This window comes from Homo sapiens, chromosome 5 (genome assembly GCF_000001405.40).
Source record: "Homo sapiens chromosome 5, GRCh38.p14 Primary Assembly".
NCBI lineage: Eukaryota > Metazoa > Chordata > Mammalia > Primates > Hominidae > Homo > Homo sapiens.
The window spans coordinates 97,836,653-97,980,831 of NC_000005.10; the positions used below are offsets into that span (position 1 = coordinate 97,836,653).

At 35.5% G+C, this 144,179-nt stretch overlaps 1 long non-coding RNA gene across 1 annotated transcript, besides 1 other annotated feature; it reads left to right on the forward strand.

Annotated features, from left to right (window-relative positions):
• Nucleotides 1-4,105: 4,105 nt before the first annotated feature.
• On the forward strand, nucleotides 4,106-86,823 carry LINC02234 (long intergenic non-protein coding RNA 2234). The gene is made up of 3 exons (NR_146299.1): nucleotides 4,106-4,348; nucleotides 44,778-44,915; nucleotides 85,479-86,823. It is a non-coding gene; the product is annotated as a long intergenic non-protein coding RNA 2234 (long non-coding RNA).
• Nucleotides 17,750-18,250: an enhancer, noted in NCBI's record as "H3K27ac hESC enhancer chr5:97190106-97190606 (GRCh37/hg19 assembly coordinates)". NCBI's record gives its function as "activates a minimal SCP1, AML or CMV promoter by ChIP-STARR-seq in naive H9 embryonic stem cells {active_cell/tissue: H9 hESC(naive)}" and the evidence as "EXISTENCE:reporter gene assay evidence [ECO:0000049][PMID:30033119]".
• Nucleotides 86,824-144,179: the final 57,356 nt, after the last annotated feature.

Here is a 144,179-nt window from a genome sequence, read left to right on the forward strand (position 1 = left end):
TAGGTTTGGGCAGGGATTCATGAAACTAACAAGGGATTAATTAGAAACTAACAAGTGCAGGTGGCCCTAAGGCCTAAAAATGGAGGGATAGAGTGATTGCAGATCCCAGAGAAGCTAGCTGCATGGAGAGGGCCACTTGACCAGAGCTGGCCTTCAGTAGAGGAACTCGTTCAGCTCATGGTTAATCTGCAGACAAGGGGCTGAGGGAAGGACTACCCTGTGTTTATGTATTAGTTTCCTGGTATTGCTGTAATAAATATTCACAAACTTAGTGGCTGACAGCAATATACGTTTATTACTTTACAGTTCTTGATGGTCAAAACTCCCCCATGGGTCTCGCTGGGCTAAAAGTCAAGGTGTCGCAGGGCTGTGCTCCTTCTGGAGACTACAGGAGCCAATCTGCTTCCTTGCCTTTTCCAGCTTCTAGAGGACACCTGCATTCTTTGGCTTGTGCTCCCTTCCTCTATCTCCAAAGCCAGAAGTGTAGCATCTTCATGTCTCTCCCTGACTGTGACTTCTGCTTCTGTCCTCACAACACCTTCTTTCTCACTCTTTCTCTGACTCTGACCCTCCTACCTCCCTCTTGTAAGGAAACTTATGACTAGATTGTGCTCACTAGATAATGCAGAATAATTTCTCCATATCAAAAACCCTTAACTTAATCATAGCTATGAAGTCCCCTTTGCCATGTAAGGTAACATTCATATATTCTGAGGATTTGAATATGGACATTTTTGAGGGAACGTCATTCAGATTACCATATTTTCCCTCCACTATTCTCCTGCCAGTGCCTACTACTGGGGAAGCCATGAGGTAAAGAAAACCATTTGTGTCATCTATATCAATCAGCCTCCCAGGATACATGCTTGACAGATTTGGATTTGGAAGGAGAAATGGACTATATGTAGAGAAGCCCATATGTAGGAATTAATATTATATACTAGGTTGTATATTGGTTCTATCCTACCCATTTTATAATCTGAACAGACTTTTTCATTTATAACTTTAATATTATGTATATATAAAACTATAAGTTTTTGAAATTAAAAATTTGATTTTAAAAATTAAAAATGTGATATTGTATGGAAAGCCCATATTTGATTTGATTTATTGCAATGTTATTTTTTCAAATAAAAACTTCTTATATCCAAAAAAATGGAAAAAAATGTTAATTCATTACAGATTTATTTGATTTTAAATGTTTTACAATACATAATAATTTAGATAGTTTGAAGAAAATATGGTGACTATAGATTTGATGTATTAGACAGAGGTCTTGATTCCTCCCATGTGACAATAATCCTCCATGTCATTGGATTCTAAAGAATTATTTTAAATTGAAATAAATATTTCCTTCTTAGGTGGAAAATTCTTAGACCAAGTGTAGAGTAATGTTTTCAAATATTTAAGACTGCAAACCCAAGAAATATATAAAATATCAGAATTTAAACCACTAGGAAAACCCTTTTAAAAGGATATTTCAGAAAAGAATAAAAGAGAATGAAAGGATTTCCTAATTTGAGATTGAAAAGTGAAAGACTCATCTTGAAACTAAAGCAATGATTAACTAAACAGCCAAAGTGATACTTGTAAACATTTATGTATTGACCAGTATAATGTTGTATAATTCAACTTCTTTTTACAATCTGGCTTCTCTGTTATAAGGGACTCTTGGTTTACATGTTAATAGCTGTTATCTTATGAATTGTGGCTCAAGCTCTTGAGAATGTTTGTGAAATGTGTTATTGTGGTTATGAGTCATTCTAGTCACTGCCAATATCTCTTCATTTTCGGGAGTTAGAGGAAGATGACTCAGTTAAGCCAAAATAATTGATGTAGCACATTGGTGAGGATTTATTATTATGTGCAGCTGTTCTTGAATATTGTCTTTCTCAGAGTACTGGCTCCCTTTTTTGGACATATTATCCTAGAATATAGAGGTCTTTCATACAAATACTTGCTAACTTGAAATTGTTTCTAGGAAGTTGACATATATCAGCCATAGATATTAAAACATTTAAAGGTATCTGATTCTGTAAGTAGGCTTGCTGGTGCAATCGGAAATCAGTTTATTCTATTAACATTTCTATAAGTCATGCATGACACTCATGATAAATTATGTCTGGGAATTGCTAGGATATATTTTGCTTCCAGAGATCCAGTTAGTCTTTTAATTCTTCTGCCATACACTAAACTTTCTTTTGATGTCTAGAGGCTTGATAAATATCAATTAATGCTTTCTTTCACACTTTGGATTTGTAGAGTTATTTGCCACTCACTCAAGAAAATGGAAATATTCCTTTTTCTATATTTTTTCTAAATATGTTCTAATTCATTAATTTTATACTATTATATCTCAGCATGGTAAGGAGGGGACAACATAATAAATACTGACCTATTAATTGAAAGTTGCTATATAGAAAGACAAATCCATCTGGTATTATTTCATATCGAACAATTATTCAATATTATTATAACCATTGCAAGATGAAGGCAGAAATAATTTATTATTCTCCAGTAGGGTATCATTTGTTCAAAGAACTGAAGAAATTTAGCATGGTGACAGGCAGGGTTTTAAGAGAAAGGAAGCCTGGCTCTTGAGGAGACCAGAGGCCACATATATATACCAGAAAAATTATATATGTACCAGAGACCACATCAGAATGGGCCTTGTGTGTTATGAAAGGTATTTCAGGCAAAGCCACTGGGAAGCCGTGTGACTAGTGACAAGTTGTTTACCTCTCCGTATCACAGTGTTTTTATATAAAAGATGGAGATAATAATGCTGGCTGCCTCATCAGATACTTGTGAGAATGGAATGATTTTGCACATACATAAAAAAAAAATCATAAGTATTGGACAGATGCCAAGTTTACTGTTGAAAAATTTAAAGCAGAAAAATGATATCACACATCAAATCTCATCCAGAGTCCATGTCTTCTTTTATGGTATGTTTGGTATTTCCTGTATCATTATGACATTTTCCTAGTTTTCTTACACTAATAGGGTAAACAAAGCAAAGAATTGCCTAATCACCAGGAAGTTCATTAAGAATGGTTTAATTGAAATTAAATTTTCAGGCCACTTAATATCACTCAGACTTACCACTTTAAGGTTAATTTATCATGTTTTTTTATAGTCTATATTTGGACAGTTACCATAAACATGGCTTGATCAGCTCAATATTCTGTATAAATCTAACAGAAACCAGAGGCTCTCTTGCTGTATCTGTTTCCTAAAGAAAACAGTCCATGCCAAGTTTCTGTGGCAAAGGTCAGTACTTAATAGATACTGTGGTACAACTTAATAACCTTATAAAATTCTGGTTGTTAAACCACAACTTGGAATCATAGCCTTATTTTTTACATGTGCTCTCATGCACATAGATTTTGGTGCATAAACAGATTTCTTAAGCATTTTCACTTCTTTGACTTCAAATGTATGTAATATATTAAAAATGTATATTTTTGTGTTATTTTCACCAATGCCACCCTTGTTTCTTTTAGTTACACACTCTTTCAAGATAAAATTAGAAGACAGGTAATTGTAAAGTAATTATGTTATTGAATAACAAAGCACAATTGTTAGTGCTTTTTAAAATTATGTGGGAATAAGAGTCATGACAGACTTGCTTCAGGCACTGCAGTTTTCCCTCCCATTTCCTTGCCTCCTCTCACATCCTTTCTCCTCCTCTCCCCTTCTCTTCCTTCCCCTTTCCTTCCTCTCTCTTTCTCTCTCAATATAAAATCATCCCTGTAGGCAAAACTCTGGTATTTATTTCCATTAAGATGCTGAATGTTTTCCAAATCATTTTCCAAATCACTTATACATGAATAATTAAAAAACAATAAAAGGTATCAATATGTAAAACATTTCACTTGAATACATATTTGGAATTTTCACATAGCATTTTTACTTATAAATTAGGTGTCATACATTGAGATGAATTCATGTTTATGTATATATGCTAATTAGAACAATAAGAGGATTTTTAGCATTATAAACATGTTCTTTTCCACTCTACCAGTTTGCTCTTATATTTAAGTGCAAAAAAGAAGAGCACTTTTTGTCTGAGTATAACATTGGAATTTGAATTGAGGTTGTGGACAGTATGGCTACTGCAGTGTGGTTGCTAGAGGCACTCTGCTGATTTCGTATGTGTGGGTTGAATAGACTGCACTTTCAAATGGCACCTACATGAATCTAACTATAGCTTTGAAATAAATGAAAGGAAATGATTCAGCCCAACTGGAGTTTTCATAATGTGCTTAAACTGTGGACTGCAAGGATCCTGGGCGATTTTCTAGTCCTGACTCCATATGACAGATGGACACAAAGAGCCAGAAAGGTAAGACTGACAGCTATCGTTCCTGGAGAATGGAACCTCACCTCAGATGGAAGGAAGGCACATCCCTAGGCTTCTGCCAAGTCCAGATGGTCTTTACTAATTTCTTTTTGATGTTCTTTACTTTCAGCTTTAAAAATAATATTCATAAAAGTAATATGTGCCTTTCTATAAAGACAATGGTTTATTTCTCTCACTCTGCCTGTTTTAATGGCCTGTCTTGGTACTTTTCCAGTTTTTAAGGGGAAAGTAATAAAACTCAAATACCTTCTAGCTGTCCAGCTTACCACTCTGTAACTTCCTCATGTTATGCCCATCATTTTATAATACATACCTAGAGAACATTTTCATTTGATAGGACTTAAAGCCATACTAATAATATTAGCCACTGTCCTATTTTTGACTTAGAATAATTTCTTCATTTCCATTTCTCTAGTTAACTTCCTTTTATAGTCAAAATAAAAAGCTTACATTGTTTCCCTTCCAACATTAGGAACATAAACCAACTAACCAACGTATTACTAAGAACCAGAAAAAAATATTAACTATTCTGGAAATGGTAGATGGAACTTGATTCAGGAGGGCAACTTTTATGCCATGGAGATAAGAAGTATAAGAAAATGTTAAAAACAAAAGATTATATAACCCAAATGCTGAATATCTGTGAAGTCACATTGATCTGCTTTTTTACACATAAAATAAAACTATTACTGATGAAGAGACTGAATCTTCACAGTTTCAGTTCATGAGAACACATCATGACGTTCAATTTTTAAAGTCTCAGACAAAATGTTATATAATATAAATGAATACTGTAGTCTCTTGAATTCTGGCTTGTATAGAAATTTCTACAATATCCAGAAGAGAGGAAAAGATGAAGAAGAAGAAACGGAGTTCAGTGAGTGTAGTGTTTATCTAATTCCAACTTCAAGACATACATATCTGAGCATGTGTGCAGTGAGAGAGGAGCTGGGACATTGAGACTCAGAACAGCCCTGATCTTGGAGAAAACTGTAAGCTCTTAATGAGGGTCATGCACCAGGATGTGTAGAGACCAGCCCTGAGGTTGAGGACTGGAAAATGAATCCAGGCCCTTCCTGCAGAACGCCTTCTAGGCCACTCTAAAGGATCTAGATATTTTTCCCCCATAATATTTATCCCTGCTTTTCTTAATTTATTTTTCAGTTTATAGAAGTATATCCTTAATTTTTTCAAAAACAGTACACAGGAAAGAAAAATTCTGATGAAAGTTCTCATCTCCACTTCCTCTGGAAAACAGTATTTTGTCTTGTTTAACATAGGCCTTGCCTTTCTGATGCTGCTCCACTTTAAGTGTCTGGTGGGTTTTGGCTGTTTATTCATGTTTACGAATGAAGAATTAGGTAGATTAATGGGTCTTTTCTGCTGTTACTGACTTCTTCTCTGATAGCTCTCTATATTGGCAGGGTATGTTGACTGTGAGGTTTCAGGTAAATCCTTCGGTTCTCTTAGTGTTCAAACCACAACAGGGTCTCATCCCACGTGCTCTGTTTGCCTTTTCAGGCTGGGTTAGTCTGGGTCCCCTGAGAAGGAGATACCAAGATTAGAGGTGCAAGACATTAATTGGGGAAAACACCCATTAGAGGAACAGGGGAGAAAGGAAGATAAGGTGCAGAGAGCTTTCTGACCATGAGGCAAGCCTTACCTCTGTGAAGACAGGGAAGGAAGGAAGGCAGAATAGGTTGTCTTAGATGGCAGCACAGTTCCTAGAAAGATTATGCCAGGCTCTTGGGAACCTCTCAGGACAAAGTAGCATGTTAAAGAATTTCTGCATCTTGTAAGATGAGCCTGCCTCTGTGTTCCTGCCACTCTCAGTCATTGGCTGAGAGAGCAGGAAGTGTGGTCTTTGAGTGTATTATGGTGGTACAGTCAGAGTGCAACAGCTGGAGATGTCAACCAGTCACTCTCCCTGTTGCTGAACAGCCGAGTAATTCACTTTCATGGTTGCCACACATGCCCCCATCAAATGTGGAGTTTATTTCTGCTCTGCAGAAATCTGTGCTGGGCATGTTACCTGCTTTGGTCAAAAGAACAACAGAAATGATTACATGTAACATATGAGACTGAGGTTTAGATCATGCAATTTCTTTCCATGTCATTTGCTCATAAGGCTTTTTTCATTTGCTCAGAAGGCTTTGTTTGTTTGTTTCTTTTTGTTGTTGTTGTTTTTGGAAATGAGATGCCATGAAAGAAGTCTAAATGCCCTGAGATGACCATGAAGAAAATCACTTCAGCCACATAAAGAAAGAAAATCCACATGAATAATCATGGTGATGACAAACATGCAGACAAAGCCTTTTTGGATCTTTTTGCCCAGCCCAGTTACCAGCCCAGTTACCAGCTGAGAGATTGATCCCAGACAAAAATACGTGGAGCAGAAGCACTGCTCTGCCCAAAATCACAATTCAAAGCATCATAAACAAAATACAACGGTTGTAGTTTCCAAACTCTTTTATTTTAAATGTACTTGTTACTGTATGGAGGCGCCTACCTTAGTATCCTACCACACTCAGATAGTGGCTGTGAGCAGCCCACAAGAAGCCTAGCCTTTGAGTGGATATGGCTAATGATGTTTCCAGGGAGAATATTGGAAATTTTAACTGACCTCTTTTAATTGTCTATTATAAAGTGAGAGAAATCAAGCAAAAAAGGAGCTGTTTCATATTCAAGCAGAATTTACAGGAACTATTTTTAACTTAGGACATGCCAGGTTAGAAAATAAAACTATGTCTCCTTCCCAGCTTCTCCAGCTGGCACAGTCTCCAAATTAGGAAATGGAAGCAGAGCCAAAATTAAATCCAAGGTGCTGCCTGTAAAATGTGGCTTTGGGGTCAATATTAAGTCAAAGATCTTCCTAGAAGACGCTTTGTGAAGAAATAAAAAAAAATTTAGTGGTATATTGCTTTGATCTCTGCTTGAATAAAGGGCACCTAAGGATGTCAAATGATTTCTCCCATGGAACCCTGATTCACAAACTAAAGCAGAGGGGCACATGTCTTTTTGTCTAAGGAGTGGGTTATAATTCAATGTATAGAAAAGACACATATCTTTTATAGAAACTGTACCAGTTTGGACTGAAATGGACAAGAGATTTCAAAATGAAGTGAGGCCTATGGGCCCCCAAACTTTCACACACAGGAAACAAGCTGAGAAAATCACTCAGCTGCAAACATGGGCAATGTCTTTTGCAACATGGTACAACAACATGGTATAGCTACACTGCCAGAAGACCCACTTCTGGAGAGCAGATCTGGACTTTAATCAGTGTACATTTATTTTCCCCACAGCACCAGGGGTTGACGACATATGCTAGGTGGATTTCAAAATTGCTGTGGATGACTGACTACTGTGTAGTTTCCTGTTTTTTCCTCCTTTTTTGAATGACAGGGGCTGTTGCAGTTATTCTGTTTCTATTTTCCCAATATATGTTGGGTATGGGTCAAGAAAAATATCTTTTAGTTTTTTATCCATTCATCTCTGAAGATAAGATGCCCAAAGAATAACACCTGAAGAAACTTATTCTCACCTGGGCCCAATTTAGATAAAGAAATTCTTGTCCTCAAGCCTAGGTCTGATGTAATAGAATGAAATTTTGGGGGAGAGTGACGAGTGTGTTTTTCATGAGAGAGGAAATTTTTGTGGACTGAGGGCAGAAGGTGTGTTTCCAAAATTGGTCCCCAAAATACTTGTTATCCCATATGCTATTTTGCAGTGTGACTTTACCTTGACCTCATTAATTATGAAGTCTATTTCCCCTCTGCTGGAATCTGGGCTTTCCTTGGTATCTGTGTTTCCAACAGAATATAGCAGAAGTGACTATATAAAACTTCCCAGTCTGGGAAGTCTATGGCCTCTGCCTTTACCACTTGGAAGCCAATGGCCTTGTGAGAAGAGCCACTGTTTCAAGGTCATCCTGCTACCGAGAAGCCCAAGCTAGCCATGTATAGAGAGGGCTGCCACGTGGAGGCGCACTGAGGAAGCAATGCGAGTGAAGCTTTCTCAGACCTTCTAGTCCAGCCTAGCTGCAAGCCAGCTGCAGCTGACTGAATAATCCCTGTGCAGTGGGAAACTCTCACTGCCCCCAATCCTGGTCCATATATTTATGAGCTAAACTGCTAACTTTTGGAACATTTTATCATGCAGTAATAGATAACTGAAATAGGGACAACTCTCCAGTCTTAGAACATTCTAGCTTCACCCGTATCAATTCCTCAATTTCCTTAGTTAGTAAGTTTCTGGTGTTAGCCCAGGGGGTACACATGGCTACTGCACTTGTTTGGGACATTGATTTGTGTAGCTTGTGCAATTGCAGTTTTTGATCAATCATCTCATTTTGTGCTCTGTCTCCTATTCTGACTTGTTATATTTATCAACACCACAGAATTTCTTCATGAGAAACAAACAAACAAAAACCAAATAAAATTAAAACACACACACACACACACAACTTCCTCTGCTGCATTTTTCTCCCATGGGAACCTTTCTTTTTTTCCTGAAGTGTGCCTTAATCTTAGTTCAATTTTCCACTACCTTCCATTCTCAGAGTTTTAATGAATTTATTCTTTATTTAATAACTTTACAATCATTCAGTGTTTAGTGGGATGTAGGAGGAGTAAACTTGAGTGTCTAATCTATATTTGGAACAAGAAGTCCATTCACCTACATTCTAATCATTATTCATTAATTCCTTTATTATTTCAACAAAAGAATCTTCATACATAAAGGATCATAGTAGTTCTTAAGCATATTCTGTTAAGAGCTTACAATACAATGAAGAAGACAAGCATTTGAACAGGTAACTAACACAAGTCAAGGTGAAATGAGAGCTGGAAGGGAGCAGAAAATGTCACTCTTTATTATATTATAGTTGAAGTTCTGGGATACACGTGCAGAATGTGCAGGTTTGTTACATAGGTCTACAAGTGCCATGGTGGTTTGCTGCACCCATCGACCTGTTATCTACATTATGTATTTCTCCTAGTGTTATCCCTCCCCTAGCCTCTCCACCCACCGACAGGCCCCAGTGTGTGATGTTCCCCTCCCTGTGTCCATGTGTTCTCATTGTTCAACTCCACTTACGAGCCGCTCTTATTTCTGATGTAGAAGTGTGGAGATGACTTGACAGAGGAGCACACATGTGAGCACCCAGCACTTGGCACGCAGCCTAATGTGCTCAAGTAGGTACATGAAAGAGATTTGTTCATTGAAATGTTTAATGAAGTCTTGAGTCTTGAAGCATGAGTATGACTTCAATAATCAGACAAGATGAGATGAATTTTCATGCCCAGGGAAAAGCAGGAATTAAGATTTGAAAGAACCAACAATGGTACCAGACAGTCTCCTAGCGTGTCTGGGGTGCTGGATATGTGGAGGGATGAAGTGACCTATCTGGCTCCAAAAGTAGTAGAAATGATAGTAACATATATATAATTTATAAGAATATATACATAAAAATATTTCTTTTTTTCGTTGATACTGGGAAGTTTCTTAAATGCAGTAGTGATCAAATATGAGAAGAAAGTAATGATGAAATTATATTGACTTGGCAATTGTTAGGAAGTGAAAGATGAGAAATAGAGGAAAATCAAAGAGAATTTTCAGATTTTTAGCTTGAGGACTCATATTTAGCTGCTTCCAATGAAAGCAGGTGAAAACAAACAAGTATTTCAAAAAAACCTGCATCAGAGCTTTTCAACTGAGACAGTTTATGTATAATGTAATTAGCAGGGAAATGGTGGCAAAGGACCTCTCTATGGGTCAGATGCCCACTTCTCTCTTCCACAGTTGTGATCACATGACCTAGATTGTGAAACTGAGCTGCCACTTAGTCTGATTCATTAAACAGTGTCCTAAACATAGACACTAAAGTAGTAACATGAAATCTTGGCAGATGGCTGTTAATGGAGATCTGAAAACCCATTATCTGGTAACTTACCCATATATTATTTTTTCTTATAAAAATCAATTATTCAGAACATAGGTAGCCCTTAATAGCATTTAAAAGAGCACACTGAAAGAGCTCATTTCTGGTGAAAATTCAATGAAACTCTTTCAGCCTCAATCCCAAGAAAGCAAGAAAAAATGGTTGTGATATTTCAAATCGAAACTAATTTGTTAACCTTTATGGACACTTTTGAAAACTTTATTCCAAACAGTACCCGAATTATCTGAGAAGGAATCCCATTGGATTCACAATCTTAATAAGAATTCTATCCTGTTTGTTGTTTCTGGATCTTTTTGCCATACACTATTTCATCGCTCAAAAACTTTCTGAATGGTTAACATATTCTCCCCGTTTTCTTACACCAGGCCTCTTACATGAGGACCTTCTTCCCTTTAGCCTGCAGGTTTTATCTGTTGTTTATGTATAAATGCTTTTCTCAGTAAAAAAAATATAAATCTTAAAGTTAAGAATGAGTGTGAGATAAACAGACCTCTGGTTAACCTGAGCCTTTATATCCTAGATGAAAATCAACCCTTTCTGAACTGCAAAATAATCTTCTATTTCTCTCCCCCTCATTCCACTCTACCTTCTAATGTAAAACTCATTCACATTAAGGCATCAGTGAATGATATTTCTCCTTAAAGTTATCTGATTTTAAAAGCTTTTTCAACAAATATCTGAAATGTTGAAGTTATAGTTTCTGGAAGATCTTAAAGCACAGATGTGCAGGAAAGTATTCAAGAGTTGAAAGATGATTAGCTTAAAGTTCCATGAAGTTAGATGACCAGTGAAAGAAATTTAATAAATAAGGAGCCAGTTTGGAAAAGAAGAGTCTTTCCAAGATTTGAAAATCACATGATATCAGAAACTATCTACTTTCCAGTTTACAAAGCCACCATTTAGCTGGGTAGGTTAGTAGCCACATTTCCTCTTATTTCTATTACCCTAGCCCAGACCATCTGAAATGCAATTGTGAAACACAGATGAGTGGAGTTACTAATTATGAAGAGAAACCAAACAGGGAAAATTCTTGATTGAGAGTCAGTGGGAGTGTTAGCAGTTCTCTCTTCTGATAGATGCCATGCTATTGGGAGATAAAGGCAGTTGACAGAAAACCTATAAATAAGGTTGCTATTAGATGTGGGCACAAGAGAAATAAAAGCACAGTATAGATTTAAAATATTGACTTACACAGAGGGAAAAGAGATGGCAAGCACCAAAACAAATCTACCGAAGTGTTCAACAGAAACAATTCTAATATTAAGAAATCTCATTAGCAATTTATCATAAGAGTATGTGGACACAAATGAGATTTAAACTAATATTTCCAGGTGGTACCTTAGCTCTGTATCTCCATGGACTTAGAAACATTGATCAAGTTAACATGACCTATTATAATTAAAACTCAGCCAAGAGAGTGTACTAAAGAAAATTTATGGGATTGGACTTCTGTAAGAGCTCCATAACCTGATGAATCATTACCCCCAATCTCGGCTGCTATAGCTCCACAGCTCTCATTATAATTCTAGTGAGAAAAGCACTTAATGAAACAGTTCTGAGGAGGAAGCATGTTTATCAAACTTTGCTAATTGTATTGTCCTTTGACCATCTAAGAGCTCTACTGATGAGACCTTAAGGGAAGGTCTACTGTCAAAGGCAGGATCCAGTTGATCTCTACTTAAAAAGAGTAATTTTTCTCCACTAAAAAAGTTGGCAATGATAAAAAGATTATTTTTTTCTTTCTATCCAGGAAAAACTTGAACCTCAAACTGTAAAATAGTAAAAAGGTATCCTTACCACTTTTTCCCTAATTTATGCTTTATTAGCCATACTCTACTGGTTGTGCCAACAGTCCTAATTTGAGATTAAAATAAAAGCTACATTAACTACTCAACTTGGTAAAGGTATACCATAGCACACATATAGTATGCTATTTCCATAAGCCTGCCCGAATTTGTGCCCACTTCTTTTCTATTTCTTCTCCCTTTTATTTGTAGAGTCTGAAAGAAGTGACTGGGACTGAAAATAGAACATTAAAAAATATGCTTTATTTTTAAAGTCAGGTATATTTAGGTATACTAAACATATCGTACAATTTACCTTTTAGATATATAGTTCTATGAGTTTTGACAGACGCACAGAGTTGTATAGCCACCACCATGATCAAGGTATGGAATATTAAAATGGGATAATTGTTTCTAAAAGTTTTTAGAAAAATGATGAGTTGGGAATGACTGAGATGGTTAAATAGAAGAAGTTGATTACAGTGAGAAAGACCATGAGAAAATAAGGCTGAAGTGTCAAATCAAGGAGGTGGGCTAAAAGAATGCAGTGTGAATGATAAAGGTTGGAAATTTGGACTCTGTGAAAAAGACCATATATACATACAGGAGACCTGAAGGCAGGTGGCAGAAGGGGAAGTACTTTGATCCTTCACATTATGTCCTTCTTCACACCCAGAGACTCCTTCCTGCCTTGTTTTTCCCAGTCACCTCTATCTTCCCCACTACATGAGTCCTTTATAGCCGGAACAACTGCATTATACCCCGTGAGCTTTACATTAATTGTTTAATCTCGTGAAGTTATGGGGCAATAATTTTTCAACTTTAGTGAGATTCATAATTGTCTGTGGAGCATTTAAAAATACTTGTGACTAGATAAACTCTCAAAGATCATGCTTCAGTTATTTTTTGGTGGAACTTCTTTTAAATGTAATTGGATGTTGGAAAACAGAGTAAAATATTTTAGTATCAGGAATACTTACAGACACAAAATATGCCATGAAGTGATTATACAGTGAGACCTCTTTCTGTTAGGATGCTAGGGTGCACCCTACACAAAAGCAAACCTCACTCTGGACCAGCTCTTACTCCTTGCCCCACACAGAGTTGAGGAAGGGTCAAATAACTGGCTGGAGAATTGTGAAAGCTACCAATTAGTTATTGTAGTCTTCAACATCTCTCTGTAACCATTTCTTCTATATAATATCCTTCTCTCCATTCCCTTCTCATTTTTTAAATATACGTCCTCAAGCAGGAAAGGATTGGTAGTCATTTATATTCAGACTGAAACGTATTCATTCTCCTCTACTAAATCTCTTAGCATTTTCTAGCTGCTTAATTCTGACTAAAATAATTTTTTAAAAACTTTTATTAAAGCACGGACCATAAAACAGCAACTTGCCATACGAATATGCATCATATTTGGTAAACAATATCTTTTTCACTGAACTTACTTGATCTTTTTCTATATTTATGTATTTTTATTGTTTAACATATTTTTTAACTGACAACACTGTATATATTTATTGTGTACAACATGATGTTTTGAAATATATATACATTGTGGAATGGCTAAATCAAGTAAATTAATGTATGCATTACCTTATGTAGTATTTTTGTAGTGAGAACACTTAAAATCTACTGTCATCATTTTTCAAAAATACAATACATTGTTATTAACTACAGTCACTATGTTGTACAATAGATCTCTTGAACTTACTCCTCTTTTCTAACTTAAGTTTTGTATCCTTTGATATTGGTACATAATAGTTTAAATGTAATTTGAATTAGGTGCCAATATTTAAAAATGAAGATATTTTATACAAACTATATAATTTTTTTTTTTCTGAGACAGAGTCTCACTCTGTTGCCCAGGCTAGAGTGCAGTGACGCGATCTCCGCTCACTGCAACCTCCACCTCCCGGGTTCAAGTGATTCTCCTGCCTCAGTCTCTGGAGTAGTTGGGATTATAGGAACATGCCACTGTGCCCAGCTAATTTTTGTATTTTTAGCAGATACAGGGTTTCACTATGTTGTCCAGGCTGGTCTCGAACTCCTGACCTCAAGTGATCTGCCTGCCTCGGCCTCCTAAAGTACTGGGATTACAGGCTTGAGCCACTGCGCCTGGCCAACAAACTATATAAATTTTTTCCTGGGTAAAATGTCTGTAATTTAAAATACTTTAATGTAATTAGTGTCATATTACATAGCTGTATGTTTTTTTTTTTCATTTTAATTCTAAAAGTGATCAGCCAAAGCTAGTAATTTGCAGGAAGGGCCATACACCTAAGACAGCTGTTTTAAGCCCTCTTTTTGCTTTCTTCTAATAATATATTTTTATTGGTGAAATGCTGGTCTTGCTCTTTCCTTTCTCCAACTCTGCTGCTCTTATTTGCATTTCCCATCTGGCCCTGTGGACATGGGCATCTATGAAAACTGCACTGAAGGAATTTCAGATCCTGTCAAGCAGGTATGGCAGCAGCTCTCAGATAAGGAGACTTCTTTCAGTGTTCAAAGTCATGTGAATGAAAAGCCCTGAAGATAAATTTGCATTATTCATTTTGGCTCTTAGAGGGAAAATATTAGACAGCCATTTAGAACCATTGAAATGTCCGAATTCTCTTCCTTTCTCTTTCCTATCTTTTAATCTTAATCTTTTCTGTCTTTCCTATCCTTCTGCCCTAATATCACACAGCTGGAGATCCAGAGGTCTTTTATGCCCTCTCCCCATAGTGCCAATGCCAGCTAATGAAAGCCAGCCATATGAGACAAAAAGCTGGTTCTTTGAAAAGATAAAAACAGAATTGACAGACCATTAGTGAGATTAACCAAGAAAAGAAGAGAGAAGATCTAAATAAGCTCAATTAGAAACTAAACTGGAGAAATTACAACCAATACCACAGAAACACAAAAGATCATTCAAGGCTACTATGAACACCTTTATGTGCACAAACTAGAAAATCTAGAGAAAATTGTTAAATTCCTGAAAATATACAAACGTCCCTAGATTAAATGAGGAAGAAATAGAAACCCAGAGCAGAGCAATAACAAGTAGTAATATTGAATCAGTAATTTAAAAAAATACCTAAAAAAGAAAAGCCTAGGACCAGAAGGATTCACAGCTGAATCATATCATCTGACATTCCAAGAATTGGTACCAATTCTGCTGAAACCATTTCAAAAGATAGAGAAAGAGAGAATCCTCCCTAAATCATTCTATGAAACCAGTATCAACCTAATACCAAAACCAGGAAAGGACATAACAAAAAAAGAAAACTACAGACCAATATTCCTGATGAAGATAGATGTGAAAATTCTCAAAACACCAGCTGGCTGAATCCAACAGTATACCAAAAAGAAAATACATCGTGATCAAGTGGGTTTCATACGAGGGATGCAGGAATGGTTTAACATAATGGTTTAACATCAATACCTGTGATACATCACAAAAATAGAATCAAAAACAAAAACCATATGATCATTTCAATTGACATAAAAAATATTATTTGATAAACCCCAGTGTCCCTTTATGATAAAACCCTAAACAAAATAGGCATAGAAGGGACTTACCTCAAAGTAGTAAAAGCCATGTATGACAAACCCACAGCCAACATCATACTGAATGGGGAAAAGTTGAAAGCCTTCTCCCTGAGAACTGGAACAAGACAGGGATGCCCACTTTCACCACGTCTATTTAACATAGTACTGAAAGTCCTAGATAGAGCAATCAGAAAAAAGAAAGAAAGAAAGGGCATCCAAACAGGAAAAGATATGTCAAACTGTCACTATTCACAGATGATATGGTTGTATAACCTGAAGACTCATCCGAAAAGATCCTAGATCTGATAAACAAGTTCAGTAAAATCTCAGCATACAGTCAATGTACACAAATCAGTAGCACTGCTATATGTGAACAACAAAACTGAAAATCAAATAAAGAACTCAATCCCTTTATGACAGCTGCAAAAATAAATCAATAAATAAAATACTGAAGAATATACTTAACCAAGGAGGTTAAAGATCTCTACAAGGAAAACTACAAAACACTGCTAAAAGAAATCATAGATGACACAAACAAATGGAAACATCGATGCTCATTGATAGAGAGAATCAATATTGTATAAAATGACCACACTGCCTAAAGCAACCTACAGATTCAATGCAATTCTCATCAAAATACCATCAGCATTCTTCATAGAACTAGAAAAAACATTCCTAAAATTCATATGGAACCAAAAAAGAGTCCGCATAGCAATACTAAGTAAAAAGAACAAATCTGGAGGCATCACATTACTCAACTTCAAACTGTACTACAAGGCTATAGTTACACAAACAGCATGTCACTAGTATAAAAATAGGCACATAGACCAATGGAACAGAATAGAAAGTCCAGAAATAAAGCCAAATGCTTACAGCCAACTGATCTTTGACAAAGCAAACAAAAATGTAAATTGGAGAAAGGACACCCTATTCAATAAATGGTGCCGGGAAAATTAGCAAGCCAGTAGAGGAAGGAAACTGTATTGTAATCTCTCACCCATACAAAAATCAAATAAAGATGGATCAAGGACTTAAATCTAAAGCCTGAAGCCATAAAAATTCCAGAAGATAACATTGGAAGAACTTTTCTAGACATTGGCTTGGCAAATAATTCATGACTAAGACCTCCAAAGCAAATGCAAAAACAACAAAAAAAGTGCATGGGACCTAATTAAACTAAAAAGCTTATTCATAGCAAAGGAAATAATCAGCATAGTAAACAGAAAACCCACAGAATGAGAGAAAATGTTTGCAAAGTATACATTTGACGAAGGACTAGTATCCAGAATCTACAAGGAACTTAAATCAGCAAGTAAAAAACAAATAATCTCATCAAAAAGCAGGCAAAGGACATGAATAGAAGAAATCTCAAAAGAAGATATACAAATGGCCAATAACCATATGAAAAAATTCTCAATATCACTAATCATCAGGGAAATACAAATTAAAACCATAATGATATAATGAGATAACACCTTACTCCTGGAAGAATTGCTATAATTTAAAAAGTCAAAAAACAATAGATGTTGGCATAGATTTAGTGAAAAGAGAACACTTTACAGTGCTGATGGGACTGTAAATTATTAGTACAACAACTATAGAAAACAGGATGGAGATTCCTTAAATAATTAAAAGAACTATCATTCGATCCAGCAATCCCACTATTAGGTATTTACCCAAAGGAAAAGAAGTCATATGAAAAAGACACATGAACACACATGTTTATAGCAGCACAATTTGCAATTGCAAAGATATGGAACCAACTTAAGTGCCCATCAACCAACAAATGGATAAAGAAAATGTGCTATATATTCACCATGGAATACTACTCAGCCATAAAAATGAATGCAATAATGTCTTTTGCAGCAACTTGGATGGAGCTGGAGGTCATTATTCTAAGTGAAGTAACTTAGAATTGAAAAACAAATATTGTATGTACTCACTTATAAGTAGGAACTAAGCTATGAGGAAATAAAGGCATAAGAATAATATACTGGACTTTGGGGACTTGAGGAGAAATGTTGGGGGGGTGGGGGATAAAAGACTACACATTGGGTACAGTGTACACTTCTTGGGTGACAGGTGGACTAAACCGTCAGAAATCACCATTCAAGTATTTATTGGGAGTGGCCAAGATGGCCAACTAGAAGCAGCTACGGTGCACGTCTCTCACAGAGAGGAATGAAAACGGTGAGTTAATACAGCTCCTTCAACTGAAACATCCATGTACTTGCATTGGGACTATTAAAGGAAACAACTCAACCCACAGAGAATGAAGAAAAGCAAGGCAAAAACGATAGCCCTCCTGGGAGGGACACAGAGCCAAGGGAACCTCCCCCACCCAGGGAAGTGGTGAGTGAATGTGCATCCCTGGGAAAGCAGGCTTCTTCCATGGATCTTTGCAACCCCTCAGGTCAGGAGATCCCCTCATGAACGCACTCCACCGAGGCATTCAGTCTAACATACAAAGCTCTGTGGAGTCTTGGCAGAGCAGCCACTCAGGCACGTACAGAGTTCCAGGAGCTTTACATACTCTGGCTCTGAGCTTCCCAGCAAAAGTAGCTGCAACTTTGGCAAGATGGGAGGTTGGACCTTTTTACATACCCCTAGGAAAGAGACTGACTCTTAGGGGCCAAGCAGCAATGGTCTGCGGGCCCCACTTCCATGGCATCTTACAAGATAAGACCCACTGGATTGGAATTCCAGCCAGCCACTGGCAACAGTATTGGGCCTCCTTTTGACAGAGTTCTCGGGGGAGGGATAAGCTGCCGTCTTTGCTATTTGGATGACTCAGCCATTCCAGTCTGTGAGCTTTGGAGAGTCCAGGCCAACTAGGGGCAGAAGGGACCCCCTAGCACAGCACAGCTGCTCTACCAAAATGTGGCCAGACTGCTTCTGTAAGCACGTTCCTGATTGGTTCCTCCTTACTAGGCAAAACCTCCCAACTGTGGCCTCCAGACACCCCCACTGGTGTTCTCTGGCTGATCAGAGATTTGAATTCTCTCCTGACAGAGTTCCCAGAGGGAGGAGTCTGCTTAGATGTTCCAGCTGTGGGCTTCAGAGACCCCAAGCCAACCAGGACAGAAGCGGTACTCCAACACAGCACAGCTGCTCTATGAAAGCATGAGTAGACTGTTTCTTTAAGTGGGTCCCCTATTTCATTCCTCCTTACGGAGTGGAAGTTTCCAACTGGGGCTTCCTGCCAATCCTGCCAGTTTTCTCTGGCCAACAGAGAATTGAAAACCTTTGGTGACAGAGCACGCAGAGGGATAGGTGGGCCACCATCCGTGCTGCTTGGGTGACTCAGCCATTCCAGCCTCCAGGCTTTGGGGAGCCCAAGCTGACTAGGAGCAGAAGCAGTACCCCAGCACAACACAGCTGCTGTATAAAAACATGGCCAGACTGATTCTTTAAGTGGGTCCCCCGGTCCTGTGCCTCCTGACTGAGTGAGACCTCCCAGCCAGGGTTTCCAGCCACCTTCTACAGGTGCATTCAGGCCAGTAACAGGTCTGTACCTCCCTGGGATGGAGCTCCCCGAGGAAAGGGCAGGCTGCCATTTTGGCTGTTTCATAGCCTTCACTGGCAATACCTTAATGTACTGGAATATCTGAGGTGACTAGGGACTGGAGCAGACCCACACAAAACACAGAAGCCCTATGGAAAAGTGGCCAGACTGTTAAAAGAAAAAAAAAAACCCACCCAAAGGCCAGCAACCTTAAAGTTTGAAGGTAGATAAGCCCACAAAGATGAGAAAGAATCAGCACAAGAATGCTGAAAACTCAAAGCCAGAGTGCCCTCTTTCCTTCAAATGACCACATCACCTCTCCTGCAAGGGTTCAGAACTGGGCTGAGATTGAGATGGTTGAAATGACAGAAGCAGAATTCATGTCACTGAGTCATTGAGCTAAAGGGGTACATTGAAACCCAATGCAAAGAAACTAAATATCACGATAAAACATTGAAGGAGCTGACAGACAAAATAGCCAGTACATAGAAGAATAAAGTCAAACTGATAGAGCTGAAAAACACACTATGAGAGTTTTATATTGCAATTACAAGTATTAATAGCAGAATAGATCAAGCAGAGTAAAGATTCTCAGAGCTTGAAGACTACCTTTCTGAAATAAGACAGGCATACAATAATAGAGAAAAAATATTGAAAATGAATGAACAAAACCTCTGAGAAATATGGGATTATGTAAAGAAACTGAATCTATGAATGATTGATGTACCTGAAAGAGATGGGAGAATGGAACAAATCTGGAAAACACATTTCAAGATATCATTTATGAGAACTTCCTCAGCCTAGCTAGAAAGGCCAACATTCAAATTCAGGAAATGCAGAGAATCCCAGTGGATATTTCACAAGAAGGTCATGCCCAAGACACATAATCATCAGATTCTCCAAGGTTGAAATGAAAGAAGAAATGTTAAAGGCAGCTAGAGAGAAAGGTCAGGTCACCCACAAAGAGAAACCCATCAGACTAACAGTGGACCTCTGAGCAGAAACCCTATAAGCCAGAAGAGATTGTGGACCAATATTCAACATTCTTAAAGAAAACAAATTCCAACCCCTAATTTCATATCTGACCAAGTTAAGCTTCATAAGCAAAGAAGAAGTAAGATCATTTGCAGAGAAGCAAATGCTGAGGGAATTTGTTACCACCAGACCTGCCTTACAAGAGCTCCAGAAGGAAGCACTAAATGTGAAAAGGAAGACCGTTACCAACCACTACAAAAACACACTGAAGCACACAGACCAGTGACACTATAAACCAATCACACAAACAAGTCTGCAAAATAACCAGCTCACATCATAATGATAGGATCATATCCACACATATCAATACTAGCCCTAAACGTAAATGGGCTAAATGTCCCAATTAAAAGACACAGAGTGACAAGCTGGATAAAGAACCAAGACACACTGGTATGTGTCTTCAAGAGACCCATCTCACATGCAGTGACACACATAGGCTCAAAATAAAGAAATGGAGGAAAATCTAATGAGCAGATGGAAAACAGAAAAAAACAAGGGTTGCATTCCTAGTTTCTGGAAATAAAACAAAACAGACTTTAAACCAACAAAGATAAAAAAAAAAAGACAAAGAAGGGAATTACATAATGGTAAAGTGTTCAACAAGAAGATCTCATTATCCTAAATATATATGTACCCAACACAGGAGCACTCATATTCATAAAGCAACTTCTTAGAGACTTGAAAGAGACTTAGACTCCCACACAATAATAGTGGGAGACTTTAATACCACACCGACAATATTAGACTGACCATTGAGATAGAAAATTAGCAAGGATATTTAGGACCTGAACTCAGCACTGGATCAAATGGACCTGATAGACATCTACAGAACTCTCCACCCCAAAACAACAGAATATACATTCTTCTTATAGCCACATGGAATTTACTCTAAAATCAACCATATAATCAGATGTAAAACACTTCTCAGCAAATGCGAAAGAATTGAAATAATAACAAACAGTCTCTCGGAACACAGAGCAATCAAATTAGAACTCAAGACTAAGAAATTCACTCAAAATGATACAATTACATGGAAATTGAAAAACCTGCTCCTGAATGCCTTTTGGGTATATAATGAAATTAAGGCAGAAATCAAGAAGTTCTTTGAAACTAATAAAAAGAAAGATATAATATACCAAAATTTCTGGGACACAGCTAAGGCAGTGATAAGAAGGAAATGTACAGCACTAAATGCCCAAATAAAAAATTAGAAAGATCTCAAGCTAACAACCTAACATCATAACTAAAAGAACTAGAGAACCAAAAGCAAACAAATTCAAAGCTAGCAGAAGACAAGAAATAACCAAAGTCAGAGCTGAACTGAAGGATATAGAGACACGAGAAACCATTCAAAAGATCAACGAATCCAGGAGCTGGTTTTTTGAAAAAAATTAATAAAATAGATGGAACAGAAGCTAGAGTAATAAAGAAGAAAAGAGAATATTCAAATATACACAATCAGAAATGATAAGGAGGATATTTCCTGTGACCCCACAGAAATACAAATAACCACCAGAGAATATTATGAGCAACTCTATGCCCATAAGCTAGAAAATCTAGAAGAAATAGATAAATTCCTAGACACATACACCCTCCCAAGACTAAACCAGGAAGAAACTGAATCCCTTAATAGACCAATACAAAGTTCTGAAATTGAGGCTATAATAAATAACCTACTGACCAAAAAAAAAAAAAAAAAAAAAAAAAGCCGAGGACCAGACAGATTCACAGCTGAATTCTACCAGATGTACAAAGAATAGCTGGTACTATTCCTACTGAAACTACTCTAAAAAAATTGAAAAGGAGGGACTCCTCTCTAACTCATTTTATGAGGCCAGCATCATCCTGATACCAAAACCCGGCAGAGATACAAACAAAAAAGAAAACTTTAGGCCAATGTCCTTGATGAACATCCATGCAAAAGTGCTTAACAAAATACTGACAAACCAAATTCATAAGCACATCAAAAAGCTAATGCACCATGATCAAGTAGGCTTCATCCCTGGGATGTAAGGTTGGTTCAACATACACAAATCAATAAATGTGATTCATATATAAAGAGACTAAAGACAAAAACCACATATTATGTCAATAGACACAGAGAAGGCTTTCAATAAAATTCAACATTACTTCATATTAAAAAAAAACTCTCAATAAACTAGGTATTGAAGGAACATACCTCAAAATAGTAAGAGCCACCTATGGCAAACCCACAGCCAACATCATACTGAATAGGCAAAAGCTGGAAGTATTTCCCCTGAAAACCAGTACAAGACAAGGATGCCCTCTCTCATCCCCTTTTTTCAACATAATACTGGAAGTCCTAGCCAGGGCAATCTGGCAAGATAAAGAAATAAAGGCCATTCACATAGAAAGAGAGAAAATCAAACTATACCTGTTTGCAGATGATATAATCCTATATCTAGAAAACCCCATCATCTCAGCCCAAAAGCTTCTTAAGTTGATAAACAACTTCGGCGAAGTCTCAGCATACAAAATCAATGTGCAAAAATCACTAACATTTCTATACACCAACAACAGTCTAGCCGAAAGCCAAGTCATGAACGAACTCCCATTTATAATTGCCACAGAAAGAATAAAATACCTAGGATTACAGCCAACTGGGGAGGTAAAAGATCTCTACAAAGAGAACTACAAACAACTACCTAAAAATTCAGAGATAACAGAAACTAACGGAAAGACATGTCATGCTGATGGATAGGAAGAATCAATATTGGTAAAATGACCGTACTGCCCAAAGCAATTTATAGCTTCAATGCTATTCCCATTACACTACCATTGACATTATTTACAGAACTGAAAAAAAATATTTTAAAATTCATGTGGAACCCAAATAAAGCCCAAATAACCAAGGTAATCCTAAGCAAAATGAATACAGCTGTAGGCATCACACTACCTGACTTCAAACTATACTACAGAGCTACAGTTACCAAAACAGCATGGTACTGGTACTAGAACAGACACACAGACCAGTGCAACAGAATAGAGAACCCAGAAACAAAACAACACACCTACAATTACCTGATCATTGACAAAGCTGACAAAAACAAGCAATGGGGAAAGGATTCCCTATTCAACAAATGTGGCTGTGAGAACTGGCTAATTATAGGCAGAAGATTGAAACTGGATCCCTTCCTACACCTTATAAAGAAATTAACTCAAGATGGATTAAAGACTTACATGTAAAACCAAAAACTATAAAAATCCTAGAAGACAACCTAGCCAATGCCATTCAAGACATAGGCAGGGGCCGAAGATTTCATGAAAAGACACCAAAAGCAATTGCAACAAAAACAAAAATTGACAAATAGAATCTAATTACACTAAAGAGCTTCTACAAAGCAAAAGAAACTGTCAATAAAGTAAACAGACAACCTACAGAATGGAAGAACATTTTTTGCAAACTATGCATCTGACAAACGTCTAATATCCAGCATGTATAAGGAACTTAAACAAATTTTCAAGAAAAAAAGCAAATACTCTAATTACAAAGTGAGCAAAGGACATAATAGACACTTTTCAAAAGAAGACATATATGCAGCCAACAATCATGAAAAAAAGCTCAACATCACTGATCATTAGAAAAACGCAAATCAAAACTACAATGAGATGCCATCTCACATCAGTCAGAATGGCTACTATTAAAAAGTCAAAAAACAACAGATGCTGGTGAGGTTGTGGAGAAAAAGGAATACTTACATACTGTTGGTGGGAGTGCAAATTAGTTGAACCATTGTGGAAGACAGTGTGGCGATTCCTCAAAGTCCTAAAGACAGAAATACCATTTGACCCAGCAATCCCATTGCTGCATATATACCCAAAGGAATATAATTTATTCTATTATAAAGAGACATGTAGGCTTATGTTCATTGCAGCACTATTCACAATAGCAAGGACATAGAATCAACTTAAATGTCCATCAACAGTAGACTGGATAAAGAAAATGTGGTACATATACACCATTGAATATTATTTAGCCATAAAAAAGAATGAGATCATGCCCTTTACAGGGCCATGGATGGAGCTGGAGGCCATTATCCTTAGCAAAGTAATGTGGAAACAGAAAACCAAATACTTCTTGCTGTCACTTATAAGTGGGAGCGAAATCATGAGAACACATGGACACATAGAAGAGAACAACACACACTGGGGCCTTTTGAAGGATAAAGAGTGGGAGGAGGGAGAGGATCAGGTATAACAATTAATGGGTACTAGGCTTTATATCTGGGTGATGAAGTAATCTGTACAACAAACTCCATGACACACGTTTACCTAAGTAACAAATTTGCACTTTTACCGCTGAACTTAAAATAAAAATTAACAAAAATGACACATCCATATAACCAAAAACCACGTGTACCCCAAAAAATATTGAAATAAAAATTAAAAAAGAGAAAACCAGTCATAGCTCAGTGATCTGTGATTTCATACATTTCAACAACCAGGGAAACAGAGCTCAGGATTAGTAGATGCTGCCAAAACTCTCTAATAAATTTATAAAGAGGTATATATTAAAGGAAATAATAGGAGCCTTCCTACACCCAAACTATACTGGTAAGAAATAAGATCAGGAAATCTGTGTGTATGTGTGTGTGTGTGTGTATTTGTGTGTGTGTGCACTCATTTGTGTGTGGTGTATAAATTGTAATGAAATTTAAAGAGTATGCCAATATATGGGGTCACAGAAAATTTGAAGTTTAAATAGTGAATGACACAAATGAGAACACTAGGTATTACTTTTACATACAAAGTAAATATTCATCTCAGCCTTTTGAGTAAGCTACCTCCTATATATGCTTAAATCCCATTAAGACCATGATTATGTATACCATTAAATATGAGCACAACTATAATTGTTATAGTATTGATATAAATATACCAATTTAAAAAAAATTTATATCAATACAGGAAACATCTCTCTTTATTGTCATTCTTGAAGTTTATTGTTTGTTTAATACAATAATGTACAAAGCTTCATGAGTATTTACTTAAAAATACATAAAATTTGTGTTAGCAGGAATTTTTTTGGGTTGTTCACAGTATTCCCAGTGCCTAGACTAGTTTAGGCATGTAGTATAATGGAATTTTAAAAAATTGAATAGATAACTATGTATGTATTGGTGTGAATATATTTGTATGTGATACAAAGAGAGAAGTGTCTGAGCATTCAGGTAGAGAAATATGCTAATCTCTGTGATTACATATTTGTTGTATTTCTTGAGTAAAAAAATTGAAATTATGGAATAAAAATATTCCAGTTCCTATATGCCTATTTCTTTATAAAGATTCAAATTGTTCAAGATTGGCAGAATAATAATATTAAATATAAAATGTTTATTGTTTTATTTGTCAATATAAATTTTAGATTATGAAATAAAAGTACCAAGTTCTTACAGAAGGCACTTTTTAACCAGTCTCTGCATGGTAGGAATTGGGTGTTCTGTGTTAGAGCTCAGAAAGTAACGCACTTTTTTATTTCCCCAGACAAAACAATCAGTTGCCCAATCTTGAAATCATTTTCATCTTCACACCAGTGGGGATTTGAATATGAGATAATAATTATCTTCTAGTGAGTACTTGAGCTCTTTCAGTGAGAGATGCTAATTGCTACAAAATGACATTTTTATCTAGCACTCTTGGAAATTTTTGTTGTACTGAATTCAAATCCCCACCACTTGATTGACATCTGTCAGAAATTTAGCCTTGAGGAATCTACAGTTAAAGTTTGCAGTATTTTTTATATCGATCACCTGTATAGAAACCTTGAAATATTTGGGGGAAAAAAACAGCATTGATTTTCATTACTCTGCCAATGTGCTTCTAGCTAAGGAGGAGGAGTGAAAAGAGAAAGACAAGAGAAAGGAAAAATCCAGAAGACTAGATTTAAGTCCCTCGAAGTAGAAATGAGAACCTGGTTTCTTGTTTCTGTCTTTTATGCCACTTACACGTCTATACTAACATGAGTGCCCCTCCTCCATCTTTGTCCTGGCTCTGGGGAAATTAAGTTTGCTCTGTCCTCTTAAGGCACAGGGAGGCTCCCCTTCCATAGTCTTGCTACCTTCCTCAGTGTCTAGGGCCCCACCCTCCATTTAAGAGGATTATGAGTATCCTGGGCCATTGAAAAGTAGTCCAGAATAATTTGGATGGGGCCGAGATAAGCTTTGGGCAGACACAGGAGACACTCCTGATGGAGAGGCGGCAAAGTGAGAAGTTCTCACCACAGGCCACCTGAAACAAGCCTGAAATGGCTCTTTGCCTCTATCAGTGCATAGTCAGTGGTAACTGATGCTGTGGATTCTATTTCAGATCCTGGGACTCTGGCAAAGGCACTGGATAGAGTAGACCAGATTGGAGGCGGCACCTTGTTTATTTATTTTTTTCTTACCAACCTCTGGCTTCCATCACCTGCACCTTTTTTCTCTTTCTTTTAAGCTGTGAAATGCTCATCTTTTTAGAGAATAGAAGACCTAGACCTCTTCTATGCTTCCCAAGTTATGTTTATAGCATTCACTTTGTGCTACTATTTTCTTTCTAATATTAAGTGTTGTTATATGTGGAAAAAAGAGGACGGGGATACCTCTGCGCTAAACAGGATAGGAAATAGGCTACTTTAAAGAAATTTTGCAATCTCAATTAGAAACATTGAAATGCCATTTGAATACAAAATAATATACACATATTTTGGTAAAGCCTATCTTTTAAAATATATTATTTAAACAAAAAATAAGATGGTATAATTATGTAGTCCAATATTGTACAGACTTTTAGTTTATAATAAAATTGACATTAAAGATTATCATTACTAATTAATTAAAAATTCCGTAATTTTTTACTTGTTATTAGGTATTATTTATCTTATATAAAAGAATAGTTATTTTAGATCGCTATTATATGATTAATTGCATTAAACAAATGTATATGTTCAATTTACCTTAAAAAATGAACTGTGTGAAATATTCCAACATCATTCTTGAAAATTAAGAATGGAAACTACAAAACTATTTAGTAAATACAAAGACCAAACACATCTTTGAATTAAGGAATGTCTAGATAAAAAAGAATGTCAGATGAATAAAAAGGGAGGAAGGAAAATAGGAAATGGGTGGATAAAAAAGCATGTAAAATGGATGGAAGATTCTGAGATCAGTTGGAAGCAGAGAAACAGAAACACACATACTTAACCATTATATAGAAGGAAGGATATGGAAGACAGTGAATGATCCACACATAGACAGTGGGTTTAGCTCAGTGCCTGATGTACATTAGAAACTCAGCACATGCTTATTGAATGAGAGAATGAAAGAAATACAGACAGAGAAAAATAACGTCATAAAATAAAAGGATCAATACTGTGACCTTTTATAATATTGTAACTGAAGACTTAAATCCTGATGTGATTTTGCAGATACTCTGTAGGCATAAATGCCTTTCAGTGTTTGAAATACAGTCTGGTTTATATAAAAGATTGGGCTTGTTTAATTCTAGTCGTGTTGACAATTTCTGCTGTTAGAACAATATGTGTGTAATTTAAGACAGAAGATAATTCAGAACTTTTTAAAGAGTATAGCACAAAACAGTGTCTATAGTTAGACACGCTCAGGAATCCCATTATGTCAATGCATTGTTCTCTACTAATCATGATTTTATTATTTTCACAGGAATACATTAAAATTACTATTATTTCTCCCTGGAATATAAAATTATTGGTAAGGCCAACCTTGTCCAAAAAGTTATCATAAGAGTAAATGCCCAAACAGTGAGATGTGGTAATATAAATAATGTTATGCCAACTTAGTTGAATTGTAAAGACTATGTAATCAATTACAAACACTCTTACAAAGAATGATGTTACAACTATGTATGAGAATGAATACAAATGCACAGGATTGGGAGAAAAATTAGAAAAATTAAGTATGTGGGGCCAGGCGCGGTGGCTCACGGCTGTAATCCCAGCACTTTGGGAGGCCGAGGCGGGCGGATCATGAGGTCAGAAGATCGAGACCATCCTGGCTAACACGGTGAAACCCCGTCTCTACTAAAAATACAAAAACAAAATTAGGCGGGCGTGGTGGCGGGCGCCTGTAGTCCCAGCTCCTCGCGAGGCTGAGGTAGGAGAATGGGGTGAACACGGGAGGCGGAGCTTGCAGCAGTGAGCCGAGATCGTGCCACTGCACTCCAGCCTGGGTGACAGAGCGAGACTCCGTCTCAAAAAAAAAAAAAAAAGAAAAGAAAAATTAAGTATGTAATTTATTTAAATGTAATATTTGAATTTTCATATTTTTATTTTGGACTGACATGTTTGTTATATAAAAAGTAAAAGATTTTCCAAGATCATTCACAAAATTTATTTTCCATGCATAAATTTCCCAGAGTTGACATTTGCTATATGGTGCATTCCTTTGAAAAACCCTGAAGTAAAATTATATATAAAATTAAATCTTTTTGGGCTGGCGCGGTGGCTCACGCCTGTAATCCCAGCACTTTGGGAGGCCGAGACAGGCAGATCATAAGGTCAGGAGATCGAGACCATCCTGGTTAACACGGTGAAACCCCGTCTCTACTGAAAATACAAAAAAAGTAGCCAGGCGTGGTGGTGGGCACCTGTAGTCCCAGCTACTAGAGAGGATGAGGCAGGAGAATGGCGTGAACCCGGGAGGCGGAGCTTGCAGTGAACCAAGATGGCGCCACAGCACTCCAGCCTGGGCGACAGAGCGAGACTCAGTCTCAAAAAAATAAAAATAAAATAAAATAAAATAAATAAAATAAAATAAAATATTTCAACCATGAAACACACTTTTTCATTAGATAAGTAAATATTTATTCTATTATTTAGTATTGATGACATCTAACATTTACCTGCAAGTGCATTTTCCAAGGTCTATTTTCTCTGCTGAATTTATGGAGAGCCAAGGTCAGGAGTTTTCACACCCTATTCTTCCTTGGGTCATATTTTTGTTGTTTAAGGTTGTTATGTGATGGAGGAGATGGATGATAGGTGCTTCAGAGGTGAAAAGGAAAATTAATTTAAAACATCTCATCAATATCTCTTACATAAATTGTAAAGCTGTGTATTTTGTACTTCAATTATTGGTAACTAGCTAATCTAACCTTTCTGATTAGTTAAGGGCAGTGAGCTGGAGGCATTTTTTTTTTTAAATCAATGTTTTTTTTTTTCTCCTGAAATACGATTGAATTAAATAGTGCTTACAATTATCCAGGTATGGAATTAACGTTACTTAAACATAAAACAGAATATCTTTATACAATCACCAAAAGGGTGATAGTGATGGTGTCAGTGATATTAACAGACAGAATAGACGCTAGGTCCAAATAGAGCCTTGGAAATATATTTTAAAATTATTAACTTCTCCAAAATGAAGTCCTTGACTTCAGTAAGTGTTAACAACTTCACCTTCGTTTATCAGTGCCATCACCTTTCGTCTCTAGTTTTCTGCCTTTTAGATACCTACTAGTGTCTAAATTTTTTTATTTTATGTAATTTATTATTTTTGTTTATCTTTTAGATATCTTTTAGATATCTTTTATCTATCTTTTAATAGTTCCAGAGATCACTGGATTCAACGAGAAATTGATTGCATCAGAGTCCCCTCACAAACATATCTTTAAGATGAAGGAGAGGTGGGGAAAGTGCATTTGATTTTGTCCTATTGTTTAATTTTATTTATCCCTCTGATGAATTTTCATTCAATTTGAAAAATATACTTAAAGAAAAATGTTATCTGATCTTAAATGTAAAACAAGTTAGGGTGAGCCTGGTAAAATGGAAAGCTGTAGAAGACACAGAAAACCAAAAGGAAAATAAAAGTTAACATAAATTGAACTAAGACAATTATTAACAAATAAAAATGTTTGATAATAGTTTTTCTGTTATTTTATACATAGTAGTCATGATGCAAAGATTATTTGGGTATAGTTAAGTAGTATCCAGCTCAGACCACTCAATTTAATCTTGCTGATTATCAATCTGTATACTTTATAGACTGAGAATCTAGGTTACCCTTCATTTTCATCCATATTGTCTTAGGTGTTACATGAACAAATATGGATATATTAGAGGAAAAAAATAAGTCGAGTCATATTAAATTCCTGAAGAATGTTAGTAATTCTACTCCAATGTCCACATATTTGAGTTGAAGTTTCACTTCCTTAATTAAAATATGAAAACATCATGAATTTTGGTAGAATTATCTTAGAATTCATATCCAAATCCTCCCTATCAAATATACAGTTATTTGGCTATGTGCTCCAGGTTAACAGACTTCAGTTGTCTGTCCACGATTATTCTTTGCCTTTTTCTGTTTTTTTTTTCTTTCTTTGTATTCTTATAATTAGTGGTCCTATTCAACAAAAATAAATGATTTTTCTTTTTTTTCTTTTTTTTTTTTGAGACAGAGTCTTGCATTTGTTGCCCAGGCTGGAGTGCAATGGTGCGATCTTGGCTCACTGCAAACTGCCTCTTTCTGGGCTCAAGCAATTCTCCTGTCTTTCAGGAGATTTTTAAAAATGATCTGGAAAAGTTACTTTTAACCATACAGCGTTTAGAATTTTACATATCTCTCTTCCGTCTTTAAAATTGAGGTGTTTTTTTTTCTTTTTACTTGTCTGCCTTCTACTTGGCTACAGATATTTGAAAAGATAAGAAACTTTACTTGGGGGATGACACTTCTAATTGGGCAGCAATAGAAGTAGGCACTCTGGATGATATTGAATCTAGCAAGTATTAAACAAAATATGACGTTTTTCTTTGGAGAGTACAGCCTGACCTGTAATTTGTAATTGCAAGTCAGTTATTTAACAAGTAATAGTTAGAAGTTTTTGTTAACCTTGCGTCAGAAACATACCAGTGAAAGCATTTTTTAAAAATATAAACCAAGTCTTTAAAAGAGTGCCCATTTCCTGAATGTTTTCTTTGAAAACTTAATGTTATGAGCTACTTCCATTAATCTTTTGTTTCTGGAAAATAATATGCATTTTATAAGGTATATATAAATGCTGCTCAGCATTTTTAGAACATTGTCATAGTAGGTTTGACATGGTTTTTTATTTCTTACTTGTGGAGATTTAAAATATCTATGCCTAAACTCAATCCTTAGAAAATCTTATTTAATAGCTCTGGGTTAGAGCCCAAAGAACTTGTATTGTTAAAAAGCTCCACAAGTAACTGTACCGTTGGGTTTGTGAAACACTGATATACATAATGCCAGTAGCCCAAACATTTGGGGATCAGTTATTACTTTTATTTATTAAATAGATCATCATGTATTGCATGTGCATAGCTTTATATAACTTTTACACATATACATGTATGTGTAATTAAAATTGTACATTATATAACTTTAGGTGTATTTATCTTGCTGATTATTTTCTGACCACAGTGGGGGATAATTCTAATGGCCACAGCAAATTATCACAAAATTGGTGACTTAACAAGAAATGTATTCTTTCACAGTTCTGTGAGAGAGGTGTCTTGGGTGTTATATGAGTAAATGTTTTGGAGGCCAGAAGTCCAAATTCAAGATGTCGTCAGGGCCACACTTTCTTCAAAGACTCTAAAAGGGAATCTTTCTTTGCGTCTGGTGGTGTTCCTTGGTTTGTGGCTGATAACTCCAATTTCTGCCTCAGTCTTTATATGGTATTTTCCATATAAAGTCACTGTGTGACTCAGTGTCTCAAACTTCCTATTCCTTTCTGTTATAAAGACACCAGTCATTGGAATCAGGGCCTATCCTCAATTCAAAATAATTTTATCTTGAGATACTTTATTTTTCACCAGTCATTTGAGCAATCCAAGGCTTTTTCAATGATTAAGCAAAATCAATGACCCATTTGCATAAAAATATCTGACTTATAGATCACTTATTTACATTTCATCCAGTTTCTACTGCACAACCTAGATAATTAGCAGTATTTTTAAAATCCCTGTTTCTGCATAGGACCATGCAGAATGTGACACATAAAATTTGCCAGTGTATAGTTGCAGGATTGATATCAATTCATCAGATAATCTTTTTTCAAATTGCAGATACTGGGGAAACCAGATATTTATGAAAGAAGTAAACAATGGTCCTGTAAAAATATAGGTAAAAAATAGACAAACCACCAAGTCAATTTCATTTGTGAAGCTGTTATCTTATACATCATTAGTAGAGATGCTTGTCATTTCCTCCCTGCTACACCATTTTAGAGATGATACCTCATTATTGATGTGGATAATTCACTACCAGAGAGAAGCTGAGCATTTCTGGCTCAATCAGATTATATATCTGCTTCAGTTTGAGCTGCTGTAATGGAATAGCATAGACTGAGTGGCTTAAACAACAAGCATTCATTTCTTATGGTTTTGGAGGCTAAAAGCCCAAGATAAGGTTGCCAGTATAGTTGGTTCCTTGGTGAAAGCCCTCCTTCTGGTTCTTGCTGTATCCTTACATGGAAAGAAATAGCTCTAGTCCCTTAATCTCCTTATAAGGGCACTAATCTCAGTATGGGGTGCCACCCTCATGATGTCATCTAAGTCTAATTAACTCCCAAAGTCCCCGCCTCCTAATACCATCACACTGGGCATTAGGGCTTCAGTATATGGATTTCTAGGGGGACACAAAAGTCCATGGCAGCCTCCAAGAAATTTGAAAGTAACCTCAAGGTACTGAATCAGTTCAGTGGGGTTACGTACTGAGACTGAGAGATCATAGTGAGGTCAGGCCAGATTAGATGACCTGGTAACACAGAGTCACTTGAAAAGTAATGGGGGAGCAAAAAATAAGTGCTTTATTCAATCCACTGTTGATGGGCACCTAGGTTGATTCTATATCTTTTCTATTGTGAATAAACATCATAGAATATTATGCAGCCATGAAAAAGAACAAAATCGTGTCCTTTGCAGCAACATGGATGCAGCTGGAGGCCATTATTCTAGTGAATTAACACAGGAACAGAAAACCAAATACCACTTGTTCTCACTTATAAGTGGGAGCTTAACACTGGATATTCATGGACATAAAGATGGTAAAAATAGAAACGGAGGACCACTGGAAGGGAAAGTAAGAGAGGGAAGCAAGAGTTGGTAAGCTAACTATTGGGTACTATGCTCAGTATCTGGGTTATGGGATCATTTGTACCCCAAACTTCAGCATTATGCAATATGCCCAGGTAACAAACATGCCCATGTACCCACTGAACCTAAAATAAAAGTTGAAAAAAAAATGAATCTTTTGCTGAGGAAGCTGGGTTCACAGAGGCAAATGGAATCTGCAAACGCAAACATATGCATAGTCATGAACACATGAGCAGACATGAGATTCCATGAGATGTGAGAGAGAGTAGCTGCCTAACAGTGCATCAGTTCCAGTGAGATCTCACATGGCCTACTGCAATTGAGACTTTTGAGATGTTCTTAGATCCTTACCCCAAATCTGCTTTAAGCTAGTTTCTGTTCAGCAACCAAACTATTCTCAAGACCAACTTTGATACCCAAAGTGCAAACTCTCAGGAGTTCCAAATAGATGAAAATAATCACTTAAAATTTTTTTAAAAATAATATCAATAAAAATGGGTTTCATACCTTGACATTACCATGGTTACTTGAAGTTAATGGTGAATATCGTTACCAGTGGTAAGTCCTGCTGGCTGCATTAAAAGATACAAGTCCTATACAAAGCGTACAAGTGGAAGCAAATAGATGCTTATTTATAAAGTGATTGAAAGAGGCTTGCTCACGAGGAAGGTGAACACTTCTGCACACAGTTTCCCAGTGTGGTTTCTTTTCAAAACATTATTCACAAATAGTAAAATGTTAATTTTTGTTCTGTTTATATGAAATAATCACAGCTCCTTTCTTCTAATAATAATATAAATATAATAGTAAGTGCCATTTATTATTGGAAGCTGACTGAGTGCCAGGTCCTGAAAGTGTACTATGTCATGAACACTCTAAAGTATTCTCTGATCAGTATTACTACTGTTCACTCTTAGCAGATGAAGAAACAGATTAAGAGATTTAAATACTAACCTAAGGGAGGGTATGACTAAATCTTATGTTTGATTGTTAAAAACAATTCATAGTGTGTTTTTGTAAATAAAATTGCTGCTATTAGTTTAAATGTTATGCCATCTCATAGACTAAAAGCTTCTCTAATAAACATGTGGAAATAGCTCTGTGAGTTCTTGGCCTAAACTTACCATATAACCCTGAGCACACCTAATAATTTTTGTGGGTCACCATTCTTTGGGTGTAAAATAAGAATAATTTTACTAACCTTGCTTAGGTTTTGTGAAGATTAATGAGTTAATCACATCTAGAACACAGTCTGTAATTCTTTGATGACAAGGACATGAAAAATGTTCAGTACAATATTAAGACCAAGAAAGAAGGCTGTGTTTATCATGCACAGAGTCCAGTGAATGGGCTGCCATAGGGGTTAGGATTAAGTTCTTTATTTTTTAATATTACAGATGGGAATAAACTGCACATAATGACCAGAGCCTGCAGAATGGTTAAGTGGCTGGAAGGGGATATATTTATCATTCTGAGTAACAAACCACACTGCAGAGTGCTCAGATCCTAACCTGGCCTGTGTCACTTACTAGCAAACTAACACTAGACAAGTTGCTTTACCTTTCTGAACCTTGGATTCTATAGCTGTAAAATAATAAGAAGAACATCTATTTCACATGACACTTACTTCATATCCATTCATTATATACCATATATCAGTTACTGTTGGGTGCTTGAGACACAGAGAGGGACAGAAAAAGTCATTTCCCTAATGAAACTTGCATTCTAAAGAAGAAAACAGACAATACATAATGCAAAAATAAGCAAACAATATATTTTCAGGAAATTTTAAAGACTACAAGAGAAATAAGGCAAGATAAGGGGATGGAAGAATGATGTGGGGTAGGACATAGAACTTACATATGATCATAGTGGCCTGAATGATACAAAGAGGAGCCATATGTGGACCTGGTGATGGACCATTTCGGACAGAGGAGACATGGGAAAGGCTCTGAGGCAGGCAGGAACTTGGCATGTTTGTGGAAAAGCAAAATGGCTAGTGTAGTCAGAGCAGCATGTGAGAGGGAAATTCTGGAAGCTGAACGTATAGCGGTGGCTAAGAGCCCTATTGCATAGGGCCTTCTGCTCCTCATAAAGTCTTACTGTTTTATTATAGGTGTTGTTAGAAGCCCTTCATAGGTTTTAACACAAGAATGAAGGTTTATCAAGATCTGTCTGGTTGCTGGGTTGAGAACAGACACAGGAGAACAAGAATGAAAACAGAGAAACCTGTACTGAATTGCTGTAGTGATTCAAATGAGGTATGATAGTGAATTGGACTGGGAAGCAGTTAGAGGAGGTAAAAGGTAACTTTAAGACATGGAGGGTACTTTGAAGGTTGAGTAGACAGTTTGTTCTGAGGGATTGTAAAGAGTGGAGTGAAAGAGAAAGAGAAATCCAGTACAGTGCTTAGGGTTTTTGTCTTGGGCCTACGAGGAAACTATAGCTTAAAATAAATACATGTAAAAGTTTACCAATGTCAAAACAAATAAGAAGCCATGCCAAATTCTCAATATAAGGCAAGCATGACAAAAGAAGACCCATGCTGGTAAAAATGCAAGTACTGGAGTGCTTGGGGGATCATACAAAGCAACTTGAATTCTTCCAAACACATAGGTACACCATAGCAATCATTTGTAAGAATCGATTAAAGGATGGAGATGCTAATTATGTAACATGAAAAACACTTCAGCCATATAAAACTTTCTTATAGTTTGTACCCTGAATTGTTAAATTGAAGTTGAGACTTCAAAACAAATAAAAGAACATATTTGTAAAGATTAGATAGGGAGAAAATTGAAAAACAAAGAAAGAAAGTTTGAACTCTCAACTAATAACCTGGTTTATAAAATATCATTTATTCTATAGCTGGTAGATGTCATATCGACATCTGCTAACTGGCAGAATGCATTCAGATGTCTGTAGTTTTTAACGTCTAGTGCAAAAGACCATACATGATTTTATATATGTACATATATGTACATCAATATATGTAGATTATATATGCATATATTTATATATGTATATTATATATGTATATATTTATATATTTATTCATATTATTTATTCATATTATATAATTATATATTTATTTATATTTATTTATTCATATTATATATTTATTTTATATATTTATTATATATTAATTCATATATATGCATATATTTATGCATATATAATATATGAATATGTATATATAATATATATGAATGAAAAGGACAGCATAAGTCATGGATATATAAAATATATATTATATATATACACGTATAATCTTATATCTGTAGTTTTTGATACCTAGTTCAAAGGACCATGCATGATTTTATATATATATATGAATGAATGAGTGTATGTATATATAACATATAACATATGTTATATGTTATATATAACATATACATATGTATATGTAATATATAACATATAACATATGTATATGTATATATAACATATAACATATGTATATGTATATATAACATATAAATATGTATATGTATATATAACATATAACATATGTATATGTATATATAACATATAAATATGTATATGTATATATAACATATAAATATGTATATGTATATATAACATATGACATATGTATATGTATATATAACATATGACATATGTATATGTATATATAACATATGACATATGTATATGTATATATAACATATGACATATGTATATGTATATATAACATATGACATATGTATATGTATATATAACATATGACATATGTATATGTATATATAACATATGACATATGTATATGTATATATAACATATGACATATGTATATGTATATATAACATATGACATATGTATATGTATATATAACATATGACATATGTATATGTATATATAACATATGACATATGTATATGTATATATAACATATGACATATGTATATGTGTATATATAACATATGACATATGTATATGTGTATATATAACATATGACATATGTATATGTGTATATATAACATAACATATGTATATGTATATATATAACATATTGAGTGTGTGTGTATGTGTATATATATGTATATATATACATATATACATGTATATACATATATACATGTATATACATATATGTGTATATATACATGTATATACGTATACATGTATATATATACATATATACGTATATACATATATATACATGTATACGTATGTATATGTATATGTATACATGTATACATATATATACGTATATATGTATATATATACATGTATATACATATATATGTATGAATGAGAAGGCCAGCAAATCGCAACTGAGCAGTAGAGTTGGATTTAATCACAGGCATACAAAAGAATTAATATAGTGAGCAAGTGCATATTTGCAATGCAATCAGAAAACAAATTCCCACACTGAAAATAAACAAACAGAGAGAGACAAGAAAGACAGATGCATACACACACACACACACACACACACAGAGAGAAGAAAAAAGAAGGGAAGAAGGGAGAGTGAGAAGGAGAAAGGAAGGAAGGAAGAAAGGGAGAGAGGGAGGAAAACACAACTTTGGTTTATAAACACAAAAATGATTTTTAATGGATAAGAATGCTAGTCTCTCTCTTTACATAAAAACATCTGAAACATACTCCTTTGCTTTTGAGATAGCATGATAATCAGGAAGATACAGTTCAGCAGGAAAAAGATTAAGAGAAACTAAGAGTAGTACATAAAGTGAAGAAGGAACATATCCACGGAGAATTGGCTTCTGTCTCAAAAATTTTCCCAAGTTGTACAGATGAGTCAGAACTATAAATTTAATAGTTCAGTAAATTCCAGAACAATGTGAAAATTATACACAGACATGAAAGTAGATGGTGAACAGCAATCCTGCAACACATGCAAGCAGATGAACAGATAGAAGATCTAGCTAGAGTGTGGGAATAAATTTGCATGAAGTATGAACGTTGAAGAGTTTTTCTTCAATATGATTATTGTGTGTGCCTCGACAAATGATTTACTAGTCTCTCATGATTTGATGTGCCATTATGGATAAAGATATTTACAGATAATTTACATCTCTTATGGAAATAATTTCCCTTCTAGTACTTGTGAGTGGGAGCAATATTTGTAAATAACAACAATTAAATATTGAAAGCTATCATTTCTTTTTCCTGAAAATTTAGGACTAAAATTCTATAAATGTCCTCTTATGATAGAAAAATTAGAGTTCTTCATATTATAAATTAAATATTGAGGTTACATGGTAGATAACAATCATAAATTCTGGCTCCCATCTTGGCTTTTTACTTCTGCTTTAAGAATACAGAATTAGTGAACATTCTCGAGTGAGTGACATGGAAGTGATACTTTATCATAAAAATGCTTTATTTATTGTATACACTATTAGAAACTTTGTTATTTATTTTTATTAAAATGTTCTTTCTTTGGTTATTTCCAAGAGCCAACATATCTATTACATTTTTACATTTGGGTTAAGGACCCCTATAGTCGGCTGAGGGTCCATTCTTCCAATGTAAGTGATTCTTATAAATGGAAATGGAAGTTTAGTGTGTGCAAAAGATGTGAAAAATAATATTGCTTCTATGTGCTATACCTACATTTTAACTTTTACTCAACTGAGTGTGTATTTCTGATTCTTCCATTGAGGACATTTTATAACAATCAAAGAATATGAGCAAGCTATAATTGTATATATTCTTTCTTAGAGATAGTCCTGGTTCAGTGTAAGCTGGAAGCTGGTGTTCATTTATATAGATAGTTTATATGGAGGGCATGGGATAGATATGTGAGAAGAATGTTTTCTGAAGATATTGTTTGAGGCAAAATAAAAGGTGGGAGTGGAAGACAGACAGAAATAGAAGGAACAGCATGTACTCCAAGCCTGGATTCTGGGACTTGTTTGACTGTACCAGGAAGAGAGGCATTTTCACCATTTCCATAAGAGCCAGTGTGACTCAGGTTCAGCAAAGAATTGAGGGAACGTAGCAAAGTTTTGTGACTCCTAACCTTCATGCTTTGCTTTGGGTAAAAATGGGCAAAGTATGCCCTGGGAAAGGTAGTGTTATTCTTGGGGAATCCATGGTAAGCAAGGAGACCATGACAAGGTACAAGGGAAGAAAGACCTTGGCAGGAAAGAAGGAGCAGCACTGGGAGGAAACAGAATCCAGGCATTATTGTCGCATAAACTAGTTATTCAGCACCTCCCATGTGCCCAGTGATAAACTAGGGACAAGAGATAAAGCAATGAATACAACATATTAAATGTATGCTCTGAAAGGGTTTATCTCTCCATAAAGGGAGAAGGAATACAGATAAATAAAATGTGTACATACAATATAACATAAAAGTATAAAGAGAGGACTGTGTATTCTTTGATAACATAGAAGGAGCAAGTAGTGTTGGCAAGGATGTGGAGAAAAGGGAACCCTTATACACTGTGAGACTATTAATTGGTACAGCCATTAGGGAAAGTAGTATTAAGGTTCTTCAAAAAATTAAAAAAAGAGCCACTACATGATCCAGCAATCCCACTCCTGGGTACGTATCCAAAGCAAATAACATCACTATCTCAAGATATGTGCACTTCCACATTCACTGCAGCATTATTCACAGTAGCCAAGATATGGAACCCATCTAAGTGTCTGTCAACAGATGAATGAATAAAAATGGAAAACTATTAAATCTTTAAAAAGAAGGAATTCCTATCATTTGCATTAACATGGATGAACCTAGAAGGCATTATGCTACGTTAAATAAGCAGGCACAGAAAGCAAATACTGTATGATCTCACACATATGTCGAATCTAAAGAATCAAAGTTGAGAACAGAGAAGGAGTCAGGTGCTGGATCACAAAGCTGGACAAAGCTTAATAAGGAGGTTGCCTTTATCCACAGGAGAATTAGAAGCCGTTGAATGGTTTTAATGAAAAGAGATGAATTGGTTAGATTTGTATTTTAGAAAGACAACTCTGAATGCAGTTTTGAGAATGTTTTGTGGGGAGGTTAAAAGCAAGAAATCAGGATACAGGATGCTTTAATAAGAGTATAGGAGCAAAATGATGATTCATAAATACTCATGTAACACAAGGAGTCTCACTGAGACTGGATAACCCAGCACCACAGCCACAAGATGCTGGGAGCCACTTCTGCCACTGTCAGTGCTGGAATGACTTCTATTCCATCTCCTGCTTCTGTGGGTCACTCATTCCAGACTCAGAGGCCCTTGGTTTCTGCCCATTTTTGAAGCTTGTTTCTTCAGCCTTCTTATTGACAATGATATTGGAGATTGAGATGAAGAGGAATGAGTAGATTTGAGATAATAGCAAGTGGAGTGAGCATGACTTGGTAATTAGATGGTAGGGAGGAAGAAGAGAAAAAAAAATAAAAGAAAAAGAGGCAGGTTTGGTGTGGCAACTCTGGTTTTGGGCCATGTCAGTGAGTTAAGCATGGAAGGTTTGAGGAAATGCATAGTTGGTTTGGGACACTATAGTCAACCTTCATCATTTCTTTTATCTATCATCTGAATACAAATTAGAGGGGAATCTCTAGATGGAAAGAAAACATAGGAGCAAAGGGGAGCAGATATTCTTTCTCTCAGTTGCTCGTCAGCTAGAGCCTAGGTGAATGACTTGAACTCAGCCGATTGGATGCTGCCCCTGAATCTGGAATTACAGATTATTTGACAGTGTCGAATCCTGGAAGATGTCAAGATATATTAGGATTGAAATGTGGCACTTGCTTTTAAAACAGTGTCTCAACCTCAGCACATTTTGGACTCGGTAATTCTTTATTTTGAGGAACTGTTCTGTCCATTGTGGGATGTTTAGCAGCTTCCTTGGCCTCTACCCACTAGATGCCAGTAGTATGCCTCGGTTGTGACAAAATGTCTTCAGCCATTGCCAAATGTCTCAGGGGAAAAAAAAAATCCCTGATTATTTGTTTGGCAAGAGTAGTTCCAGTGGCACAATTGAGATGGAAGCCAGACAGCAGTAAGCTTAGGAGTGAGGTAGAGAAGAGGGCAACCCTATGGTTACTGCAGATTACTCTTTAAAACTGTTAGATGAAAAGTACAGCTGAGCTATAGAATGGTAGCTTGAAGGGAGAAGAAACATAAGCATGCTTAAATGTGAATGAGGAAGCCAACACACGAGGAGAAGGATGCAGAAGAGGGGATAATTCATACTTCAATGGCCCTAAAAAGATGAGAGGTGCTGCACACTAATAAATGCTACTCAAGTCAGGTCCAAGAACTGGTCTTGATTCATCAACTGTTACTGATTTGTGAGGTGAGGTACAGAAATTGAAAATAAGCATTCAGAAACTTTTATACTAATTTTACACAGTCATTTTGTATTAGTTGAATCTAATAAAAATGTCAGCTTGTATTGATTGAGAATTTTAAAATTTTTGGTTGTTTAAAGATAATTTGAGGAACACTGCTCTAAAGTGCAGGTAGAAAGATTACACTCACATAAGAGTGACAAATACTTCATTCTAAGCCAGGAGAAGGAGAAAAGGGCAGTACAAGAAAAAGAAAGTAGTATTAGTTTCCTTTTTATTTTTTTAAATAAAGACATAATAATTGTAAATATTTTGGAGTAAAGTGAGATGTTTTGATACATATATACATTGTGGGATGATCAAATCCAGGTATTTAGCATTTTTAAAATTGCAAACACTCATTTCTTTGTGGTAAGAACAAAATCCTCTCATAGCTATTTTAAAGTGTAGCATGCAATCTTGTTAACTTTACTCACCCTTCTTCTGTCTCTATTTTCTTTGCAAAGTCAGACAAAATATCATCCACTAAAAGTTAGATGGGAAGTGGTTGATTCAATGGTTTAAGAAAATGGAGCACGGAAAAATATGCTGTGAGGTATGGGAGAGTGTCCTGACCAGAGGAACATAGAAAAGTGTCTGGTTATTGAAAACTCATGAGTGGTCAGATCTATGCATTTCCATTGCTGCCAAACAAGATGCCGGGGAAGATTTCCAGAAATAGTTTGGGGAAATGTTTGTAGGGTGGGATGCCATGTGTGAGCAAGTGGGAGACAATGTGCCCAAAATATTTGGTGAATACACGCTAAGGTAACATTAGTTCATAACAGGCTGGTAAGGAGGGGGAAATTTTTAAAGATTATTTTAAATATTTATACTTAAACATATTACACATCAGATTAGTGGATGGTATTCAAATGTTTTATTTTATCAAGCCTTCTGAGAAAGCCATTTTAGACACATTTATAATGTAAAAACTGAAGTCTGAGAGATTAAGTCTTCTTGTAATCATGTAGTAAACTAGAGTAAAATTGGGGCCAGATTTCAATTTCTGATTCCCTATCTTTGACTCTTTTTTAACTCTATAAAAGCATTGAAAAAGACATGTAAAAACTCCCATTATACTGTAACAAAATAAAGACACGTGTTCTTTTCAATAAGAGAGAGTTTCTGGGATGTCTGTGAGTTTTATCAGAATGTTTTTTTTTTCAGATTGCTCATTTTGTCTAGTGTTTCAAATACAAAAGTCCACCTGTGAATCAGCTTTAGAATATTAAGTTCATTGTCTTCTAAGAATGCAGTTTTACAATAGATTTGACTGCTATTCTTCTCGTGTACAGTCAGAAGTACATAATAATGATAATAACACCTTACGTTTATGTACTGCTTCACAGTTTCCGAAGTGCTTTCATGTACATTATCTTATATGAGCTTCGTAATAGTTCAGTGAATATATTTATTGGTGCTTTGTTTTATTCATGACTGACATATTGACATTAGTCATACATATTCTGTTTATTCAGATGGTTAGCTATACAAAGCTTTAATCAGACAAACAGAAAGATACAGAGCAAAGAGCACTAAAATGTTATTTATAATTCTGAATTGCTTAGTTTCCTTTTTTTATTTGGTTAAATCATCAAAAATGTGCCTTTAACCTATTTAGGAATAGCAGTATTTAAATATATAATCTTTATATCTAGTCAGTGCGCTCCAGATCATTAACAGGGTAATGAATGAGTATTTTAAAATTGCAAGCTATTTTAAGGTATTATTTGTGAATTTGTAACAGTAAGTATTTTAATAAGATTGAAAAATCTAAGAAAAATATATTTTGAAATTTTGTTTCTCATTATATAGAAAATCCATATTTATTTAGAAATTTAAAGGAATATAGAATTTAATTAAATGATTGCCTTTTAATATTAGTTACACTACACAAAGATGTTTCATTTGCATTAAAAAGGTGTACAATAATATGCTATAACTCTAAAGTTATTCACAATTTATTCTTTCTTTAAAAATCCAGAAAAAAATAGGGTATCTTGAAAAATAACAGAATATACCAATTTAAAGTTACTCTGTTTTAATTTTTAGGGTATTTAAATATTTATTTTACATAGAAATTAACTTACTAATTTTTCTCCCTTTCTAAAAATTATAGATTTATACTAACAGTTTAAAGAGAAAGTTTTGGATGTATTTATTTATTTATTTTTATCTCATATTTCAGAGGAAAATATTTTTGAGCAGAGTAAACTAAAAATAAAAATCAAATCAATCTCCACATTTCCTTTATTTATTGATGTGTGTGTTATATAGTGTGGTCTCATGGTATTTGCATGACATGTGCAGTATTGAAAAATGGCTAACAAGTACAATGAGAGATGTTGATTTGTCATCAAAATATATCTTTCATATTTGTCACACTGAATATTGTTGCCTATACTCTTAGGCTGTTTTAGAAAGTTATTCTTTCTGTAGAACAGTATGAAAAGTAGAAACACCACTTTTTAAAAAATTGCCTATACATTCTAAATTTTTTTAATTATTAAATTATTTAGACCTCTATCAAAATTGTATTCCAAAATATTATATTATAAAATTAACTCTAGTAAATTGTAGATATATTGGAATAATATTAAACAGAATTTGACACTTTTGGAAATCAGTTGCTTGTGATTGTATCTCATTAATAGGACAATGTATACATTATTTTGCCATTTTGAATTTATTATCAGCGTGGAAAAGAGCTAAATTTTAGTCATTAGTAAAATAGAAAAGCTTTTGATAATCTCTTAGCATCATGCTAATTAGGTTTACTATCCTAGAAAATATATCAACTGAAGGCTGTAGCTAGGCAGCTTAATATCTGCCCCTCAAAATTTGATAGAATAGATATAATAGGTGTCACGAGGCATAACTAATCACCTAATGTAAAAAAACAAATAATGAACTATGTTGTAAATATTCTGAATATACTCTAATTGCTTCTTCCTAACCAAATTCACATTATTATAGAAAATTATAATACATTTGGATAAAATTCCGTAATATATTTCAATTGTACTCATCAACACATTTAGTGAGACATTCTTTTATTATACTTTAAAATTCACATAAATTAATAGGAGTTTTTAAAGAGATTGTGAAAAGTGACAGCACTGTGGAAACATACAATTACACTAAATTTTTATCTTTCCTTTGACAACAAATCTCTCTTGAATCCATTTAGGATTTTAAAACAATCTATCACCTATCTTTGACCATATGGACTAAAATTGATATCCACCAATAGACACTGATGCCTGCAAGTCAACAGCATAAAGAGTGGTAAAGTCAGTGCTGCAAAAGATGAAATGTTTTTAATGTGGTAAGTAGACAAAACTGTTACTGCTTTGTGGGTAATACATATAAAATATAACACTGAGTATTTGAGAAATATATAGATGAGAAAAGTTAGCTACCACCTTTTGTTCTCATTCTTTTATTTAAGCTTTTGCAAAAGGAATAATCCTGTATATTTATATATGTTAATCAAGAGACCACCTTTAAACATCTGGCCAATGTCAAAATTTAAACAATGCAACAATTATTTTGGGGACAAAATTGATTCCATTTCTGTTCTGTTACTTATTGTACTAGCTATAAAAGAACAGATGTTTGACATATATAAATTTATTTTAATAGTTTCATTAGGTCTTTATCTGCAGTTTGTCAGTGTGGCTCTACAGATATATTCAACCATCTGTTCCTTGGACCTGTGTTTCATGTAACTTACAGGAGTGTATTAATTTTATTGGATCAGTCATTAATCAATCAGAAGTTTGTTTGCCCTGCAGTGTTCCCAAAAGACAGACTTCATCAGAAAAAAAAAAAGACACTCACTAGCTTGTTAAATAACCTTTTCATTTTTAATGTAATTTCTCCTATGTAGTTAACAGTCACAGATTTTGAAAAAGCATATTACAGAAGACTTTTTGGTTTCGAAACCAAAATTCATTTACCTCAGAGCTTCCATGAGCATTACTCAGAAATATCCATAGACAGTATTTTTAAGAATTTGTTTTTTTTCTGACAAAAGGAGTGATACAAATTTACATCTATGTTATCACTTTTGCATCTGCTTTTGAAATGATACATTGTGAAACATTTTTAGAATACTATGAATTTGTGACTGGAAAAATTTAAATGTTTGAGATGGTGATGTTTGCCATAAAGGCTCATAATCTCAGTTCCGCAGACTGACAGAGGAGCCACCATCAGAAACAGACACAGCATCAGCCCCCTCAGTAACTGGGTTATTGCCCAGAACTAGGTAAAATTGATCCTATCTTTCAAAAATTCATTTCCAACACTTAGAGAATTACCTTAGGATGGCAGTCCCTTTTCTTGTGTAGCTCATATATCTCTGTATCCTTCAGCCTTCTGAGGTTGCTCTTTGCTTCATTGTTCTAACATGCTGCCTTGTATCTCCCGGCCTCATGCTGTAGAAAGTCTCATCTGATATTTTAGTGTTTCCTAGAGTTTCATCTCTACTGGGTCAGTCTAATCTGACTTGCTTCCTACCTGTTATTACTTCTGCCCCTTAAGATGCTAATTGTTTTGTGTGTTTCTTCAAATCAGTCAGAATGCTCTTCAGATACTTTTATTCTCACAAAGTTTTACTAATACTAAGTTATTTTTTTAAATCAACTTTTCCTAAAGCTCGGTTTGAGAGTAACAGAAGAGGATTACAAGCAATAATATACAGTGGAATATTAAATATTACCACCCTAAAATGCAATCCAAAACTTCTGGAAATTTCTACTCTTAAGCCCTAACTCTTACTTAGGCATTTTCTTGAGTTTGTAAATATCTTTCTCTCCAGAAATCCCTCCTCCAAGTGCTAAAATCCCATTTCTTTTTTTTTTTTTTAATTTATTTTTTGAGATGGAGTTTCACTCTTGTCGCCCAGGCTGGAGTTCAATGCTGCTATCTTGGCTCACTGCAATCTCCACCTCCCCGGGTTCAAGTGATTCTCCTGCCTTAGCTTCCTGAGCAGCTAGGATTACAAGTGTGTGCCACAACGCCTGGCTAATGTTTATATTTTTAGTAGAGATGGGGTTTCACCATGTTGGCCACGCTGGTCTTGAACTCCTGACCTCAGGTGATCCACCCACCTAGGCATCCCAAAGTGCTGGGATTACAGGCGTGAGCCACCACTCCTGGCCCCCATTTCTTTCTTATGTAGAGTTGTGCACTTCTTCACTTCACCCACTCTAAGCTCAGGATCTGATTTTACACCACCCAAAACTAATGCAGTTGTTCTGTTAAGCAAACAATCATTTATTTTAGGTGCTTACCCTTCAGCATTAATAAATGTAAGAAGCTTTGATATTTATTTATTTCATTTCTCAAATTCTTAAGAAGTTCTGCCACATGCCAGTCTATAAATGATAAAGATTTCTTTTCACTCTGCTAGAGCAAGACTTTGTGGTTTTACTATATAATACATTCACAAGTTTGCACAGAGTCTAGCATTAGGCAGATCTGCTATCTACATTTGAGAAATTAACTAACCTTTTCTAAGCTTCTGTTTCCTTCTCATTAAAACAAGCAAAGTATATAACTTTTAAGATTGTTGAGAAACTAAAAATACTAAATGAAATGCAAAATTTCAGTAATGGGATCTCTCTCTCTTCTTGTATCTTCTCCTGCTCTCTTTCTCTATTTTTCTCAGTAGAGGTGTCATTTTACTAACTGGAACTATTTTATTCATCTTAGACATTATATTTCTAATTTCCCAAATGCACGGGGTGTCCTTATTCACAGTACAATAAATTATTGAACCAGTCCAATCCATAGCCTGAGAAAACAGCTTCACTGGCTGGGCGTGGTGGCTCATGCCTGTAATCCCAGAACTTTGGGAGGCCAGGGTGGGTGAATCACCTGAGGTCAGGAGATCAAGACCAACCTGACCAACACGGCAAAACTCCGTCTGTGCTAGCAATACGAAATGAGCCGGTTGTGGTGGCACATGCCTGTAATCCCAGCTACTTGGGAGGCTGAGGCAGGAGAATCACTTGAACCCAGGAGATGGAGGTTGCAGTGAGCCAAGATCACGTCATTGCACTCCAGCCTGGGCAACAAGAGCAAAACTCTGTCTCAAAAAAAAAAAAAAAAAGAGAGAGAGAGAGAAAGAAAGAGGAAGGAAGGAAGGAAGGAGCGAGACAAAGAAAGAAGAAAAAGAAAGAGAGAAATAAGAAAGAAAAGAAAGAAAGAGAAAGAAAGAAAAAAAGAAAAGAAAGAAAGAAAGAAAAAGAAAGAAAGAAAGAAAGAAAGAAAGAAAAAAAGAAACTACCTTCTTCAACGTTGGTTCCTGCCTTCCTTGATTGCTTGGAACCAGTTTTTGGTCTCTGTGTTAAAAAACCTACTCAAGCTCTGAAATTTTAAATTCTTCAGGAAGGAGGAGACTTTTAAAATTTATCTTCTCTCCAATTAACTGCCATTTTCCCCCTTTCTTTTGTTCCTCTTTATAATAGTTGAATTTCTACTTATATCTCCTTAGCTTATAATTTTTAATTACTGTCAGATGGAAGCTCTAGATTAATTAATCTCACCAGATGGCCCTTTAAAACTCATGCATATTATATTTAAGGCATTATCCTTGCTCATAAGACAACTCTAGTAATAATATTTAGTGCTCTATCCCTGGTTCTGAGTCTCTATTTCCCCCAGCTTAAAGTTGGATTTAGGTCTTGATTAAGTGGCTTATAATTACTTCCATTTGCCTGTGAGCAAGAGTTGGTTAGCACACCGTGTCTTACTTTACACACACATGGTATAGTTTTGCCAATAATTCTATGCTAATTGTTCTCAATTTCCCATATTTAAAAATTGGGTGTAATTTAAGGGCTCATACAGACTCATTTTAAAAAATAGGAGCATATGATAAATATATTCTAGAAAATCTCCTTGGATTATTATCTTATCAAATGCTTCATGAGCATAACCACTTTTTAGGAGGTAACCATTAGAGAGTGACATCAGCAAGATGGTGGGATAGAAGGTCCTACCTCTAGTTCTCCTCATAGAAATATCAACCAGCAACTAGTCACTGACAAGGATGCCTTTGTGAAAATCCCAGAACCTGAGGGTGAGGCATCATTAAAACTGCAAAAAGCCCCATAAAGCCACATTAGAAAAGTAAGAGGAACACTTTCCCTTTCACTGTGTTTTCCCTGCCCCAGGCTGGCACAGCACTACACTGAGAGATTTCCTTAGGCCTAGAGTTTGTGCAGTGGGGAAAAGAGAACCCAAGAACAATATACAGCTTCCCAAGCATATTGACGTGCCTTCTGGAAGGGCCACTTCTATCCTTCTTCACAGAGAGCACTGGGGGGACTAGACTACTTGGGGTCACATAGGAACAAAGAAAGGGGGTGGGTTTACAGCAGTCAGCACATGGATCTTGGCAGAGGCATTGTATCCCTACAGGCAGTGTGATCTAGCCAGAATGCAACCAGTGGCTCTACCTACCATCAGAGTTGATCCAGTAGTTCAGTACTCCCCAGCTGGGGTCCCTAGTCAATGGTCCAGCCCAACCTTGGAGCATTGCTATTGGCTTTTCTTAAGCAGGTAGCCCATTCAGCAACCCTATACAACTGCAGAATATAGACTGTAGTCCTGCCTGACCAAGGAACCCAGGAAGAAATTCTGCCCATTTTCAGAGCCCAGAGTGTGGTTCTGGATTGGCCGGAAGCCAAGCCAGAAGCCCTGTTCAATTGAGGAGCATAGCCTGCAGATGCACCTAATAAGAAAGCCTGGTGATATGGTTTGGCTGTGTCCCCACCAAAATCTCATCTTGAATTGTAATCCCCATAATCTCCACGTGTCAAGGGAGAGACCAGGTGGAGGTAATTGAATTATGGGGCTAGTTTCTCCCATGCTGTTCTTGTAATAGTGAGTGAATTCTCACGAGATCCCATGGTTTTAAAAGGGGCTCTTCCCCCTTCACTTTCCGCTTCGCCTCCCTGCTGCCCTGTGAAAAAGGTGACTTGCTTCTCCTTCGCCTTCTACCATGATTGTTAAGTTTCCTGAGGACTCCCCAGCCATCCTGAACTGTGAGTCAATTAAACCTCTTTCCTTTATAAATTACCCAGTCTCAGGCAGTTCTTTATAGCAGTATGAAAATGGACTAATACACCTGCTAAGCAACCTTCCTGGCCATGGAGCATAGCTTATGGCCCTGCCTTGTGGCAAAGCCCAGTATCCTCCCTGTGGAGCCTAAACTAAGGCCCTGCCTAATTACAGAGCACAGCCCAGGCACAAAGCTCAGCCAGTGATTCCACTCAAATACAGAGGATAGCCTGTTGTTCTGCTTGATTCAGGAGCCCAGACTATAGCCCCCTCCAACTGCAGGGTACAACCCATAGCCGCTCCTAAACTGGAAGGCCAGTAGTGACCCCAGCTGGCCACAGAACACAGCCTAAACCCGAAGCTCAGCTAGCAGACCACCCAACTGTGGAGTTCAGACTTTAGCTCTGCCTGATTTCATAGCACAGTGACTCTGCCCAGCTAGAGACTGATAGCAAGCTTTGCCTACCTACAGATACTACTAGCTAACTTATCCAGAACTTTAGGCTGGACTAACTGGCAAAAGTCTATCCCTGCCAAAGCAAACAATTCTAAAAATGGCAATAGTAAGTCCTTACCTCTCAATGTTTACTTTAAATGTTAATGGATTAAATTATCCAATCAAAAGACATAGTGTGTTTGAATGGATTAAAAAGCAAAATAAAAAAGCTGCAACAAGAGATTTTTTTAGACCTAAGAACACATGTAAGCTAAAAGTATAGAATGGAAAAAGATATTCCATGCAAATAGTAACCAAAAGAGATCATAAATTGCTATATTTATATCAGATAAGATACACTTTAGGTGAGAAACAGTCACAAGAGACAAAAGGATCCTTACATGATGAAAAGTGGAAAATTTACCTAGCAAATATAACAATTGTAAATAGTTATATACCCAGCATCAGAGCACGTAAATACATAAAGCAAATACTATCAGAACTGGAAGGATAAATAAACAGCAAAACAATAATAGTAAGGGACTTTAATACCCTCTCTCAACAATAGGTATATAATAAAGAGTGAAAACATGAAAAGGTAAACCATGGATTTGGACAACACTATAAACCAAATGGACCTAACAGATATATACAGAACATTATACTTGACAACAACAAAATATACCTTCTCAAGCATGCACAGAACATTCTACATTATAAATCATGTATTAAGCTACAAAATACATTTCAACAAATTAAAAAACTTTGAAATCATATCAAGTATTGTTTCCAACAACAGTGGTATGAAATTAGAAATCAATATAAGGAAAATTAGAAAATTCACAAAAATGTGAAAATAATAGAATCTTGAACAACCAATGTGTTAAAGGAGAAATCAAAAGAAAAACATAAAAAAATCTTAAAAAATAAAAGCACAACACATAAAACCTTATAGGATGTAGGAAAAGCAGTCCTGAGAGAGAAATTTATAGCTACAAATGCTGAATACCTGTGTGACAAAAGAATCTGTGCATCACAAACACCCAAGACAAGTGTTTATATAACAAACCTGCACACGTTCCCCGAACTTAAAATATTTGAACTTAAAATAAGTAAAAAAAAAAAAAAAAAAAAAGAGAAATCTTAATATTTCACCTTCAGGAACTAGAAAAAGAATAAACCAAGCCCCTGATTAGCAGAAGGAAAGACATACTGAAGACTGTAGCAGAAATAAATAATAGAATAGAAAAACAATAGAAAATGTAAATGAAATGGAGTTGGTTTTATTCCAAAGATAAGCAAAATTGACAACCCTTTACCTAGGCCAATCAAGTGAAAACAAGAAAGAACTCAAATGAATAAAATTATAAATAAAAAAGGAGACCTTAAAATTGGTACTGCAGATATACAAAGGATCATATGAAAGGAATATCGACAATTGTGTCTCACAAATTAGATAAGCTAAAATAAATGGATACATTCCTAGAAACTATAATGTACCAAGACTGAATTATAATGAAATAGAAAAATCTAAGCTGATTAGTAAAGAATAAGGAGACTGAATCAGCAATCAATAGTTTTTAAATTGATTACATGTTGAAATAATCTTTTGCATATGTTGGATTAAATATTTTCTTAAAATTAATGTCGCCTGTTTCTAATTTTTAATGTGTCTACTAGAAAATTTAAAATTCTGTATGTGGCTTGCATTGTATTTCTATTGGAAAGTCCTGAGTTAGTCCATCACTTGCTGGTGCCTCACATGTATTTTATTCACTGGTGCACTTGTAAGTAGTGTCATTATTCACTAATCAGTGAACTTTCAAAGACCTTTCCACTTTCATGTTGACTGTGAGGGGAAGCCCAGGGAATAAATTATTCACTCTGTAGTATTGAGGAAGCATTTAGTAGATCCCAGGAGGAGTGTTGAACTAAGGGCAGTTTTAGGCAGACAGGCCTCTGACATCACCTCTATTTTGAAGGGTTTGAAACCTTGCTTCAACCGAAGCATGTATCATTGTGTTTCCTCGTGTTGCCTGGTTGTGTATTTACTCCCAGAAACAGCCACTGCTTTCCAAGGCTTATATAAAAATCTGATTATATTTTACTAAAATTTTTAGTTGCTGTTACTTTGATTCATTTTGACCCAATATTCTCAATATTAACAGATTTCTAGTACTAATCATTATTTTTTCAGTGCTTTTATCTTTCCTGCCAACGTAATAACCTTCCCAAGGGAACTTAAATATTTTCCATCAAAGCAACAATAATCAAATGGCAAATGAGACTGACATTTGTTAGAAAGGGAACTGACAGCAAAATCAAAGGTAATTAACCAGGCCAGTTTGGCATGGGGAAATTATTAAAATCTTAACAAGATTAACTATAGACTTGTTGAAAGCCCAGGAGCCAATTCCTTTTGTTTTATTTGTTATCTAGTTTGATAATGTGCTCCTTGTCAGGCACAGATACTGTTATGCTTTGGCTATGACTGCCAGGACTAACAGAATTGGCTATTTAGCCCTTCATCAGGGTGCTGGGAAGGTGAATTATAAAACCGATAAAAGCTATGCTCTTAATACAACTATTCTGATGTTATATTTCATCTAACTCAATATTTATTCATCTAGAGTAATCTCAACACCAAAATAAGAACTCAACTCAAAGAAAATATCAGCCAGAAAATGTATTTTTATGAAAATCAAATACTGGTTTTACTTTCTATGTCAGTTTTTATAATAGCAATTCATTTAAGAGCTATTTGTGTACAATTGCTTGAATAGCAAAATTGTCATTCAGAATTTGCTTCATTACCTCATTATACAGGCTTTTATTAAGATCTGCTATGTGCCAATCACTAGGCTGGGCTCTGTGGAAAATACGAGGAATCATTTTCGCCAGGTGCGGTGGCTTACTCCTGTAATCCCAGCACTTTGGGAGGCTGAGGCGGGTGGATCGCCTAGGTCAGGAGTTCAAGACCAACCTGGCCAACATGGTGAAACCCTGTCTCTACTAAAATTACAAAAATTATCCAGGTGTGGTTGCAGGCGCCTGTAAACCCAGCTACTAGTGTGTGCTTAGGCAGGAGAATTGCTTGAACCTAGGAGACAGAGATTGAAGTAAGCCGAGATTGCACCACTGCACTTCAGCCTGGGTAACAGAGCAAGACTGTTTCTCAAAAAACAAACACGACCATAACAAACAAACAAAAAACAACAAAAACCCTCAATTAAAAAAAAAAAAAATTTTTTTAAATTTTAAGTTCTGGGATACATGTGCAGAACATCCAGGTTTGTTACATAGGTATACATGTGCCATGGTGGTTTGCTTTACCCATCAACCCGTCATCTACATTAGGTATTTCTCCTAATGCTATGCATCCCCTAGCCCCCCACCCCCAGACAGGCTCTGGTTTGTGATGTTCCCCTCCCTGTGTCCATGTGTTCTCATTGTTTAACTCCCACTTATGAGTGAGAACATGCAGTGTTTGGTTTTCTGTTCTTGTGTTAGTTTGCTGAGAATGATGGTTTCCAGCTTCATCCATGTCACTGCAAAGGACATGAACTCATCCTTTTTTATGGCTGCATAGTATTCCATGGTGTATATGTGCCACCTTTTCTTTATCCAATCTATCATTGATGGGCATTTGGGATGGTTCCAAGTCTTTGCTATTGTGAACAGTGCCGCAATAAGCATATGTGTGCATGTGTCCTTACAGTAGAATGATTTATAATCATTTGGGTATATATCCAGTAATGGGATTGCTGGGTTAAATGGTATTTCTGGTTCTAGATCCTTGAGGAATCACCACACTGTCTTCTACAAAGGTTCAACTAATTTACATTCCCACCAACAGGGTAAAAGCATTCCTGTTTCTCCCTGTCCAGCCATCTGTTGTTTCCTGACTTTTTAATGATAGCCATTCTAACTGGTGTGAGATGGTATCTCATTGTGGTTTTGATTTGCATTTCTCTAATGACCAGTGATGATGAGACTTTTTTTATATGTTTGTTGGCTGCATAAATGTCTTCTTTTGAGAAGTGTCTGTTCATATCCTTCGCATACTTTTTGATGGCATTTTTTTTCTTGTAAATTTATTTAAGTTCTTTGTAGATTCTGGATATTAGCCCTTTGTCAGATGGATAGATTGCAAAAATTTTCTCCCATTCTGTAGGTTTAGTACACTCTGTTCACTCTGAAGATAGTTTATTTTGCTGTGCAGAAGCTCGTTAGATTAAATAGATCCCATTTGTTAATTTTGGCTTTTGTTGCCATTGCTTTTGGTGTTTTAGTCATTAGGTCTTTTTCCATGCCTATATCCTGAATGGTATTGCCTAGATTTTCTTCTAGGGTTTTTATTGTTTTAGGTCTTTTGTTTAAGTCTTTAATCCATATTGAGTTAATTTTTGTATAAGGTGTAAGGAAGAGGTCCAGTTTCAGCTTTCTGCATATGGCTAGCCAGTTTTCCCAACACCATTTATTAAATAGGGAATCCTTTCTCCATTGCTTGTTTTTGTCAGGTTTGCCAAAGATAGATGGTTGTAGATGTGTGGTGTTATTTCTGAGGCCTCTATTCTGTTCCATTTGTCTATATATTTGTTTTGGTACCAGTACCATGCTGTTTTGGTTACTATGTCCTTGTAGTATAGTTTGAAGTCAGGTAGCATGATACCTCCAGCTTTGTTCTTTTTGCTTAGGATTGTCTTGGCTATGTGGGCTCTTTTTTGGTTCCATATGAAATTTAAAGTAGTTTTTTTCTAATTCTCTGAAGAAAGTCAATGGTAGCTTGATGGGGATAGCATTCAATCTATAAATTACTTTGGGCAGTATGGCCATTTTCACGATATTGATTCGTCCTATCCATGAACATGAAATGCTTTTCATTTTTTTGTGTCCTCTCTTATTTCCTTGAGCAGAGGTTTGTAGTTCTCCTTGAAGAGGTCCTTCACATCCCTTGTCAGTTGTATTCCTTGGTATTTTATTCTCTTTATAGCAATTGTGAATGGGAGTTCACTCATGATTTGGCTGTTTGTCTATTATTGGTGTATAGGAATGAAAACTCCGTTTTAACTGGAGAAAAAGAAATGAAGTCAAAATGATTAAAATGCCTTGTGAACAGTATAGAAATTGACCAGATTATTGACAGTTTCTCCTTGTAGTCTGTAGGCCTCTAGTGTAGCATCATTTTTTATCTTTACATATTTCTTGGCACCAACAATCATAACTTTTTAATACATAAAGTCACTTTGAGTTGTGTGCATTTTCACTTCTTTATGAAAAATTTATATTTTTTTGTTTTGGAATAATTTCCTTAGCTACAAAAAATAGATTATTATTTCCTATGGAACATTAGTTTCATCATTCTGGTTTTTAGAAGTTTTCTCTTATGATTACAGTACCAGATGTTAAAATTGCTATGTTGTCTAACCATCTGAAGCAAAAGCAGATTGTTTACCTCACTTTTCTGGAGCTTTGTCTCTTTGGGAGAAAAAAATCTATTTTATATGACAGTTGTGTTCACAGATCAGTCCATGGAATCACTGAATACTGAGTTATAGTTATTTATGTGTTTGTGACTTTAGCATATAAAATGATACAACTGAATCATATATGTTTATCTGTTTGTAAAGATTCAGGTTACTATTCTTACATGTTTTGGGTATCTAGGATAGTGCAAATCTAAAATGATGCAATATGGTAAAGAGGCAGTTCTTCAGAGAAATATACCAAAGATATTTGGCGCCTACTGCTAGCCACCTATGAAGGCCTCATACAACACAGCTCATTGGCAGAACAAATGTAATATCTTGAATCAAGGTTACAAGCTAATGATTCCAGGCCCAGATACAAATTCAATAGTGTCCCTGCAAAATTCATGTCTACCTGGAACCTCCGAATGTGACCCTATTTTAATATAGGGTCTTTGCTTATGTAATCAGGTTCAATGAGGTCATACTAGATTACAGTGAGCCCTATTTCAATGACTGGTGTCTTTGTAAGTAGTGGGAAATTTGAAAACAGAGACATACAGATGAGCAGGGGAAAAGGGATATGAATAGAGAGGCAGAGTTTGGAGTGATGCAGCTGCAAGCTGAGGAACTCCAAAGATTGCCAGGCAGAAGCTAGAAAAAATTCAAGGAAGAATCCTGCCCTACAGCCTCCAGAGAGTGGGTGAACTTGCCAATACATTGCTTTTGGATTTTGTCTTACAGAGCTACACGGGAATAACCTTAATTTAAGCCACTCAGTGTGTGGTATTCTGTTACAGCATCCCTAGGAACCTAATATGTGTAGCATCAGTTTCTTACCTTCCAACTTGGAGGCTGAACTGGAGTAGAATGTAGAATTTTGGAGCAGTGATAAACAATAGGAGTTGTGACAGGCTTAAGTTGTATGAAAGATGCCCTTAAGATTTTCCCATTAGAGACTCAAAGAGTTGAGTATAAGAGCGTAGCCCACATTCTTCTGCATTCATTCCAGCTAATGTTTAAATCAGAGATTCAGATCAGGTTTTGGTGCATTAAAAGTGGTATGAGTGTAATTAAGAATCTATATTTTGCAACGTCACTTATGTGTTTGTGAGGCCTTCGTTTCTTTGTATGTCTTACTCAATTGTTTTTTGATTTTAATTTCTACTTTGCCTAAAATGAAATAGGATACATTATTTTACTCACCTTGGAAAGAATCCTCTAGCTTCCATTTCACCCAGTACCCAGGTAAAGGAGGGAAGGCAGCTCTTTCAATTCGAGAGACCAAAAAGGGGAGAGGAGTTGCCATAAACATGAAGTATCTTAGTTTATTCAGGCTGCTATAACAAAATACCATCAACTGGGTACCTTATAAACAACAAAAAATTGTTGTCTCACAGTTCTGGAATCTGCGAACTCAAGATCAAAGTGTAAGCAGATTCAATTTCTGTCGAAGGTGCACTTTCTCATTCTTTTTTTTTTTTTTTTTGAGACGGAGTCTCACTCTGTCACCCAGGCTGGAGTGCAGTGGCGCGATCTCGGCTCACTGCAAACTCTGCCTCCCGGTTCACGCCATTCTCCTGCCTCAGCCTCCCGAGTAGCTGGGACTACAGGCTCCCGCCAGCACGCCCGGCTAATTTTTTGTGTTTTTTTTAGTAGAGACGGGATTTCACCGTGTTAGCCAGGATGGTCTCGATCTCCTGACCTCGTGATCCGCCCGCCTTGGCCTCCCAAAGTACTGGGATTACAGGCGTGAGCCACCTCGCCTGGCCCCCTTTCTCATTCTTTTATCCGTGTCCTCACACAGTGGAAGAGGTAAGCTAGCTCTCCGTGGTCTCTCTTTTTCCATGAAGGCACTAATCCCAATTATGATGGTTCCACCCTCATGACTCAAATACCGCCCAAAGGTCCCACTTTCTAATACCATCAACTTGAAGTTTGGATTCCAACATAAGGATTTTCTTGAGGGGACACAAACATTTAATCTGTAGCATCAAGAGAATACAAGAGGGTCAGACTAGAGGGAGCTTACACGTTAATCAATTTAGGCCTGAGATTTTCCCTCACACTTAGAAAACTTCGGCTGACAAATGATGTTGCTATCCAGAGATTTTCCTCTGATACTTTATAACAAAAGAATAAGAAGTACACCTCATGTTGGCAAGGTTGTCACTACTTCCTGCTGTAACCCAAGTGAGGATGACGGCATGTGCACTCTTTGTTACATGTATCACATGCCTGATGCTGACAACTCACTCTAATTCTTTATAATCAATAGAATTTTGCCATTTTTCAGCCAGGCTCTGAAAAGTCCTGATTATTTTAGCCTTAATGGAATACCCCCTACATTCCCTCAAACCCTAAGAATCACTACAAGAAACACTGAGAATAGATTTCCAAGGGAAGAACATTTGGATGTCTTAATCATACATTATCAACCCAGGACACGCCCAGAAGGACCCCTAAAATATAAGCTTTCTATTTCTTCCTGTCTTTTGTTTGTCATCTCTCTTAATTAACAAGACTTTAAGATTTAACAACAATCAGCTTGTGTCCTGGAGAGAGTAGAGTGGTTGAAAGCACAGACTCTGGAGCCAGACTGCCTGGATTCACATCTCAGCTCTAATGCTTACAGGCTCTGTGACACTGTGCAAGCTTTCATGAATTAATCTACAGTAATAAAGTAATATGAGAATTGCTATTGTCTTTATGTTACACTGAAAGTAGGTAGACGCTCTCATGAAAATTCTTTTCAGAAGTCTGTATATGTTTATTTTAAGCATTTTCTCTTAGAAAGGTACAATTTATAGCAAAATTTTGCAATAAAGGTTAAAGTGCTTTTATAAATTAATGTATTATTTTATAGCAGTAATATTTTCCTAATAATGTAGTAGATATTTATAATTATTGTTTAATTTTAAGATTTCAAGTTTAAGTCTTGAAATAAAAGGTTTGTGTATTTAATTATTTGATTAAACGGATACCTAGATGAAGCAAGTAATATAGATCTTTTCAAAGTGACTCATTTCCAGAAAGGCTTACTTAAATAAATTTTATTTTATCACAATCAGCAATGCTTGTATTGGATACATTTCTGTCTGTCTGCTCTTCTGTAGAGCATTTAAGCAAGTTAAAGGAAGGCAGCCCTACTTGAGGCACAAAGAAATAAAACTATCATTAATGTCAGCAAGAAGCAACATTGTATTTTATGTCCAGAAACACACAAAAAGGGGATAAAATAATTACTCCCGTTGCAACTCATATCAAACATTTTTAATACTATAATTCAAGAAAAACTGGTCAATATTATCTGAGTACTAAAACTGACAATTAAAAAAATAAATATTCTATCTGCTAAGGCTGGTTTCTACAGACATAATACCATTCAATTAGAATAAGTTCCAAGTTAATGCAGTCAATTACTATATTTTTACACTTAAATGTATTTTATATCTCAGAATTTTTAACTTCAGGAAAAATTTTCTTTACTTTGTCAAATACATTACATAATTTAAGCATATTCTCAAAATATATTTTGTATGTATAGTATTTTTAAAGTCAAGTTTTCAGTTTGGAATAGTTTTAGATATACAGAAAAGTTGCAAAGATAGTTCAGAGAGTTCCCACATACCCAACACATGGTGCTCCCTATTATTAATATCTTACATTAGTATGATACATTTCTCACAAGTAAAGAACCGTTATTGACACTTTATTCATATTTTTCTTTGTTTTTACATATGGTTATTTTTTATGTTTCAAGATTCCATTCAGAATGTCAAAAATTATATTTAGGATCTTCTTGACTGTGACAATTTCTTAGACTTCCCTAGTTTTTGATGACCTTAACAATGTGAGAAGTACTGATAAGGTATTTTGTAGAATGTCCCTCAATTGCAATTTGTTTAATATTATTTTCATGATTAGACTGGGGTTATGGGTATTGGGGAAAAAGACCACAGAGGTGAAGTGCCATTATTATCACATCATATCAAAGTTACATACTATCAACATGATTCACCACTGCTGATGTTAATATTGATCACCTGGCTGTGAGAGTGTTTACCAGTTTTCTCCAATGAAAAGTTATTCTTTCCCCTCTCATTTCTATACTTATTTGAAAAGAAGGCATTATGCACAGCCCACACTTAAGGAATTGAGGACAATGTGTCTCCATAAATTATTCAAAAATTCTTCTACATGGGAGTTTTGTCTCATCTCCATTTATTTATTCATTGAATTATTTACTTATATCAGTATGAATCATATACACCTATTTTGTATATTAGGTTATAGTCCAATAGTACTTCATTTATTTTGTTGTTCAAATTGATCCAGCTCAAATTGATCCAGCTTTGGCTATTGGAAGTTCTTTCATTTGCCTCTTTTGTCATTTTAACATAAATACATCTTTGTGTGTGTTTGTGTGTGTGCCCACGCGCTGAGTACCTCTCAATAGAAGTACCTCAAATAGAAGTCTGAGTACCTCAAATAGAAGACTGCACACTTCCACCTACTACATCTTGGTATCAGAGGTGCCAAGAAAAACACAACGTGTTTTCTAGCAGTACGAGGTGTTCTAGGCTCATCTTGTATACTGTCTGTCCCAGTCCTGGAATCGGCCATTTCTCCAAAAAGGGCTGGTTCCTTTTATTACATAACTCAACTAAGAAACAAGATCTGGGTACTAGGTGTGCTTGTTGCTACTAGTATGTTGTTACTTCTAAGCCCAATCAATTGACCAAGCAAGGTGACATATCTATGTACACTAGCATATTCGTATGTATATGCACATAAATTTCTTGCCTAATTACTTGGTAGAATTAACCAGTGAAATCGTTTGGGCCTAGTGTTCTCTTTTCTAGAAAACTTTTCATTATTTATTCGATTATTATACATTTAATAGATACAGAGATATCCGAGTTCTTTTTTTTTTTAATTTTATTATTATTATACTTTAAGTTTTAGGGTACATGTGCACAATATGCAGGTTTGTTACATATGTATACATGTGCCATGTTGGTATGCTGCACCCATTAACTTGTCATTTAGCATTAGGTATATCTCCTAACGCTATCCCTCCCCCCTCCCTCCACCCCACAACAGACCCCAGTGTGTGATATTCCCCTTCCTGTGTCCATCTGTTCTCATTGTTCAATTCCCACCTATGAGTGAGAACATGTGGTGTTTGGTGTTTTGTCCTTGTGATAGTTTGCTGAGAATGATGGTTTCCAGCTTCATCCATGTCCCTACAAAGGACATGAACTCATCATTTTTTATGGCTGCGTAGTATTCCATGGTGTATATGTGCCACATTTTCTTAATCCAGCCTATCGTTGTTGGACATTTGGGTTGGTTCCAAGTCTTTGCTATTGTGAATAGTGCTGCAATAAACATACGTGTGCATGTGTCTTTATAGCAGCATGATTTATAATCCTTTGGGTATATACCCAGTAATGGGATGGCTGGGTCAAATGGTATTTCTAGTTCTAGATCCCTGGGGAATCGTCACACTGACTTCCACAATGGTTGAACTAGTTTACAGTCCCACCAACAGTGTAAAAGTGTTCCCTATTTCTCCACATCCTCTCCAGCACCTGTTGTTTCCTGACTTTTGAATTATCGCCATTCTAAATGGTGTAAGATGGTATCTCATTGTGGTTTTGATTTGCATTTCTCTGATGGCCAGTGATGATGAGCATTTTTTCATGTGTCTTTTGGCTGCATAAATGTCTTCTTTTGAGAAGTGTCTGTTCATATCCTTCTTCCACTTTTTGATGGGGTTGTTTTTTTCTTGTAAATTTGTTTGAGTTCATTGTAGATTCTGGATATTAGCCCTTTGTCAGATGAGTACATTGCAAAACTTTTCTCCCATTCTGTAGGTTGCATGTTCACTCTGATGATAGTTTCTTTTGCTGTACAGAAGCTCTTTAGTTTAATTAGATCCCATTTGTCAATTTTGTCTTTTGTTGCCATTGCTTTTGGTGTTTTAGACATGAAGTCCTTGCCCATGCCTATGTCCTGAATGGTATTGCCTAGGTTTTCTTCTAGGGTTTTTGTGGTTTTAGGTCTAACATGTAAGTCTTTAATCCATCTTGAATTAATTTTTTATAAGGTATAAGGAAGGGATCCAGTTTCAGCTTTCTACATATGGCTAGCCAGTTTTCCCAGCACCATTTATTAAATAGGGAATCCTTTCCCCGTTTCTTGTTTTTGTCAGGTTTGTCAAAGATCAGATAGTTGTATATATGCAGCATTATTTCTGAGGGCTCTGTTCTGTTCCATTGGTCTATATCTCTGTTTTGGTACCAGTACCACGCTGTTTTCATTATTGTAGCCTTGTAGTATAGTTTGAAGTCAGGTAGCATGATGCCTCCAGCTTTGTTCTTTTGGCTTAGGATTGACTTGGCAATGGGGGCTCTTATTTGATTCCATATGAACTTTAAAATGGTTTTTTCCAGTTCTGTGAAGAAAGTCACTGGTAGCTTGATGGGGATGGCATTGAATCTATAAATTCCCTTGGGCAGTATGACCATTTTCACGATATTGATTCTTCCTACCCATGAGCATGGAATGTTCTTCCATTTGTTTGTATCCTCTTTTATTTCATTGAGCAGTGGTTTGTAGTTCTCCTTGAAGAGGTCCTTCACATGCCTTGTAAGTTGGATTCCTAGGTATTTTATTCTCTTTGAAGCAATTGTGAATGGGAGTTCACTCATGATTTGGCTCTCTGTTTGTCTGTTATTGGTGTATAAGGATGCTTGTGATTTTTGCATTGATTTTGTATCCTGAGACTTTGCTGAAGTTGCTTATCAGCTTAAGGAGATTTTGGGCTAAGATGATGGGGTTTTCTAGATATACAATCATGTCATCTGCAAACAGGGACAATTTGACTTCCTCTTTTCCTAATTGAATGCCCTTTATTTCCTTCTCCTGCCTAATTTCCCTGGCCAGAACTTCCAACACTATGTTGAATAGGAGTGGTGAGAGAGGGCATCCCTGTCTTGTGCCAGTTTTCAAAGGGAATGCTTCCAGTTTTTGCCCATTCAGTATGATATTTGCTGTGGGTTTGTCATAGACAGCTCTTATTATTTTGAGATACATCCCATCAATACCTAATTTATTGAGAGTTTTTAACATGAAGCATTGTTGAATTTTGTCAAAGGCCTTTTCTGCATCTATTGAGATAATCATGTAGTTTTTGTCGTTGGTTCTCCTTATATGCTGGATTACGTTTATTGATTTTCATATGTTGAACCAGTCTTGCATCCCAGGGATGAAGCCCACTTGATCATGGTGGATAAGCTTTTTGATGTGCTGCCAGATTCGGTTTGCCAGTATTTTATTGAGGATTTTTGCATCAATGTTCCTTAAGGATACTGGTCTAAAATTCTCTTTTTTTGTGGTGTCTCTGCCAGGCTTTGATATCAGGATGATGCTGGCCTCATAAAATGAGTTTGGGAGGATTCCCTCTTTTTCTATCAACTGGAATAGTTTCAGAAGGAATGGTACCAGCTCCTCCTTGTACCTCTGGTAGAATTCGGCCGTGAATCCATCTGGTCCTGGACTTTTTTTGGTTGGTAAGCTATTAATTTTTACCTCAATTTCAGAGCCTGTTATTGGTCTATTCAGAGACTCAACTTCTTCCTGGTTTATTCTTGGGAGGGTGTATGTGTCGAGGAATTCATCCATTTCTTCTAGATTTTCTAGTTTATTTGCGTAGAGGTGTTTATAGTATTCTCTGACAGTAGTTTATATTTCTGTGGGATCGGTGGTGACATCCCCTTTGTCAGTTTTTATTGCATCTATTTGATTCTTCTCTCTTTTCTTCTTTATTAGTCTTGCTAGTGGTCTATTGATTTTGTTGATCTTTTCAAAAAACCAGTTCCTGGATTCATTGATTTGTTGAAGGGTTTTTTGTGTCTCTGTCTCCTTCAGTTCTGCTCTGATGTTGGTTACTTCTTGCCTTCTGCTAGTTTTTGAATGTGTTTGCTCTTGCTTTTCTAGTTCTTTTAATTGTGATGTTAGGGTGTCAATTTTAGATCTTTCCTGCTTTCTCTTGTGGACACTTAGTGCTATACATTTCCCTCTACACACTGCTTTTAATGTGTCCCAGAGATTCAGGTATGTTGTGTCTTTGTTCCTGTTGGTTTCAAAGAACATCTTTATTTCTGCCTTCATTTTGTTATGTACCCAGTAGTCACTCAAGAGCAGGTTGTTCAGTTTCCATGTAGTTGAGCGGTTTTGAGTGAGTTTCTTAATCCTGAGCTCTAGTTTGATTGCACTGTGGTCTGAGAGACAGTTTGTTATAATTTCTGTTCTTTTACATTTGCTGAGGAGTGCTTTACTTCCAACTATGTGGTCAATTTTGGAATAGGTGTGGTGTGGTGCTGAAAGAATGTATATTCTGTTGATTTGGGGTGGAGAGTTCTCTAGATGTCTATTAGGTCCACTTGGTGCAGAGCTGAGTTCAATTCCTGGATATCCTTGTTAATTTTCTCTCCCATTGATCTGTCTAATGTTGACAGTGGGATGTAAAAGTCTCCCTTTATTATTGTGTGGGAGTCTAAGTCTCTTTGTAGGTCACTAAGGACTTGCTTTATTAATCTGAGTGCTCCTGTATTGGGTGCATGTATATTTAGGATAGTTAGCTCTTCTTGTTGAATTGATCCCTTTACCATTATATAATGGCCTTCTATGTCTCTTTTGATCTTTGTTGGTTGAAAGTCTGTTTTATCAGAGACTAGGATTGCAACCCCTGCCTTTCTTCATTTTCCATTTGCTTGGTAGATCTTCCTCCATCCCTTTATTTTGAGCCTATGTGTGTCTCTGCACATGAGATGTGTTTCCTGAATACAGCACACTGATGGGTCTTGACTCTTTATCCAACTTGCCAGTCTGTGTCTTTTAATTGGAGCATTTAGCCCATTTACATTTAAGGTTAATATTGTTATGTGTGAATTTGATCCTGTCATTATGATGTTAGCTGCTTATTTTGCTCGTTAGTTGATGCAATTTCTTCCTAGCCTTGATGGTCTTTACAATTTGGCATGTTTTTCGCAGTGGCTGGTACCAGTTGTTCCTTTCCATGTTTAGTGCTTCCTTCAGGAGCTCTTTTAGGCAGGCCTGGTGGTGACAAAATCTCTCAGCATTTGCTTGTCTGTAAAGGATTTTATTTCTCCTTCACTTATGAAGCTTAGTTTGGCTGGATATGAAATTCTGGGTTGAAAATTCTTTAAGAATGTTGAATATTGGCCCCCACTCTCTTCTGGCTTGTAGAGTTTCTGCTGAGAGATCAGCTGTTAGTCTGATGGGCTTCCCTTTGTGGGTAACCTGACCTTTCTGTCTGGCTGCCCTTAACATTTTTTCCTTCATTTCAACTTTGGTGAATCTGACAATTATGTGTCCTGGAATTGCTCTTCTTGAGGAGTATCTTTGTGGCATTCTCTGTATTTCCTGAATTTGAATGTTGGCCTGCCTTGCTAGATTTGGGAAGTTCTCCTGGATAATATCCTGCAGAGTGTTTTCCAACTTGGTTCCATTCTCCCTGTCACTTTCAGGTACACCAATCAGATGTAGATTTGGTCTTTTCACATAGTCCCATATTTCTTGGAGGCTTTGTTTGTTTCTTTTTATTCTTTTTTCTCTAAACTTCTCTTCTCACTTCATTTCATTCATTTCAACTTCCGTCGCTGATACCCTTTCTTCCAGTTGATCGCATCGGCTACTGAGGCTTGTGCATTCGTCACGTAGTTCTCGTGCCATGGCTTTCAGCTCCATCAGGTCCTTTAAGGACTTCTCTCCATTGGTTATTCTAGTTAGCCATTGGTCTAATTTTTTTTCAAGGTTTTTAACTTCTTTGCCATTGGTTCGAACTTCCTCCTTTAGCTCTGAGTAGTTTTATCTCTTGAAGCCTTCTTCTCTCAACTCGTCAAAGTCATTCTCCTTCCAGCTTTGTTCTGTTGCTGGTGAGGAGCTGCATTCCTTTGGAGGCGGAGAGGCACTCTGATTTTTAGAGTTTCTGGTTTTTCTGCTCTGTTTTTTCCCTATCTTTGTGGTTTTATCTACCTTTGGTCTTTGATGATGGTGACGTACAGATGGGTTTTTGGTGTGGATGTCCTTTCTGTTTGTTAGTTTTCCTTCCAACAGTCAGGACCCTCAGCTGCAGGTCTGTTGGAGTTTGCTGGAGGTCCACTCCAGACCCTGTTTTCTTGGGTATCAGCAGTGGTGGCTGCAGAACAGTGAATATTGTTGAACAGCAAATGCTGCTGCCTGATTGTTCCTCTGGAAGTTTTGTCTCAGTGGAGTACCTGGCCGTGTGTGAGGTGTCAGTCTGCCCCTACTGGTGGGTGCCTCCCAGTTAGGCTACTCGGGGGTCAGGGACCCACGTAAGGAAGCAGTCTGCCCGTTCTCAGATCTCAAGCTGTGTGCTGGGAGAACCACTACTCTCTTCAAAGCTGTCAGACAGGGACATTTAAGTCTGTGAAGGTTACTGCTGCCTTTTGTTTGTCTGTGCCCTGCCCCCAGAGGTGGAGCCTAGAGGCAGGCAGGCCTCCTTGAGCTGTGGTGGGCTCCATCCAGTTCGAGCTTCCAGTCTTATTTGTTTACCTATTCAAGCCTCGGCAATGGTGGGCGCCCCTCCCCCAGCCTCATTGCAGCCTTGCAGTTTGATCTCAGACTGCTGTGCTAGCAATGAGGGAGGCACCGTTGGTGTAGGACCCTCCGAGCCAGGTGAGGGATATAACCTCCTGGTGTGCCGTTTGTTAAGCCCGTTGGAAAAGTGCAGTATTAGGGTGGGAGTGACCTGATTTTCCAGGTGCTGTCTGTCACCCCTTTCTTTGACTAGGAAAGCAAATTCCCTGACCTCTTGTGCTTCCTGGGTGAGGCGATGCCTCGCCCTGCTTCAGCTCAGACACGGTGTGCTGCATCCACTGTCCTGCAGCCACTGTCTGGCACTCCCCAGTGTGATGAACCTGGTACCTCAGTTGGAAATGCGGAAATCACCCATCTTCTGCGTTGTTCACACTGGGATCTGTAGACTGGAACTGTTCCTATTAGGCCATCTTGGCTCCACCCCTGATATCCGAGTTCTTTATTTCTCCTTGTGTAAATTTTGGCAATTTATGTTCTTCTAGCTGTTTACTTATTGCATCTAAGGAATAAAATTTATGATTATAGAGTTGTTTATAGTATTCTTTCATTATTGTTTTAATATCCATGATATCAGTAGTGATGATCCCTCTTTCATTTCTGACAATGGTAATTTGTGTCTTTTCTTTTTTCTCTGCTTAGTTTGACTAGAAATTTATCAATCAATTGTTTCAAAGAACACAGTTTTGGTTGCATGGATTTTCTCTATTGTTTTCCATTTTCAGTTTCATTGATTTCAGCTCTAATTATCATTTTCATTTAGTTCAAAATATGCTTAAATTTCTTTTGGGAATTCTTGACTCATGAGTTATTTAGAAGTATATTGTTTAATTACCAAATACTTGGGGATTTTCCAGCTATATTTCTGTTATTGATTTTTAGTTTAATTTCATCATGCTCAGAGAATAATACTTTGTATAATTTCTATTCTTTTGAACTTATTAAAGTGTGTTTTATGACACAGAATGAGATCTGTTTTGGTGAACATTTCATGTGAACTTGAAAATAAGGTGTATTCTACTGTTGCTGGATGGGATATTCTATAAATGTCAATTAGATCAAGATTGTTAGTGCTGTTTGGATCACCTATATGCTGCTTATTTTCTGCCGGCTTTATCTGCCAATTACAGACTGGATATTTCAAATTCTCCAGTTATAATAGTGGATTTGTTTATTCATTCAATTCTATCACTTTTGTCTCATGTATTTTGAAGTTCTGTTGTAAGGCATATACACATTTAGGGTCGTTATGTCTTTCTGAATATTTGACCTCTTCATTAAGTAATGTCCTTCTTACTCACTTTTTTTTGTTGTTATTCTGAAGTTTGCTGTATCTGAAATTAAGGTAGCTACTCCAGTAATATTTTGATTAGTATTAGTCTATTAGTCTTTTTAAAATCTCTTTACTATTAGCCTTCTTTAGTTTCTATATTTAAAGTATGTTTCTTGTAGACAACATATAGTTGAAACTTGTTTTTTTCATGCTGAAAATACATATCTTTCAATTGGTGTGTTTAGACCATTTACATTTAGAATGATTGTTAATACAATTGGATTAATATCTACTGTTGAGTGAGTAGAATCTGTCACCTATTATTGGAAATAGAAGTCTGCACACTTCTACCTACTACATCTTGGTATCAGAGTTGCCAAGAAAAACACAATGCAGTCAAGCAGAATAGAATAATGCTTTGCTCACATAGAGAACAGACAGAGCAAAATCAGCTTTAGCTGTGGGCATTGATTTCTCATGGCCAGCAGGCTCTTTCTGGGAGCTGACATATTAAAAAAAACTACAAGCAAACCAAATTCACCAGTTAATTAAACAAATTGTTCACTGCAATCAAATGAGATTCATCCCAGGGATGCAAGGATGGTTCAATGTATACAAATCAATAAATGTGACACATCACATTAACATAATCAAGCAAAAAAATCATATGATCATTTCAATAGATGCAGAAAAAGCATTTGTTAAAATTCAACATGACTTGGTGATAAAAACTTTCAAAACTCTAGGTATAGAAGAAACGTACATCAACAGAATAAAAACCTTTATGACAAACCATAACTAACTTCATTTGAATGGAAAAAAGTTGAAAGTTTTTCTCTAAGATGTGGAACAATACAAGGATGCCCACCTTAACTACTTTTATTCAATATAGTACTGAAAGTCCTAGCCAGAGCAATTAAGCAAGATAAATAAATAAAGAACATCCACATTGGAAATGGGAAAATCAAACTGTCCTTATCTGCAGATAACATTATCTTATATGTAGAAAACCCTAAAGATTCCACTGAAAATGTTAGAACAAATAAAAGAATTCAGTAGAATTGCAGGATATAAAATGCTACAAAAGTCAGTAACATTTCTGCATGCCAGTAATAAACTATCTGAAAAACAAATCAAGAAAGTAATCTCATTTACTATAGCTACTAAAAACATACCTGAGAATAAATTTAACCAAGAAAATGAATAATTTTTACAATAAAAACTATAAGATATTGATAAAGAAATTGAAGATGATACTAATAACAAATATGAAAAGATATCTCATGCATGTATTGAATTAACCTTGTTAAAATATCCGTACTACCCAAATCAATCTGTAGATTCAATGCAATTTCTATCAAAATACCAATGACATTCTTCACAGAAATACAAAAGAAAAATCCTAAAATTTGAATGGAGCCACAAAGGACCCCTAATAATTTATAATTTTCTTTTGATTCTTTCTTAGAGTATCATTTTTTCTGCTTATGTTACCCATTTATTCTTACATGATGTCTACTGTTTTCTTTAGGGCACTTACTATGTTAATGACAGTTATTGAAAATTCCTTGTCTAGTAATTTTAATATCTGTGTCATATTCTTCTGGTTCTGATTATTGCTCTGTGTCTTTAAACTGTGTTTTTTCTTCCCTTTGGCATGTCTTATAATTTTTTTTATTGAGAGCAGGGCATACTGTATCAAGTAATAGAAACTGAGTTAAATAGCAGTTGTCAATCTGGCTGGTTGGATGAACTGTTAAAAGTGTGTTGTAGCTATAGGTGTCAGATACTTCAAATTACTTGTTGTTCTTGTTTTTCTCCTCCATCTTGACTTAGGTTTCCCTAAGTTCTATTCTCAAAGTAGAGCCTGTGCTAGAAGCTCTTTCGGCTTTAATCAGCTATTATAATAGTGGAAATTTGTTAGTGCTATGGTAAGGCAAGAAATAGGAGAATGTTTTTTAATATTCTCATTAAACCTCAGTCTTTATGTGAACCTCACGTCTTGGAGCTGTGAACTTCGTAAGTGTTTCTGCAGTAGTATCGTTTTATCTTCTCCTGTTTCTTACTTTCTTGGCTGGTTGCAACCTTCTTAATCTTTTTCCTTGAAGCCCTAATCTCTGTTGACTATAGTGGCTTTTTTTCCCTAGGTGGAGCAGGAAGTTCAGGGAGACTTAAACCTGATGACTTCCCTTTCCCAGCTGAGATAAGGCTCTGGCAAAGTATTTTTCTCTAAAGAGTAGGCCTTTGTTATGGAGAAGCTGTTGGTGCATTTTTTAACTACTTTATTATCCCCTCACCTAACCAAAGCTGTGAGAGGATTTTACATCTGTAAGAAATCAGTGAAGTTACTATAAGTAAAGCCCACAGAAGTATGGGGGACCTTTCCAACTACAACCCCAAGAGTTTCTCACTCTTATTCTTGTCCACACTTAGCCTGCAGAAATTTATCACAATTAATATTTCTGTTTTCCTACTGGTTTATGGCTTTAGAAGTGGCTTCTGTTCTAACTCTCTGGATGCTTCTGTCTCTCTAGGTGTTTGAAGAAGCTGCACTGAAACCTCAGTTCTTTGATAGGTTCAAGAAAACTCATTGATTTTCAGTTTATCCAGTTTTTTTCCTGCTGTAAGAACAGGAGTGACAACTTCCAAGTCATATGTTAGAGCCGAAACTGAAAGTCATATACTGTTTTCTTAATATGCTATATTTTTGTTACAGTTACTGTTCTAATGTCAAAAATCTGAAAAGATTAAATATTTTATGTTTTAGTTTTAATGTATGGATTATTTCCTATGTTAGAACTAACTTATAGCTTCTAAGAAAATATTGCTAGTATTTTGCAAGGTAAACTTAAAACTGAAGAGTATTGTTTATCACTGTCATTTTTATTTTCCATAATAAATAGGTAAAAATTGCTCTATAATATGAACTCTGGAAAGCAATATGCCAAGAAAAAAAGAATAATGTATTAGTACACTATTGTATCATTAAAACATAGTAATTTGCATATATATAAAAATTGGATAGTCTGAGATTGGAAGTATCTGTTTAAAACTTTAAAACCTCTGGTTGGATTACCATTTATTTGGCCTGCAAACTGGGGCTTCATGAACCTGTCAGCGTAAGAGATTATATGAAGCATGAAATATTCAAACTTTTATCTCATATAATCAAATATGAACAAGGAGCTCTGACATTATTATCATAATAGATTTTGCAAACACAAATTTAAAAAATTTAGTAAAAAGTTAAAAAATTGAGTTAGAGATATGGCTTAGTTAAATGTTTCAATTATTGATTAAGGTTTGTGTTAGGTTACAAAATAACGTTTAAAGTGGCACAAGAACCTTTTATAATGTAAATCAATAGTAGTAATCAGAACAACAGCAGCAAGAATAACAAAAGAAACCTCTTATTAGAGTAGGTAACTAGGCAGATATGAACAAGGCAGATGATGTCTCCTGACCCCCTAGAATATCCACCGACCATCAGGTAATGGTCAGGGAGTTGTTATACTGTCTTTTAAAAGTAGTAATTAGTGACAGCCAGCACCAAAGAAAGGCAGTCTCCCAATAGACAGAAAACACCTGAAGCTGGTGATCAGCAGCTGCCTGATAAGATCTCAGGAGTTGGGCAAGAGAGCTTAAGCATGTGCACTAAGAGGCAAAATGGAGGAGTTTAACCAGTATATTACCTTCCTCTAGGAATGCTCAACTGGTAAGAGACAAATGCCTCAAATGAGCATGAACACAACTTCAGTAAACTCACTGTGCATGTGGCCCCTCCCAAGTGCTGGCATGTCCCTGCATATGCAGACAGCCTGCCTCAAGACAAAAATCAAGGGAAGAAAAACAGAAACCCCAGAACCATGCCAATGTATAAAATCCCATGAGTTAAGGGCTGAACAGTGCAATAGGATCTCTCAAGTAGCCCGCTTGGCCTTTTTCCAAGTATACTTTACTTCCTTTCATTCCTGCTCTAAAACTTTTCGATAAATTTTTACTCCTGCTCTCAAACTTGCCTCAGCCTCTCACTCTGCCTTATGCCCCTCAGCCAAATTCTTTCCTCTGAGGAGGTGAGAATCAAGTTGCCGCAGGCCTATAGGGATTCTTCACTGCTAACACTCAGATAACTCCAGTTTTAAATTTTAGAAATCTAAAGATGCACAATGAAACTGATTCATTGAAGAAAACCAACTTTGACAAGCTTTGCTTGTCAATGTTCTTTTACAATATTAGGGTTTGTAGCATTCTTTCTATTCAATGCTTGCTTAAAGTTAAGGTAGAATGAAAAAAAAAAAACAGAAAAATGGTGCTTATCTTCAAATTCCTCGGAAATAAATGTAGACTTATTGTCCATACCATGGTGTCTAGCTGTGATAAATTATATACTATTAACAGAAAGCCATGCTGGTTGCTGGAATGATGTGAGATGAAAAAATGGCATTTGGGCCTTAGTTAAGAAGACTCTACCACAATCAAAACCTTCTCCTTTAATATCTATCTGATATCAGATAAATGCCTTTGAGCAACTCCCTTTCTTTTGAGATGAAGCCTCGCTCTGTCCCCCAGGTTGGAGTGCAGTGGCACAATCTCAGCTCAATGCAACCTCTGCCTCCTGGGTTCAAACGATTCTTCTGCCTCAGCCTCCTGAATAGCTGGAACTACAGGTGCATACAACCATGCCCGACTAATTTTCATTGTATTTTTAGTGGAGACTGGGTTTCACCATGTTGGCCAGGCTGATCTCAAACTCCTGACCTCAAGTGATCCACTCATCTCGGCCTCCCAAAGTGCTGGGAATACAGGCATGAGCCACCTCACCTGGCCGAGCAACTCTTCTTAGTGATTTCTTTTAAGAAAATATTTGTCAAAGTTTATAAATAATGTAATTTATTTATGGTCTTTTTAAATATTTGGAGAAGAACATTATATCAATTTTTGCAATGTATTAAACAGCTAAATATATGTCAGACACTCCAGTAGGCACCTTACATATGTTACGAATAATTATTACTATATTTTTAGTACTATTCTTTTCCAAACATGATACTCGCTTCTGTTACTGGAGAGGGGTCCTGATCCAGACCCCACGAGTGGGTTCTTGGATCTCACACAAGAAAGAAATTTGTGCAAGTCCACAGAGTAAAGTGAAAGCAAGTTTATTAAGGTAAAGGAATAAAATAATGGCTACTCCATAGACATAGTAGCCCTGAGTGCTGCTGGTTGGCTATTGTTTTGGTTATTTCTTGATTACATGCTAAACAAGAGGTAGATTATTCATAAGTTTTTCTGGAAAGGGGTGAGAAATGGAACTGAGTGTTCCTCCCCATTTTAGACCATATAGGGTAACTTCTGGATGTTGCCATGGCATTTGTAAACTTTCATGGTGCTCGTGGGAGTATCTTTTAGCAGACTAAAGCATTATAACTAGCATGTAATGAGCAGTGAGAATGACCAGAGGTCACTTTTATTGCCATCTTGTTTTTTTTGGTTTTGCAGGTTTTGGGTTGGCATCTTTACGGCATCCTGTTTTATCAGCAGAGTTTTTGGGACTTGTGTCTTGTGCAGGCCTCTTAACTCATCCTATGACTAAGAATGCCTAACCTGGTGGGAATGCAGCCCAGCAAGTCTCAGCCTCATTTTATGCACCCCTATTAAAAATGGAGTCACACACTCTGGTTCCAATGCCTCTGACACTTCTACATAATTATTTAATTTATTAATGGCACTACACATTTTCTCAAAATACCCTTTATTTTTTTCTTTTTAAAATCATACTTTAAGAGAAGGAGGCTAGATCCTTCATGGCATTGTGAACCCACTCTATTTAGACCAGTACTGCCTACTTCTATATATCTCATTCCTATTGAAATAAATGATTTTTGAAAGCCTTATTTGATAGTCACTACTTAAAAAAACAACAACAAAAATAAAAAATGCATTCAATAATGATTAACTGATACAACCAGGAATGTACCTTTGCAGTATATTAACTTTGAGGATTTTTCTTTCTCTTTATCCTTGATGGTTGCAGCTTCCCACTACATGTCATTTTATTTATATCATTTGATTCTGAATCATGTTTCAATGTGAGTCCTCACTCTAGCTTTTCTATAATGGTTCTTAAGTACGTATTCTCAAAGACTGTTTTTGTGCCATTTTGTCCGTTTTATTCTGTTGGAACTTTTTTTGGTCTGATTTTAAAATCCTCCCATTTTATTTTTCTTGTCTCTTAAATGCTCTTGAAATTTTAATTTCTCTGGAATTCCTACAAAATTCTTTCATACTCTCTTGCAATTTATTTTACTTCTTTGTGTTATATAGTCTACAGCCTAGAATTTATTCTGCTTATTGATTTTGTGATTTAGTTTTATTTCCAAAAGATTTTAAAAATGATTTTTCATATCCACCAGTTCTGATCATATTTCTTCCTGCTTTTGTTTCAGAACCAGTTTTATGAAGGCTATTTATTTGTGTTTTTGGTGAGATATTTATTAGCATTCATTATCTTTCTATATTATTTATTTAGTATCTGGGCTCATTTTCAGCGAGATTTTAAAAATGCTTTATTATAAATAATTTAAAATATGCAAACATAGATAAAAATAGTATAATTAATCCCTATACACAATTCACCTACATTCAACCATCACAATTTTTCCACATTTTTAAAGTTTATTTTTTCTTCTCTATTGTGATTTTTTTAGTTTCTCCATTTGGGCTAGAGTATTTTAAAACACATACTAGATATCATGACATATCCATACATAATTCAGTATGTATCTCCAAAAGATAAAAACATTTTCTACCATAACCACTATGACATTATTAACATCTTGTAAAATTAAAGACATTATTTGTTGATATTATCTAATATTAGATAGCATTAAAAATTTTCTCATTTTTTTCAGTTTATCTTTTTAAATTGGTTTGTTTCAATCTGGATCCTAAGCAGGTTTGAGTAAAAGTTTGTGCCATTGCTCCTTCTGTGCTCTCTCTCTCTCACTCTTTCTCCGGTTGTCTTTCACAATAACTCTTGTTAATACCTAAACCAAGGTAAAGGTGAGGCTGCAGAGCAGCAGTGTCCAATCTTTTGGCTTCCTTGGGCCACATTGGAAGAAGAATTGTCTTGGGCCACATATAAAATACACTAACATTAATGATAGCTGATGAGCTAAAAAAAAAAGTCACACACAAAAAATCCATAATATTATAAGAAAGTTTACAAATGTGTGATGGTCTACATTTAAAGCCATCCTGGGTCATGTGCGGGCCAAGGGACGTGGGATAGACAAGCTTGTTGTAGAATGAAGATCCACAAATTTCTGCTGTAGAGATTTCTAAGAGTTCCCTGATTATTTAGTCCCTTAAACTTGATTTTATATTATTCTTGGTATTATGAGATAGCCTATTACATTGCAATCAATGACAGTGTTTTTCTCCCCTTCATATAGCTCAAGCTGGTTTACAGTGGGCTATTCTCATCTCTTTATTTATATTTTAAGTGCCTGCCTTTAAACAATTTCTATTGGGGTTTAGGTTAAATTCCCTCACACAACACCCCCCCCTTTTATTTTTCTAATTTAGGAAGGACTAACATCTGTGACTTTTATGCAAGACCAAGTATTTTTCTTACTTTCTATCTTTATTGGTCAAATTCTACTTCTTTACTCGACATTGTTGTCGGTTTGCACATACAATGTCATAATGTAATTTGTATTACATTATAACACACAATTAAAATAAAACAGTACTGAAGGCTCATATTTAAATGCAAAACTTCATGGTTCTACCTTAATTTAGCCCCAGTTACTCCCCAAAGATTAAACCAATTTCAACTGTCTAGATTTTTATGGTGTTTAATCTCCATATTCTGAAGTAATATGCTTATATTGCTATTTTGGACTTATCAATTTTAGAGAGCATATTTGCCTGCTCTAAAGTACACTCATAGGGGAAACAGAATTCCACTGACTAACATAATGACTTGTTTCTCAAATAATTTCTAGACTAAACAATCATGACAATTATGTACACCAAAGTTTTTTCTTCTGTACCATTTTCTTATATAATAGGAGAACAAACAAAAAAAATCAATGACAGGGAGAACTTTCCACATGTCTGGAAGTAGAGACGTGACTTACAGTGCTTTTGCTGAAAATGGTAAGAGAGTGACATTAATCCATCTTCACTTTCCTGACAGGTCATTTTTATAACACTATGGGCATGCATATGTAAGTCAGTTGACTGATAACAAAAAGTTTATAATTGTGAACCAAATGAAACTGACTGGCTTAACGGTGGAGAACATACCTGTGACCTTGTTTATATTAGCCCTGATATGTAATAAATTAGGTTATATAGTCATAGATGGAGGAAGCATTCCCTTTAAAGAAGATAATACTAGGCTTCTGAACTATTCTGATGAAAGATTGGCCCGCACAGGGACTTGTCTAATGTATAAAGAGCTATATTTGATGTGGACTAATTTTATGTAAAACTGGAAATACTTACTCACAAAATCAACAGATATTAGAGTTGAGGTTAGAGTCCAGCATTGATGCAATCTAATCTTATTTTATAGTTGAGGATAATTGAACTGAGAGAAGTTAAAAGGCAGATATATTCAACTGTTCTCTAATTTTAGACCTAATTGTCCATTGGGCATACTTCTGACATGACACTTCACTGAATTCATTATTTACATGTCAGGCTTCCTGCTGGACTGTAATCTAATGAAAGCAAGGGGCAACATCTAGAATCCTAAACATTTGGACAGTGCCTATCTACTACTTCTGTCTCAGGAATACCAAGCCCATAGTCTTACGTTATGAGTACATTGTTCTTAATACTCCATAATATCCTAACCCTAATTTAAAAATAAATTTCTAAGAAAAAGTCAACAATGAACTCTTAGATGCCACAGGTTTCTCTGAGACAAATTAGGCTATCTAATGACATTTTTTAAAGAACAATTTTGTTTTGTACTGTGTAAGAGGGAGCCATTAGTGTAGAAATTGCATCAAATAATTCTAGATAAATATATTTAAATATTTGTTATTACTTTTAAGCTTTCCTTGCATTAATTAAATTTTGATAGCTATATGGATGGCCTGGTTTAACAATGTAAAATGTATTTTGTTAAAAATTTGTTTTCCAAAGTTTAACTCTCCAAAGATGTATTTATATTGTATGAATGCAATCAGGCTTACATCCAAATTTTCTTTAATCAGGATATTGGTATTCTAAATCTCTATGGCCTTTTTTTTTTCAGGCTTTTTAAAGGGTCAAAAGGACTGTCTCAAAGAATTAAATAAAATAATGCTATTAGGAAACATATAAAAGTAAGAGAGAGGTGATCCTGGTGTTTGTCCTGCCACACCACTGACAGTTGTAAAACATTACCTACTTTGGAGCTCAGTTTCTTCCTTCTGAAGCTGAGTCCTTTAATAGGTGATCTTCAGGTTACCTTCAAACATTTAAGTTCTATGATTTAATGCTAAAATAATTTATGCATACCAATCTATTAGAGAAGAGAGTAAATGAAGTTCCAAACAGAATGATCACTATAATACCTATTTTGATAAATTAAGAGACAGCTGATATGCCTAAACATTCAATCATAAAAATGTTAAGAGAGTAATCTTTAATACAGCAATTTTGCCTCCTGCTACTTAGTCTCACATTTTATATATTTTAATGAAAGATAATCACTCAGAATTATAATTTCAGAACATTTAAGTTGATATTTTAGTGAGAATAAACACATTTTTTTTTGGCTTAGAAAATAGAAATTAAGCCTGGGCAACAAAGTGAGACCCTGTCTCTACAAAAATTTAAAAAATTAGCTGAGTGTGATAGTGTGCACCTATAGTGCCAGCTATTCCAGAGGCTGAGGCAGGAGGGTCACTTGAGCCCAGGAATTCAAGGCTGCAGTGAGCTATGATTGTGCCACTCCAGCATGGGTGACAGAGTATAGATGTATGTCCAAAATAGCAATATAAGCATATTAGTTCTGAATACGGAGATTAAACACAATAAAAGTCTACACCCATGCTCTGAGAAACCCTTCTCAAAAAGAAAGAAGAGAAAGAAATAAAGAAAAAGAGAAGGAAGGAAGGAAGGAAGATACTAATCTTTATTTAAAAAATATCTGTGGATGTGGTGTTTTTAGTTGAGGAAATCTATTTAGTGAAGTCTGTAGGCTTTAGTTTCTGTACTTAAGACAATGCAATCAACTGCATTTTAGGTTGTGTTCATTAGTGTTCTTTAACTTCCTTTATTGTTATAAAAACTACCAAAAGCTGAGAATCTTTTGAGAAAACAATCAATAAAGAGACTTTGTCTGTGTCCAGTATTCCCACCCCACATACTCCTTTGCTTTGCCTTCAGTGAATGCAGGAACTGAGACCATCATTACTGAAAATGTGGCCGTCACTACTGACACTCAGCATATCTACACATTCTTTACCTTCCCCATACCAGCATTACCTCTGTTAGAGTCTGGGGAATCTAACATAAACATCAGTGCAGGACTTACAGTTAATTGCTTTCAAGAAAACAAAATACACCATTGTGTCATTTTATGGTGTGCATTCAAGGGGTGGGGTATGAATGGCAAAATCATTGACAACTGTTTCACTGGCTAGAGCATCTGGATTTCTCTTCAAATTTGCAGAAAGTTTATATTTTTTTTCTCATCCAATCCATCTCATCTTCAGCAAGCTTATCAAATTGCCAAGAAATTTTTGGAATAGGTGTTTTGTTTTAAAAAAATTAGTTTACTGTTGCTATTGATCCAAGATGACTCCACTTTATGCTTCTTGAATATAAAAGAGATATAAGTTCTACAGGATCCCTTAATTCTATCATGTGGAGAATATGAATTAAATACCTACTATGTTTAATAATTTAAAAAGACTTTGGGACAATGTCAACATATTTAAAGGGGAAAAGGTTTTGAGGTTTTGGGGTATGGACTTTATTTTGAACTAATTGCTTTTCTACTAACATATCATTTCATTTAATGCTTTAGAAAATCTTGTGAGAAAGGCTTAATGTCCCTCCATTCACACATGAGGCTGAGAGGCTAAGAGAAATAATAATCCAGTCATGGTCACACCCCTTCCAGAAAAGGAAGGAACCGGGATACAAACCTGGATATGGCTCCAAAGTTCATGTTTGCATTAATTCTGTGCTGCTCTCTTCAAGGAGCTTATGAGCTAGTGGAAGAAGTGAACATGCAAATATCCCAACTGCAATATTGACCAAATGCCCATCTGAAGAGTACAAACTAAAAGTCTGTTTTATAAAACACAATAATTCCTGAAAGTTAAATCAAAGTTCAGTTTAAACCACCAATGTTTTGTATACATTTCATAAATGCTGAGGTTGATATAAGATCTTATCTGTCATCAAATAATGTCTGATTTCAATTTTTGTTATCAAAATAGCCTCATTCTTCTTAATTGGTTTTCTAATTAGGAATTGGTTTAAATTTAGACATACCAATAAAATTATATGAACATATAACTACAATTTTTCATATTTGTATGGTAATTATTTTTAAAATACTACTCCAATGTAAGAAATTTTTACTTTGCATATATCTTCTGCATATATTTATACATTTAAGATGATTTTTTAACCAGTATTCATTTTTTAACATGAATATTCCATTTAGTCATAATCAGTCTACATGTAAATTTATATACTGCTTTTTTGCATATAACATTACATAATATTCTTAGTTTATAAAAATTTAAACTCAAAAGACTGGATTATGTTTCTAAAAGAGAATAATAAATGTGGTACTGTCATATAACACATTTTTAGAATTTTTAAGTTCTTTAGGTAGATTTCTTTTTGCCCTCAAATATATTTTAATATTGAAAATTAATAAAAGCAGACTACAATCTCACCTACCAGATAATCTCTGGTGATTTTAAATTGAAGCATGAACTTTTACTGATTAGAGAATTCAAAAACTTAGGAAAGGTATAAAATTATGAAAAGAAAATCTTCGTCACCTCCTTAGTACTTGTCTGCAAAGCTAACCAGGATTAATTTGCTGTTTATTCTTCCAAATAAAAATAGACACATACCACTATGTGTAATATGTGTCCTTCTATTTACACCAAAGAGACCATGCACATATCCTATCTTACACATCTATTCTTTTACTTAATGACACTTTGGGGACTCTTTCCATATCCTTAGATGGTTCTATCACATTTTTTGAAAGCTTCAGTCTGCATAGTTTTCCATTATATTAAAGTCTCAACTTACTTAAACAAAACATTCCTTCTCATTTATATGCTATGATACTAGATCTATATTGTGCAATGAGAAAGCTGCAATCTGTATCTTTTCTATCTCATTTTTGTTTTTCTATCAAATCTATGTGGTAAGTTTTCAGAAGTTTAGTTCTTAGGTAAAGGAGTGTTGTCATTTAAAATGTTGATGAACATTGCTAATTTTTTTTGTATATATGTTGTATAAAATTTGTCTCCCAAAGTGGACAGCAATAGCTAACTTTCCAGAGTGGTCACTGCTAAACACAACTTATTATATTTGACATTTGACATGTATTAACTCATTTAATCCTCACTCTGCTTTAGACATTATATCGCTACACATATTTATTTTATTTTTTATTTTTATTTTTTTATTTTTTATTTATTTTTTTCAGATGGAGTCTCGCTGTGTCACCTAGGCTGGAGTGCAGTGGCGCGATCTTGGCTCACTACAAGCTCCGCCTCCCGGGTTCACGCCATTCACCTGCCTCAGCCTCCCGAGTAGCTGGGACCACAGGCGCCCACCACCACGCCTGGCTAATTTTTTGTATTTTTAGTAGAGACGGGGTTTCACCATGTTAGCCAGGATGGTCTCGATCTCCTGACCTCGTGATCTGCCTACCTCGGCCTCCCAAAGTGCTGGGATTACAGCATGAGCCACCGCACCCGGCCTTTATTTTTATTTTTTAAATTTTTATTTATCTATTTTTTGTGAGACAGAGTCTCATTCTGTTGCCCAGACTGGAGTGCAGTGGCAGGATCTCAGCTCACTGCAACCTCTGCCCACCGGGTTCAAGAGATTCTGCTGCCTCAGCCTCCCAAGTAGTTCAGATTACAGACATGTGTCACCATACCAGGCTAATTTCTTTGTATTTTTAGTAGAGATGGGGTTTCACCATGTTCCTGCCCAGGCTGGTCTTGAACTCCTGACCTCAGGTGATCCTCCCATCTCGGCATCCCAAAGTGCTGGGATTACAGACTGAGCCACCATGCCCAGCCCCATATTTTAAAGAGAAGGATCTGAAACACAGTAGAGTGCCTAAATCACTTAGCCAAAATCATGTGGCTGATAAATAATGAAGCTACACTATGAACATAAGCAGTTCAGCTGTATGGTGTTAACCACCCCAACATATTGCTTAGTGTTGTTGCAGGAAAGAGTAGATACTTTCAACTTTTGGATTTTGACTAATACAACAAATGAAAACAATAAGTCAATTTGAGTTAGATCTTTTGTAATAGGTGAAGTAATATTTATGTTTTGTTCATTACACAAATTGCTTTTTCTGTGAACTACTTTTTCATACTTTTGCATAGTTTTATATTGAATTATTCAAGTTTCTCAGTAATTTTTACAAAATCAATAGAAAAAATGAAGTGAAACTTTGTGATATGTGATACACTTTCCAGAGAGAACTTTTATATCTTTATACATTTCAATTTATTGATTTTTAGCTTCTGGATTTGATCTTCTTTTTGACATTTTTATTTTATTCAAATTATTTCAGTATATCATTTGCAACATCTAAGAATTTTTTTAATTTAAAAATGATTGTTATTGTGTATTATCAGAATCCAGATGATAAAGTCTTTCATCATAAAAAGGTTGTTTTTAAAATAGTCCTTCAAAACTGATAAGATGTTTATAAACTGACAGTATTTGAGAAGAAGAAGATAGGTAGTTGGGAAAGGTAATATATACATGGGAAAATGGCACAGGTATCTGCCCCAGGCTAACTGGATGAATAGGAAGAAACTGGTAACTGAATGAGTACAGCTACTCCGTGTGCAGTGTCACTGAACATACAGACCTGAGGCCTTTCTCTTCCCACTTTACTTGATCTCATTTGTCTAAAAGCACAGTAACCTTTGTTACTGGCAACTCAAAGGTTACAGTAACCTTTGAGACTGGAAAATGTACAGTAATTTATGCAGAAATTAGTCCATGGGGGTAAGAAAATCCTACATTCTTTGCTTGTGACCTGAAAGACATCTAGATCTGTTGATGAAAAACCAGCAGTTTTAACTCATCACCTTCTTCCTAAATAAATATCAAAAAATAGAGGATATAATTCAACATAAAATGAAAATTCTTCTGTGAAAATGGCAATAGCCTGATAAGGAGAATTTACTTTTATATCTATATTGGTTTATAGGTAAAGAGGCAACATTAGTAAAAACATTTGGAATTTTTTCCCACTCTGAATGTGATTTCAATATCCATGATTGGTTCCTAGCAAGCTGCCTTCCATCTCATATCTGAAAAAAAAAAAATTTGGAGCCGCTATTTGTTTAATTAATTTGTATGAGCCCAGCTGTTAGAACATCGAGTATGAATTTAGATAAGGGAATAAAATTGGCCTCATCTGTCCAGTCCTATTGTGTTGTGTTACCAATTATATTTAATGGAAAAAATCCAATGGAGAAAATGTTTGGCAGTAATAAAGCAGCTGACAACAGGAAAAAAAGCATAGTTAGAGTTTAAGAACATCTTGGTTTTCTAGCCCTTATTCATTAATTCTATCTTGTTTCTTTTTTGTTGTTGTTCTCTTTCTCTGTCTCTTGATTGTTATTAATTTTCCTTTCTTTCCACCCCTTATACCAAATATCAATCAAAAACTTTGCTTTTATGTTTAAGTGATGAAGGCAATGACTAATTATTGTAAGAATTACACTTTTTCCATTTTCAACTTTGTCTGGGAATAGACCCAGGTTTGAGTTAGTCCTAAACTTTACTGGACAGCTCCTGATACAAAACATTCATGCCCAACTCTCTAAAAGGGAAAAATGGTACTTAATAAAAGTTTAAGCACATAACATCATCAGAAATAGAGGAGATTCTGTTATATCCATGAACAAATGTATTTATTGGGGAAAAAGGCAGATGTACATAAATCTAAGCTACTCTCCAATCCTGTGTGAATTGAGGGGCCTTACTGAGGTGTTGACACTGGTCCTGAGGAGTTCCTAATCTGAGTGCAGAGCCAGTGGCAAATGTGTTTTTAGTCAAATATAATTACTAAAGAATACAAACATAACGTTTGCCATCCAAGACCTCTGCAACTTGAAACCCCAGATTAACTTGCACTGAAGGCCTTTTGAGTGAAGATCAGTCTGGAAAGATTTTTCAGGAAAGATGGTTTAGCTAACCAGATAGAGGAATCTGACTCCAGATCTAGTGGGCAGCCCCTCTTATTCACAGGCATTAGCCACAGCAATTACATGTTTTCCTCATTGATATGACAGAGGTGAGCCAAGACATAGAGGAGGGTATTATCCCTATCTTCACTATAATATCAGTGTTGTGTTTAATATTCGGAGACAAAGGATTAGCTTCGTTTTCAGGGAGAGATTTATAGAATAATGAGCTAAATCTGTGTTTAATAAGGTTTTTGTTCTTTTGTGTTCACTGTAATGTGGAAGTAATTTCAGTCTTTCTACACAGAGGTCCCGACTGACTCCCATCACAGTATCGTCAGAGCTCCAGCTACACAGTGGAATACATCATCTCTGGTTGCACATGGCTGGCAGCCTCTGAAGATTGGGTTTAAACTGATGGGGCAGGTCTTTCTCTTTCAGTAATGCCTGATACAAGTGGCCTTTATTATATTAATAGCTTACCAATCTCCATTACATTGAACTCTTTCCAGAAATTCTCCAAGTTTTGTACCCTACTTCATGACACTAATACATTATGCACAGAAAAAATGTCCATATTATAACAATTAGTATGTTTATATATGCACATGCAAAAGTTAAACTAGGAACAAGTACATATTGAAATATATGTATGTGTGTGTATATACAGACACATGTATATGTGTCTGTATATACACGCGTGTATGTGTGTGTGTATATGTATGCACACACATAGTGGCAATAAGGTGCTGGACAAAGATGAAGATCTTGGTGCATCCTAATGTTGAATTTTGTAGAATTTTTAAATATGGGAATTACTAAAAGGATCATCTTTAATAATTTAGAAGTTTCATAAAATTGTATTGCAGATTCTGCACTCTGCCTTGCATGTCAGGTGATCCGAGATCTTGCCCAAGTCAAATATAGGTCCTATGACATTGGGCAAGTCACTTAAACTCTCTAAGCCTTCCTTTCTGCTGGGTAAAGTCAAGTCAAGCTAGCTAATCTCCAAACTGCCTACCAGGTCCAAAGGGCTGTGGTCACAACCAAAGGGATCCATTAATGAAATTCCCTTACAGAGAGGTTCCCAAGTTAGTGACAGAACTGTAACGCTATTGAACGTTCTATTTAACACTGCAGAACCCAAGAGTGAAACTGAATCAAATAAAAATTCACACTTACTTGAGAGCTCCTAATCTGTCAACATTTATCTGGTTTCACAGATGCTTTCTTTTTCTCTGATACAAAACTATTTATATTCAAGACACATGGCATAAAAACTGTTTCTAAATACATCTTTATAAAGCCTCAATAGCTTATTTGTTTCACTTACCTTTTTCTGCATAAAAAAGTACTCCAAATCTCTGCTCCCAAGTCTGAGGGTCAGAAATGTGGAGAGTAGCTCCCCTCTGCCTCATAGAGTCAGGTGGGGTCAGTTGGGGTGACTCATACACCTGTGGATTGGCTAAAATGGTTTGCTTGGGGCCTGTTATGGACTGAATGTTTGTGTCTCTTCAAAATTTGTATGTTGAAATCATATTCCCATTGTGATGGAATTTGGAGGCAGGGCCCTTGGGAGTATGAACTGAGAAGTGGGCCCTCACTAGACACTGAAACTGTCAGCAGTTTGATCTTGGACTTTTCAGTCTCCAGAATTGTGAGAAATTAATGTTTGTTTTATAATCTACCCAGTGTAAGGTCTTTCATTATAGTAGCCTGAACTGACAAAGGCAGGGTCATATGTGTGACCTCAGTTTGTGCTGTTGGCTACAGTCTGTCACTCCCCTGTCCTTGGATAATGGCTGTGATGGTGGGAAGAGCCACAAAGATTTCTCTCACATATGTGGCAACTCAGGCTTGTCCACGTGCCCTTCTCACCCTGTGAAGATAGGGTGGGCTTCCCACTGCATGGCAGTCTCAGAGGAGTTGGATTTCTTACATGGTGACTGCCATTCAAGAAGGAGGAAATGGAAGCCTCCAGTCCTCTGAAAGACTAGGCTGGAACGGGCATAATGTCACTTCCATCATATTTTATTGGCTCAGCCAGATTTGGCAAGTACACAAATGATCTCCATCTCTGGGTGGTAGGAATGGTCAGGAATTTGTAACCATCTTTAACCTGCCACAGTAACCACTCCTGGTTTGGTTACTTCCCTAGAGGCAGAAGAATTGTTTGGGTTTTGTCATCTATGTGGATACCTTCTCCATTTTAGTTACTGGCAAGTTTAAATGACCAGATTTTTTTCCAAAGGGATATTAAACCAGGATGAGGGTACAACTAATATTCAGAAATTCAACACAGGCCTCACTTGTAAAATGCCTTCAACAGTTCAATATAGGCACCAGAGGGTACAGTGCTTTTTGCATTAGAAGCACATACTTTGACTCTCAGTTGGAGACAATCTCACTTGAAAAAACTGTACAGCCTCACTGACGATGGATAAAGAATTAATTCTGTAAAAAAAAAAAAACAGTATATGAGTTTGCTAGAGCTGCCATAAAGAAGGTATCACAGACTCGGTGACTTAACTAACAGAAATTTATTTTCTCACAGCTCTGGAGGCTAACCATCCAAGACCAAGATGTCAGCAGGATTGGTTCCTGAGGGCCTTGAGGAAGAATCTGTTCCAGGACTTTCCCTTTGGCTTGCCATTGGCCATATTCTCTCTGTGTCTTCTCACGTCTTCCCTCTGTATTTGTTTCCAAATTTCCTCTTCTTATAAGGACAGTAGTCATATTGGAAAAAGGAACACCCTAATAACCTAATTTTAACTTGATTACCTCTTTAAAGACCTTATCTCCAAATACCATCACATTCTGAACTATTAAAGATTAATGCGTCAATATATGAATTTTGTGAGGGGCAGGGAGACAGAATACAACCAACCCACAACACCCAGATACATAGCGAAATCTTCTTCTTCTAGGCCCCCTGTGCCTGTGTCCACCACTTCATCCCCCAATTAGCTATATTTGAAAAAGTAAGAGGGAAAGAACAGTTGGAGGGGGAAGAGAGAGAGAAAGAAGACAGACAACTTAGATTATGTGCCCTAGATGTTGGCCTTACAAAACGGGAGCAAATCTTAACCAATCATTGTAGCAAAACCTTTTGTTTATGAAGGAAGTTCCTTTTGTTTCTTTTCAGTCCACTCTACCTGCTAATTAAAATCAATAATATGAGATGCCGTGCTATCTTTCCTACCTGAGCCACTTATACTGTATTGTCAGGTTTGGTTTATTTCATTTTCTGAGCTTATTTGCCAGTTAATCATTTGTTTTTATATTACAAAGTGGCTCATCTCTGCCTCATTACACACTGAAAGTAATGCCTGACAAGCGATTGTCCAACGCTCACCAAACCGTGCTTGTGCAGGTTGGCAAAGGATGCTCTCAGCATAGACAGGCTGACTTACATACAGCCAGCCTACCTTTCCTGTCTCACTATCAGATCTGTTCATAGGTCCCGACACAGGGGAAAAAAATCAGAATGATATATAGAATTAAAGGATAATGGAACTGGAATAATGTTGAGCATCTTAATTAGAGACTTTGGGCAGGATATAATCATACATGTGAGTTGAATACGTAATTAGAAGATTAGAATCTTTGAAAAAGAAGGAAGCGTTAGTATTCTTTAGTTAGCAAAATGCACTGTTTTATAGAATGTAAAACAAACAGCACCAAAGAAGACAAAGTTTTATAAAATGACTTTCCCAAGGTTTACTCATTTCTTCATATAAGAGAATGTGCTTCCAATGTACTGTGAAGATCTACAGCATTATTTACTGATGTAAAAGAAAACATTTTTCATTAATTATTTTGCCCATCTTCTGAGTCCTCCTGTATTTCATATTGTACCAAGGTCTATCAATAAATTGATAAGCTCAGTGCAAACAGAATAAATGTGCTTTTAAGACATTGTATGTGCTGCATCATGAAGCTATTGCTCTAACATCAATGGGACATTCAATTTGATTTTTTTTCTTTAGTGAAAATGGATATTCACTACTGACATTCACATTTTATGCCTTAAGTCATTGATGATAAACAATACATAGCTGCTAAAAAGTTGCCTGAGATGAAGGGTAGAGTATGAAACTAGCTGGTTAAAGTGAAAATTGAGCCCATGACTCATAACCTCAGCTTTGTAGAACTGCCTTAAAATTGGACTTTGGTCTAAGGTGCTTGAATATAGTTCTGGTTTTAATTTTCTAAGTGGCATTACTCTCTAATCCAAGAAATAATTTACAATCAATACAACTTTTAGAATCCAAAAAATCTTAAGTATAAGGCAATTACAGGTGAATTAGAAAACAAAATTTACTGGTAGAAAATAGTTACTGTAAATTTTAATTTTATTATTTGATAAACAACATGGCTAATAAGCCCAAGTGTTAAAAAGCCAGTGAGAGATAAATATATTTTTGACAAGCAGCTTTTCAATACGAGACTAAGAACTGAAACTCACTATGAGAATGGGTGGGATTGATAAACCTTGTAAATAATTTCAGAGCAGGCTAGGGACAGCTTGACACCCTGAAAACCTTGCAAAATTAATCTTTCATGACAATATTTGAAGACTGCCATCACTGTCATCCCTTCAACAAATATTCACTGAGCTGTGACAAGCACAGTGCTTGGGGCTGTGAATAGCACAGTGGTATATAACAGAGACTATGACATCAGGAAGTTCATGGTTGGTGTCACTTATTTAACAAGCATTTATTGAGCACTACCTATGTGATAGGCACCTTGCTAAATATACCCTGGGGATTAAATAGAACATATGACATAGTCCTTGTGCTCAAGATTTACCTAACCACTCCACGTACTGATTTATGGAAATTCTGAAACTAGGTTTGTTATTTACCCAAAAAAGACACTAGCTAACTAATTGATAGAGAAATTTTCTGCAATATTATCTCTCAGCCTTCAGGCAACTGCATCTTTTTTGCTACCTCACCTCTATATTCTTAACTGCTCTGCTCTGGTTTTTGTAAGCAGTGTTCCTTGTGCGGCCTGTATTTTGGAACCTCTGCTCATGTAATGGTGTTTGCCACACAGTTGAACTGTTGAACTAATTCTTCTATATTTTGACCACACAGTTTTCTTAGATACATTTTGTACCTGGTTCTCAATTTCCCCTTGCTTTGACCCTTCATGTGTATATCCTGTAACTGCTGTTACAGATATCTGGTATCTGAAAAAGTCCTTTTTCAGAAAGCCTAGTTCTGGTATTTTACTTTGTTGCATTTCTATATGAGAAATATTTATTGTCTAATCTACTTGAAAACTGATGAAAATGTCTATTTAACATTTATTTTTAATTCTGATGCGCTAAAATCCAAATGTTATTCAGTTTTTAACATAATGAAAGAAGAGAAACTTGCATATTAAAACAGAGACATTCATCTAATTAGTCTTACTAATAAAATTCCTAGGTAGTTTGAAAAATAAAGATTTGAGAAGATACTTTGCTTTGACACTGTTGAATTCAAAGTCACCCAGAAAGAAAATTTGACATAATAAAATATTTTGTCTTTTCAAATTGCCCACTGAGAAACAAAAATAAAATTCTAAGCCCCCAGATGACTGAACCAACCCTCTCTTCGTCAAGAGGAACCTCATGGAAACCTTGGAAGCTGAGTTCATGACCATGATGGGATGGGGGATCAGACATGCGTTATATCCCCACTCCCTTGCTAAGTGTCATTAGGCTTTCTTCCCTCAGGGCTAGACAGAAACCAGCTCTTTCAAAAGTCATGCCAGGTACAGAACAAAGACAAAACGAGATTCATCCTTCCTTCATCCCTCCCTGAGATGTCCACTTCCTCTATTTCCTTTTCTTCAAATGTTCACTTTATCTTACGTAAAAAGTAGATTTACCAAACACCAACTCAAGTCTCGCCAGTATGTTTTTATTCCTTTCACTGCTGCCCTCCTCCCCACTTTTTAGATAAAATATATAAATACTAAACCTCTGGAGAACCTCTTTGGACAAAACAGCCACATGTGCCTGTGACTTGAGTTTTTCCCGGGTGCACCCTCAGGCTGGCTCAATAAACCTTGATGATTTAAGATTTATTATGCTCAGTTACTCATTTTGGTTGTCACCACCATATTTTAGGCTGTTGTTTGTTACTGGAATACTCCTTCATTCCCAGAAATCCTGAAAATTCTTCCAAACATATAAGTTTAATGAGCATTTTAATACTAATTATCTACATAGGGTATTATGAGTATATGTTTTTCCATATCACCCTTTGGCTTACCTTATTACAGCAGCAACAGTGTTTTGCTTATTTTAGTTGCAGTTAGAAGGGTTTCTTCTAATCAGATTACATTTTCATTTGACAAATTTATGAAAAGAAGCCTTAAAAATACTTGCCAGGAGAATCTGATAATTTATGTCAAAATTACATCAGCTGATTTTTAAAAATTTTTATTTCCATGCTTTTGGGAATATAGTTGGTTTTTGGTTACATGGATAAGTTCTTTAGTGGTGATTTCTGAGATTTTAGTGCACCCATCACCTGAACAGTGTACACCATACCCAATATGTAGTTTTTTTATCCCTCATACCCCCAACATTCCCCCTGAGTCCCCAAAGTCCTTTACATTAATTATTCTTATGCCTTTGCATTCTCATAGTTGAGTTCCCACTTATAAGTGAGAACATTTATTTGGTTTTCCATTCCTGAGTTACTTTGAGTAGCTACCCAGTAGTAGGATTGCTGGATTAAATGGTAGTTCTACTTTCAGTTTTTAAAGGAATCTCGATACTGTTTTTCACAGCGGTTATACTAATGTGCCCTGCTCTTCTGTATTTACAGTAAGAGTTGTTAAAGCAAACTAAATACGGCCTGAGAAGGACTCCATACTTCTATATTTGAGTCCTTGTGGATGAACTGCAATCTAACATAATAAGTAGATAATATTGAAAATTTAATTTAGGAGTATGTGCCTGTAACAGTGGCTGAGTCTTGGCCAATCTCAACAGCCATACTTCAACCAGTCATGCACTGCTGAATGCTCAAACTGTGTTCAAATAAGGCAAATGCCAAGCTGTAGCCAATCCAGCTGTTTTTGTACTTCATTCCAATTTCTGTACTTCACTTTGCTTTTCTTGTCTATAAATTTGTTCTGTCCACAAGGTACCCCTGGAGTCCCTCTGAATCTGCTGTGATTCTGGAGGCTGCCTGATTTGTGAATTGTTTTTTTTTTATTATTATACTTTAAGTTTTAGGGTACATGTACACAACGTGCAGGTTAGTTACATATGTATACGTGTGCCATGTTGGTGTGCTGCACCCATTAACTCATCATTTAACATTAGGTATATCTCCTAATGCTATCCCTCCCCCCTCCCCCCACCCCACAACAGGCCCTGGTGTGTGATGTTCTCCTTCCTGTGTCCATGTGTTCTCATTGTTCAATTCCCACCTATGAGTGAGAACATGCAGTGTTTGGTTTTTTGTCCTTGTAATAGTTTGCTGAGAATGATGGTTTCCAGCTTCATCCATGTCCCTGCAAAGGACATGAACTCATCCTTTTTAATGGCTGCATAGTATTCCACAGTGTATATGTGCCACATTTTCTTAATCCAGTCTATCATTGATGGACATTTGGGTTAGTTCCAAGTCCTTGCTATTGTGAATAGTGCCGCAATAAACATACATGTGCATGTGTCTTTATAGCAGCATGTTTTATAATCCTTTGGGTATATACCCAGTAATGGGATGGCTGGGTCAAATGGTATTTCTAGTTCTAGATCCCTGAGGAATCGCCACACTGTCTTCCACAATGGTTGAACTGGTTTACAGTCCCACCAACAGTGTAGAAATGTTCCTATTTCTCCACATCCTCTCCAGCACCTGTTGTTTCCTGACTTTTGAAGGATCGCCATTCTAACTGGTGTGAGATGATATCTCATTCTGGTTTTGATTTGCATTTCTCTGATGGCCAGTGATGATGAGCATTTTTTCATGTGTCTTTTGGCTGCATAAATGTCTTCTTTTGAGAAGTGTCTGTTCATATACTTTGCCCACTTTTTGATGGGGTTGTTTGTTGTTTTCTTGTAAATTTTTTGGAGTTCATCATAGATTCTGGATATTAGCCCTTTATCAGATGAGTAGATTGCAAAAATTTTCTCTCATTTTGTAGGTTGCCTGTTCACTCTGATGGTAGTTTCTTTTGCTGTGCAGAAGCTCTTTAGTTTAATTAGATCCCATTTGTCAATTTGGGCTTTTGTTGCCATTGCTTTTTGTGTTTTAGTCATGAAGTCCTTGCCTATGCCTATGTCCTGAATGGTATTGCCTATGTTTTCATCTAGGGTTTTTATGGTTTTAGGTCTAACACGTAAGTGTTTAATCCATCTTGAATTAATTTTTGTATAAGGTGTAAGGAAGGGATCCAGTTTCAGCTTTCTACATATGGCTAGCCAGTTTTCCCAGCACCATTTATCAAATAGGGAATCCTTTCCCCATTTCTTGTTTTTGTCAGGTTTGTCAAAGATCAAATAGTTGTAGATATGCAGCATTATTTCTGAGGGCTCTGTTCTGTTCCATTGGTCTATATTTGTTCAATTCAACTCCCTTAAATTTAATTCAGCTGAAGTTTTTCTTTTAACAGAGTTAAAAAATCAAAATCAAGTAAACTGTTAGAGTTGTGTTTCTGATTACCTTAAAGGGCTTGGTTGAGAGATTTTAACAAAATTGTGCAGAGATATCTCGTCTACTTGGTCACTCACAGAGCCTGGATTTATCAAATTTTGTTTGTTTAAGATTTGTATTTGTTAAACAAAATAAATTCCCTGGGTTCAGTTTTAAAGATTAATAAAACCAGTTGAAAAAAGAGAAACAATTAGCTAGGAAATGATTCCTTTGACATATGTGGTATTGAATTGTCAATATAATGGCTTTTCCACCATGTCCTCCCTGACTTTACCTTTTCCTAATTAATCAATCCATTTTTTTAAATGTACAGATATAAGGAATTTTAATTTTGGGTAATGACAGCAAAGAAGTATATTTGTCTGCTAGGAGTGCAATTTTGATGTCTGTTTCAGTCTTTTCATCTGGATTCAAGCCCACACCTTAGCATTGTGGAATAATTACCTGAGATAATCCATAGAAAGCAGTAGGTGCAGCAGTGATCACAGTAAAGCAGCACTCTTTAAAATATTTTATTACATAAAACTTGTACAGGAAAGGGAAGTGAAATAATCCCCTTCCCACCGTGCCTGGCCAAAAAAAATCAAAACAAAACAAAAAAAAAAAAAACAACAATAATAAGGGCTTAAAACTATTTGTTAATTGAACAAATGTTAGCTATTATTAGATATTCTTTGGTAGAAAAACATAATTCTCTATTTTAAATTTTAAATAGTGGTAATAGGCACCACATGTGCATTGCTTATTGTGTTTCAAGAACTCGGTTATAGACATATATCATCACCTCAGTTAACATTCGATGAGTGCTCCAGATTGTTTCCCCACTCTACACAACAACATCTTGGAAGAACCAGCCTGTCAGAATAAATTCATCTTTAACAGTACCTGATGTGATTCAATAGTATATACATATATACACACACTAATATATGTTCATATAATATGTACACAAATATATGCATATGTAGATATATGTGTACATATTATATATGTGTATATGTTCTATATGTATATAATATATACAAATATGTTCATTTGTGTACATATATACATATATTATTGAATATATACAGACATTTTTTTATATACAAATATTATAAAATATATATACAATATTCAATTGTTCCAGAATATGTGACTATCTTTAGGTCTAAGAAAAATAAAATGTTCTAAAATTTGAATTATAAAACATGCCTCTGAATGCCATAGAAGAATAGCAAATGTATATATTACAAAAATTTCAAATGAAGAATAAATAATGCAATTGTAGATATTCCTCCTGGTGATAACTGTTAGCTCATGATGACTTGACATGAAAATCTTCCTACTGGAATGTGAGTCAGAGATCTTGGGAATAGTGGTTTCTGAAGTCTAGGCCTGTTCAACAAAGACAACTTTGCCCTAAGAGAGACTTGTCCTTTTCTCTCGATTCCTGGGAGATAACTTCTAAGCCCTTGGTATGTCCTACCTAATAAGAGTGTCTGTTTACCTGGGAGCATTGGGACATGCCAGATAGTCTATGCTAACAATGTGATTTATGATAGGGGACCTTGAATCATGTGATATCAACTTGACCTGGGGGAAGCTGGAGACTAAGATCAGACATGCGGGTGGTCAACTATATTTGGATAACTGAGTCCCACCATAGTGTCTAAACGCCAAGGCTTGAGTAAGCATCTCTGGCTGGCAATACTCTGTGTTTATAGTCACACATAATTTCTAGATAAACTTGTGCTCTCTACTCAACTCCACTAGGAGAAGACAATGGGAAACTCCTTGTCAGAGACTCTCCTGTATCCTCTTCTGTATGCCTCTTCTTTGGCTAATACATTGAATTTGTATTCTTTTATCATAGTAAACCATGTCTGTAAGGAAGACTGCTTTAAGTGAGTTATGTGAGTTCTTGTAGTGAACTGTCAGACCCAAGATGGTTGGGCAGACTTCTGAATCTTCAGTTGGTGCTAACAGTGAGGGCAGGTGAGGGAAGTCTTGGGGATGCCCAGACTTCTAGTTGGTATCAAAAGTAACTGGTTTGGGGAACCTCCAAGCTTGTAGTTGGTATCAGAAGTGATGGAGGTCTTGAGGACTCCTGAACTTTGTAGGACCCCAGCAAAGTAAATACAAATATTATAACAAATTTCAATGTGTAAAAACTTCTTAGGTTGGTGGTATAGTATAATTGAAAAACCATGGACTGTGAACCCAAAGTGGGGCTCAAATTCTGGATCGGTCACATAGTAGCTGTAAATAGAATATTGTCATTACATGGCAGTGGCTTTTGAATTTTGAAGGCCAAAGTGCAAATTCATACTCCATCACTACAAGTTATTTTATCTCTTTCTATTATCTCATTTGTAAAATGTATACTATTACCTTAAAATACATTTTGATAATTATACAAGCCAATAATTGCAAAATTCCTTATATATAAGGAGCACGATGAAATGATAAATTTAGTGACTATACTATTCAGCAATTGTGTATCATTTTGTTATTTCTAAGCAGAACAGTGCACAAGAAGATATCTTGAATCACCCAAGAGGTGCCAGAGCTCCCATGTGCTTTCAGAGTTAGCAGGGGACTATCTGTTCATGCAACTAATACTTAGTGTGTTTACTCTACCAGCTATTGTTTTAGGTTCCACAGTAAAAAAGAGATAAATATATGTGCCTTCTAATGGGAAAAGAGAGAAAAACATCAGATAGAAAGATAGATAGATACGTATAAAAAATATGTGGCATATTAATGATAAGTGCTAATAACACAAATGAAGCAGGTAGGGGTGATAGGGAGTATGGAGGTAAGGTAACAATGTTAACTAGAGGCACCAAGGAAAGGCTACACTGGAAAACTGACATTTTGTTAAACACTGAAAGGGGGAGAAGAAAAATTTTCTACAATTTTCTTTTAGAAAAAAAAAGAGAAAATTCAAAGAATCTTGGATGAGAATGAGCCTGGCATGTATAAAGAAGAGCTGTAATGTAATGAGTTTATATACCTCACAGTTCCAACTCCCCATTTGGAAAGTTAATTTCAAGAAAATATCACTAAAACGTCTTTGAAGTATAAGGAAAACATGCTTTTGGAGAACTCAGAGCCTTGCATGCCCACTATTCACTTATTAAATCAATTTCATGTGTAGATTAACTTGTCTAAAGCATAAGGATGTTTATATATAATTATATATGCCCAAGGTATTTGAAAAGAGTTTTTTAATGACAAGTAAGATTCTGGGCTGTTCTGTTGAAAAAAGTAATCATGCTAAGTTTTACTAGGCATATTGAATTGAAAACATTTTCGGGTTTTTATCCTGTGTTGGAAATTCACACAATTAGTATGTTTATGGCCTTTGTTTTACAAACACCTTTTCCCTCTCTCTACCTGAATGCATTATTTTTCTTTTATTTTTATCTGCTGCTTCATTCCAAATTTATTTTCTGGAAGAAATAATGTGCTATTTAATTTTTCATCACAAAAGAAAAATGTATTTCCAATTTTTTAAAGTTAAAAATTGTGTATGGAATAGTCCCTTCTAGTAGGTGATGATTATCTATATGCCCAGTAGCCAATTACAATTTTTTTTTCAAAATCATATATTGGTTTTTAATTGAAACAAGAACACATTTATGAAAAATGGCTTTTTTAAAAGAGAATTGACAATGCATAGTGTACAGGTGCATAGCAGTAAATTGAACCCTATGTATATTATTTAAAGTCTTCAATCAGCTGTCCCAGACTTGGTAAGGAATTGCTATTCACTTGAGTATATTATGCTGTCAGGGCCTCCTTTTGCATTAACACACCAATGAGTCAGTTGCATCAAATTCATCCAAAGTGCACAAGAAATTATAATCCCCATGACATTTAGGTAATTTAGTGTGTTAAAAGAAGAACTCAAGCCTTTATAAGAAAGATGATTATTTTGTATTGTGTTGGTAAGAGATCATAGATTGTTCTTCTATGCCAAATTTATTTTTTATATTGTTGCTTTCTTGAAGAATAATTCCAAGCATATTTTTGTAGTAAATGAGGAGCAAGCCAATTAAGCCTCCCATGCTTGCAACTCAAACAGCAATCTGGATTGCTATAATGGAGAGAGACTCAATATAAATTAAAAGCAGAGAGGGTATTATGGAGAAAGGGTCAGGCCTTTTGAATTGCAGAGAATAACAAGTATGCTTATGGGAAAATTGTTCATTGCAAATCCTTCCTTAAAATAATTTTAAAGTAAGATTTATACAGTTTTATTTCCACTTTTAAACTGGCTAGCTTTACTTCCTTTATATGTTCGATTTTAGTACATGAAGAGATGTAAATTTAATAATTAACTCTCATCACTTTCTAGCTTTTAACCAAAACTAATAATATATATCTTGTTTCTACAAGAGAGAGAAAATATGTTGTTCAAAACTAAAGATAAATCATTTAATTGATTCTCCATATTTTTCTTTCTGTTCCTACTTTGCCAGAAGTTACATGAGACATGTTATTATTTTGTTCTGATTGTAAAGAGCATGTTTTGATATAACCTAATAGTTTTACTCAGCATTATTGCAGTAAGACTTATACAATACATTGTCCATTTTATCCTTTTCATTAAAGTAGGTACATGCACTGTGTAGCTTATTACTTTCAACATTTAGGGGATGCAGGATACTTGCTTTCTAATAAAACAAAATTATAGTTTTATAGTGACATAAAACAGAATTTGAAGAATTCTAAAATGATAGAATATTTTTAAATTTTATGTTTATGTTACCCAAAGCATGTAAATACCATAGTTTTCACTCAAGGGTGGCTTGATTTGTTTTGACACCAATACCTCAGGTCTACTTATTTTCGTTTAAATACTGAAGATAGATTTAGTTAAATAACTATGGTATTAAACAAAATAAACAGGTAAGTTTTTCTAGTTGTGGTTGGAATTGGGACTCAAGTGTCTTGAAATTTGACATTATCGGCCCGGTGTGGTGGCTCACACCTGTAATCCTAACACTTTGGGAGGCCAAGTTGGGCGGATTGCCTGAGCTCAGGAGTTTGAGACCAGCCTGGGCAACATGGTGAAACCCTGTCTCTACCAAAATACAAAAAAAAAAAAAAAAATGCCAGGCGTGGTGGCATGCACCTGTACATATCCCAGCTACTCGGAAAGCTGAGGCAGCAGAATTGCTTGAACCTGGGAGGCGAAGGTTGCAGTGAGCCAAGATGGTGCCACTGCATTCCAGCCTGGCAACAGAGCGAGACTCCATCCCAAAAAACAAACAAAAAAACAAAAACGAATTTGACCTTACCAAATTTATTATATTGTTGCTCAGTACTTTACTAGAAATAGATTGTCATCAGGCTGTTTTGAAGAAAGAACACTGTTTGCAAAAACAATGAGATTGTCTTTGATAAGTGAGTGGAAACCAAAGATCCTAATTATTATTGTGATACATGATAAAACTGTTTCTCTGTGAACCTTGGAGACCATCTGTACAAAGATTCCATTTTCCAGATAGCAAAAAAATAAGGAATTCTCAATTTATTGAGGAAAAAATTTGGTCATGGCCATGGATTTACTTTTCACATATATGGCTCAATGTGGCTCCATCCTCACTTTTAAGCAACATCTGCTACAATGCTTTTTTTCTCAATACTCTTCTCTCTATTCTGCACCCACATGCTCCTTCTTTGTTCCAATGCATACCAAAACTATATATATGCCGCTTATTTGGCTTGGGGTAGTCTTCCCTACTTTTCTTTCCCAAACAAAACTCCCTTTCGGTCACCTTCTCTGAGATCACTTAACACTTGGTAGATGCCTATAAATATTTAATAATTCTTATTCAGGCTTTGTTGAAAGTATCTACCTTTTCTTCATTTTCATTCTTCTCCCTATCTTGTTCCTCTTCATTTATGGTCATCCAGCAGAATTTTAGATAGCTAATATGTTCAATAGTGCTAATATAAGTAAACTAAAAATGACTAGTCTCTTTAATAATAAATCAATGTGCTTAACTATACCACTCTGGAATTCTGAAGCTTCTTTCAAGTCTTTTACTCGTATAGAATCTGCTCTGATTATTAGTTATATATGATATGCAAATCATGACTTTGATCAAATGCAAAATTATTTGAACTCACACAGAAATTCCAGATTAAATCAAGAAAATTGCTCTGCATATGATCCAAGGGCTCCTTTTTTGTTTTAACATGAAAATATATATAGAGGCACAGAGAAGCTATGGGCTAACCAACCCTCAAGTGCCTTAATAACTAGGTCCATGGATGATATACTGGGTTGAATGTTGCCACTGCAAAATTTCATGTGGATGTGAAACCTGTGAATGTGACTTATTTGAAATAGGTTCTTTGCATATATAATCAAATAAGAATAAGGTCATACTGGATTTGTGTGATCTTTAAATCCTTTATGATTAGTGTCCTTATAATAGAAAGAGAGACATTTGGAAACAGGGAGATAGACCCACAGCAGATCTGTCCATGGGAAGATAGATGCATGGATTGGAGTGATACATCTACAAGCTAGGTAATGCCAAATGTTGCTAGCAGTCATCAGAAGCTATAAGATGCAAGACGGGATTCTACCCTGGAGCCTTTAGAGGGAGCGTGGCTTTGCTGACACCTTGATTTCAGACTTCCAGTCTTCAGAACCATGAAACAGTAGATTTCTGGGGTTGTTTCTTGAGACGGGTTCTTGCTCTGTTGCCCAGGCTGGAATAAAGTAATAGGATCATGGCTCACTGCAACCTCAATCTCCCAGGCTCAAATGATCCTCTCACCTCAATCTCCTGAGTAGTTGCAACTACAGGTACACACCATCACATCTGGCTAATTTCTGTCTCTCTACTATATATATATATATATATATATATATATATATATATATATATATATAGTAGTCTCTCTACTATATATATATATAGTAGTCTCTCTACTATATATATATAGTAGTCTCTCTACTATATATATATAGTAGTCTCTCTACTATATATATATAGTAGTCTCTCTACTATATATATATAGTAGTCTCTCTACTATATATATATAGTAGTCTCTCTACTACATATATATATGTAGCAGTCTCTCTACTATATATATATATAGCAGTCTCTCTACTATATATATATATAGCAGTCTCTCTACTATATATATATATAGCAGTCTCTCTACTATATATATATAGCAGTCTCTCTACTATATATATAGTAGTCTCTCTACTATATATATATGTATATAGTAGTCTCTCTACATATATATGTATATAGTAGTCTCTCTACTATATATATATAGTACTCTCTCTACTATATATATAGAATACTCTCTCTACTATATATATAGTACTCTACTATATATATAGTACTCTCTCTACTATATATATATAGTAGTCTATATATAGTAGTCTACTATATATATATATAGTAGTCTCTCTACTATATATATATAGTAGTCTCTCTACTATATATATATAGTAGTCTCTCTACTATATATATATATAGTAGTCTCTCTACTATATATATATATAGTAGTCTCTCTACTATATATATATAGTAGTCTCTACTATATATATATATATAGTAGTCTCTACTATATATATACTATACTATATATATTAAGATTATCAGATGGTTGGAACTATCTAACATGGATACTGAATGATAGTTTGAGGGACTCCTTTTAAGTAGGGTTTGGACTTCAGTGTATTATTTTTATGATGCTTTTTTTGGTTTCTCAGAAGTGCTCCAGTAAGTTTTGGTTGCTAGAGAGTAACTTTTATAAAAATATTATACTGGTATATTATAGATTAATTTCAAGGTTTTTACTTTAGGGACATAACATCATTTTGAAAGAGCTTGCCTGTGGCTCTCAGAACACTGGGGCACAGCAATAAACTTTTACCAAGAAATTATGTCTTCTGGCAGATAAACCAAAACTTGGAACCTCTGAGATATTATCATTTTCAGTCTCTGACCTTGCTTGATACATTTAATGGCTTGGTGTTAGAGTTTCTCAATCTGAACTTTAGATCAAAGTAATAATGATCTTTTCCATCTAAGTTGAGACATATTTGTAGAGTACATGCAACTTGCCAACAGGAAATCACTACATACACAACCATTTATTGTTAGTTTTCTGGCCGATTCAGATCTCAAAGGAATTGAAGTCATTGCCATTTGAAGGTTGTCCAGTTCATTTCTTAGACAGATGACTGACCCAATACAATAGTCACACAGTCCCTGAACAATTACACTCAAACTCTGCCTTGGCTATCACTGAAGAAAAACATGATTGTTCAATCAATGTGGCTATACAATTGACCTCCCTTTCTTCCCTAAGCAGTTAGGAACTGTGAGAACATGATGAAGAAAAGTTAGCCCTGTTCTTTTAAATATATTTTTTTGTATTTTGAGGTGAGAGGATTAAAAATTGCTTAGGTTTATTCTTAAGTGTTCATAAGAAATATTGCCATTTAGTTCAAAATTTACTGAGTATCTCATGATAATAAAGTGAGAATCTGCTGAGTGTTAATGAGTGGTACTAAGTGTTTATAATAGTGTGGATTTCAAAATAATTGTTTATGTTTGGTGAAATGAAAAAAGCTACATAGAGAAGATGACATTCAACTAGGTCTTGAAAACAGAATTTCAACAGTAAAGATAAGGAGGAAAGAAACCCTTCCTCATGAGAAAACAAGGTGAATCAAAGCATTCAAATGGAAATATAATAGGTACATTTGAGAAAAACTGAGTAGTTTGATTTCACTGGAGCACATAAGCGGAAAAAGAAACCAGATATAAGATAAAGAGAGTGACCACAGTGAGATGCCTTTATTATTATAATTTGAATGTTATGTCATAAATGGGGAGCCTGGACTTGAGATAATCTGATTTTCCCAAATTAAAAAAAAAGTAATCTTTCAATGGTGTCTGCATAGAGACATCATGACCTAATATCCCCCCAAAATTAATCATAAAATTAAACAAAATAGGGTCAGTTTAAATAAAGGACTAGGGTTTAATTTACTCACAGTTCCACAGGCTGTACAGGCAACATGGCTGAGGAGGTCCCAGGAAACTTACAGTCATGACAGAAGGTGAAGGAGAAGCCAGTGTGACAATGAACTAATACAGAAAGTTGGTACCAGAGAAATGGGACATTACTATAAAGATACCTGAAAATATGAAAGCAACTTGGGAACAGGGTTGGAACAATTTGGAAGGCTCAGAAAAAGAAAAGACGATGAGGAAAAGTTTGAAACTTCCTAGACACTTGTTGAATGGTTGTAACCAAAATGCTGATAGTGATATGGGCAAGGAAGTCCAGACTGAGGTGGTCTCAGATGGAGATGAGGAATGTACTGGGAGCTGGAGTAAAGGTCACTCTGTCTATGCTTTAGCAAAGAGACTGGCAGCAGCATTTTGCCCCTGCCCAAGAGATCTGTGAAACTTTGAACTTCAGAATGATAATTTCAGGTATCTGGCAGAAGAAATTTCTAAGCAGCAAAACATTTAAGATTTGACCTGGCTGCTTCTACAAACCTACACTCATCTGCATAAACAAAGAAATGACCTAAAACTGGAACTTATATTTAAAAGGAAAGCAGAGCATAAAAGTTTAGAAAATTTCCAGCCTGACCATGTGGTAGAAAATAAAAACCCATTTTTCTGTGGAGGAATTCAAGCCAGCTACAGAAATGTACATAAGTAAAGAGAAGCTGCATGTTAATAACCAAGACGATGGGAAAGTGCCTCCAAGGCATTGCAGAGACCTTTGCAGCAGGCCCTCCCATCTTAGGCCTGGAAGCCCAGGAGGAAAAACTGGTTTTCATGGGCCAGGCCCAGGGCCCTGCTGCTCTGTACAGTCTCAGGACATGGTATCCTGCATCCCAGCCACTCCAGGTTTAACTGTGACTAAAAGGGCCTCAAATATGTCTGAGTCCACTGGTCCAGAGAGTGCAAGCCACAAGCCTCGGCAGCCTCCACATAGTGTTAAGCCTGCAGGTGGGCAGAGGGCCAGAGTTGAGGCTTGGGAGCCTCTGCCTAGATTTCAGAGGATGTGTGGAAATACCTGGATGTCTAGACAGAAAACTGCTACAGAGGTGGAGCCTTCATGGAGAACCTCTGCTAGGAAAGTGTGGAAAAGAAATATTGGATTGGAGCCCCACACAGAGTTCCCCACTGGGGCACTACCCAGTGGAACTGTGAGAAGACGGCCACCATCTTCCAGATCTTGGTATGGTGGATCCACTGACAGCTTGCAGCATGCACCAGGAAAAGCCACAGGTACTCAATGCCAGCCCAGGAAAGCAGCCAAGGGGGCTGTGCCCTGCAAAGCCACAGGGGCAGAGCCTTGAGAGACTACCTCTTGCATTAGCATGTCCTAGATGTGAGACATGGAGTCAAAGGAGATTATTTTGGAGCTTTAAGACTTAATGACTGCCCTGCTGGGTTTTGGACTTGGCATGGGGCCTGTAACCCCTTTGTTTTGGCCAATTTTTCTCTTTTGAAATGGGAGCATTTACCGAATGTCTGTACCACCATTGTATCTTGGAAGTAACTAACTTGATTTCGATATTATAGGTTCATAGGCAGAAGGGATTGGCCTTGTCTCAGATGAGATTTTGGACTTGGAATTTGAGTTAATGCTAGAATGAGTTAACACTTTGGGATACTGTTGGAAAGATATGACTGTGTTTTGAAATATAAGAATGACATGAGATTTGGGAGGGCCTGGGGTGGAATGATATGGTTTGGCTCTGTGTGCCCACACAAATCTCATGCTGAATTGTAATCCTCAGTGTCGGAGGAGGAGTCTGGTGGGAGGTGATTGGCTGATGGGGACGGACTTCTCCCTTGCTGTTCTCATGATAGCGAGTGAGTTCTAATGAGATCTGGCTGTTTAAAAATGTGCAACACTTCCCCATTTTCTCTATTCCTCCTGCTCCCACCATGTAAGATGTGCTGGCTTCCCCTTTACCTTCCTCCATGGTTATAAGTTTCCTGAGGCTTCCCCAGTCATGACTCCTTGTACAGCCTACATAACTGTGAGTCTATTAAACCTCTGTTCTTTATAAATGACCCAGCCTGAGGTAGTTCTTTATGGCATTGTGAGAATGGACTAATACAAATTTTCTTCAATAAAAACCTTTGAGTGGAATTACAGGGTAATATGATAACTTTATTATTAACATTTTGAGGAGCTACTGAACTACTTTCCAAAGTGACTGCACTATTTGACAATTTTGCCAGTGGTATATGATGGTTCCAATTTCTCCACATCCTCTCCAACACTTGTCTTTTTTATTTTAGCCATTTGAGTGAGTGTGGGGTTATACCTTACTGGGGTTTTCATTTTTAGTGTTTCCATAATGACGAGTGATGCTGGTTGAACATTTTTAATACGTTTGTTAGCCATCCATATATCTTCTCTGAAGACACTTCTACTCAGATTTTTTTTGCCTATTATTACATTGTGTTATTGTCTCTTTTATTATTGGGTTATATATTTTGGATACAAGTTCCTTATCAAATATTCAATATTACATGAAATTGTATTTTTTCTTTCATTGATGTGTTTTTTAGTGTGATATCTAAGAACTCAATGAGAAACCCAAGGTTATGAAGATTTTCCCCCAAAGTTTTTGTGGAAGAGTTTTATATTATAGTTTTAGCTCTTCCTTTTAGATCTTTGATCAATTTTGATTTTATATATGGTATGAAGTAACAGTCCAAGTTAATTTTTTGCTTGTGGATATCCACTTGACCCAGCACAATGTATTGAAAGACTACTCTTTTTCCATTAAATTGTCTTTTTACCCCTGTCAAAAGTCAATTGATCAGAAATGTAAGAAAATACTTATTGACTGTCAGTTCTATTTCTTTGATCTCTATGTCTGTCCTTAGGCTAGTAGCACAATATCTGGATCATTGTCATTTTTAAGTAGGTTTTGAAATCAGAAAGTGTGGATCCTCTTACTTTGTTCTCCTTGAACATTGTTTTGGATTTTTCTGGGTCCCCTGCAATTACATATGAATTTCAGGAGCAGCTTGGAAATTTCTGCAAAAAAGCCAGCTAGGATTTTGTAAAGGATCCTATTTTATTGATATATCAGTTTTAGAAGTGTTGCTATCTTAATATTTAGTGTTACAATCTATAAACATGAGGTGTCTTTCCATTTATTTACATCTTTCTTTAATTTTTTCTTCTTCAACAGTGCTTTGTAGTTTTCTGGATGCACACTTTGTGCTTCTTTTGCTAAATTTATGTCTAAATATTTTGTTCTTTTTGTTGTGATTATAAATTGATTTTTTCTTCTTAATTTCATTTTTGTGTTGTCCATTATTACTATATTGATATGCAATTGCTTTTGTATGTTAATTATTTTTTCTTTACTTTTTTTTTTTTTTTTGAGACAGAGTGTCACTCTATTGCACAGGCTAGAATGCAGGGACACAAGCATAGCTCACTGCAGCCTTGACCTGCTGGGATCAAGCAAACTTTCTACCTCAGCCTCTTGAGTAGCTGGGACCACAGGTGTGTGCCACCCTGCCCAGCTCATTCTTTGTTTATCGTAGAGATGGGGATTTCCCTGTGTAGCCCAGGCTGGTCTCAAATTCCTGGGCCCAGGCGATCCTCCCACCTCAGTCTTCCAAAGTGCTGGGATTACAGGTGTGAGACACTGCACCCAGCTATATGTTAATTTTGTATTTCACAACTTTGATGAACTTACTCATTTTAGCAGCTTTTCTTTTGCATATTCCTTATGATTTTGTATATACAAGATCATGTTATTTGAAAATGGAGGTAGTTTTACTTATTTCTTTCCCATCTGGATGTGTTTTTTTATTTTATTTTATTTTTTTGAGGCAGAGTCTGGCTCTGTCGCCCAGGCTGGAGTGCAGTGGCGCGATCTCGGCTCACGGCAAGCTCCGCCTCCCAGGTTCACGCCATTCTCCTGCCTCAGCATCCTGAGTAGCTGGGATTACAGGCGCCCACCATCACGCCTGGCTAATTTTTTGTATTTTTAGTATTTTTAACCAGGATGGTCTCGATCTCCTGACCTCGTGATACCCCCGCCTCGGCCTCCCAAAGCGCTGGGATTACAGGCATGAGCCACCGCATCCGGCCCCCATCTGGATGTGTTTTATTTCTTTTTCTTGTCTAACTGCCCTGGCTATAACCTTCAATATTGTTGAATAGAAGTGATGAGTGTATACATTTTTATCTTATTCCTAATATTAGGGTAAAGTTTTCAGTCTTTCACCATTAATTTTAATGTTAATTGTGGTTGTTTGAGGATGTCCTTTATCAGGTAGAAGAAGCTTCATTGTATTCCTACTGTATATTTTATCATGAACGGATGTTGGGTTTTGTCAAATATTTTTTCTGCATCTACTGAGAAAATTATGAGTTTTTATCTTTTATTCTATGAATATGGTGTATTACATTGATTTATTTTTTAGATATTAAATCAACCTTGTATTCCTATCCTTGGTCCATTGTATAATGATTCTTTATATGTTTCTGGATTCAGTTTGCTAGCTTTTGTTGAGGATTTTTGTATCCATATTTGTAAGATATTTTCATCTGCATTTTTTTTCTTGTAATACCTTGGCTAGCTTTGGTGTCCAGGTAACACTGGGCTCATAATATAATGAGCTGAGCAAAGTATTTCCTCTTCTCTCTTTTGGAAGGCTTCGTGAAGGATAATTTATTCTACTTTAAAAATGTGATGGTCAGATGCAGTGGCTCACGCCTGTAATCCCAGCACTTTGGGAGGCTGAGGCGGGTGGATCACCTGAGGTTGGGAGTTCGAAACCAGCCTGACCAACATGGAGAAACCCCCATCTCTACTAAAAAGTACAAAATTAGCTGGGCATGGTGGTGCATGCCTGTAATCCCAGTTACTCGGGAGGCTGAGGCAGGAGAATCGCTTGAACCTGGGAGGCGGAGGTTGTGGTGAGCTGAGATTGCACCATTGCATTCCAGCCTGGGCAACAGGAGCAAAACTCCGTCTCAAAAAAAAAAAAAAAAAAAAAGGAAAAAATACATACACCATATAATTTATGGTAACTTTTCAATTTAAATGGACTTAAATACCAAATACGTAAAATCTGGGGTCTGCACCGCCCCTTCCTAGAGAAATATTTTATGCAAAAGATCCATGCATCACTCTTGTGGTGTAAGTTTTCTTTAAGTTCTTTAAATTTAATTTTAAAAATATCAACTTCTTAATATAGATTTTAATTATGCTAGGCACTTGCTATTTAGAACAACATTATTGAAATATGAAGCAAATATTGTCACTTAAAAAAAATCACTCTCCTAGATCTTGACTAAAGATACAGCTTACAAGAAGATGTTAACTCTCACTCTTTTTGGGCACACTGAGCAACTCCAGCATTCACCTAAAAAGTAACATTTTGTAATTTATCATCAGTATATGTTTGTTTTTACTTTTGCATACAATAAAGTGAAAGAAGTAGAACAAAAAAAGGAGACAGACACAAAAACAGAGACTGAGATAGAGATATTGACAGACATAGACATTCAATATTATTTTAGTTAATTGTGAGAGGCGACCATGGAAAATAATCGCAAACTACATTCAAAGGAATTGCAGAATATACTGCAGAGTTCCTTTTACTTTCCTTTAATTTGAGGCTTTTGGACCTATGTGGATGATTTGAAAGTCAAGAGAGGCAGAGTGTGTGTTAGATTAGTTTATAGTGAGCCAACATTATATTGTAGTCATTGGGAGTATAATTATTTTAAAAGAAATGGGCTGAAGTTTCCCCTCCCACTTTCTGCACATTGCAGGCAGCTGTTAATAAACCCCCAAGCTGATTACATTGGTGAAAAAAACAAGGAAATTTATTTATAGTTGCAGTTCACAATGTTTTGCTATTAGACTTACAATTCATAAAAAGTCAGTAATTGGTCACCATGACTTGTAGCACTTGTATTTCCTTATCCTAATCTGTAGTCCATGTTCATACATGTCCTAATTATCCTATTCTACAGTGAGTGATTTTAAATAGCTTTTACCACCTACTTACCAGAAAGGAATAATAAGATGATTAATGACAACATGTATAAAACATTTTGAATGCAGAAAAGGAGAAATATTTAAAAGTAAAATAATGGACTATTATAGGGAGCATTCTTATTTCTATGTCTATAGAAATACATATATTTTGGCATAATACATGAATCCACACTTTAAAGGCACTTTATTTTACAAATATGTATCCTCTATATGAATGAAAAAAGCATTATTCTTCGATTAATTTCTTTTGAAATATAATTTTATTTTTTATTCTATAATAGTTGCATTTATAGAATAACATTAGAATAAATCTAAAAAGTGAAGATAAAATTCTTTAAATTCACATGATCATTGTTAGTCAATAAACATATTTCTAATTGATAAATAAATCTTATATATACATAGTAGTCTATTAGTCAATAATTAGTAAATAAATTGATAACAATACATGTAGAATTTTATTTTTTTTACCTTGTAGTATTATTATATCACGCATATTTCTTTCCTATTTTTTCTCTTTTAATTATATACTAAAGCTTTCTATAGTTTCTACATTTCTACTCCATGATTTAATGGCTACATAATGTTCCATGGCTAACATAACCAATTTCTATTGTTAAGTACATACATAGATTGCCTTTCTTTATTCTATTTACAACCCATGATGAGTATTCTGACAATTGTATTCATTGTATAACTTCAGGAAACATTGTCAGAACCAAAACTACCAAGTCCTTTGATTCTGACAATACATTTTTTAAGAAAATAATACATACTGGCAATATCCCTTTCAGAAAGATATTACCAATTTACATCCGCAATAGAAGTGTATTAATGTTCCCATCTCCTGTGACCTAGGCAGGACTTCTGTATGCTTTTTATTATTCCTAATTTATGTGAGAGACAAGACCTATCTCATTATTTCATTTTATTCAAATTAAATTATGGATTAAGTAATAATACTTATTTTCCATTTTATGTCTCTCTAAAATGTTTGTTTAAGGTTGGGTTCAATGTCAATAATTTGAAAAATGAATAATTTCCGCATTTTCCCCAAAAGTTGAGGGAGAAAATGAAATATTTCCACAACAAAATTAAGTAATTTTTTTACCTATTCAAGAACCTCTTGAGTTTTTTTCCCCTGAGTTGCATTTGCTTGCAACAGAGAGGAAAGGGGGATGTTACTCTTACTCTTTTCAAATTAATTCAGTTTTTAAGCTTTATGATATTTAGTTAATACATAGACCACATTATTTATTATTTCCTAAGTTATGACTATTTCAGCAATAATCTAAAAGGTAGATGAATTGCAGAACTGGTTATGAGCAATAATTTTTTTCAAAATATCTTTCTAGAATGGATATAATATAAACTTCCAAAAATATTGGTATACATTGTGGATATCCAAAAACAGCATCAGGTAGGTACATTATTGGTGACCAGATATTTTGAACTGGTATGTAATTCATTTGATAACATGTAATAACATGTATGGATGTGTAAATTTTACTTTATGAGCTCAATGGGAAAGCTATTTCTTCCAAAATATGACCCAAGATAATGCCTGTGTTGTATTATTTAATCAATTTCAGGTTATAAGAGAATCTAAATGCTTGTAAGAATTTGCTCTATCACTGCATTTTGTAGACTCTCTTGTTTAGTATTTTAGGCCTTGAGTACATCACACGGCAAATTGCTCACAATATATTATACAATTTGAATGATGTTGGGCATATCACCTCATTTATGCCTGTTTACAATATTTGTTTGTCTTTAATCAAAGGCCGAAGTACCAGGTGTCTTTTTATAGAATGTGGATTTTTACAATGAATCTCCATTTCATAGCATTCACTATTATGTCTGGCTTCTTTCATTCGACATTATTTCAATGACACTCATCCATATAATATGTGGCATTAGCTTGATTCTTTTCATTACTTTATAGCATTTCATTATATAAATATACCACAATGTATTTTTTTCTATTATTATTCACCTTTAGATTGTTCTGGTATCACATTACTATTAACAATACCACTATGAACATTTTTGTACATGTTTATTGGTGCACATATTTATACATCTTTATTTGGTTTAGTATTTCCTACACTCGAAGTTGCTAGTTTATTACTTATGATATGTTAAGAGATACTGTATATTATCAAAAAATCCTCAGAAAAGACTGGCAAATTACATTCCTGGATAATTCTAGTCACTTGCTTTTGGTAGTTTTAAAGCTTTTATTTTTAAAATCCATCCTAGTGAATGTGGATTGATTACTTAAAATTTAACCTCTTGTGAGTACTTGGTTGTACATTATTCAGTAACTCATTTATATCAATTGATTTCAAAGGTGAGCCATTTAAAAATATCTGTTCTCAAACATTCACATTTACAACATATTTGATAATTTGAAAAGTTTTGGTGTGCATTAGAATTTGCTTATTCAAGTAACTTTAAAGTAACTATAGGATAATGCTTCCCTTAGTCTGGTATTTAGGCATCTCTACAATCTGGTCAGTTTATTTTCCATATATGCTATACTGCTCACAGTGTCTCAACAGCTTGTGGTTCCAAACTAAGGTCATACTGACAGAGCTGAAGTTTTTCAGATCAAGTGTTCCCTCCTATACCTATCAAAAAAAAAGTGTCCTCAACCTTCATCTGAGATTCCTTTCCTCATCTAGAAGAGCTCAGGATTTCCTCTGGGTAGAAGATGGTATCACCTAAAATAGACAGCTTTTAATCGTGGTTAAAAGCCTGAATTTGGAATTATATATATGAGTAGAATTATTCAGCTGTACTAAATTCTTATGTGACTTATGCAGGCATATTCTTATATTCTTTCTCTTATGGGGTCATCGCTATAATTAAATAATATAACATGGGTGACACCTAATTATGTTTTTGGTACATAGAAAGTACACGGTATGTACTAGTTATATTTTCCAATACTTCAAGGTTGAGTTTAAGCTATTTATTGTCCATTAATTCTTTTCTGTGCACTCTTTAATTATTTATTTGATAAATTACCTCCTTAAGATTTATTTGCTTACTTTTAATTTTATCATATATAGTTTTCAAGAGCACCTTTTATTCTTTGCATGCTACATTTTACAGCATTATAACATCCTTTTCTTGATGCCGAATGTGTAATAGACTCTCTGAGGCTATTAGTTGTAGATTTTAAATAAAAATGTGATGAAAATTTTGCAGAAAAGTAATTGCCAATTCTCTTTTTTGAATGCACAATGCTCCATTCCAGGTTATTTTAGAGACGAGAGAAAAAAGGGAAGCAGTACAAGATACAGACTTTTTTTTCATTGCAATAAAACTTATAGTTAAGAAAATGCATAGATTTTAAGCATATAGTCTAGTTAGTTTTGAAAAAGCTAAACATTTATATAACCACTACTGTAAAATAGAAAATATATTCATCACTCTAGAAAGTTCTTTCATCCCTTGCTTGTCAATCATCTCTGCACAGGGGTAACTACTATGCTGATTTTCATCTTCATACCTGAATCCTGTAAACTTAGGTTTGTTTTTCCTCCAGTTCATCAAGTCAGTTGCCACTTTTGCCTTGTGCTTTATAGGTTTCAAACTTTTACTGCTATCACATCCTACCTTGTTCTTTTTTCTTTTAATTTGTCTCTTTAAATAATCATTCTAGTGTCATTTTGTGAGATTTTAGAATGAAGCAGAAGTAACGATGTGGTTAATCTTACATTTTAATGCACTTTTCAATATAATGTCATATTTTTAGATTATTATATTTATTTAATTATTGAACCATTAATCTTATACTTAATTAAATGAATGAATTTAACCGCTTCTTGTTCCAACATCATGTTTCTTTTGAGTAACTGAATGAATATTTTAGGCTTCTTTACAGGCATTACTTTTATACTCTAATCCTTTTGTGTCAGCCACAAATAATTAGCCTTGACATTGTTCTTTTACCTATAATCTTTTTTTTGTTTTTTTTTTGAGACGGAGTCTCGCTCTGTCGCCCAGGCTGGAGTGCGGTGGCGCCATCTCGGCTCACTGCAAGCTCCGCCTCCCGGGTTCACGCCATTCTCCTGCCTCCCGAGTAGCTGGTACTACAGGCGCCCGCCACCACGCCCGGCTAATTTTTTCAGTAGAGACGGGGTTTCACTGTGTTAGCCAGGATGGTCTCAATCTCCTGACTTCGTGATCCGACCGCCTCGGCCTCCCAAAGTGCTGGGATTACAGGCGTGAGCCACTGCGCCCAGCCTACCTATAACCTTTTAAAAAATGTTGAATATTATTCAACATCCGTACTTATTAATATTTGATAATATTTTTCCTGATGGATAGTTATTTATTGATATGAGTAAAACGAAACCCCTCTGCATATAGCTGTTGGCTGACCTTGAATATATTACTGCATGATAAAATGGGTTGTAACATATCACCACATTTTTCCTAAGCATGGCCATATTTTCTCAATCCTCATAAACCAAACCAGTAAATATATTAAAATTTTATAGCCATGGATAAATATGTCCGCGAAGATAACCTGATTGTAATTTCTTAAATCAGAAGAACTGTGTGACTCTTTTATCACTTTTAATATACAGATATTTTACAAATGCTTTAATTATTATGTATGTTTTTGGATTCAATTTTTACAAATACTTAGTCTTGCTTTGTAGATTAAACACACTTTGGCTTATGGGTATTACAAATGCTCCAAGTTTAGATAGCTATTTACTGGCAGTCTAAATTATATTCCAGATCCCTCAGAATTGATCCAGTGATTTTTTTTTTTTTTAGTTTTTATTTCCTACTTTACCACATTGTTCACCTACAAGAACAGAGATCAGAGTTAGTAAAAAAAAAGAGAGATGGTCACCTGGTAGAACACTGCTCGTATTTCCTGAGCATACCACAGGGAAGCCTTACATTTTTATATCTCTGTGACTCTGAGACTGAATTTCAAAATGTAGTACAGTAGCATTTTTAAGTATAGAGGAATATTGCTATTTGGTCATAATTAGGAAGCTTTACTGAAATTGCCTGGAGAATAGAGGTTTCCTGCTTCAGAGACAAAGCCTTGAGGTTTACAGATCTTAATTTTTTATTTCTCATGCATTTCCCAGTATCTGTCTCCCTCCCCCATCTGATTAACATATTTGATGAAATGTAGTACACTGAGTCAGGCATTTGAAACGTAGAGACAATTTTAATGAAGTATAAGAAAATCTTGGAGGGTCAAATTTTCACAGACCACCCAGCACTTTGGGAGGCCGAGACGGCAGATCACGAGGTCAGGAGATCGAGACCATCCTGGCTAACACCGTGAAACCCCGTCTCTACTAAAAATACAAAAAATTAGCCGGGTGTGGTGGCGGGCGCCTGTAGTCCCAGCTACTCTGGAGGCTGAGGCAGGAGAATGGCATGAACCCAGGAGGCGGAGCTTGAAGTGAGCCAAGATCGCACCACTGCACTCCAGCCTGGGCGACAGAGCGAGACTCCATCTCAAAAAAAAAAAAAAAAATTCACAGACCAACACATGCAGTGAAGAATTCGCAGCCAACTTAAGAGCACCTGGAGGGAACACCACAGAAAGACTCCAAACAGCCCTCAGACAACAACCCTATCACGGATTTTTCTCCCCTCCCCTCCCCTCCCCTCCCCGTTCTCTTTTCCTTAGACACAAGATCTCACTCTGTCACCCAGACTGGAGTGTAGTGGGCATGATCATAGCTCAGCTCAGCCTTGAATTTCTAGGCTCAAGCGATCCTCTCATCTCAGCCTTCTGAGTAGCTGAGACCAGAGGCACACACCACAGTGCGTGATTAATTTTTAAATTTTTTATAGAGACAGTGTCTAATTATGCTGCCCAGGTTGGTGGACTTTCTTGACCTAGATGCAGTTGTTCAAAATAAGTTAACAGTGAGGAATATCAGAGCAGCCAATGTAGTACCATCTGCCAATGCTTGACACCAATAAACTAAAAATCAAATTAAGCCTCTGAAGCTCTGCTTGATCTAAACTTTGCCTTCTTTTTTTAAATTATTATTATACTTTAAGTTCTAGGGTACATATGCACAACGTGCAGGTTTGATACTTAGGGGTTTGATACATAGGTATACATGTGCCATGTTGGTTTGCTGCACCCATCAACTCATCATTTACATTAGGTATTTCTCCTAATGCTATCCCTCCCCAATCCCCCAACCCCCCAACAGGCCCTGGTGTGCGATGCTCCCAACCCTGAGTCCAAGTGATCTCACTGTTCAATTCCGACCTATGAGTGAGAACATGCAGTGTTTGGTTTTCTGTCCTTGTGATAGTTTGCTGAGAATGATGATTTCCAGCTTCATCCATGTCCCTGCGAAGGACATGAACTCATCCTTTTCAATGGCTGCATAGTATTCCACGGTGTATATGTGCCATAGTTTCTTAATCCAGTCTATCATTGATGGACATTTGGGTTGGTTCCAATCTTTGCTATTGTGAATAGTGTCACAATAAACATATGTGTGCATGAGTCTTTATAGTAGCATGATTTATAATCCTCTGGGTATATACCCAGTAATGGGATGGCTGGGTCAAATGGTAATTCTAGTTCTAGATCCTTGAGGAATCGCCACACTGTCTTCCACAATGGTTGAACTAATTTACACTCCCACCAACAGTGTAAAAGGATTCCTATTTCTCCACATCCTCTCCAGCACCTGTTGTTTCCTGACTTTTTAATGATTGCCATCCTAACTGGTGTGAGATGGTATCTCATTGTGGTTTTGATTTGCATTTCTCTGATGACCAGTGATGATGAGCATTTTTTCATTTGTCTGTTGGCTGCATAAATGTCTTCTTTTGAGAAGTGTCTGTTCATATCCTTTGCCCACTTTTTGATAGGGTTGTTTTTTTTCTTGTAAGTTTGTTTGAGTTCTTTGTAGATTCTGGATATTAGCCCTTTGTCAGATGGGCAGATTGCAAAAACTTTCTCCCATTCTGTAGACTTTGCCTTCTTGCTATTTGAATCTTACTTGTGCCCTCATCCCCAAACAAAGCCTTATTTTAGCCAACGAGAGCTTGTTCCCATAGACTCTGAGTAGGGTTCACCGGGCCTGTCATTTGTTAACAGAAATTCTAAGTATCTCTCCCAATGTTGGAAATTGGCTTTCCACTAGGGATTTTGTCTTTGAATGCTTCCTGTGCATTATTCTTGCTTAATTTGCTGAAATAATGTTACATAACAAAGAGATGACTTTAAGATGTTATTGATATATACATTTAGTATGTACCCATAAAAAGTAAATTTTTTTTTTTAAAAAAAGATGCTATTGAGTAAAGTCCTAAGAAATACCTCAATCTTGTTAGTTCATTCAGCAAGGTAGTAGAGGTGAAGAAAACAGATGTACAGAGGACAATGGCTTGGTTCCAAACATTTATGTAGAACCCAAGGAGAGAGGCCTAATCTCAGGTAAAAAAATATTTTAAATTGCTAGAAGCAGCCACAACCCTAATACAAATGTAGGCCAAATGGCTTTTTCTGTCCTTTTCTATGTGGAAAGCTCACAGAAAAGCCTAAGATCTTATCATACCACCCAACTAGAAAAATAGGAAAATAAAAGGAAGCTTGTTTAAACATCTAGGTCAGAACTAACATAGGCTTTCCACTCCAGATTTGTCAAGAATGTGTAAAAATTCTTAAGAAAAGCATCTCCATGCTCATCCTGCCTTGTTGCGTAGTAAAAAGTATTCAAAGTGAGAAAAAAAATTGAAGTTTTAGAAGTTTAAGTCTTGAAAGATTAAGAGAAATAGCTAAGTTTGACAGGTCCCAGAACACCTGATCTCATCACCAGATGAGATCTTCACTGTAGAAGGGGTGCTGGAGGAAGAAGGGTAGGATGTCAAAAAGCTGAGAGTGGATCCTCCGCTGTTTCAGATCTCCAGAATGGTGGACGGGAACATAACTTAAAAGAGAACATGACAGTTCTATTGCAGGCAATGATCATTAACCTTCTAATAAACATAGTGAAAGTCTTTACTTTCTAGTAGAGTAATAAACAAAAGCTCCTCCCCATACACACACCCCTTTCAACAAAAGAAAAAAAAAAAAAAAAAAGAAGAATTGAACCATGGCAAGGTTTCACCACATTTGGAATAGAACCAGGGACAGGAAGTAGAACTTTCTTTTCTTCTCTTTTCTTTATTAGGTTCAGGTGTACATGTGCAGGTTTGTTACATAGGTAAACTTGTGTCATGGGGATTTGCTGTACAAATTATCTTATCACGAAGGCACTAAGCCTGTTAACCAACAGTTGTTTTTTTTTTTCTGATCCTCTCCCTTCTCCCACCCTCCACCTTCCAATAAGTCCCAGTGTTTGTTATTTCCCTCTTTGTATGTGTTTTCATCATTTAGCTCCCAGTTATAAGTGAGAACATGTCCTATTTAGTTTTTTTGTTCCTGCATTCGTTTGCTAAAAAAGATGGTCTCCATCCATGTCCCTGCAAAGGACATGATCTTGTTCTTTTTTATGACTGCATAGTATTCCATAGTGTATAAGTACTATGTTTTCTTTATCTAGTCCACTGATGATGGGCATTTAGGTTGATGTCACATCTTTCCTATTGTGAATAGTTCTGCAGTAAACATAGGCATGCATGTTTCTTTATAGTAGAATGATTTATATTATTTTGGGTATATACTCAGTAATGGGATTGCTGGGTGGATGGTAGTTCTGTTTTTAGCTTTTGGAGGAATTGCCATTGTTTTCCACAGTGGCTGAACAAATTTATACTCCCATGAACAGGGAATATGTGTAAGGGTTCCCTTTTCTCCACAACCTCAGCATTATGTTATTTTTTTGACTTTTTATTAGTAACCACTCTGACTGGTGTGAGATGGTATCTCATTGTGGTTTTGATTTGCATTTCTCTAGTGATCAATGATATTGAGCTTTTTTAAATATCCTTGTTGGCCACATATATGTTTTCTTTTGAAAAGTGTTTGTTTATGTCTAAAGCTTTCTTTAACTAATATTTACAGTGATTTTGACTCTTTTTGAAGGCCCTTTAATCCTATCACTATTAAAATGTTAGAAAAATTTTTCTTTCTGTAAATTTTTTTCTTCTGGAAATAATACATCCAGTCTCTGATTGATACTGCTTTCCATTGTTTCTCATGTGTTTCATTTCCAATTATCACATTATTTTTGTTTTGTCTCCATTTTTTCATATGTCTTTGGTGATGTAAAGTTCATAGAATGATCACATTTACAATTTATGGTAATATTTTGTTAGTGTAGTCACAAACAGCATGGGTTATGCTAATTCACATTTAAATTTGGTGAAAGGTCCCCCACCTAAAGGTGGATATAAAAACACACACAGAACAACTTGCAGCTTGCGTAATTTTGATGACCCATTACCTTGAGGACAAACATCAGGATTCCTGGAGAGGTCGGCAATAGGAATGAAAATGTCTAATTACCTTCTCTCTGATACCAGCTAAAAGGATCATTACAATGTAAAAATATTGCATCAGTCATATTAGTGTTGATAACTAGGGATTAGTGCTAAAATTATAATTTCTAGCATTATTGGAGATACAGACTTTATTAAATACAAAAAGTAATTTACATGGCTGGCATTCTTCTTGGAGGCCAGGTGAAACCAGTCCTCAGTTCAGTGCAATGAAGTCCAGTTCCAGGCCAGCTAAGAATCAATATATAAGGAAGAAAGATATTTTGAGAAAAACTTAATAAATCCTTTCAACAAAATTTGGAATTGGCACTATTCAAATTCTAAAAAAAAAAACCCTGACTAAACCCAAGCAGGATTATTTAAATCAAATATCCTGGATACCCAATAATGGTAAACCCCCAAAATTTCATTTTGTTTGCTGCTGCAGGTGCACAGGAAGATACCCAGTTATACTTTGCTTTGGCTTGCTGGATTTGTTGTTATGAGCTAAGGCTTCTAGGATCCAAAACTGCAACAGGTACACCTAATTGTAATTCAAATGTGTAAATCAAAGATAGTTAGATCACCAATTTTTTCATTGTTCTGCAAAGAACCTCTGAATTTCTCAACTCTATTGTGGACCGAATCCTCTCTGACACCCACTAAGGAAAACACAATTAAATTACAAAGTTACCGTATTTCACCAACATAATTACCACCACTAAGACTTAGTTTTGTTTTGTTTTTTTTTTGCTAGATTTGTTTTCTCACTTAGTTTTATTTTACTTTCCTTTTAGTATAGTCTTTTACTATTAATTAGAACTTGCAATGTGGTGGTATACTGTCCGAAAACAAAAGTCTTTTCTGGAAGAATTTCTTATTTCCAATAGGATTCTTTGCATTGGCAGGAAATATAGGTTACAATGAAAATCAGTTTTTGACGAATACATATGAAGGTTCTAATCTATACCAGGCTTTCTGCCAGGCCCTGAAGAAGTAACAGTGAACATGAGAGACATTGTGCCTGCTCTAATGACACTGCATCCACATGAAATTTATTTGCTTTTAGAATTTGACAGGCCATTATTTTGAAGCGAGCACATTTCAAGGTACAAAGACTGGATACCTTATCTCTGCCACTTACTAATGAGAGAACATAGAAACTTACCTATACTTTGCTTTGCTTTTGTCATCTATGAAATATGGATAATAATAGTGTTTGCTTCAAAGAGTTGTTCAGCGAATAGAATGAGATCATATATGTCTAGTGCTTAGAACAGTCTAACACATGCAAAAAGTTCAACTAATGTTAGTATTAATTTTTATTGAAACTTCATTAGTGTTATTTAGAAAATCAGGAATGGTTTAGAAATGTTCCTTCTGTGAATAAGGTAGAAGCGCTATTTGTTGAAAGCCTCACGGAACAGTCTTGCAGTTCTTCATACCACAAAGTCCATTGTAACACTTCCTTCAAGTACTGTATTAAAAGATGTATTTTCTGAACTTTTGACTATTTGGACATGTCCTGCTGTCTTTAAGTGTAAGAGACAATTTCAGTGACTCTAAAATTCTTGACTGCAGCAGCTGCTGTTGATGCCCACCCATATCCCTTCAGCAATTACATTTCTGGCACATCAACCAGGATTGTAGCTGTCAGCATCTGCATCTCTTTGCATGAGGACCTTCTCTGGCTGTGAGAGCCCACCCTGCTCATTATGCCTGTGTATGCAGCAAGTGAGAAGTGCCTTAAAAGTAACACTGCACAGAAGCAGCCCTCCACCAATGAGTGCTAGGAGTTGGTTTTATCCACCTCAGTCTCCTTTCCTCTTAGGCAGATGATATGGTTTGGCTGTGTGTCCCCACCCAAAACTCATGTTGAATTGTGATCCCGAGTGTTGGAAGTGGAGCCTGTTGGAAGGTGATTGGATCATGGGGTGGTTTCTAATGGCTTAGACACCATCCCTGTAGTGCTGTTCCATGATAGAGTTCTCACAAGATCTGGTTGTTTGAAAGTTTGTAGCATTTCCTCCTTCATTCTCTCTCTCTCTTTCTCTCTCTCTCTCTCTCTCCTGCTGGCCAGGTGAAGATGTGCCTTGTTTCCCCTTCAACTTCTGCCATAATTGTAAATATCCTGAGGCCTCCCTAGCCATGCCTCCTGTATAGCCTATAGAACTGTGAGTCAATTAAACCTCTTCTCTTCTTAAATTACCCAGTCACAGGTATGCCTTTATAGCAGTGTGACAATGAACTAATACAGAAAATTAGTATCAGAGAGAAGTGAAGCATTGCTATAGAGATACCTGAAAAATGTGGAAGCAACCTTGAAACTGGGTAAAAGGCAGAGGCTGGAACAGTTTGGAAGGCTCAGAAGACAGGAGGATGAGGGAAAGTTCGAAATTTCCTAAAGACTTATTAAATTATTGTAACCAAAATGGTGATAGTGATATGGACAATGAAGTCCAGGCTGAGGTGTTCTCAGATGGAGATGAGAAACTTATTGGAAACTGAAGTAAGGGTCACTTGGTCTATGTTTTTAGCAAAGAGACTAACCACATTGTGCCCTTGCCCAAGAGATCTGTGGAACTTTGAACTTGAGCATGATGATTTAAGGTATCTGGCAGAAGAAATTTCTAAGTAGCAAAGCATTCAAAATGTGGCCTGGCTGCCTATGCTCACCTGCATAAACAAAGAAATGACATGAAACTGGAACTTATATTTAACAGGGAAGTGGAGCATAAAAGTTTAGAAAATTTGCAGCCTAGAGATGTGGTAGAAAAGAAAAACCCATTTTCTGGGAAGGAATTCAAGCTGTCTATGGAAATGTGCATAAGTAAAGAGGAGTTGACTGTTAATAGCCAAGTTAATGGAGAAAATGTACCCAAGGCATTGCAGAGATCTTTGTAGCAGCCCCTCCCATCATAGACCTGAAGGCCTAGGAGGGAAAATTGGTTTCGTGAGCCTGACCTAAGGCCCCACCCACTGCTCTGTGCAGCCTGAGGACATGGTGTCCTGTATCCCAGCAGCTCCAGCTCTAGTCATGGCTAAAAGGGCCCCAGATACATCTCAGGCCACTGTTCCAGAGGGTGCAAGCCACAAGCCTTGGCAGATTCCATGTGGTGTGCAGCCTATGAGTACGTAGAAGGCAAGAGTTGAGGTTGGAAGCCTCCACCTAGATTTCAGAGAATGTATGGAAATGCCTGGATATCCAGTCAGAAGTCTGCTGAAGGGGCAGAGCCCTCATGGAGAACCTCTAGTAGGGAAGTGCAGAGGGGAAATGTGGGGTTTGAGCCCTCACATGAGTCCCCACTGGAGCACTGCCTAGTGGAGTTGTGAGAAGAAGGCCACTGTCTTCTAGAACCCCAAATGGTAGATCTACTGACAGCTTGCACTATGTGCCCATAAAAGCCACAGGTGCTTAACACCAGCCCGTGAAAGAAGCTGGGGAGGGGCTGTACTTTGCAGAGACACAGGGGCAGAGCTGCCCAAGGCCTTGGGAGCCCACCCCTTATATCATTGTGGCCTGGATGTAAGACAGAGTCAAAGGAGATGATTTTGGAGCTTTACAATTTAATGACTGCCCTGCTGGGTTTTGGACTTGCGTGGGGCCTGTAACCCCTTTACTAGCACTTCCCCCTTTGCGCTCTCTGTCTCCTGCTGGCCATGTAAATTTGTGCCTTGTTTCCCCTTCACCGTCTACCATGATTATAAGTTTCCCGAGGCCTCCCCAGCTATTCCTCCTGTTCAACCTGCAGAACTGTGAGTCAATTATACCGCTTTCCTTCATAAGTTCCCTAGACTCAAGTAGTTCTTTATAGCAGTGTGAGAATGGACTAATAAAGTGGTATACCTGTGAAGTGCATGTTTTACACCATTTCAGGGTACCCTGGAAAGATTGGCCTATAATAACCTGTGGAGAAAATTTGCTTGATAAGGCACACAACACCTTTCCATCTCAATTCTCTACTACTTATTGTTGTTTTTTTGGGGTTATCTCCGAAATAAACAACTTACACTCAATTCTTTTTCTCAGTGTTGCTATTTTGAAGTATCCAATGTAATTTCATCCTTTTACTTTAAACACTGTAAATCTGGTACCATTTTCATATAAAATCTAGAGTTGCAGAGAAGTCTGTGAAAAACTTCAATATTATTTTGTTGGAAATTACCTTTTTTTCTTTATTCTTACATTTAAAAAATTGTCAACATGTATATTGATATGGGTGCTTTTCCTTTGATATTTTCTGAAACTTTATGAATTATTTTAATCTGTATATTTAGATCTCTAATTATCACTAAGAATTTTCTCTATTAAACATCTTATTGTTTCTATTCCATTTGTTCCAGTCTCATTTTCAGAAATACCTATAATTTTGGCATAAATTATCTAGCCTGTATTTCTATTATTTCAGTCTAATTATTTGATATTCAATAAGTTTCTCCTTGTCTTTAAGGAGAGCTTGCTTGTCTTTCATGTAATTGATTCCATCTCCTACAATCTGTTTTGTTTTCACGACTTCCAATGCAGCATTTTGCTTTTAATTTCCGTGCAATTTTCTCCAGTATCACTCTTTTCATCTTAAAAGGAAGTCTTTTATCTGTACCTATGCATTAGGCATATCTGCTCCTGTTACCTAGAGATTACAACATTTAGCATCTTATTAAGATAAAAGTTGTTTTTCCAAAACTTTTTAGATCTTTTTAGAGATCATTTTTTCTGAGTTCAATTAGAAACTTCCTTGAACTGTACTGTTTTCCAGTATCTCAAAAAGCATTCAAGTGAAATCTATCCTGAATTTACAGATTGTCACATGGTAGTTTGTGCATTGCCTTTTTCCCTCTCTGCCCACTTAGGTGCTGGTGAAATCTCTCCTCTGTTCTATAGATGAATGGTGTGTAAGTAGGTATGTCTTCCATACTCATTCAAAGTGGGTATGACTCTTAGTTTTGTTTCAGAGGCCAGCCTTTATCCTCTGTGGCTCATCTTACCTGAAATGGAAATGCAATAGAACTGCATTGTTTGGCTCTCTGATATTCAGAACATCTGAAATACATGGCCATAATTCTTATATGTATGCATACATATGCATTTATGTTTTCTTGTCTTACTTGAAAAAATGATTTAAAACAATCCAATCCTAACTGTACATTCTAACAGGTCTCTTTCTTTGCCCAATTCTACTTAAAGTACTTTAATTTGATACCATACTTTTAGTTTAAAATATCGTTCTCGGGCTTCCTTCTTCTTTCTGTGTTGTTTTTATTTTACTTTTCTTTTATTTCCTGGAAGTGCAATTTCTAATCGATGCAGATACAGGTGAACACGTGAGTTCGTTGGTATATGCAAAGGCAGCCATACAGTAAAAGGATCCCTGTTCAATGTTCTGATTGGTGGAAATTTCAAATTCCTGAAACAGAGTCAACAAACATGTATACTAACTATTCTTTTTTGGCTTAATAAAATGATGAGCAGCCAATTATAATTTTTATTTCAGTATGTCACCCTTTATAATAGAAATTATATGCATATTTTTGAAATATTGATTGTGATATTATCATATTATGCTTTCTTTTGTCTTCCTCCTTGTTGTCATAGTACTTTAATTAAGAGAAATTTTAGGATGCCACATTAGATGATGCCAACCACCCTTAAGCTGGAAGTTGGAACATTGAGCTTTCTGAAGGGAAAACTTGCAGTAAGAATAATGATGGTCTGGGTTCAGAAAGAAATGAATTGAAATCCTGACTCAAATATTTAACATCTCTGTGAATGTGAGCAAGTTGTTTCACTCCCAGAGCCCCAATTTCCTCATGAGAAAGGGCAGTAATAATGTTTATCACAAAAAGCTGTTGAGAAGGCTAAATGAGAGTGTTATGCAAAGTGCTTAGTACAGTGTCTGACACAAAAGCATTCAATGAACATGGCTACCATTTAGCCATGAGTTGGTCTGCTTCTGAGATGCCTTCTCCTGGATGGCGTGAAAGTAACTCAAATAACCTATCCCAAATCAAATGTATCATCAACTCCCCTATCCCTGCCCTATTTCTCTTCCAGATTTTCCTTCAATGTGCATATTAGATAAAAATCCAGAAAATTAGAGAAGTGGTTTGTCACTCCTTGTCTATACTTTCCCATCAATGCTATGTCAAACTACACAGGGATATAACGTTTCATTCTAATCATGTAATCTCACTGAAGTTTAATTTTCCTATCTGTGAAAAAAGGGCAAGAACAGATGATTTTTGAGGTCCTTCTCCTCTCAAAAATTATGGGGTTTTAAGTTAAAATGAGGTGTTTTTTTTTTTTTTTAAAGATTATTGCTTGATGTTTTGTGTGGAGAGGTAAAGGAAGGGGAATAAATCTAGCAGATCTTCGACACTCTTAGGAATGTCCTAGATAATCACTTTTTATTCCTTGCCATTTTATTTTTGGGGGATCATTTATTTGATACTGGATGACATGCTACTTTATATTAATATTTTCATATATGTAAACCTCTTTTTGCTAATTAGATTGTGAGCCCCAAGATGGGCAAGACCATGACTTACATTTCTTTCTTTGTTGCCAGCAAAGTAATATGACCATAGAAGATTCTCAGTAAATATTTGTAGAATAAATGAAAGAATAAATATATAGAATTAACAGTCCCTGCAGGGAGAGATGCATCTTAAATTATTTTATTGTATACATCTTTTTATGGGCAGATATTTTCTTTTTTCTTAGTAAAATTCCTGGGAACAGAATTGCTAGGTCACAAGACGGATTCACTATAATCGATTGCCAAAGCTTTTTCCAAAGGTGTTGTGTCATTTATACTTCCACCAAATGTGTGAGAGTTCCAGTTGTTCCACATCTTCATCTACATTTGATTTTGTCAGATTTTTAAATTTATGATAGTAGGGTGTGTTTGTGTGTGTGTGTTATCTCATTGTCATTTGTTAAAGTCTTTTGCCTATTTTTATTGAATTGTCCTTTCATTAATTTATAGTAACAAAACATATTTTATTACTACATGTTATGCCATATATAAAGTATATCTAGCATGATTACTATATAGATATAATATAGAGAGTTCCTTATATATTCTGACTATAAATCCTTTGTAAGATGTATTTAATACTTTATCCCAATTTGTAGCATACCTATTTATTTTATTAATGCTCGTCTGTTAAGCAGTAAAGTTTTAAATTTTGACTAAGCATAATTTATTATTATTATATTCTTTTATGATTCTTGCTTTCTGTGTTCTATGTCTGCCTACTCCTAGGTAATGAACACTTTCTTCTAGAAGCTTTATAGATTTAGCTCTTATGCTTAAGTCTATGATTCAACTCAAATTAATTTTTGTATTTGGTGTGAGGTATGGGTTAAGGCTTTTTCTCCCCCATATGGATATCCAGTTGTTTCAGTGACATTCATTAAAATAATATTCCTTTACTCCATTGAATTGCTTTGTGAAAAATTAATTTTAAGTATGAATTAACTTGTTTAAGCATTTTCTTTCTTAATAGATTATTTTAATAGAAGAGTATTAATTGCTGAGTCAAATTCACAATACAGGACTATTCTTATAATAAATTTTAAAGTTATCATTTGTAGCTAAAATAGTTTTAATAAAAAGATTTACATTGAAGGCCTGCTTATATTTGAGTGAGGCCACATGAGAGATAATGGAATGGACAAATACAATGGAAAGGAACGGCAAGAGGTATAAATGAGCCATAAGATGCCATGGTCAAAGTAGGTAGAGAGATAAGGAAACAGAGAAGGGGGAAGGAAATGTAGACCACACACATATAATACTGAAGAACATGGAAGACAATTTTAAATTTTTGGTTAAGAAAAATAAATTTTAAGATTTTTGAAATCTACCTATTCCTAAAGATTTAGTTTTATACCTTATAGTTCTTTAACTGGACTCAGTTTGACAGAGGGACAAATGAACACAAATTGTAGTCATGAAATGTTGCATAAGCCCCAATTTACTGTCTGTCACACTTTTCCAGTTCATTGCTTCTGCTGACAAAAATATAAATTTTTCCCCCAGGGATGAACAGATGGAGATCACTATTTCACCTTGAAATAACTTTTCCACTTACCTATACACAGTCTTTATTTGAGAGAAAACTATCTGCTGGGTTGGGTTTGCTGGAAAATTTAAGGCTGCAGTAGTTGTATAGGAGAGTACTTATCATAAATCATGATGGAATATTGGTTAATCAGCTATATAACTGACTCACTGTCTTCTTGCCTGGAGGTTTCTTGTCCTATCCCATCTTCTATATGTATTCTAAGATTCTGCCCAATGCTGTGGATTGCAGTTAAGCAAGCATGCAGTGCTGACAGTCAGCAGGGTCATTTCCCATCTATTTGATCCTCACATTCTCTAGATATGCTCTAAATTAATGACAAATTGATAATCAGAAAATGCTTACATGAAGCATATACTGCACTGATCTTTTCAGAGAAAAAGTTGCCTCCTTAAAAAACATCCACTGTTGGCAGGTAGAGAGTTTATGTAAAAAATATATTGGGCATCTCTTGGAGTGGCTTGTCAATTTAGATCCTCTTCTCTTTCACAGTGACAGTCTTTTTATATTTAATTTTTTGTCAAAACTAATATTTTTATTTGAAAATAAAATCCTTAATATGACATGCAGAATTCCCACCAAGCTTGCCTTTTTTGAGGCAACAAAATAGACTTCATATTATCAATAGAAGAGAAATGTAAACATAGGCCAGTTTATAAGCCGAAAAACTTAATTTTGCTTATATTATTATGGTTAAATATATCATCTTGGGAATAAATTTTTTCTTCTTAAAGTGGTGCTTGATTACACTAATTTTAAATGACTTTTTTGGACATGCAGCTGTATGAGTTAAATACTGCATATATAGTAGTAGCATGCTACTATAAAGTAGCAGAAAAAATTTTAGCCTGAATTTTATTTTGGAACAAAAGAAAAGTAAAATAATGAATTTCTGTTTTCTCCTATAGGATAGAATTCAGCATATTTAAGTACTTTATGATATTAATTTTTCACCTCATCTCAGGAGAAGGAATTGACTTTATGATCTATAAAATACAAAACAAGGACCTTAGGAGATTTTTTAAATAATAATATTATTAACCACTATATTTTATGATTTTATTTACAGATTTTTTTATATATATAGGATGCTGTTTTGTAAATGGACTGAGGGGAGAGGTAAGAATTCCTGGCTTTGAAAATTACTAGTGCTCTGGGGAATTGTTAAAGTTACAAGCTAACTAAGAGGAATATTTTCTATCTTTTCTAACCATAGCTGCAGGTCTCTTCATTTAAAAATAAGCCTTGGTTTGTTTTTAATTCCAAAACCAACATCTGCATATCAAATAAGCAAAAGTGATCATCTGTGGGTGGGCCTTCAACCACGATTTAACAAAGGCTTTGACACAAGCATTAAGGGTCTCCTGCCTTACTCTGCTTCAGCTTAAGCCAATGAGGGGGACACACAGATGTAGAATTAACTTCCTCCCCTTTCTTCTCTCCTTCCCCTGCTTTGTGCAATAAATTAGATTTTGTGGTAATTTTGTGCCATTGGAAACTAGTAGATTCTTACGATTCATGCAACAATCTGAAGATAATTTTTTATGGAGCTGATCTTGTTCTCTTTCTCTTAATTTAAAGCCTTCTTTCTCTTTCCCGTAAAGTACTGAAAAGTATGTGGTAAGCTGGTATTGTGCGTTTACTATTCAGCAAGATGCAAAAAATATAAAAATATTATTTTACATATTTTAAAAATTTTACTTAGAATTACTCTACAATGTAAAGGATTAAACCTCTGATTGTTCATATTACTTTTTCAGGGACACAAAGGATACAGCCAGGATTAGGAATCAAGTAGCTCAGTTTCTATCTAGTCTGCAGCTTTATGTATGGTACACACCTTTGCCTTGAAATCAGTTGATAAAATTTTCTTTAGAGACAGGAAATATATTCAATAAATAGATAATATGATATGCAGTTTACTGTCAGAAAGAGTGATAATAGACTTCAATTCTATAAATAAGCCCTCCCAAAATTTTATAACATGGACTAATAACTTCACAAAGAGTTGCCAGTAGTTATTCTAATTTTGGACATTGGAAAATCTAGGTTAGAGTTAAAACTAGTTCCTTTACTGCTACACTTGACAAAACTCTGTACTAATCTACATTCCCAGGAACAATATAAAAGAATTTCACTTACTCCACATTCAGGCCAATACATGGTATTGTCTATTTTTTTTTTTTTTTTTTTTTTTTTTTTTTTTAGCCATTCTAATGGGTACATGTTGGTGCCTCCTTAAGGTTTTTAATTTTTATTTTCCTGATAACTAGTAATGTTGAGCATTTTCATGTTATCATTTATTCACTTATCTTCTTTGATGAAATGTCTGCTGAAATAATGTTTTAAGTTTGAATTGAGTTTTTAAAATTAGTATTAAATTATTCTTTGTATATTTTAAATACGACTCATTTGTCAGATGTCTATATTTTCTTCGTCTGTGGTTTACCATTTTATTTATTTTTATTTATTTTTTAAATTTTATTTATTTGTTTATTTTTGAGATGGAGTTTCGCTTTTGTTGCCCAAGCTGGGGTGCAATGCGTAATCTTGGTTCACTGCAACCTCTGCCTCCCAGGTTCAAGCAGTTCTCCTGCCTCAGCCTTCTGAATAGCTGGGATTACATACAGTCACACCACCAGGCCCAGCTAATTTTTTGTATTTTTAGTACAAATAGAGTTTCTCCATGTTAGCCAGGGTGGTCTCAAACTCCTGACCTCAGGTGATCCACCTGCCTTGGCCTCCCAAAGTGCTGGGATTACAGGTGTGAGCTACTGTACCCGGCTACCGTTTTATTTTTTTAATGGTATCTTTACAAGAGCAAAACGTTTAAATTTTAATTAAATCTAACATTTATTTGTGGTCTTCACTTTTTAGTGTGTTCTATATAAAAAAAAATATCTTTCCCAAGGTCAAAAAGATTTTTCTTCTGTTTACTTCTAGAAGCTGTATATTATTTGCTTTGCTGCCTAGCCAATGATCTGGCTCAAGTTAGTTTTTGCTTATGGTATAAGGTAGTGGTCTATGCTCATTTCGTTATCCCCATATGGATGTTTGTTATTTCAGCATAATTTAGTGTAAAAACTATAAATCACCATTTAATTACCTTGGCACCTTTGTTAAAAATCAATTTACTATATTAATCTGATTTTATTGCTTTTGCATACATTATGTCTATCTGTAAAACAATATTACACTATCTTTATTATGGTCATTTTCTAGTATGTTGCTATAGACTGAAGGTTTGTGTCCCCCCAAAATTCATATGTTGAAACCTAATTCCCAATATGATGGTACTAGAAGGTGAGCCTTTGGGTGGTGATGAGGTCATGAAGGCAGAACTCTCATGGATGGGATTACTGTCCTTACAGAAGAGGCTTGAAAGTCCCTTTGACCACGTGAGGACACAAGGAGAAGATAGTTGTCTGTACTAGGAAGCAGGTCCTCAAAAGACAGAATTTGCTGGTCTTGGTCTGCCCAGCTTCCAAAACTGAGAGAAATAAGTTTCTGTTGTTTATAAGCCATCTAGTCTATGATCTTTTGTTACAGCATCCTGAATGGATGAAGGTATATGTCTTGAAATTAGGCAGGATATGTCTTCTAACTGTTTCCAAATTATTTTGACTATCTTAGGTCTCTTGCATTTCCATATAAATTCTGGAATCAGTTTGTCAATTCCTACAAAGAGCTTACTGGTTTTAGTTCCTATTGCTTAGAATCTATAGTTGGATTTGTCAAAAACTGATGGCTTTACATAACTGAGTGTGTAGATTCATGAACATGGTACATCTTTCCACTTAGGTCTTATTTAATTTCTCTTATTGATAGTTTATTGTTTTTGGTGTAGAAATTTTAAAAAATATAATTTACTTCATTTCTATTACATGTTTTGAGATTCTATGGTAAATATATTTAATATTCATATTTTATATTTTAACTCCTAGTAAATGGAAATATACTTAATATTGACTTTAAATCCTATGACCTTGCTAAACACAGTTATTAGTTCTAGTAGAGTTTCTTCTCTATAATCCCTAGAATTCTCTGCATACATATTCATGTCATCTGAGAATAATTTTTTTTATTTCCAGGCTTATTGCACTACCCAAGATATCCCATAAAATTTTAAATCTAAGTAGTGAGCATGGACATCCTTGTCTAGTTTCTTATCTTAAGGAGAAAGCATTCAGTAGTAAAAGCATTCACAAGTAAATGTGTTATCTGTAGGTTTTCATAGATATTATTATCAAGTTAAGGATATTGACTCTATTACTATAATACTATTACAGTCCATGTCTAGATCACTATATTTATCTATCTATAGCAATTAGTTTAATAAGTACTGTCTTTGAGGACACTCATTTTGAGAGTCACAGGACAATCTCTTGATAAACATTGTACTGCCTTTTCAATAAAACTCCTATGTTGCATTTTTAATATATATTTTATACAATTATTTCTTTTAAGTTATTTCTCCCTCATCCTTTACATATGTAGGTGATTTCCATTTGCATTCTCTTGCATGTACTGTTTATTTTATTTCTGTATTTAATTTTTGGCTAAATTTTTTCTCTCATGGTAGACATAAGTAACACAAGAGGTCATAATCTTATCAATTATATTTTTTATGTGAAAACTTACTTATTTACATGAGTATAAAGTCTTTTAAACTTGAATGCTGTTGTGTAATTATAAAACATTATTAAAAATTCACTTGAAATATACAAAATTGAAAGAAAGTCAGTAACTTTCTACTAGCTTTATTGTCTTCACATTCAGATTAAAATTTTTCTTACCGTGTGGTAAAACATTTAAATTGGTTTTTGATAAATTATTATTCCAAATATTACAAAAGTTTAGTCTATTAGGCTGACTATAATGCATGCCAAGGTAATTTTGTCTAGAATGTTCAGTCCCTTTTAGCATTTTCTCTTTATTTTCTATATTTATTGTATCATTTATAGTAAAGCATCTTTATGCCAAGGCTCAGATGTCACTAAATAGTGATCCTCTTTTTTGTTTTAAAGACAGGGTCTCACACTGTTGCTCAGGCTGGTCTTAAACTCCTGGCCTCAAGCAATCCTCCAACTTGTCTCCCAAAGTACTGAAATTACAGTGTAAGCCACCATGCCTGGTCCCCCACCCACCTTTTTTAAACAGCATAACTAATTTCAGGAAGGCTTTAAAACTTTTGTAATTCATATGACTTGTATTTTTTCTCAACATAATCAGATAAAGAAACGAAAAAGAAAAATGTCAAACTTTTTCACTTCCTCAGTTCACAATTCTCTCTTTTTTCTACAATGATTTATTTTTAAAAATGATAAAATTTATTAGCTTAGCTGTTAATTTAATAAACACATTAAATAAGAACCAAAAATAATGTATTTATATAACCTTATGTTTCCTCAGGAATAAGTCAATACTGAAAAACTTATCTACAGAATTTTGAAGTTTTACCCCTTGGTCCCAATATTCATCATTTCACATGGTACCTTAAATATGCTTTTGAGCACATGAATTCATTCATAAAAGAATGTTCAGTTTTCAACTTTTATTCCACCTTTTTTTTATTTCATTACCTAAGAAATAACTGTTTATTTTAATCTGCAGGGGATAGTACAGTAGTAAGCATGCAGGCACCAAGCATGCAGACTATCTGATTCAAACCTCTACTTCTTCACAAATTAACTACACATTCTTGGCATATGTATTTAATTCATTTATACATATACTTTATAACCATATCTCATCCAATTCATAATGTAGTTGCTAAGATCAAATAATGTTTTTTTGATAAAGTGAATACCATAGTGCCTTGTACAAAGAGCACAGTAATTACTGCCTTAACCTTATATCTCATATACGAAGAACAGATCAACATAAAACTAGACCAACGTTAAAAATACCCTTTTAAACATTTTATTGTATACTGTACGTATGTTTCATATGCAAATATATATTAACAGAAACTGTCATATAACACATCTTTGTACATTACAAGTTATTGTGAACAACTGGCCAGGTAACAAGCATTATTTTTAATGACATCTGCATTCCAACATTTTTTAAAATTTATCTTTGAACATTGAGGTTGTTTCAATGTACAATTAAATACTTCTAAATATAACCTAACTTAAAAATGTATGATAAACACAATATCATCCATTTGTGGACATAAGATGAATATATATTTTGAAACAATTAATGGGCTTATAGAAAAACAGAGAAAGTCCTGTTTATTATTATTCATACTACTCACCAAAAAGACTTCTGTTTTGCCTTCAGTGTTTCCTATTACAAACCCTAGGATGAATGTTGATGAAGGCAGTCAATTCTTCATCCATTCTAGGACCTGATATTTCAGTAATTACATTAAAGAAAAGCATCAGCAATACTAAATGACCTTGATTATACTGAATGCGAGACGAATGATTAAAAGTCTGGATGAGGCATTAATTTTCTACCTAATTGTTGTATAATTTCAAATGACTATTCTATTTATTTCCCCCTCTGGGTAAAGTTATTTTGGATGAAATAAAAATTACATTGGAATAATTGGCAAAGATCATGGATAGAAACACTGTTACTCAGCAAGGGACCTAGCTGAACAGCCTTGTCAAAGTAGGTTAGGAAATTTCTGATGACTATAGCCAGTGTGGCCACATTTTTAAAGATAGCAATCCATTATCACTTCTCTTCTGCCACGTGAAAAAAGAAGTCAGCCCTCAGAATCTGATTTTCTCCTGGGGTGACGTGGCACTGCTCAGAAAGCAATGAAACATCTCTTTCCTAAAATATGAACTATCGGATGACAAACTCTAAACCCAAATCTTGTTGTTTTGTTCCTCATCCATTGTGTATCTAAGGATATAGAAAACTTAAATAATTTTTATTCTCCTATATTTGAATTTAATTTTATTTTGATTATGTCAGTAGTAAAAACAAAATCAGCTGCAATTATTTTCTAAATGATGTAATATGCCCGACGGATGCCAAAAAGGGGTGTATGGTATATATATCATAGTTTTATAGTTTTATATGTATATAGTGGTTTATATAATAGTATTGATATATTATGTATATGTTTTATATATATGTAGTTACTTATAGGTATGTAGTTACATAGAGAGAAGATATAACACTTTTTTGTTGGTATGCGAAGAGCCTATGAGTATAAGAACAGTTGTAAAAAAGACTCTTTGGTAACGGGAAATTGGTAAGTCTCAGTTTGGTGATATTATCATTTATTTAAATCAGCAAAAATCTTAAAATTCATTGTGGTAAAATTACTCAAGGGACTAAACTCAGAAGAGAATTTGCTTTCTTAGTGTAGAAATTCACTCAAAGAAAGATGACTAGTTTTCTTTTAGTTCTTCTAGAAACAGATTCTTAAAAATGAATTCATAGGATGAATTTCAATTCCTAATATTATACTTTTGCAGAAAAAAGCCTTATAAAAAGGCTTTATTTTGAAAAAAATCTTAGAATATTTTCAGTTTATCAAATAAATTTAGTGATTATGGCAGAGACAGTCATTACTCATTGGCCATCCATATGCAATCCACATTTCCTTCATCGTTGGAACTAATATTGACCAATGGATTGTGAGTGGAAATAAGAAGTATGACTTGAAACAATTAAGAACCAGTGCGTGACTCTCCAACTTCCCTCTGCTTTGTCATTGAAACCAATGAGGCAATGGAGCAGCTACAAGATACTGTAGTTTCTGACAACTTGGGTCACTGAGTAGTTGTGTAGAAGAGGGATTTTCCCCAGTAATTCACATGGAATGTGTCCTTTGAGCAAGAAAGAAACTACTTGCTGTAATAAGTCACTGAGATTTCAGGATTATTCTATTACTGCAGCATAAACTGGGCTATCCAAATTAATCCAGTGAATTAAACTTAAAAAATATGATATGCAGATCAAGTTTCCTTGGTAGCAAATATGGTTTTAAAATGGAAAAACAAAGTAAATGGCCAAGAGCATCTTAATTCTTGGCAAAATGTGAACTCTGTTGAAGAAATTGATAGAATTGTCATCCCATTTCCAACAACTAAGCTGATGCATTTTTAGAGCCCCTATGAAATAAGTTTTCTTTATCTAAGAGGCTTTGCTGCTCTCAGAGCAATTGACGCAGACAACTTATGTGGCACAGCAGACAAAAATATCTATGAGTCCAGGGTAAAGGTTTTCAAATAGCTCTGTATGACTATTCTTCTGCTTTTCTACTCTCTTTCTCAAGTGGAAAGTATTAATGCTTATCTCATATATGTTCATATGTTGTTAGGGTTGCTTAAATAAAATGTTTTAGTTATGACTTCTGACCACCCCACAGAGGGAACAAAACAGCCTAAAAATGTACTATGTGTATGTAAGAAATTATATTTTTTCATTGCCTGTACATACAGCACTGACACATGGATATACATACATATAGGACACTAGAATGTGAAGGCATATGGTGAATATTTAAGAAACTAAGACCTAGCATTTATGGAATTCTCATATTAGTATTGGAGAAAATTGGTCTTATCCTACTGTAATGCATTATATCTTTTTTACTTTTGAATATTGAAATTAAAATGTATTCACAACGGCATCTGACTCAAATTCATACCTATACATTTCTGATCGTAGGCCTCTTGATATGAAAACAAACATTCTATATGTGAAGAATAATTTTCTGATAACTTTCGAAGCAATTTCCTACTTATTTGCAAATACAGTGATGAATCTTTGGCAAATTTTATGCAAGAAGTTACACATATACACATATCACCTGTCTCCTGTTGCCCTACCCACCTTCAAAAAATCTTTAAAAAAAAATCAAAAACAACCAAAGACAAAACCAACTTAACAACAGTGACTTTCAGGTAGAATGAAGAATTAAATAACAATTTATAATTTCTCTAGTTTAGATACTGTATTAAAGTCGGGGTCCTTTTTACATCCCAAGCAGAAACTTAAACATTCTGTGAATTCATTAGCATAATTTTATCTGAAATATCCATCCCATTCTTTGGATCTCCTACTGCCTTCAAGTTCTCCTCTTCTCTCTTTTGAATTTTGAATAGTTATAATGAAAATAACAGTAATTCTTCACTTTTTCCTTCTTATTTGATTGGAATCTATTTTTTGTATTAGGTTTATTTCTAATTCTAATTTTTGTCCTGACTCATTGTTTAACTTTTAAAAAAACTTCCTTCTAATTTATGTTATCTTGTTGTATGACATATATCACTGAACCCATCTTAAATCCTTTTGGGAGTAGTGAAGATGAAAAATAAAACATCTCCTATACTAATTTTTTAAAAAACTGGCCTTTATATTTAAATCATGTGGGAAACACATTTTGAGACATCTTGATTATTTGAGCCATGGTTTATTCTGTAAAAATAGCAAGGAAAAAATAAATAATTATGACCAGCCTTATTGCTGTTTATACCTCAAATATATATATAAATTCATTTTGAAGCAGTCATTGGACCACTTACTTTAAGAAAATTCATCCAAAATTCTCCCTAGCTAAAATTAAATTCAGGGCCTTAGAAATTTTTCATCTGAGATATTATTTTAATTATATTTTTTACTTTTTAACTTGTCTCCTCCATCAATTCTTTCTGATTTTTCCATTCCTGAAACATGCATATCTGCCTGTTCTTAAGCTAAGCACCAGTCTTTCCATTTCATACTCAAAAATCACCTATGCACCGATAGTGGATGAGTGTTACTTCATGGACTCAGAGTGATTGATGCCATAGCCTGCCTAGGTCCCTCTGTCAAGAGTGATTCCATGACTAAACTCTGACACACTGGGAAAGAGCACTGGATTTCTGCTTCTGTCTAGCACAGAGATACAGGGAAGAATGGAGACAGAAATACCTGTAAGGTATTTATCATCCCAATTCTAACAGCTCATTGAATGCTAAGGGTAGAAACAAATGACTTTTCTAGTGTCATTATGAAATGTGATCTAAATTTAGTTTTCCAAACTTATTTGCTATTTTTGCTTCTCATAATTCATTCTTCAGTCAATCTGAAATAGATAGATATAGATGATTAGATAGATAGATAGATAGATAGATCCTATCTATCCTGTGTAGATCATATTCCTTAATCTCCCACTCAGCTGTAAGAGATCGCTCTTTGTACCTCCATTGGTTATTTCTTTTCCTACTTTCAAGTTTGAGTGTTTTTGTTTTTGAATGTATGACCAAAATGTCCACATGTTGGGAGTGAGTGTGTGTGTGTGTGTGTGTGTGTGTGTGTGTAAAGGTAAATTTCTGCATCTGACTTGCCCACCATCATGATTAAAAGTCACTGCCATTTCAGACTTTTTTTTTTTTTTTTTTTTGAGACAGGGTCTTGCTCTGTTGCCCAAGCTGGAGTGCGTGCAGTGGTGGGATCTTGGCTCACCGCAACCTCTGCCTCCCAGGTTCAAGCAATTCTCCTGACTCAGCCTCCCAAGTAGCTGGGATTACAGGTGTGCGCCACCATGCCTGGCTAAATTTTTTTATATTTTTGGTAGATAAAGGGTTTCACCATGTTGGCCAGGCTGGTCTCAAACTCCTGACCTCAAGTGATCTGTCCATCTTGGCCTTCCAAACTGCTGGGATTACAGGTGTGAGCCACCATGCCCAGCCCACAAGTTTGTTTAATTGGACTTTGCTTGGGGCACTTATTAATTATCTCTCGCCTTATTAGGTGGGTAGTTAACTCTAGGTGTAGCCTCTAATTTTTCCTACTTGAATACACTTCTTGAGGTCAAGGGCTTTACCTTACCCATAATTATACCCTATGTAGTACTAAGTGTAATGCCTTATGTATAATGCCTAATAAATAATTGTTTAATTGGATTTTTCTAGGCATTTACAATATAGTCTCCAATGGTGGTCTGGTATTGTAGTTATTTTATTAGAAGTAATTAAAAACAAAGTTAAATAAAGCACTATTTTTTTTTAGAAAAGAAATGGATTCAACGTAAAAGAAATTCCACACTAAAGGCGATTTTAAAAAGGTTTGAACAGTAAAGGCTAAAAAAAATTCCAATTTGCTTTTGTTTGTTGGTTGGTAACTTTATCATTATAGAACAAGAAAAGCTGATTATGGCTTTGGAACTTTAATACACCAGGAGAGATATAAGTCTGAGTGTTGATAATAGAAAATATCCTGTGGTCTGACATGAAAATAATTTAAAATTTTAAGAGAGTGTAATTGCTACCTTTTTAAACTTCTTTTTAAAATTTTGAGTAGTGAAACCTTTTAAGAAAATAAAACCATATGCAGAAGATTAATAAACACCATAGATACAAGCAGAATTTCCCTGGTCAAGACAAAAGCATCCCCCTCTTGACTTCCTCCTTGTGTCCCTTGGCAACACCCTAAGGACCTCTTCTGAACCCTATGGGTCAAACCACTGTTCTTTACAGTGCTTATGATCAGCATACCCCCTAAGTACCCTAAGTAGCATAATGTTTATGGTGTCATGTGGTGGGCTGAATAATCGTCTTCCAAAATTACACCCTAATTCCTGGAACCTGTGAATATTTTTTACTTCACATGGCAAGGGGGACTTTCCAGGTGTGATTAAGCTAAGGATCTCCAGATAAATTATCCTGAATCATCCAAGTGAGAATCCTATTTAGTGGAGTGATCCAGGAAGGAAACGTGATGATGGAACCAGAGGTTGAGGTAATACAGTTGCTGGCTTTGAAGTTTGAAGGGGGCCATGAATAAAGTTGTGACAAAGCTTTTAGAAGCTAGAAAAGGCAGGTGGTCCATTAGAGTGTCTAGAAGAAACACTGCTGTACTGACACCTTGATTTTTAGCCTTGTAAAATTGATTTTAGAGCTTTGATCTCTAGAACTGAAAGGAATGCATTTTATTGTTTTATGCCACTAGATTCATAGCCATTTATTACAGTAGCAGTATAAAATTAATATCAGTAATAAGCTAACAACAGGTGAATGGGCATGTCCTGGATTATGGTTATTTGAACTAATCAACAAGGTTTCCCATATTAGTCACATGCCGATTGTTTATTTCCCTTATAGCATAAAAATAATTTATAATTTCTATGGTTGCACCAGAATTTTAAACTATGAATAACATGAGGCAAATTTTTATAGAATTTAATAATTGTGTGTCCTCTCATTGCTTTCAAAGTGTTTTCACTTTGTTTCATCTTCTACACACACACACACAAGCTCTCAGGGACCATTAACCCATTTTACCTATATCAAAAGTTTAATATTAAACATAGACGGTAACAAATAATTTAATTCAACAAATTTATAATACTTCAGGTTCCTCTATGATGCTATCAGGCAATAATAAAATTTGCAATAGAAAATCATCAATGCAGAGAGCACACTATCTGTTAACTCATCTCAATTTTGAAAAGCTCCAATATATTCAGAAATTCTTCCTTCTTAAAACTTGAACACCTTGAACACAGGCAGGGTGCGGTGGCTCACACCTGTAATCCCAGCACTTTTTCAGAGGCCAAGGCGGGTGGATCACGAGGCCAGGAGATCGAAACCATCTTGGATAACACGGTGAAACCCCGTCTCTACTAAAAATACAAAAAATTAGCTGGGCGTGGTTGCGGGCGCCTGTAGTGCCAAGCTACTCAGGAGGCTGAGGCAGGAGAATGGCGTGAACCCCAGAGGCGGAGCTTGCAGTGAGCCGAGATTGTGCCACTGCACTCCAGCCTGGGCAACAGAGCGAGACTCCGTCACAAAACAAAACAAAAAACGAAACTTGAACACCTCGGTACCAGATTTATCTTTTGCTGACACATAGCAGATAGCTAATGACTTACCTAAATAAGGTCATCTAAGGACAACAAGTCTGCTACCTCTTCCTTTCATTGCCCTCTTATTTCCAGCTTAAATCCTAATGATAACTACGGTTTTTGGGACTTCTCCCCTTTTCATCATTCCAAATAATAATCATAATCATGATCAAAATCTTATCATCATATTAATTGATTCTGCCACCTTTTGGCATCATTATCATCATGTGGGCAGGAGACACCCTGAGAAGAATTGGTTGGTTTCAGAATTTATTTATATTGGATGGTATCTTCCTCTCATTGCTTTCTTTTTGTTCTTTTTCATCTAAATTTTATTTTTCACAGAAATGACAGCAGCAGAATATGATCTGATGAATTCTGGTCTCTTTTTTCACACATCATTTTATAATTGACTCTTGTATCTTCTTTGGTCTTCTTATTAGATTTAAAATAATTTAAAATCATAGCAAGTAAACAAGCAAATGAAAATTTGGGTCAAATGAAACTAAAACAAACAAACAGAAACACCACCAACAATAGCACCATGCCATTTTCTGGTCTGCTTTGCTTTTATTTTATGATAATGAGCCAATTCTTAATTCTAAGAAATGTGATGGTAGCCTTCTGAGCCCCTCATGTTGATTCATCCTTATGAGATGAGAAAAGTAGAGGGTGTTTCTTTCACTTTATAAAGTCATGAGTCTGATAATTGATAGAGATTGGTGTCATTCTTTAAGTCCAAATCTAGTGTTCCTTCTTCCCTGATATTTTTCTTGGTGGCAAACCAAACTATGGTGCCTGAAAATTTCAGCATGGGATTCCATAGGAGGCCATTTTGGGTTAAATAGTTGTATTATACCAAAAGTACATTTCTGATGATAAATTTCAACTGTTATGAATTGCTACTAAATTTAACCAATTTGCTCATTATTCTGACTAATTTAGCTTCCAACTTGGAGAAGTAAAGCATGACTGACTGAGTGCATGCTTCAGTCTGGTAGGGTTTCTTTAGGAAACTTGAAAATGATCAGAGATGTTAATTGCTTTGCTGCTGGCTTTACTCCCTCTTTCAGAGAATCTTGTCTGTAATGTATTCTGCTAATCTCATTCTATGCACAAGCAAGAGCTGCTTCCTTTCCATTTGTTTTTTAAATATGCCAATGTTGATTTAATTTATTTTCCTGTGTTGTTCAGCTTGGGTTTTCTACTTCTTTTCCATGACAAATAGGAACATTAACAAATACAGAGATAGAAATAAAATTCAAGTTTCTTATATTTCTTTATATATTTTTTTCTTTTCTATTAGGAAAACACTACTTTGGTACTTACATGTCTATTACATTCCAACAGATTTTTTGATCAATAAATTATGCAGATGGAATGAGTGTTCTTTTATAATTTAGTTTAAGAGTTCCCTGCTTCTTAAAGGGTAAATGCCTTTTTCCTTCATATTTGAAAGCACTTAAATTGAAAGAAACTATTACTGGTTGTTATTTATATCTAGTCATTCTATTTATATATCATATATTTTTACATACTATTTTTCTGTAGCTTCTACAGACAACATAGAGGCATTTATTCTTATAGGAAACAGGCAAATTGCATAAACCTTCTGGGCTTCAGTTCCTTCATTTTTATATTAATTCAACAGTGATTGATTGTTTAAGCCCCTTTCCTATGTGCTGTTAGAGATTGGGGAATTGAGGGTAAATAATCACAGCCACCATGAGATGCTTACATTCTAATTGGAGATGGGGTGAGGAAGGAGTGAGAGCAGGTAGGTAAAAGAGATATGAGTACATGTAAGCTAAGTTCTAAAGGATGAGTAAGAACTAAGCAAGTGAAAAAGGCATGGAGATAGGAGCAGACAGGGAAGTCCAGGCAAAGCCGATAGTTTAACTGAAGACATGAAGGAAAGCAAGAGTCCTACATCAAGGGCAGCTCAAGTAAGGAGGAATTACCAGATCAAAAAATATAAGGCAGAGAATGGATGGAAATGAGATTACAGTGTGATGGAAATAAGATAACAGAGAGTCAGCACACTTTGCTAAGTAGTTTGTAATTCATATGCAGGTGATATAGGGGAACTGTCGAAACATTTAAAACATGGAAATAATGGGGTTATTTTTGTGATTAACATAGATTACTCTAAAATTTATGCAGTGAATGGATTTGAGAAGTCTAACAACATTGATAATTTCAAATATTCCATTGTCCCCATGAATTCTTTTTGTTCATGAGACAACATGAACTATTTATTGTGATTTAGTAAATATGGTATTGCTTTGCTCTGTAAAATGAGGACAATAATATTTGTATGACATCACCCAAGGAAAAGAGACTGTACCTTACCACTTTAAAGTTCTAATGCAGCATATGCATTTAATGGAGAGTCACTAACTTTCTAACATCTTGAATAAATACTTATCTTTGGTATCTATGACATGTTAGATATTGTGTTAAAGTGCTTACATCTGGGTACTAATTTAATTTGGATAATAACCCAACATAGAGATGTGGTATAATTACAGCTCACTATAATTATATGTGCTATGTGCTGTGTGTGCTATAATACCTTATTTTAGTCTCATAGCAGCCCTGATAAGGAGCTGTGGTTATTCCCCATTATAAAAATGGTAAAACTGGTTCATAGAGCTTTATTTAAAGTTTTATAAGTAGTAACGATGGGGATAAAATTAAAGCTAGCACTGTGTGCCTTTACTGTGTGCCTAGCACTTTGGTCTAGAATGTGCCTTTAAAGCCTATTGATATAGAATGGGTCGATAGCACAGTGTGTGGTACTGTCCTTTTGGAGGAAAATGAGAATTCGAGTCCCATAATTTAACTAGGGATTCACAGCAGTGGCAGAGCCAATCCAACCCACTTCTCTGATTTCAGGTACAGTGTCCTTTCCATTGCACTAGAGCTGTCTTCCTACTTTATCCATAGGCTGCACTCAGAAAACCAATGCTCCTCATGACCAACCTCAGACTTTGTGGCTCTGATTGTCTTCTGGACTGTGAAACAGTGCTTAGGCCTGAATATGTATGCCACGGGCACACACACACACACACACACATCACATGATCAACAAATGATCACCTGTTTTCTGGGTTGTGTTTCAAAATATCTTGATTGTATTTTGTTGGTATCTATTTTTTAAAAATGGTAGTGGAATTTGATTTACCAGCCTACATAACTAACCAGAGTGCATCACTCCTCAATCATTTATTACACATTTATCTCAAACTACAGGAGAGGTTTTTTTTTTTTTTTAATATTTTAGATCACTCATTTCCAGTCTTATGTTCTTCTACAAAGGATCTACATTTTTTCAAATTTGGGGGAAAGATTGAAGTTACAGTTTATATAGCCCAATTTTTTTTCAGTATGTCAGCTCTATAGATGTTAAAAAGTAAATAACAGCCATTTCAATTCCAATCATGAAAAATATCTCTTCATCTATTTATTTACTCATTATATATACAAATCACCCAATTGTCCGTTTGTCATCAAATCAGTTCTACTGGAATCTTGTTTCTCTCTCTCTCTCTCTCTCAGCTTTCATTGCTGATATTTGAGTTTCAAATTGGAATTATTGCATAGATGATGGGAAGAACAAGCTTTCTTGAGAGAGAAAACGGTATCTAAATCCTAAAATCCTGAGGAGCTTCCGACCTCCAACATAAAATGCTTCCACTTTTTCCTCTTTAAATTTTACGTTTTTTATTTTTAATAGTTTATACCTTCACTTGGTTCAAAAACCAAAATAATATAACAAGGCAAACATTGAGAAGTCTTGTTTCTATTCCTTTCCCCTGTAGGTAGCTATTTTTATTTTTTTGGTATAATTGTAGGCATATTTGAGCAAACAGAAATACACACTTTTCTGCCCTTATCTGTTCTTTCATAAAAGAATGCATAGCATATAAAACTTACTTACTTTTTTTTTCTTTTAGCAACGGTATTTTTTTCCTATTATTCTTGTAACAAGTGTCCATAAACTTAGTGGCTTGAACAACATGAGTTACTTTACACTTCTGGAGGTCAGAAGTCAAAAATCAGTTTTACAAGGCTAAAATCAAGGTTTGCAGAGATGGTTCTTTCCGGAGGCTCCAAGGAAGAATATATTTATTGCCTTTGCAAATTCTAGAGGCTCCTTTGGCACTCCTTGGCCAGGCCAGCAGCCAAACCACTCCAATATTTTTTTCCATCTTCCCATTGTTTTCTCTTATGCCCTCAAAACTCCCTTCAGCTCCTTGTTAACAGAAACAATTTGAGATTACATTTAGGGCCCACCTAGATAATCTAGGATAACCTCCTCATCTCAAGAGCTTGAATTTAATCACATTTACAAAGTCCCTTTTGTCACTTAAGGCAAGACTCAGGTTCTGAAGATTAAGATGTGGATATCTTGGTGGGAGGTGTTATTGTTCATCACGACACAGCAGCATTTCCTAAATATCAATCCATGTCAGTTATTAGGTAGGCAGCTTTTTTACTTTCTTTTTATAGTTTTATAGTATTTCATGTATAGCTTTACCAGGGTTTATTTAACTAATTCCCTAATCATGGATAATTTTTGCTTTTACAGATAATGCTGCAATGAGCAACCTTATGAAAATAACATTTTGGACATGCACAGATATACAATGTATTATATATAAATATAAAACCATTAAATAATGAAGGATATGTTATTCAATATTAACTTTAATATTTATTAAACATTAACAGTAAAATTGTATTAAATGCATATATGTTTATGAATGGACTTTTATAATTAGTGTATGTTACTTGTTAGAATGATATAGTATTCAACATTAATCGTTTTTCTTTTTACAGGTGCGAAGTTTAAGAAATCTTGTTCACACAAATAGGTAAGAAAGCGGTTATAGCAATATCTCTCAATTCTTTAAATTATTTTGTAATCACGTATACAAAGCAAAATAGTGATCTATCACTAAAAACTAATGACTTATCAACTGACAGCTTAATTATGTGCTCCTGTAACTTTTGTTATATGCAAATAGTTGGAAAACACTGAATCACAAAATATTTATCATTTCTTTCCCATTCATCAGAATCACTCACCTTTTCAAAATCAAAAGTAGTATTTTGAAAATCATTGCTACATTTTGGCTGTTCTGGGGTTTTTACCTCCTAGAGTAATGAAAGATGGTAAAATCTAGGAGGCATGAAATAAGATGTAAATTGGGGAAGAAAAAAGAAGAAAAGTTAGGAAAAGAGGCAGAACTCAACTACATGTTCCTTCTTCAGCAGATCAATTTTGTTTCTGTGCACTTAAGAGAGTTGAAGATCTGAAACTCGATTCCTTTAAAACATCACTTTTTGTGTACTCTTGAGGAAGAATGAACCCCCCAGGGTATTCATACCTTACCAGTATAAAGAATGAAGATATTCACTATTTCAGATGATATTCTCAGACACCAAAGGTTATACTTTTACTTCCTTCTTAATAGCATACATAAATTTTGGAAGCACTGCATTACAGTAAAGGGTCTCTGAAATAATCTTCCTTCAAGAGCAAAGAAAGTTTGTCTCGTCTACTTAATTAAATTCTCCAGAATAACTCCTGGTGCTTTCCAAATATATGTAAGTAATAAAACCTTGTGGAATGGGTGAGTGAAAGTTACGGAGAATAAATGTGATGCATAAACACCTAGTTCAAATTTGGTCAGCTTTCTGTTCATCTGCCAGTTTCTTCTAAGGGCGTCAGAACCTTGGTCCTAATAGGCAGTTCAGCCGCCATTTTAGAACTGTAGCAGGGAAGTAAGTGAGACTGTTCCTGCTGGTTTTGATGTCTGGCTGGGGCTCCAAAGCAGAGCACAGTGGGTGTTAAATGCCCACACATTCTAGAAAGGTGCTAGACCATCTAGGCAGAATTTGTTGGAAGGTGGCCCAAATTGGTTCCAAACATCTAACCTATCACCACCTCCAGCCTATACATAAAAGGAGGCTAGTAAATTAATGGGTGAGAACTGACAAATGAAGATTTCCTTAAGAAAAATTTTGGAGTGCTATTTTTTTTTCCTCTCCCATTTCTTGGAGGGGGCAGGGGGCGGAGAATGTGCTCTTCTTCAACTTAAGCCAAATAAATAGGACTCCAAGAGAATCATCCGAAGGGTGGGGAGGTATAAACACTCATGCCTGACTCTCACTGTAAAAGAAATAGCTCAAAGCTGTCTGGTGTTAGCTGAGAAGCAGAACAAAGAGAGAGGGCTCCATAGGGGATGGCTTTTATTTCCAGTGTTTGCTGGAAAAAGATATGAGTTTTTCCTTAGATTAAGAGGTTGTTGAGTAATGTAGGCAAGCTGGAGCCTGGATGGCGTGACTCCAAGATCTGTGTGGGACATTTGCAAGAAGAGAGCAGCTGGAGAGGAGAATGTGGGAGATATTTGAAGAAATTTCAAGAGAGAATATTGATATTTAGGCACCGGCCTTCCAGAGAGCTACAATTTTCACTTTAAAACAGTACCAGTCAAGTAAGAACTTTCTCTCCTTTTACCTCCTCTTCTTCTCACCAACCTCCTTCCACCCTTGAAAATATAGGAATGATGACCTAGAAGCACCAGAGCAAATGTAGGAGTGTTGGAACATGGAGAGTAAAAAGGCCCCCACTTCCCACTTTTTGTTACAGGTTTTCTAGCAATGGCGTCTGAGGTGTGAGAGAAGTTTTGATTGGGTATGAGACTGGAACTATAGTATTAGATTTCACTGGATATTTAATACTTGAAAATGGGACTTTCTTAACAATGAAGGTGGCCAGAAAACATTCAGATCTGATATGATTTTCTGTTGGTGATGGGAGATCTAATAGCAAGGAATTGTGAGAAACTATAGTCATTTCCTGTTGATTGTTCCATGTTTAACTCAAACTGGTTACATAACAATACCCAATATGTTCTTTTTTTAACCCAAGATTTCAAAATGATTTGTTGAGAGCTCATTCATATCCTCTAATGTGAACTTCTTTATAACCAATTTTAATGAACTATGCAGTAGAATCTGATGTGAGTATCAAAAGGAACAGAGAAGTTATACTTCAGTGTAGGAAGAGAGAATGTCAGCCCACTGCCTTAACTCAGTTGGCATTTTGAAGAAAATTGACAGAGCCCACCTCCAGATTTTATTGGGGTGGGGGAAAGAAGAGAAAATGGAAGATATGTTTTAAAC